The sequence below is a fragment of the Labrus mixtus genome, chromosome 13, assembly GCF_963584025.1.
Source record: "Labrus mixtus chromosome 13, fLabMix1.1, whole genome shotgun sequence".
In the NCBI taxonomy this organism is placed as follows: Eukaryota; Metazoa; Chordata; class Actinopteri; order Labriformes; family Labridae; genus Labrus; species Labrus mixtus.
Window position 1 is genome coordinate 347,313 of NC_083624.1, and position 140,732 is coordinate 488,044.

A 140,732-nucleotide genomic window follows, 5' to 3' on the forward strand; every position below is an offset into this window, starting at 1 on the left:
CTTCCGGGTTGGAACGCAAAGTCCGTCTATTATAAAGATGATCACTCTGTTGCGTAAAAGACGCTCTTTCAATTTAATGCAGTAAGCTTTATTGGCATGAATGTGACGATATTGGCAAATTATAAAATAACAAAGAATACAATAATAATATGAATTAACAGTCATAATTAATAATTCAATTGTAACAATAATAATTATCAATAATTATATTAAAATAAGAATAATCTAGTACAAACCATCAAGAGATTAAATAAAAAAGTGTAATTTATTGTTTTATAGTATGTGTGTGTTTAACATTTTTATTATGTGTGTTTGTGCCTTTTTGTGTGTATATTGGTTTAGTGTGTTTGTGTGTGTATGTATGTGTGAAGATGTGTAGGGCCTTGTGTGTGTGTGTTTGTGTTTGTGTGTGTGTGTGTGTGTTTGTGTGAGTATTTAGGGCCTTGTGTGTGTTTTACATGTGTTATCTTGGGGAAGTATTCCTCTCTCACAGTCTGGTATTTGGGCCTCGATGTGAGGTAGTGGAGCTCCGTCTCTACCTGTAAGGTGTCACACTGAGAGCAGAGTCTGTCCTCCTCCGGGAGCCAGCTCTATTTGTAACGACCTGTCTCTAAATCGGACTGTACTCCCTGAGTCTGAACATCGTCAGGACTTCTCAGTGTAAGAATAATAAGATAAATATCAACAAGAAAAAACAAAATAACATTAAAAAGGCAAACAAGAAAAACATCATGTATGAAAACTCTTTTGTAGAAACGTGAGAATATCCCTCAAAGGTAAACAGACGATGGTAAAGGTTTTTTTTTATCTTCAAGTAAAAGACGAGGAGTTTCGATATAAACGTGCTCATTTTCAATAACTGGATCTGATCCATGAGGTCGCTGAGTGAGGGACCGATTAGAAAGATCTCAGACGGAGACGTCCTGTCATCTTCGGCCTCACATTAAGTTGGCTTGAGACCCAGTAGCTGCAACAAAGTAAAATAAGAGTAAACCCAGGGTCTGGAAATTCCTTGAGTTTTCTCCAGACCGCCAGCCTCCGACATAAGACCCCGTTTAAAGGCCAACTGCTGCTGCAACAGCGCCATCTGTCTGCAGGGAGGACAGATGGAGCGAGACAAAAGAGAAAGAGATGAACAGTGTTATGAATATGTCTTTAATTCTCCCTTTCTTAAACATTGTTTGAGCAACTCTTCTTTAGAAATTCAAATACAAAGGAATATGAAAAGTATTGAATGTAATTATGTCAGGTATAATTGTTCTCAAACATCTGTAGAATATGTGTTTCTAACATCCAGAGTTTATACCTGGCTAGCAGCTCGGCCTGCAGCTTGGCGTCCTCTGCAGCCTGTAGAGCTGCCTCCTCCTCTCTTCTCCTCCGCTCCTCTTCATTCTTCCTCCTCTCCTCCTCCTCCTGCTCCTTCCTGCTGAGGTACTCCACCCTCTCACTCTCATCCATCTCCTGTAACTTCCTGTTTTCCTCCTCCTGCCTCGTCTCCTCTTCCTGACGCAGACGCTCAAGTTCAGCTGAAGGAGAAAGAACATAAATTGAAGGATATTGAAATACATTTTCTGATCATAATGATGAATCTGCAGAGGATCTGAATACACAGATGATTGTTCTTTTTGTCCTTTTTAACCCTCTGACTCCTCTTGCTCCCTTCCTTCTCCTCCTCCTCCTCACCTCTCCTCCTCTGTTCCTCCTCCTCTCTCATCTTCTGGAGTCTCTCCATCTGACGCATCTTCTCCTCCTGCCTCCTTCTCTCTCTTTCTCTTTGCTCCTGTTCCCGTCTCTCTCGAGCCTGCTCCTCTTCCTCCTGCTTCCTCCTCTTCTCCTCCTCCGCCATCCTCTTCAATCTGGAGGTCGGAGATTAAATATCAATGAAATCAGCCGAGTTCTGCTTCAAATAATCGCCTGACATTGACACTATTGGTCCATGAAGTTACTGTTTAAATTATTTCAAGCTGAATATTTGTCTTTCTGAAAATATGGTTGTAATTAATAGATAGCTATCATTACTGTTGGTTTGTAATTAGCATGCTATCCCAATGACTACATTTTAAGCCCGACTAGCCCGGGATTAGTACTTTTATTTTAAGACAGACCTGAACCATCTTAAACCTTCAGACGTAAAACTAAAGTCACAACCTGAGCTCCTCAGCTCTCCTCCTTCTCTCCTCCTCCAGCTCGCTCTTCATCCTGTCCTCTGTCTGCTCCCTCTCCAGCTGCCTCCTCGCCTCTTCCTCCCGCTCCCTCCTCTTCCTCTCCACCTCCTGCCTCCGTTTTTCTGCTCGCTGGGCGAGACGCAGCGCTGCAGCCTCCTCTTCCTCCTCTCTCTGACTCTTTCTCGGCTTGGACGGCTTTCACACACAAATAAACACACAGAGTCAGAATGTGCACAATGAGTTGAATTAGAGGTCATTGCATGGACTGTTTTTGTGTTTTTAACTTTGCTTGGTGACCCAGAGGTGCAGTTCAATAAGTTTAATTAACCGACTGAAAAAACATCTGGTGTTACAGCAATAATTATCAATGTGTTAGAATTTGATTGAAATGTTTAAAGTCCTGTACTTCCTGTTTTGTTCTTCCTACTCACCTCTGGTTTCACCGGGTTCAGCATCAGCTGTTCCTCGGTTACCATGACAGTTGAACATGACGAGAGGCGACCATGTGATGAAGTGAGACCCAGGGCGCTGGCTGGCCCCGCCCCCTCACAGGAGGATGCAACAGACCGCCTGGAGCTCTTCAGAGTGGACTGTGATGCAGCTGCAGTCGACCTGAGCGAGCTCACTGAGCGCACGCTGCCGTGTTTGTCAGCGTCTGTGTAAAGATGGTCGGTTTCTGCAGCGTCTCCCTCTGAGTTTGTTCTGTTCTTGTGGTTTTGTGCTGCAGAGGGATTTGTTGGGGATGCCAGATGAGACTCCTCTTTCAGTTCCTGGTCTGTCTCCGCCTCCTGATTCTCCAGGGAGTCCTCTGGGCTTCCTATGAAATTAAAAACACAGGACAGGAGAAACACTACTGAAACATGAAAACTACTTTTTCAACAAATCTGACAATATTTGATCTTAATACTTTACTGTTGATGAATTTCATGTTTCTGCAGCATCTTACCCAAAACTAAGTCTTTGTGTTTCAGCCTTCTTCTTCTTCTATTCCCAGCAGACTCTTGCCTCCTCCTCACCTCTTCTCCTCGCCCCTCTCTCTCCTCATTCTTCTGCTCTTCTCCTCTCTTTCCATTCACGTCTGTCATCTTGATTTACAGACGATGACAGAAAAGCACTTGTAAACTTTATGCCATGATTTATACATTCATGTGTTGCAAACGTTTTGGTGTGATGGGATTCAGAAGCCGCAGCGCCCTGCATGACCTGCAGAATAAATACCATGAGTACATCAGTCATTTAAATATGACTCACATGAGGAGGGCGAGCAGACGGGGCTTTAGTCTCTGCTGCTCCTCTGAGGGTCCTCTCCTCTCGTCTCCTGCTGACGACTGATGGAGCATCTCTTCCTGTCTTTTCTTTTTCTGATCTTCCTTCTGTCCTCATCCTCGAAGCCTTCTTCCCTCCATCCAATTCCTCACTTTTCCCCGTTTTCACATCACTTCTTCTAAATAAACGGATGACATTATTGTCAGTTTAAAGTGTCTGTAATGTTTCTGAACTAAAGAGTTTGAGAGTATTCCTCGCTCACCTTGTGGTTACTGCAGCTCCCTCAGCATTCTTCCTCAAAGCGTCCTCTGATGTTGCTTCGATCGGCTCGATGTTCTGCTGCCTGCATGAAACATCATCTTTTAACTGCAGCTTCTCTTTGGACAAATGTACAAAATCTCCTTTTTTTTAGTGTCTGCAGACAAATATTACTTTTTAAGTCTTTCTATGTGATTTTTAACACTTAAATATATAAATCAAGTATCTCCTCTGAAAATAACTCTGTGAGTCATGACTGTCTACAATGGGTGTAACACCCGAGTCCCACTGTCTGTGATGTTTTCAGAGTTTTCAGAGTCCTATCTTCACTTTGTTTACATCGCCCGGACGGCCGGCTGACTCCTCCCCTCGTGTATAAAAGTTGTTTAATTGAGGGACTAGAGAAAAGAAGAATAACATACTGTACTCACTGCTTAACTGTGTTTCTAGATCACGCTCATTTCAGGTAAATTTACATGCAGTGTGAAGATACGAGCATAATAAAGATCACTAGCATTAGCATGCTAACACAACAATGCAGCGCCAGTTGTTTTGGTTTCATGCTGGTGCTCAAGGGCGACATCTGCTGGATCAAAACATCACATATAAAGACTTTAAAGAAGAGTGTGTTGGTGCAAAAGAAGAAAGGCAGAGAAAGCTTTTAGATAAAGAGAATTAAACATGCATACTTCTTATGGTTAACAAATAAGTTGTGAATGAAACCAACCCCGGCTGCTGCAGTCCCTCGTCTTCATCCTCATCTTCAGCATCACCTCCTCTCTCTGTACTAACAACCCTCTCCCTCAATGGAGGCATCCTAACACTGTTTCTGGCACCCTTTAATCCTGACTTCCACATGTCCACTGCTGCCTCTGCGCTCTTTGTTTTCTTCCTGGTCTGAGCCACTGAAGGGACAAACACGTGATTTGTATTTAAATCCTGATTACAGTCGAATACGCAGCTTCAACTCAGGAGTCTTACCTGGGTCTGTGAGGCTGCTGGGGGGAAAGACGTCAGCTGATCTGTGAACATCTGAGAGCTGCTTTGAGAAAAGACAACCTGACAGATACAAGGAATGCTTGATCTCTAACGATACACTTCAATGATGGCTTCTTGGTTTTGTTTCATTTGTCCCTGATCAGACTGAGGATCATCTGCATGATGACAAAGAGTGAACTGATTTACCTGAGGAATGGACTGATGGAGCGGGACATGTTCATCAGGAAGGTGTGTGTTCTGCTCCGACCCTCCTGCACACAAACACGATGAACAGTAAGCGACACAGAGGGAGGCACAGGAAGCTGGGTTTGTATATCCTGGGAGGAGCAATGGGCCCAGGTGCTCAAGATGAAGCAGGATGTGATGTGTGTGTGTGTACAGACCTGTATGTGTGTGTGTGTGTACAGACCTGTGTGTGTGTGTGTGTGTGTACAGACCTGTGTGTGTGTGTGTGTGTACAGACCTGTGTGTGTGTGTGTGTGTGTGTACAGACCTGTGTGTGTGTATGTGTGTGTGTGTACAGAACTGTGTGTGTGTGTACAGGCCTGTGTGTGTGTGTGTGTGTACAGACCTGTGTGTGTGTGTGTGTGTGTGTATACAGACCTGTGTGTGTGTGTGTGTGTGTGTGTGTACAGAACTGTGTGTGTGTGTACAGGCCTGTGTGTGTGTGTGTGTGTGTACAGACCTGTGTGTGTGTGTGTGTGTGTGTGTGTACAGACCTGTGTGTGTGTATGTGTGTGTGTGTGTGTGTGTGTGTGTGTGTGTGTGTGTGTGTGTGTGTGTGTGTGTACAGACCTGTGTGTGTGTGTGTGTGTGTGTGTGTACAGAACTGTGTGTGTGTGTACAGGCCTGTGTGTGTGTGTGTGTGTGTGTGTGTGTACAGACCTGTGTGTGTGTGTGTGTGTGTGTGTGTGTGTGTGTGTATACAGACCTGTGTGTGTGTGTGTGTGTGTGTGTGTGTGTACAGACCTGTATGTGTGTGTGTGTGTGTGTGTGTGTGTGTGTACAGACCTGTGTGTGTGTGTGTGTGTGTACACAGACCTGTGTGTGTGTGTGTGTACAGACCTGTGTGTGTGTGTGTGTGTGTGTGTGTGTGTACACAGACCTGTGTGTGTGTGTGTGTGTGTACAGACCTGTGTGTGTGTGTGTGTGTGTGTGTGTACAGACCTGTGTGTGTGTGTGTGTGTGTGTACAGACCTGTGTGTGTGTGTGTGTGTGTGTGTGTACAGACCTGTGTGTGTGTGTGTACAGACCTGTGTGTGTGTGTGTGTGTGTGTGTGTACACAGACCTGTGTGTGTGTGTGTGTGTGTGTGTGTGTGTGTACACAGACCTGTGTGTGTGTGTGTGTGTGTGTGTGTGTGTGTGTGTGTGTGTACAGACCTGTGTGTGTGTGTGTGTGTGTACAGACCTGTGTGTGTGTGTGTGTGTGTGTACACAGACCTGTGTGTGTGTGTGTGTGTGTGTGTGTACACAGACCTGTGTGTGTGTGTGTGTGTGTGTGTGTGTGTGTACAGACCTGTGTGTGTGTGTGTGTGTGTGTGTACACAGACCTGTGTGTGTGTGTGTGTGTGTGTGTACAGACCTGTGTGTGTGTGTGTGTGTGTGTGTGTGTGTGTGTGTACAGACCTGTGTGTGTGTGTGTGTGTGTGTGTGTGTACAGACCTGTGTGTGTATTCTCAGGCTGCAGCATAATGACCCAGGGTAACTTATCCCCTTCTGGAGACAAAACCTGGAGAGCTAAGAAGCAGAGAGTGAGTTACTGACACGGGGACGATGCTGTTTCTTGAGGGTGGATGTTCGTACTTAAACGCTTGTACCTTGCTCCCTTGTTTCGCCATCACTGGCAGTTTCGTCCTGGCTGTTATCGTACAGAGAGAGTCGAAGGATCTCCCCATCAGGACCAACAATCAGACAGCCAACAGATCTGCCGTTCTGCAAATCTGGAAGGAAAAAATTACAATTACAGCAAAACAGAAGAGAAATTAAAACAAATAATTTGTGAAGTTTCAAGTCACCTTGAATCAAACACATGCAGTAGATAAAGCTCTTTCTACTGGAATCACTTAAAGCTTAGTCAAAATAAAGGGACGTGTATGTTCAGTGATCCCGCCTCCTCATACCTCTCAGCTCCAGAGGCAGAACGCCTCTCACCACCCCTCTGTTGTCATCGCCGGGTGCTCCGGAGTCCTGCAGGTCGAGAAGCTGGTTCTGTAAGAAGGCCAAAGATGTCTGCTTACCTGGACCTTTCCTTCCTACAACACAACCCAACACTCCTGCAGGAGGAGGCTCTGCAGGAGGTGACACATCAGAGGAGAAGGCAGTGCAAACAAACAAGAAGATTACAAAGAACCCCAAATATCTGGAGAGGAAGTATTTTAGTAATCTTAGGGGCGGGACATTGGGTATGAAGCTATAAGACATAAACTACCAAACAGACTCTGAATAGATCATTTTTTGTAATGTACCTGCTCCAGGGGCCAATAATATAACAGAGCCTCTCTCAGAGGGCAGTCTTCCTCCTCCTCCTTCTCCTCTTCCTCCTCCTCTTCCTCCTCCTCCCTCTCCTCTTCCTCCTCCTCTTCCTCCTCCTCCCTCTCCTCTTCCTCCTCCTCTTCCTCCTGCTCCTCCTCTTCCTCCTCCATGTCCGACTGTCTCCTTTCTTAAGTAATGTCTCTGTGATCTTTCACCTCCTCCAGACTTTTTCTTTCCACTTAATTCTTCTGCAGGACAGACGAGACAAAAGTCAAAATATTAAGAACATCAGATCTTTGGCAACACAGTCAAGGTGTTAGCTAATAAATGAATGACTGTCCTGATTACGAACCAAGTTTGCAACATCCCCTGTTAAAAAAGGGATTTGTATACAGCCTCTCACTTCCAGTCTAGACCACCTTTCTTCACAACAAACTTTGTTTGTAATCAGGACAGTCATACAGTCATTCATCTTTATCTTTAACAATCAGCTGTTGTGACGCTAAAAAAAATTCTTAAACTGAATCTGTGTGTGTGTGTGTGTGTGTGTGTGTGTGTGTGTGTGTGTGTGTGTGTGTGTGTGTTGTTGTTACCATGAACCAGCTGAGGAAGACTGAGAGGCTGCTGATGGAGTCTTTTGAGGTCGTCTCGGCACTGATATCCGATCCTCTTTGACCTCTGTTGAACATCGTGCTGGGTCTGGACCTTTGTTGGAGAATCTGGCGTTCCAGTTCGACTCTCTGGTATTGGCGGAAGGAGCTGAGTGTGGCGTTCATCTCTGCTGGGACCCTCCCGCCTCAGCTGAAACAAACATAATGGTTTTAACGTTGATCTACTCTTGTAGAACTTGTGTTGTGGTAAAATGGAGAATGTCATTTGGGGAATCTTCGGGCTGTTTTTTTTTCTTTTTGGAGGTGCGGTGCTTTTATTCTGAAGGTGGACAAACTGAAGTGTGGTGCTTTTATTTTGAAGGCGGACAAACTGAAGTGTGGTGCTTTTATTTTGAAGGCTGAAAAACTGAAGTGTGGTGCTTTTATTTTGAAGGCTGAAAAACTGAAGTGTGGTGCTTTTATTTTGAAGGTAGACAAACTGAAGTGTGGTGCTTTTATTTTGAAGGCTGACAAACTGAAGTATGGTGCTTTGTATTGACGAGCTGTTGACTCAAATCCCCACACTCAGGGGCTCGTCAAAAAAGTTTTTCTCCGGTGTTGACACAGGTCAAAGGTCAACATTTCAATCATGATGTGGATATTATTAATGCGCCGTTATCTCGACTTTGTAAAACCAGCTAACATGCTCTGCTGGGGGAGGAGAGAGAGTGACAGAGAGGAAAAGAGAAACAGGGTGTGGGCGGTTAGGACAGACTGTGAGGAGCTTTGAAAGTGATTGATAGAATCTGAAATCTAACCCTGAACTTCTCTGTTCAATGCAGGGAGCTGCCAGAGGGAGTGATTTACACAGTTGTTGTTGTTAGCCTTACTGCTGCCACCTCACTGTCTTACCGTGTCTGATTTCTCCCAGAAGGCTCCAGGAGAGACTGGTTGTCCCCCAGTTAGAGGAGGAAGAAGGCCTGTGTGTGTGGAGAGAAGAAAGAGCATCAGACCTTTTGAAGGGTTAATGTTGTGTTCTACTGCCACTGATACTAATAACAACAAATCTCTGCGGCTGATACCTGAAGTAGTGTTTGTTTCAGGCTCGGGGCTCGCCTGCTGCTTCACACCTCGCGGTCTCACTGAAAAGCAGCGAGGATGATGGTGAGGACAAGATGATGCAGTACAGGACATCTCTTCACCTAACATCTTATTTCTTCTGTCATGACAGAACACCTGCTACTGTTGTAGTTCTCGAAATCGATCCTGGTCTCAAAACCACTTTTTGAAGGTCTCAGTCTCAGTATCGAAAGTATTTTAACTCGGTCTCATCTCAGTCTCAGACTGGCAGGACTTTTTAACCAAGATCGGTAAAGACCACCACTGATCAGCTATTTTTAAGTGAGGGACACCTAAACACAAGACGATGATTTGTCAGTGATATTTATGGTCTTGGTCTTGACTCGGTCTCGCCCTGCCTTGGTCTTGGTCTTGACTCGGTCTCGCCCTGCCTTGGTCTTGGTCTTGACTCGGTCTCGTCCTGCCTTGGTCTTGTTCTTGACTCGGTCTCGCCCTGCCTTGGTCTCGCCCTGCCCTGGTCTTGGTCTTGACTCGGTCTCGCCCTGCCCTGGTCTTGGTCTTGACTCGGTCTTGCCCTGCCCTGGTCTTGGTCTTGACTCGGTCTCGCCCTGCCCTGGTCTTGGTCTTGACTCGGTCTCGCCCTGCCTTGGTCTTGTTCTTGACTCGGTCTCATCCTGCCCTGGTCTTGACTCGGTCTCGTCCTGCCTTGGTCTTGGTCTTGGTCTTGACTCGGTCTCGTCCTGCCTTGGTCTTGGTCTTGACTCGGTCTCGCCCTGTCCTGGTCTTGGTCTTGACTCGGTCTCACCCTGCCCTGGTCTTGGTCTTGACTCGGTCTCGCCCTGCCTTGGTCTTGTTCTTGACTCGGTCTCATCCTGCCTTGGTCTTGACTCGGTCTCGTCCTGCCTTGGTCTTGGTCTTGGTCTTGACTCGGTCTCATCCTGCCTTGGTCTTGGTCTTGACTCGGTCTCGCCCTGCCCTGGTCTTGGTCTTGACTCGGTCTCGCCCTGCCTTGGTCTTGTTCTTGACTCGGTCTCATCCTGCCTTGGTCTTGACTCGGTCTCGTCCTGCCTTGGTCTTGTTCTTGACTCGGTCTCGCCCTGCCTTGGTCTTGGTCTTGTCTCAGTCTCGCCCTGCCTTGGTCTTGGTCTTGTCTCGGTCTCGCCTTGGTCTTGTTCTTGTTCTTGACTCGGTCTCGCCCTGCCCTGGTCTTGGTCTTGACTCGGTCTCGCCCTGCCCTGGTCTTGTTCTTGACTCGGTCTTGCCCTGCCTTGGTCTTGTTCTTGACTCGGTCTCATCCTGCCTTGGTCTTGGTCTTGACTCGGTCTCGTTCTGCCTTGGTCTTGTTCTTGACTCGGTCTCGCCCTGCCTTGGTCTTGGTCTTGACTCGGTCTCGCCCTGCCTTGGTCTTGGTCTTGACTCGGTCTCGTCCTGCCTTGGTCTTGTTCTTGACTCGGTCTCGCCCTGCCTTGGTCTCGCCCTGCCCTGGTCTTGGTCTTGACTCGGTCTCGCCCTGCCCTGGTCTTGGTCTTGACTCGGTCTTGCCCTGCCCTGGTCTTGGTCTTGACTCGGTCTCGCCCTGCCTTGGTCTTGTTCTTGACTCGGTCTCATCCTGCCTTGGTCTTGACTCGGTCTCGTCCTGCCTTGGTCTTGGTCTTGGTCTTGACTCGGTCTCGCCCTGCCCTGGTCTTGTTCTTGACTCGGTCTCGCCCTGCCTTGGTCTTGTTCTTGACTCGGTCTCATCCTGCCTTGGTCTTGGTCTTGACTCGGTCTCGTTCTGCCTTGGTCTTGTTCTTGACTCGGTCTCGCCCTGCCTTGGTCTTGGTCTTGACTCGGTCTCGCCCTGCCTTGGTCTTGGTCTTGACTCGGTCTCGTCCTGCCTTGGTCTTGTTCTTGACTCGGTCTCGCCCTGCCTTGGTCTTGCCCTGCCCTGGTCTTGGTCTTGACTCGGTCTCGCCCTGCCCTGGTCTTGGTCTTGACTCGGTCTTGCCCTGCCCTGGTCTTGGTCTTGACTCGGTCTCGCCCTGCCTTGGTCTTGTTCTTGACTCGGTCTCATCCTGCCTTGGTCTTGACTCGGTCTCGTCCTGCCTTGGTCTTGGTCTTGGTCTTGACTCGGTCTCGTCCTGCCTTGGTCTTGGTCTTGACTCGGTCTCGCCCTGCCCTGGTCTTGGTCTTGACTCGGTCTCACCCTGCCCTGGTCTTGGTCTTGACTCGGTCTCGCCCTGCCTTGGTCTTGTTCTTGACTCGGTCTCATCCTGCCTTGGTCTTGACTCGGTCTCGTCCTGCCTTGGTCTTGGTCTTGGTCTTGACTCGGTCTCGTCCTGCCTTGGTCTTGGTCTTGACTCGGTCTCGTCCTGCCTTGGTCTTGGTCTTGACTCGGTCTCGCCCTGCCCTGGTCTTGGTCTTGACTCGGTCTTGCCCTGCCTTGGTCTTGTTCTTGACTCGGTCTCATCCTGCCTTGGTCTTGACTTGGTCTCGTCCTGCCTTGGTCTTGTTCTTGACTCGGTCTCGACCTGCCTTGGTCTCGCCCTGCCCTGATCTTGGTCTTGACTCAGTCTCGCCCTGCCTTGGTCTTGGTCTTGACTCGGTCTCGCCCTGCCCTGGTCTTGGTCTTGTCTCGGTCTCGCCTTGGTCTTGTTCTTGTTCTTGACTCGGTCTCGCCCTGCCCTGGTCTTGGTCTTGACTCGGTCTCGCCCTGCCTTGGTCTTGGTCTTGACTCGGTCTCGCCCTGCCCTGGTCTTGTTCTTGACTCGGTCTCGCCCTGCCTTGGTCTTGTTCTTGACTCGGTCTCGTCCTGCCTTGGTCTTGGTCTTGACTCGGTCTCGCCCTGCCCTGGTCTTGGTCTTGACTCGGTCTCGCCCTGCCTTGGTCTCGCCCTGCCCTGGTCTTGGTCTTGACTCGGTCTCGCCCTGCCTTGGTCTTGGTCTTGACTCGGTCTCGCCCTGCCCTGGTCTTGGTCTTGTCTCGGTCTCGCCTTGGTCTTGTTCTTGTTCTTGACTCGGTCTCGCCCTGCCTTGGTCTCGCCCTGCCCTGGTCTTGGTCTTGACTCGGTCTCGCCCTGCCCTGGTCTTGGTCTTGACTCGGTCTCGCCCTGCCTTGGTCTTGGTCTTGACTCGGTCTCGTCCTGCCTTGGTCTTGGTCTTGACTCGGTCTCGCCCTGCCCTGGTCTTGGTCTTGACTCGGTCTCGCCCTGCCTTGGTCTTGTTCTTGACTCTGTCTCATCCTGCCTTGGTCTTGACTCGGTCTCGTCCTGCCTTGGTCTTGGTCTTGACTCGGTCTCGCCCTGCCCTGGTCTTGGTCTTGTCTCGGTCTCACCCTGCCTTGGTCTTGTTCTTGACTCGGTCTCATCCTGCCTTGGTCTTGTTCTTGACTCGGTCTCACCCTGCCCTGGTCTTGTTCTTGACTCGGTCTCACCCTGCCCTGGTCTTGGTCTTGGCTCGGTCTCACCCTGCCTTGGTCTTGTTCTTGACTCGGTCTCACCCTGCCCTGGTCTTGGTCTTGTCTCGGTCTCGCCTTGGTCTTGTTCTTGTTCTTGACTCGGTCTCGCCCTGCCTTGGTCTCGCCCTGCCCTGGTCTTGGTCTTGACTCGGTCTCGCCCTGCCTTGGTCTTGGTCTTGTCTCGGTCTCGCCCTGCCCTGATCTTGGTCTTGACTCAGTCTCGCCCTGCCCTGGTCTTGGTCTTGTCTCGGTCTCGCCTTGGTCTTGTTCTTGTTCTTGACTCGGTCTCGCCCTGCCTTGGTCTCGCCCTGCCCTGGTCTTGGTCTTGACTCGGTCTCGCCCTGCCCTGGTCTTGGGCTTGACTTGGTCTCGCCCTGCCTTGGTCTTGGTCTTGACTCGGTCTCGCCCTGCCCTGGTCTTGTTCTTGTCTCGGTCTCGCCTTGGTCTTGTTCTTGTTCTTGACTCGGTCTCGCCCTGCCTTGGTCTCGCCCTGCCCTGGTCTTGGTCTTGACTCGGTCTCGCCCTGCCCTGGTCTTGGTCTTGACTCGGTCTCGCCCTGCCTTGGTCTTGGTCTTGACTTGGTCTCGCCCTGCCTTGGTCTTGGTCTTGTCTCGGTCTCGCCCTGCCCTGGTCTTGGTCTTGTCTCAGTCTCACCCTGCCTTGGTCTTGTTCTTGACTCGGTCTCATCCTGCCTTGGTCTTGTTCTTGACTCGGTCTCACCCTGCCCTGGTCTTGTTCTTGACTCGGTCTCACCCTGCCCTGGTCTTGGTCTTGACTCGGTCTCACCCTGCCTTGGTCTTGTTCTTGACTCGGTCTCACCCTGCCCTGGTCTTGGTCTTGACTCGGTCTCGTCCTGCCTTGGTCTTGGTCTTGACTCGGTCTCGTCCTGCCCTGGTCTTGGTCTTGTCTCGGTCTCGCCCTGCCCTGGTCTTGGTCTTGTCTCGGTCTCGCCCTGCCTTGGTCTTGGTCTTGACTCGGTCTCGTCCTGCCTTGGTCTTGGTCTTGACTTGGTCTCGCACTGCCTTGGTCTTGGTCTTAACTCAGTCTCGCCCTGTCCTGGTCTTGGTCTTGTCTCGGTCTCGCCTTGGTCTTGTTCTTGTTCTTGACTCGGTCTCGTCCTGCCTTGGTCTTGTTCTTGACTCGGTCTCGCCCTGCCTTGGTCTCGCCCTGCCCTGATCTTGGTCTTGATTCAGTCTCGCCCTGCCTTGGTCTTGGTCTTGACTCGGTCTCGCCCTGCCCTGGTCTTGGTCTTGTCTCGGTCTCGCCTTGGTCTTGTTCTTGTTCTTGACTCGGTCTCGCCCTGCCTTGGTCTCGCCCTGCCCTGGTCTTGGTCTTGACTCGGTCTCGCCCTGCCCTGGTCTTGGTCTTGACTCGGTCTCGCCCTGCCTTGGTCTTGGTCTTGGTCTTGACTCGGTCTCGTCCTGCCTTGGTCTTGGTCTTGACTCGGTCTCGCCCTGCCCTGGTCTTGGTCTTGACTCGGTCTCGCCCTGCCTTGGTCTTGTTCTTGACTCTGTCTCATCCTGCCTTGGTCTTGACTCGGTCTCGTCCTGCCTTGGTCTTGGTCTTGACTCGGTCTCGCCCTTCCCTGGTCTTGGTCTTGTCTCGGTCTCACCCTGCCTTGGTCTTGTTCTTGACTCGGTCTCATCCTGCCTTGGTCTTGTTCTTGACTCGGTCTCACCCTGCCCTGGTCTTGTTCTTGACTCGGTCTCACCCTGCCCTGGTCTTGGTCTTGGCTCGGTCTCACCCTGCCTTGGTCTTGTTCTTGACTCGGTCTCACCCTGCCCTGGTCTTGGTCTTGTCTCGGTCTCGCCTTGGTCTTGTTCTTGTTCTTGACTCGGTCTCGCCCTGCCTTGGTCTCGCCCTGCCCTGGTCTTGGTCTTGACTCGGTCTCGCCCTGCCTTGGTCTTGGTCTTGTCTCGGTCTCGCCCTGCCCTGATCTTGGTCTTGACTCAGTCTCGCCCTGCCCTGGTCTTGGTCTTGTCTCGGTCTCGCCTTGGTCTTGTTCTTGTTCTTGACTCGGTCTCGCCCTGCCTTGGTCTCGCCCTGCCCTGGTCTTGGTCTTGACTCGGTCTCGCCCTGCCCTGGTCTTGGGCTTGACTTGGTCTCGCCCTGCCTTGGTCTTGGTCTTGACTCGGTCTCGCCCTGCCCTGGTCTTGTTCTTGTCTCGGTCTCGCCTTGGTCTTGTTCTTGTTCTTGACTCGGTCTCGCCCTGCCTTGGTCTCGCCCTGCCCTGGTCTTGGTCTTGACTCGGTCTCGCCCTGCCCTGGTCTTGGTCTTGACTCGGTCTCGCCCTGCCTTGGTCTTGGTCTTGACTCGGTCTCGCCCTGCCTTGGTCTTGGTCTTGTCTCGGTCTCGCCCTGCCCTGGTCTTGGTCTTGTCTCAGTCTCACCCTGCCTTGGTCTTGTTCTTGACTCGGTCTCATCCTGCCTTGGTCTTGTTCTTGACTCGGTCTCACCCTGCCCTGGTCTTGTTCTTGACTCGGTCTCACCCTGCCCTGGTCTTGGTCTTGACTCGGTCTCACCCTGCCTTGGTCTTGTTCTTGACTCGGTCTCACCCTGCCCTGGTCTTGGTCTTGACTCGGTCTCGTCCTGCCTTGGTCTTGGTCTTGACTCGGTCTCGTCCTGCCCTGGTCTTGGTCTTGTCTCGGTCTCGCCCTGCCCTGGTCTTGGTCTTGTCTCGGTCTCGCCCTGCCTTGGTCTTGGTCTTGACTCGGTCTCGTCCTGCCTCGGTCTTGGTCTTGACTTGGTCTCGCCCTGCCTTGGTCTTGGTCTTAACTCAGTCTCGCCCTGTCCTGGTCTTGGTCTTGTCTCGGTCTCGCCTTGGTCTTGTTCTTGTTCTTGACTCGGTCTCGTCCTGCCTTGGTCTTGTTCTTGACTCGGTCTCGCCCTGCCTTGGTCTCGCCCTGCCCTGATCTTGGTCTTGATTCAGTCTCGCCCTGCCTTGGTCTTGGTCTTGACTCGGTCTCGCCCTGCCCTGGTCTTGGTCTTGTCTCGGTCTCGCCTTGGTCTTGTTCTTGTTCTTGACTCGGTCTCGCCCTGCCTTGGTCTCGCCCTGCCTTGGTCTTGGTCTTGACTCGGTCTCGCCCTGCCTTGGTCTTGGTCTTGACTCGGTCTCGTCCTGCCTTGGTCTTGGTCTTGACTCGGTCTCGCCCTGCCTTGGTCTTGGTCTTAACTCGGTCTCGCCCTGCCCTGGTCTTGGTCTTGTCTCGGTCTCGCCTTGGTCTTGTTCTTGTTCTTGACTTGGTCTCGCCCTGCCTTGGTCTTGGTCTTGACTCTGTCTCGTCCTGCCTTGGTCTTGGTCTTGACTCGGTCTCGCCCTGCCCTGGTCTTGGTCTTGTCTCGGTCTCGCCTTAGTCTTGTTCTTGTTCTTGACTCGATCTCGCCCTGCCTTGGTCTCGCCCTGCCCTGGTCTTGGTCTTGTCTCGGTCTCGCCCTGCCCTGGTCTTGGTCTTGTCTCGGTCTCACCCTGCCTTGGTCTTGTTCTTGACTCGGTCTCGTCCTGCCTTGGTCTTGGTCTTGACTCAGTCTCGTCCTGCCCTGGTCTTGTTCTTGACTCAGTCTCGTCCTGCCCTGGTCTTGGTCTTGACTCGGTCTCACCCTGCCCTGGTCTTGGTCTTGACTCGGTCTCGCCCTGCCTTGGTCTTGTTCTTGACTCGGTCTCACCCTGCCCTGGTCTTGGTCTTGACTCGGTCTCACCCTGCCCTGGTCTTGGTCTTGACTCGGTCTCGCCCTGCCTTGGTCTTGTTCTTGACTCGGTTTCACCCTGCCCTGGTCTTGGTCTTGACTCGGTCTCAGTTATTGTGGTCTCGACTAAAACACTACCACCTGTAACACACACCTGTCCTCCTATGCCAGTTCCTGCTTCTGGATTTTTCACTCATATCAGCAGATCTTCTTTCAGCTTGGTGACCGTCTTGATCTTCTGACTCATCACAGTCAGAGTTTTGATGGTGCAGCTTCTCTCCCATGCTCGGATCATTTGTTTTGATATTCTGTGAACAGTCAGGCTGCTGTGGACTAATGTCAACGTAAGTCTGCAAAATAAGAGTTCATCAAGACCACATCGAGATGTATGACCAATAAATTGAATCTAAAAATGATAAATTGAGAGGTTTCTTCTCACCAGTGGTTCTTCTGGGGTCATTGCTACATAGTGTACCCAGGGTTGAGGCTCCATCAGTGGAGAAGGAGTCCTGGTGGAGCAGGGAACCTGGAGGAAGAGGTCCAGCCTGACTCTCTTCCTGCTGCCCTGCTCCTCCTCTTTATCTGCAAAGAAACTTAAGATCTGAACATACTGGCTGCTTTGTCCCACTTCTTTTATCTCATTGATGCCACATGACTCCAAAATCATTTTTGTACAAACGTTTGGCTGTCAGCTTCCACTAGTTAATAACGATGAATTGAGGTTGTAAGCTAATGTGCTATTTTGTCCCTTCAGGCTCTCCGTAGATACTCGTCCTCAGTGTCTCCCTGTAGTCTCAGTGATGTAAAAGAAGGACACTGCTGCATCTTTGAATGTCTCATTTCACTTTTAAAAACTCTCAGACAGCTCAGCTGACGAGTCCAAAGTAATATCCACCTTATGACATCACACATTGACCTTATGACATCACACATTGACCTTATGACATCACACATTGACCTTTGTTACCGTTCCTTTGAGCTGTTTGACCTCACTTTGGGATCCCTAACCACTTCCTGTTTCTGTGCTTAACTTCACGTGGTATGCTTCAATAAGCTGTAAAAGTCTAACTGACGCTATTTTTAAATTTGAAACCATGTGATTAGGTTGGTTGGTCGGTGGGACACTTTATGAAAATGAAAAGTTCATTGCAGAGGAATCACCTCCTGTTGACTGAGCGCGTTAATGACAGCCGTAACAGCGAGTTTTTTTAATGTTTTTGAGAACTGAGCATGTGGACAGGATTTATTTATTTTTTTAACAGAGGAAATACCCTCAATGTTTGTACTAGACCTTAATCTTTATGGAATTTCTGTTCTTCTGGCTGCAGATTCTGTGGTTTCTTCTTACCTTCAGGTTGATTGGTCAGCTGTGCAGTATTTCTCTCTGCAGGAACGTGACTGAAGCCCAGTTGGGAATTCAACCTTGCTAGCAAATCTGGACTGGGCTGCTCTGATGTTGTGCAGGTTGGTGAAGGACTGAGAGGATGAAGGTCTGGAGTAATTGGGACGTGGAGAGGAGGAAAAAAGAGTGGACCAAGTCTGGAGAAGTGGAACTGGAAGACAAAAGACATTAAAACTTTTTTAAAAAAGATGTTGACGGATACGCAGCTCTGAAATGTTGTCTTCTGTAGTTTCCTTTCCAACAATATTTGCTTTAAGTTTTGCCATCCAAAGTAACCCCCTCTAAAAGTGTACATCTTGTAGTGTGTGCATGCTTGATATTATAGAGAAGATCTGTTCAGATTCTCCTGATGTGTGTGATGATACCAGAGTTTTTTAAAATCCTGCAGTGTGAGCTTCAGTTTGAAGCTCATTTTCATCTGCAGTCACTCGGCAGTCAAAAGAACACAGTTATAAAACAGCGCTGAATAAATGAGACAACAACCCCAAACATACTACAGCAACAAGAAAGATGGTAAATAACACACCGGCTCCACTATTCTGCCTACCTGGTTGTTGCCGTAGTTCAAAATGGCCGCTGTCAGCTCCCTCAGGGTGCTCAGCTGCTGTTCCACTTCCTGTGTGTAACGCTGAACAACCTTTTTCTTCCTCTCTCTCATCTCGGATTGAAGACCGGTTTCTACAGTAACCAAGTCCTGGGTGCAGAAAAGGTTAGAAGAAATGTGTCACAAATGGGAACCCTTTTAATTGTTTTATTTGTATATATCCAGGTGATTAACCTCAAGATCAAGATCTCTTTAACGAGGATGAGCTGGCCAAGAGGGCAGCAGCAGCGGACGACATCCTAAACATGACATCATTAACAAACAAGTTAGGAGTAAACAACATTTCAAATGTGCAGAAGTTGTGATCATAATTCAGAAACACATCAGACACTGTCCGATAGTCTCGTGTTTTTTATCTTTTAAGGTCGTGCCAACGGCTCCAAGTAAAATGAGATCTGCCAGTTTCAAGTCATTCTAGAGAAAGTTCCCTGCAGAGCGGGCAGCAAAACTAAACACTCTTTCCCCCGAGCTCAGTGCGGACACGAGGAACAGACAGTTTGAAATCATCACAGGAACATGAGGTCCTTCTTTTCCTAAATCTAAGATGGATGATGGTAAACAAAAACAGTTTTCATTGGAAGTTTGTTTGTTTTGTCCTTCCTGTTCATTTCTGTCTTGGGTGCCACGGTTCCATTATAACTACCTGAGAGTACAGCAGGAGTGGCCCCCTGCGAGTGCTGTACGTCTTTGGAAGGGTGGACTCCGCCTCCGCAAACAGACGGCCACTCTCGGACAAACGCAGGAGAGAGTCCCGGGACTTCCAGATGAAGTAATCCTATTGGTCGATTAACAGATAACATTGATAACATGAAGAATGGTATGATTGATTCATTAGTAAATGACCTGAGAAGGTTTGATGCAGAGCTGCTACAGAAGTGCTAAGATTTCAGTGTAAGTGTGTAAATACCTCAGGTGTGAAGCACACTTCCAGTCGTCCATCGTGTCTCCCGGCGTTTGTGTTGGACGAGACGAATCGGCTGTAACCCCGACTCAGCAGGGAGAGAGACAAGTCCTTCATGATGTCATTTAGTCTCTGACAGCAGAGGAGTCCAAGGACAAGGTTTGAGGCATGCAGGCCAATCTGTCTGGGTGTTATTGGTGCAATAACAATGAATACAGAGAAAGGAAAGTAGTAACTACTGCCACACTCGTACCGTCATCAATTTAAATAGAATAGGATAAAAAACAATATAAGAAACTAGAGCTGCAAGCACAACTTCGCACTTCCGCACACAACCTGATCTGGTTGTTCACACATGCACCTCACAGCGGGAGACTATCCCTGCAGCTGGGAGGGGTGGCAAGGGGGTCTCCCTTGGAAGAAGAAACAGAGCTATACGACGCTATAATGAGAATATATATATTCTAACAGGGAGAGTTTTGCATTTAATGCAACAACTGGATGTAAATCACAGCTGATAGCAAATAAAAGGGAGGAATCCAAACTTTAAGAAAACCTTAAGAAAATCAAGTTTTCTGTTCATCTTCTCATCAGAGTGAATTTGATGACACGACTCAATCGCCAACATTTCATGACTACAAGGTTTCAGTGACATAAAAAAAATATCAGAGAAAGATTTGCCAATAAAAGGTTGAGTATTGGAGGTAGATTTAGATTACGCGTGTTGGTACATCTAGTCTTAAAGCTTCTTGTCACATTTAAGCACAAAACAAAGGACGTACCTGCTGCCTGCTCTCTGTGGGAAAGTGTGTGTTCACTCCTTGTTGCTAGGTAGTCCAGAGTCTGCACTTTGTGTTTCTGTTGCCGTGGCTGCAGTGACATTCTTACACACACGCACACCCCCACACACACATACACACCACCCCCCCCCCCCCACACACACACACACCCACGCACCCCCCCCCCCCCCACACACACACACCCACGCACCCCCCCCCCCCACACACACACACACACACCACCCCCCCCACACACACACACACCCACGCACCCCCCCCCCCCCCACACACACACACCCACGCACCCCCCCCCCCCCACACACACACCCACGCACCCCCCCCCCCACACACACACACCCACGCACCCCCCCCCCCCCACACACACACACACACACCACCCCCCCCACACACACACACACACACACACACACACACACACACACACACACACCCCCCCCCCCCCCCCCCCCACACACACACACACACACACACACACGCCCCCCCCCCCCCCACACACACACACACACACACACACACACACACACACACACGCCCCCCCCCCCCCCCACACACACACACACACACACGCCCCCCCCCCCCCCCACACACACACACACACACACACACACAGGTCAGTAAAACTTGTTGATCTCGATTGAAGTAACTTTTTATTGTCGATTTTTTTGTTAATTCTCGTAAATGTAGGCTTTGACTTTCTTACTTTATTCTTGTAAATGTGTGACTCTGTTCCCTAACGACTTTGTTCTCTGAAATGTGATTATTCTCTTACAATTTTATTCCTGTAAATGTAATTATTTTCTTTATTTGTGTAAATTTACAATGTGGCACGTTTACTCCTCCATAGAAATGTAATATACCGTTATACTTTTGTCATCATATTTCATGTTTACGTGATGACGTGATGATGGCCTCTGGACTGTAATTAATAATGTCCATGGTCGGACTACAGACGTTACACTGTCTGGAGGAGCTGCTTTAAAACGGTAGGTGAAAGTCGTGAAAGTAAGCTACTTCTGTTATGTGCTGAGTGCTTCACGGCATGTTAGCTAGCTGAAGGTGTGTGTTTGTATGTGTGTCAGGAGGAAACGGCGTCCCCCCTCACATTAAAAAAATCAAGTTAATGTTTAGTATCAGGAGGTTAGCATGAAGCTGTTATGTACATAATGTGCTTGAACGCACCACAGAATGAGTGACAGCCATGCCACGCTGGATGACCTCCTCAGGTCCAGAGGAGTGTTGTCATCCCGTGGTTAAACTGTGGTGAAAGTTACCCAGAAACTCCCCCCCCCCCCCTCCCACCAAACGACCGGTTCAGCCAACAACAGCGGAGATACATTCATTCATCAGGATCACAAGTAAGTCATGATTGTCTGAAATGATCCATATTATGATTCAGAAAGTTATAGAACAGTGAAACACGACTTACATTGCAGAATGTTTTTTTGCACAAAGCTAACATCCCTGTAGTATTTATATTTCTATACTAAAGATAGTCATGTCAGAGTAATATACTGACTTAATATACAGATATGTATCTTTAAAGTCATACAGAGGTGGAGTAGTTCTCCTGATGACTGGAAAGTTTGCGTGTGACATCTCTTATATGTACTGCGGCGCAGTTACCACTTCATCTCAGCAGACAGTTTTTACTTTACTCTGTGCATGGCTGTTAGCGCCTTTGTGATTAGGACACTTCTATGCAATGATGCTTGTTATTATATAGAAAGGAGACAGCTTTTGTTTTCAATACATGTCTGCATAAGCTCATAGAAATATGCACAACTGGCATTGTTGCAAAAGGTAACTTTGCAGCACAACTCAGGGAGCATTTATTCAGATTCAGACAACTTTATGAATCCCAGAAGGGCGATTCAATTAACCTCCTTGTGTTTTGTGAATCATATGGTGTCTTTTTGATTGATTTGCACAGGTTTCATGGATGCGAAAGCAGTGCAGCCGTGCAGAATAACATCCACAGCAAGAAACTGCAGACGAATATTAAAATGAAGGCAGCTTCTGTTTTGACATGAGACGTCTGAGGGGACGTACCTGCAGACCCTGTCTCTCTCCCTCTCTATCTTTCTCTTTTAGTGATAAAAAAGGTTGGTAAACAGATTTGGGCAGCCATAAATATACCTGGGCAGCCAGCCAAAGTATCACCTACGTGTTAGAAACATTGGATGATCATTAAAGAGTGGCGATATGTTTAAAATAAACAGTAGTGAAGTTTATGGTTGAAGTCAACAGCATGTAATAACCCTGTTACTGAGTTAACCAAGGCTAACTCTGGTGCAGTGCATCAAATGGTTACATTTCTGCTTTAACTGCACATGATCCCTTACAAATAAAGTTAAATTGAAATTGACTACTATGTAGTGTTTTATATATTTAAATCCCTCTAATAAAGTACACATATTTATAATTTACTCTTCTAGTGTGGGTGCTGATGAGTTGGGAAGTGAACCGAGGGAGAGGAGGATGAGAACGAGAAGAGGAACCCCATCTCCTTCTGACCCTCCACAAATGTCCACTGCTCCACTGACGTCAGGACATCCAACACAGCCATGTACTTCCAGAAGAAGTACAAAAAAGAGAAGGAGAAGTCCCTCTCCTCTCTGTGCCCCAAAAAGATAAAACCTACAACATCCCAGCAGAGATAGAGGATAGAGGGCTCCCCGATCTCCCAGAAACAACCACAGAACAGTTTTGCCAAGTCTGCTTGTTATAAGTGACTTGGGGCTTGTTTTTCTGTAAAGTCGCTCACAAATATTGTCAGTTGCAGGTAGTATTTTTTCAGGGCTTGCTTCTGAAGTGTAGTTGCCACTTTTTTTTTATCTGTGCTGGACTAAGGAGATGTTAAAGGCCTCGCTCTTTATTGTACGCAGTCTTAAACACTGACATATTCTTATCAACAAGTCTGTCTTAGGTCTACTTCCTTCAGACATCAGAGGCGATGCTGTTGGCCAGCCTTAACTTTTTTTTTATCGTAGGCTGAAACATTAAGTCTCTGTGTTGGTTGCATGCAGCAAAGAGCCGAGATCAGATTCAAACCCAAGGACGCTTCATTTGATATTTAGCCCCTCATTAACAGAGAGTGAATGATATATTTACATATTGACACTGAAATAAACAAATCATAAGTACGGATAAAGCAGGTAGAAAAGTGCATGGCGACACCCTGCACATCACACGTTAGGAAATATTAAAAAGCTAGAAGTACATTCATTTAGTCTGATTAAATCAGAGGATGTCTTTGTGCATGCAGACTCAAACCAGCCTTGAAATAACACATTAAAAAAGCTTAAATATACTTGTTTATCTTATTTATTTATGGTTTATTTGATAGGGGCAGATACAATAGACAAACTGAACTGTTTCCTGTCACAACCTGTGTAACCGATAAACTGAACTGCTTGTGGTTGGTGTCAAAGATGAGAGTTTTATATGTTGTGCTGCAAGATCATCAACCTCTGCTGCAACCAGTGCTATGAGCAACAACAGTTAACGTACAGCCCTGAATAATGCATGTGATGAAAATTCATGGAACATGAGACAGAGATAAGAGACAGCGATAAATCAAGTTTCATGAATATATAGTTTACGCTATAAGAGCCACAACATGTTTATAATTTATACTGGATAGTTCTGCTTCAGAGTTACACATGCTGTTAATTTTCTCCTTTCCCAAAGACACATTTCAAATTCTGCTGCATTTCATTAAAGTATTTTAACATCACGTGAGCCAGGCTTCAATATCTTAAGGGTCAGAATATGTCTGATGGATTTTCTGAACCAGGGGTAGAATAAAGCATATATGACGGGGTTTAAACAGGAGTTAAAATGTGCCAACCAGATCTCAGCGGACGCAGATGAAGCATCCACTGAAGTATCTTGTCCTGCCAACACGGGGTAATAGTAAGGACAGAAACAAAATAGAAACACGACGACAACAAGACCGAGAGTCCGGGCAGCTTTCAGCTCCGTTTTCTTCACAGTAACTGGTTCTAAGCGTTGGGCTGCCACCGCTGCAATGTGAGAGCGCATGGCACGACCCTGAGACACAGCCACCACCAACAATTTCATATACAAAAATATGATGACAGAAATGGGCATGATGAAGGTGAAAACAAGGTCAACAAGTCCTGCAATGTAATTAATGACAACCACACACTCTCCGAAACAGGAGTTGGACCTGCCTGGTTGTGCCAGGTGATCCTGCAGAAGAAGAATCCTGAAGATAACAGAACAAATCCAACACAAACAGACACAGCCTTGTGCCCTTTCCTTAGTCATTCTAGTGGTATAATGCAGAGGGTCACAAATAGCTATATAGCGGTCAATTGATATGAGAACCATGTTTGCAACTGAGGCAGAGGTAATGACGTAATCCAACACATAATACAGAGTGCACATAAAGTCACCGAGAAACCAGCACGCCTCTATGTACTTGATTTCAACCGGCATCATCACAAGGCCCACAAGAAGGTCAGAGACAGCCAGAGACAGGAGGATTTGGTTGGTGGGGGTGTGGAGCTGCCTGGAAAGGGAGAAAATGATCAGTGCACATATTGTTAAATCATAAACAAATGATGACAAAGTAATGCAGCAATGTGTCTAAAGGCAAGAGGGCAAAGGCAATGACAGAGAGAGATCACAGTCAACGATTAAAACATCTGCACTTTTCTGCAGAAACAATAACACTTTAGAATATTATATATTTATGCCTGAAGTGGGAGATGGAGATGATGACCAACAGATTAAGAGCCATGGTGAGCGCAGAAATAATGGACAGCAGGACATAAATCAGCATGGCCTCAGTTTGAGGATGTGTAGGCTTCGTGCAAGAGGAGTTAAGCTGAGGAAAGCAGAGTTCACCCTCTGCCTGGGTCTCCTTCACATGAGAGAAGCTTCTCCCCCCAGACATCTTTGTGGCCAGTGCTGACAGTCCCACAGCTCTTTTATCCCTCTCCTTGCTTAACCGCCTCCATGCTCACGTTTTCATTCACGTGAACAGTGAAGTCTCTCCCTCTAGCTTTACGTCATGCTTCTTTGTCACGGTGGAGAATCTTCTATTTAGTTTGTCCCTCTTTTTCTTTTACTTTTATTAAACACCAGTCCATCTTCAATTAGTCTGCTAAAACGTTTTAATCTATATTTCAGATATTTTATCAAAATCAATCAGATATAACAGGATTTAAGGCGAGGTGGTCAGCTTAATGTGAGTTTAGTGTGTTATTGTGGTATATTTTGTCTCTTTTTTTATTGTCTTTAGGATTGTGGCGCTTTGTTTTGTTTATGCAAGAAGTTTTCTCTATCTATTTTGAGAAATCGAAAAACAAAATCTTTAGAAAAAAGTAGTTATGAAAAACTCCATCAGTCCATTGTTTTCTGATTCATCAATTAATCAGATAAAAAAATGTTCATATTTACATCCCTTTATTCGAAAATCTTTATTGCGCTGACACACAAGACGACCTTCATCAGTTAGTGAACCACTCGTGTTTTTTCATTGGAGATGTTTTCTCCTAACACAAAACCAAATCCAGTGAAACTTTAGGAAAAAGCAATATTTAAAAAAAGATAGGTGTTCTTATTCTAACTGAAAAGAGATGAAGAAATCATCAACTTATCAGGCCTGTAGCCTCCTCAAACTTCTACATAGATTAAGTACCCACACTAAGTGGGCGGCAGTAGCTCAGTCTGTAGGGACTTGGGTTGGGAATCGGAAGGTTGCCGGTTCAAGTCCCAGCACGGACCAAGTCCGGAAATTGGTCTGGTAGCTGGAGAGGTGCCAGGCCACCTCCTGAGCACTGCCGAGGTGCCCTTGAGCAAGGCACCTAACCCCCCCCCCCCCCACAAGCTCAGGAGCGCCCGCCGTAGGGCAGCCCCCCCACTCTGAGACCTCTCCATTAGTGCATGTCCACAGGATCCTGTTTGTGCATGTGTGTGTATTTCAGTTCATGTTTGTGTAGCATGTTTACTAGACAGAGTGTAAAAAACAAATTTCCCCTCGCGGGATCAATAAAGTATGAATTCTTCTTCTTAAATCTGGTGCATAAATGTAATAATTTAAAGGTTGTGTCAGCAGCTTTTACCTGAAAAGATAAAATACAGACTTATACTAAAGTAAAGCTGCTCAATGGTGGTGACTGTGTCTGCAGAGACTCTGTATGAGTATTAAAGTGCAAAAGTGATTGAGTATTGCACATTATTATGAGGTGTTGATGTAAATTGCACATTTGTCCTGGAGGAAGTGCTGGTGTGTTTGCACGTAGCCCGAGTTTGCATGCATACATACATGTTTATGCGCATACTATTGCACTGGAGTTAGCATACATAGATGTGTTTATGTATGCAGTATTGCACTGGAGTTAGCATACATAGATGTGTTTATGTATGCAGTATTGCACTGGAGTTAGCATACATAGATGTGTTTATGTATGCAGTATTGCACTTGGGTTAGCATACATAGATGTGTTTATGTATGCAGTATTGCACTGGGGTTAGATACAAAGACATACAGTATATGCACATTATACTATTGCATCTGCATTAACTACCTACATGTGTTTATGGACGCAGTATTGCACTGGGGTTAGCTTCATAGATGAATGTATGTAGGTATAATTAAAAAAACATATTTGTAGACATGGTCAGATCTAGTTAGTGTGGGGCCCCTTCCTTGTTTATGCAGAAAAGATTATTTCCCCACTTGTTCCTGAATAAGATCCTGCTCTGTCCTGCTGCTTGCCTTTGTTTGGAAATTAAGCCTTATAATTATTGTATTGATGTATATATTTATTTATTGTTTCTTCTTGTGTCTTCCCTCTTCTACTCTACTTTAAGGACTGACATTGTTATGCATAACAGCCGTGATCCATAGTATGACCAGACTGACCACCCTGTTCCGATGTTGTTTGTTTTTGTTTGTTGATGTAACCTTGCAACACTGTCACTCACAGGTACGATGAACCTATTGCCTCTTTGTGTACAAAAATTTTATGAACCAAAACTCTTAAAAAAAAACATAAAAAAAAGATGTAGCATTTCCTGAATGATTGGTAAGCTGTCCATAATATTCTCCGTTTGAATGACAAAACATTTTGACCAAACAAAGCTCGTCTGAGGTGAATATGGCAATCGCCTCTCACAGTGGTTCTAGTGGAAGAGTCATTGATAGCTTTCTGTTGATGTAGTTACCCGCCCATGTAGGACTTTATACATCAAACAGGCAGTTTTTTAACTGGCAAAGCTTAATAGCTTGTACTTAAGAATGAAAACAAATATGAATTTAAAACAACCATGAAACTAGTACACACGTTGTGTAAAACCTAACGTGCAAACTTTGTTAAGGTTCAGAGATTACAGCTATTCATATCAACAGAAAGTTGAAAAGAAAACTGTTATTAAAAAAAGATTCAGTTTTATTCATGGATCATAAATATGCACACACAAAAGCATTTTTCAGTCTTCCTACAGTGTCTCTTTAAAGTATATTGGCCTTATGTGAGTCAGGTTGCAGTATCTGTAAAGTCACAATACGTCTAATAGCTTTTCTAAACCATGGGTAAAAAAGGGCATAGATGGTAGGGTTGAGACAGGAATTAAAATACATCAAAAAAGTCATGAAAGTCTCAGTTGAGGAGCCAATTAAGATGTTATGGTCTGCCAGAAAAACACAATAAGATGGACAGTAACACATCAGAAAAACAACTATCAGAATACCAAGTGTTGTTGCTGCTTTTAGCTCAGATTTTTTAACTTTCACAGGTTTTGAATGCTTAAGTGAGACATTTGCAATTTGGGACTTCATGGCACGAGCCTGAGACAGAGCCACCACAAATACTCTCATATACATAATAATGATAATGGTTATGGGAATAATGAAGCCAACAACAAGATCAACAGTTACTACTATGTTAACCACACATTCTCCTTTGCAGGAAATATACCTGCCTGGTTGCTTAAGGTTATCAAATAGAAGGATAATGCTATATATTCCAGAACAAATCCAACACAAGAAAACACAAAGTGTAGCCATTTTTAAAGTCACTTTTGTCGGGTAATGCATAGGGTCACAAATGGCCACATAACGGTCTATAGATATGAGCACCATGTTTCCTACGGAGGCACAGACTGTGATTATGGGTATCAGAAAATATAGCACACACAAGAGGTCACCCAGGATCCAGCAATTCTTTGCCCGGAGGACTTCAACCGGCATCACCAAGAAACCCACAAGAAAATCTGAGACAGCCAGAGAGAGGAGGAGGAGGTTGGTGGGTGTGTGGAGCTGGCTGAATGAAGAGAATATCACAATTGTGAACACTACAAAAAATATTACCAAACTTTTGAAATATTTAAAAGCCACATAGTAAACAAGAAACTTCAGAGTTATGATTTAACAGCTCACACATTTATGTAAAATCGTTAAGCATTTGTTACGAGGTTACTTGCCTGAAGTGTGAGATGGAGATAATGACCAACAGGTTGAGAAATGCAGTGAAAAGAGATACCAAGTAAAGCACAATGTTGCGTAGCCCAGTGCTGGAGTCAGGAGGTTCTGGTTTCCTGCACGAGCTGTTCAGGAGTTGAGGAAAGCAGAGTTCCGCCTCTTTCATGGTCTCTGTCATTAGAAGGACTAGAAGCTTCTGAGCTCTGGCAGCTTTCTCACCAAAGCTCTCAGACATTCTCAATTGACCCTGTCCTTTATACCTCTTGTAAAATCCTGCCCACTTCTCCTTCCCTCTTGTGACCCTGACCTATCCATGCACCGTCAATCAAAATACTACTTCCACCTATCCAGGGCCGAGTGGCAGTGGCAGCAGGTTAAGCAAATTGACCCAGACGGCCCTCTCCCCATCAATGTTTTCCAGTTCCTACAGGGGGATTCCAAAGTGTTACATAGCAAAATGGGTAATGGACGTTATCCAAGCGTGTTCTGGGCCTTTCTTTCACCACCTGAACTTGTCCCCTCACAAGATTGCTGTTCCTGTCAGCACTCTCATTCTTTTCGGCACTACCCACAGCTCTTGACCATTGGTGAGGGTTGGAATTGAGATAGACTGGTCAATTGAACGCTGATGATTCACCTACCTGGCTGTCAATTTCCCAATCCATTTTACCCTCATTGATAAAGACAGCAAGATACTTGAACTCCTTCATTTTTAGGCAGATACTTCCCTCCACACCCAGAGGAAGCAATCCACCATTTTTGGGTGGATAACCCTCTTTTAGACCTGTGCTGAACTTTACACTCACCTACAAAATACCCAAGGCCTGCTGGAGGTCCCAGACTGAAGAAGTCAATAAAATAAAAAACATGATTGGTGAAAAGGTGGCAGCCTTTCTGAAGACCACACACACCTGAAACATGTTTGTATTTTTCCTGAGGATTTGGACACAGCTCTCACTTTGTTCAAACAGAGACCTGATGGCTTATTGACATTGACATTGATATTATAATGGCTCAATGGCCCCAGCACTAAATATTCACAACAGAAGACCCCACATGACCCTCCAAGGGACATGGTCCCATGGTCCCATGGCCAGGACAGAACCTGCATAGATTCTTCTGTATTAAAGGTTCGACAATCGTTCCCAGTCTGGGAGCAGTTCTCCACTCCTGCTAAGAACAGCCTGGGACAATCCCTTCTCTGACTTCCTGAGTCGTCTGACGTTTTGCCAGAGCATCCTTGGTGCTAATCATAAATGCTTCTCAATAGCCTCCCTGAACCCCTCTCACACCGGATTATTGCTTCCCCCATTACAGAAGGCACAGCCCCCCAAGCCATTGGAGACCTGTGGTTTACCAAGCTCAAAAGGCCTTCTTTACAGCTTGTGTTTACCAGTGGGTTCTTAGGTTGCAGCCACTACAGGCACTGATGGTTTTCTGGCAGCATTTACTAGCAGCTGCTTCCACATTAGAGGTTTTGAACATGGCCAAATCAAACTCCATACCCCCAACCTCCCGAGTATGCAGGGGACTTTTTTCTGGAGATGGGAGCTGAAGACCTTGCTTTAACAGATCTATTTAACATATCCCACTTCCAGAGATGGCCATGACTTGCCTGAAAGCCAGTAGGAACAGGATGGCATCAAGAGCTTTCCTTGTTGTTGCAATAGGTTTTTGGACTTTCTTGATTGTTGACAACTGCATATGGTCCAACAATTTAAAGGTTTCTCCTTGTAATGATGGATTTCTTGTTAATTTTGAATGTTGATGTTTCAGTCTACACAGTAGATTAGGGAATGTCTTGTAGACATATGGTGTAAGCCAGTTAGTGAGGATTGGTTTGGGCAATCGTTTGGGCGAGCAGGGCTGCAAACCCACTTGTTAGTGTGGTTTCACCTCTGCAGCTGCCACGATAACGCCTGCTTGTTACAACCAACCACCTCTGCTCTACAGCTGCTGCACTCACAATAGTACTGTGATTCATTTTTCAGAGTACCGATGTGAACCTTGACACCTTTGAATCGATTTTTAACTGCCTCACGATTAATCTTTACATCCCTAGTGCTTATGTTAAGTGTTCAACTCTGTCGAACCTAAATCAGGAAAAAACTTGTTTTTCTAGTATAAAGCTTATTCATTATTCCCAGATGGATTTTTGTTTTGAGTCTGTAAAGTGGTAATGCAAGGGTTGTTCCAGAGGGAAGAAGAGGGTGGCCTGGGCAATACTTCCTTTTAAAAAAATAAAGTGGAGCAAATATACTTTTCATCATTTCTCAATTTCCTGATCTGATAAAAATAATCCTCCACTTAAACTGTGATCTCATTAAACAGAACAAAATACCCTATTAACTCAATAAATGCGGAAAACAAATGTTCGTAAAACAAAAACACATTTTGTTATTTTTGCTGGTCATATTTTTGATCCACCCGCCACCTTGGCCGATGAGTCAAAGAGTTGATTTCGGACTGTGCCTGGATTTGACATCTGCAGGTGCATACTATTGAAGTGGATAAAACATAACAATGGAAGGAAGGGTAGCCTTTATTTGACAGAACATTTGGGGAGAGATAGTGGGGAATGACACCAACATTACATTTTAATTTGTGTTTTTTATTTTTCATATCACATATTTTATTAAAATTAATCAGATAGGGCAGAACTAAAGTTGAGGTGGTGAGTTTAAATGTGGGACTTGTGTTGTGGTATTTTCTTCCTGTCCCTTGTCTTCGTTACAACTGTGGGTGTTTCATTTGTTGATGCAAGAAGGGTGGTTCTCTTTCTTGTATATTCTAAGATTTAAAACTAAATCTTTAAAAAATGAGTAATTGTCAAAAACTGTAAACATGTTGGTGCAATGTGATTTTTGAAAGAATGTAAAGGTAGATAGATCTTTATTGTCATTGTGTTTTATACAACGAAACTCTCTAAGTATAGCAAGGCAAGTGTATTTATAAAGCACATTTCAACAAGGCAATTCAAAGTGCTTCACACAAGACAACAAAAGCATCATGACAAATGAAAACAAGCATTAAAATAGAAAATTAAAAAACCCCCAAGACAAACAATTTACAATCACAGAAGATTAAATTTAATATATGTTAAAATAAGATAAATAATTAAAATGAAATTAATTTGAATTAATGGTGTATTGATGTTTTGTGTGACTTCATTTTCAATGTTTCTTCCACTTGGATGCTTATGACTGAGACTGAGATGACAAAGTAGTCATCTATGAAACATATCCTTCATCAAAAATATACTATTAATATTTCTTATGAGTAATTTTTGATTATAAACATGTCAAAAATGAAACAAGTCCTTCATATATTTTTAATGTTGAAAGGGAAGTTTTCAGACTCCTAAGCTTTTCAAATCATAAAATATGAACAAGGGGTTTTCTAAAAATCCCAATAGTAATGGTTTTCAGTGAAAGTTTAAGAAAAAGAATGAAAGTGAATTCAAAACAACCTTCGACCTGGTATCAAACACTTTGTAAAACCAAATGTGCAAGCTCTGTTAAGGTTAAGAGATTACAGAGAGTAACAGAAAGTTGTTTCTGAGATCAAAAAATTTGAAAAGACAACTGTTGTTAAAAAAAGATTCAGTTGTATTCATGGATCATAAATATGCACACACAAAAGCATTTTTCAGTCTTCCTACAGTGTCTCTTTAAAGTATGTTGGCCTCATGTGAGTCAGGTTGCAGTATCTGTAAAGTCACAATACGTCTAATAGCTTTTCTAAACCATGGGTAAAAAAGGGCATAGATGGTAGGGTTGAGACAGGAATTAAAATACATCAAAAAAGTCATGAAAGTCTCAGTTGAGGAGCCAATTAAGATGTTATGGTCTGCCAGAAAAACACAATAAGATGGACAGTAACACATCAGAAAAACAACTATCAGAATACCAAGTGTTGTTGCTGCTTTTAGCTCAGATTTTTTAACTTTCACAGTTTTTGAATGCTTAAGTGAGACATTTGCAATTTGGGACTTCATGGCACGAGCCTGAGACAGAGCCACCACAAATACTCTCATATACATAATAATGATAATGGTTATGGGAATAATGAAGCCAACAACAAGATCAACAGTTACTAATATGTTAACCACACATTCTCCTTTGCAGGAAATATACCTGCCTGGTTGCTTAAGGTTATCAAATAGAAGGATAATGCTATATATTCCAGAACAAATCCAACACAAGAAAACACAAAGTGTAGCCATTTTTAAAGTCACTTTTGTCGGGTAATGCATAGGGTCACAAATGGCCACATAACGGTCTATAGATATGAGCACCATGTTTCCTACGGAGGCACAGACTGTGATTATGGGTATCAGAAAATATAGCACACACAAGAGGTCACCCAGGATCCAGCAATTCTTTGCCCGGAGGACTTCAACCGGCATCACCAAGAAACCCACAAGAAAATCTGAGACAGCCAGAGAGAGGAGGAGGAGGTTGGTGGGTGTGTGGAGCTGGCTGAATGAAGAGAATATCACAATTGTGAACACTACAAAAAATATTACCAAACTTTTGAAATATTTAAAAGCCACATAGTAAACAAGAAACTTCAGAGTTATGATTTAACAGCTCACACATTTATGTAAAATCGTTAAGCATTTGTTACGAGGTTACTTGCCTGAAGTGTGAGATGGAGATAATGACCAACAGGTTGAGAAATGCAGTGAAAAGAGATACCAAGTAAAGCACAATGTTGCGTAGCCCAGTGCTGGAGTCAGGAGGTTCTGGTTTCCTGCACGAGCTGTTCAGGAGTTGAGGAAAGCAGAGTTCCGCCTCTTTCATGGTCTCTGTCATTAGAAGGACTAGAAGCTTCTGAGCTCTGGCAGCTTTCTCACCAAAGCTCTCAGACATTCTCAATTGACCCTGTCCTTTATACCTCTTGTAAAATCCTGCCCACTTCTCCTTCCCTCTTGTGACCCTGACCTATCCATGCACCGTCAATCAAAATACTACTTCCACCTATCCAGGGCCGAGTGGCAGTGGCAGCAGGTTAAGCAAATTGACCCAGACGGCCCTCTCCCCATCAATGTTTTCCAGTTCCTACAGGGGGATTCCAAAGTGTTACATAGCAAAATGGGTAATGGACGTTATCCAAGCGTGTTCTGGGCCTTTCTTTCACCACCTGAACTTGTCCCCTCACAAGATTGCTGTTCCTGTCAGCACTCTCATTCTTTTCGGCACTACCCACAGCTCTTGACCATTGGTGAGGGTTGGAATTGAGATAGACTGGTCAATTGAACGCTGATGATTCACCTACCTGGCTGTCAATTTCCCAATCCATTTTACCCTCATTGATAAAGACAGCAAGATACTTGAACTCCTTCATTTTTAGGCAGATACTTCCCTCCACACCCAGAGGAAGCAATCCACCATTTTTGGGTGGATAACCCTCTTTTAGACCTGTGCTGAACTTTACACTCACCTACAAAATACCCAAGGCCTGCTAGAGGTCCCAGACTGAAGAAGTCAATAAAATAAAAAACATGATTGGTGAAAAGGTGGCAGCCTTTCTGAAGACCACACACACCTGAAACATGTTTGTATTTTTCCTGAGGATTTGGACACAGCTCTCACTTTGTTCAAACAGAGACCTGATGGCTTATTGACATTGACATTGATATTGTAATGGCTCAATGGCCCCAGCACTAAATATTCACAACAGAAGACCCCACATGACCCTCCAAGGGACATGGTCCCATGGTCCCATGGCCAGGACAGAACCTGCATAGATTCTTCTGTATTAAAGGTTCGACAATCGTTCCCAGTCTGGGAGCAGTTCTCCACTCCTGCTAAGAACAGCCTGGGACAATCCCTTCTCTGACTTCCTGAGTCGTCTGACGTTTTGCCAGAGCATCCTTGGTGCTAATCATAAATGCTTCTCAATAGCCTCCCTGAACCCCTCTCACACCGGATTATTGCTTCCCCCATTACAGAAGGCACAGCCCCCCAAGCCATTGGAGACCTGTGGTTTACCAAGCTCAAAAGGCCTTCTTTACAGCTTGTGTTTACCAGTGGGTTCTTAGGTTGCAGCCACTACAGGCACTGATGGTTTTCTGGCAGCATTTACTAGCAGCTGCTTCCACATTAGAGGTTTTGAACATGGCCAAATCAAACTCCATACCCCCAACCTCCCGAGTATGCAGGGGACTTTTTTCTGGAGATGGGAGCTGAAGACCTTGCTTTAACAGATCTATTTAACATATCCCACTTCCAGAGATGGCCATGACTTGCCTGAAAGCCAGTAGGAACAGGATGGCATCAAGAGCTTTCCTTGTTGTTGCAATAGGTTTTTGGACTTTCTTGATTGTTGACAACTGCATATGGTCCAACAATTTAAAGGTTTCTCCTTGTAATGATGGATTTCTTGTTAATTTTGAATGTTGATGTTTCAGTCTACACAGTAGATTAGGGAATGTCTTGTAGACATATGGTGTAAGCCAGTTAGTGAGGATTGGTTTGGGCAATCGTTTGGGCGAGCAGGGCTGCAAACCCACTTGTTAGTGTGGTTTCACCTCTGCAGCTGCCACGATAACGCCTGCTTGTTACAACCAACCACCTCTGCTCTACAGCTGCTGCACTCACAATAGTACTGTGATTCATTTTTCAGAGTACCGATGTGAACCTTGACACCTTTGAATCGATTTTTAACTGCCTCACGATTAATCTTTACATCCCTAGTGCTTATGTTAAGTGTTCAACTCTGTCGAACCTAAATCAGGAAAAAACTTGTTTTTCTAGTATAAAGCTTATTCATTATTCCCAGATGGATTTTTGTTTTGAGTCTGTAAAGTGGTAATGCAAGGGTTGTTCCAGAGGGAAGAAGAGGGTGGCCTGGGCAATACTTCCTTTTAAAAAAATAAAGTGGAGCAAATATACTTTTCATCATTTCTCAATTTCCTGATCTGATAAAAATAATCCTCCACTTAAACTGTGATCTCATTAAACAGAACAAAATACCCTATTAACTCAATAAATGCGGAAAACAAATGTTCGTAAAACAAAAACACATTTTGTTATTTTTGCTGGTCATATTTTTGATCCACCCGCCACCTTGGCCGATGAGTCAAAGAGTTGATTTCGGACTGTGCCTGGATTTGACATCTGCAGGTGCATACTATTGAAGTGGATAAAACATAACAATGGAAGGAAGGGTAGCCTTTATTTGACAGAACATTTGGGGAGAGATAGTGGGGAATGACACCAACATTACATTTTAATTTGTGTTTTTTATTTTTCATATCACATATTTTATTAAAATTAATCAGATAGGGCAGAACTAAAGTTGAGGTGGTGAGTTTAAATGTGGGACTTGTGTTGTGGTATTTTCTTCCTGTCCCTTGTCTTCGTTACAACTGTGGGTGTTTCATTTGTTGATGCAAGAAGGGTGGTTCTCTTTCTTGTATATTCTAAGATTTAAAACTAAATCTTTAAAAAATGAGTAATTGTCAAAAACTGTAAACATGTTGGTGCAATGTGATTTTTGAAAGAATGTAAAGGTAGATAGATCTTTATTGTCATTGTGTTTTATACAACGAAACTCTCTAAGTATAGCAAGGCAAGTGTATTTATAAAGCACATTTCAACAAGGCAATTCAAAGTGCTTCACACAAGACAACAAAAGCATCATGACAAATGAAAACAAGCATTAAAATAGAAAATTAAAAAACCCCAAGACAAACAATTTACAATCACAGAAGATTAAATTTAATATATGTTAAAATAAGATAAATAATTAAAATGAAATTAATTTGAATTAATGGTGTATTGATGTTTTGTGTGACTTCATTTTCAATGTTTCTTCCACTTGGATGCTTATGACTGAGACTGAGATGACAAAGTAGTCATCTATGAAACATATCCTTCATCAAAAATATACTATTAATATTTCTTATGAGTAATTTTTGATTATAAACATGTCAAAAATGAAACAAGTCCTTCATATATTTTTAATGTTGAAAGGGAAGTTTTCAGACTCCTAAGCTTTTCAAATCATAAAATATGAACAAGGGGTTTTCTAAAAATCCCAATAGTAATGGTTTTCAGTGAAAGTTTAAGAAAAAGAATGAAAGTGAATTCAAAACAACCTTCGACCTGGTATCAAACACTTTGTAAAACCAAATGTGCAAGCTCTGTTAAGGTTAAGAGATTACAGAGAGTAACAGAAAGTTGTTTCTGAGATCAAAAAATTTGAAAAGACAACTGTTGTTAAAAAAAGATTCAGTTGTATTCATGGATCATAAATATGCACACACAAAAGCATTTTTCAGTCTTCCTACAGTGTCTCTTTAAAGTATGTTGGCCTCATGTGAGTCAGGTTGCAGTATCTGTAAAGTCACAATACGTCTAATAGCTTTTCTAAACCATGGGTAAAAAAGGGCATAGATGGTAGGGTTGAGACAGGAATTAAAATACATCAAAAAAATCATGAAAGTCTCAATTGAGGAGCCAATTAAGATGTTATGGCCTGCCAGAAAAATACAATAAGATGGACAGTAACACATCAGAAAAACAACTATCAGAATACCAAGTGTTGTTGCTGCTTTTAGCTCAGATTTTTTAACTTTCACAGTTTTTGAATGCTTAAGTGAGACATTTGCAATTTGGGACTTCATGGCACGAGCCTGAGACAGAGCCACCACAAATACTCTCATATACATAATAATGATAATGGTTATGGGAATAATGAAGCCAACAACAAGATCAACAGTTCCTAATATGTTAACCACACATTCTCCTTTGCAGGAAATATACCTGCCTGGTTGCTTAAGGTTATCAAATAGAAGGATAATGCTATATATTCCAGAACAAATCCAACACAAGAAAACACAAAGTGTAGCCATTTTTAAAGTCACTTTTGTCGGGTAATGCATAGGGTCACAAATGGCCACATAACGGTCTATAGATATGAGCACCATGTTTCCTACGGAGGCACAGACTGTGATTATGGGTATCAGAAAATATAGCACACACATGAGGTCACCCAGGATCCAGCAATTCTTTGCCCGGAGGACTTCAACCGGCATCACCAAGAAACCCACAAGAAAATCTGAGACAGCCAGAGAGAGGAGGAGGAGGTTGGTGGGTGTGTGGAGCTGGCTGAATGAAGAGAATATCACAATTGTGAACACTACAAAAAATATTACCAAACTTTTGAAATATTTAAAAGCCACATAGTAAACAAGAAACTTCAGAGTTATGATTTAACAGCTCACACATTTATTTAAAATCGTTAAGCATTTGTTACGAGGTTACTTGCCTGAAGTGTGAGATGGAGATAATGACCAACAGGTTGAGAAATGCAGTGAAAAGAGATACCAAGTAAAGCACAATGTTGCGTAGCCCAGTGCTGGAGTCAGGAGGTTCTGGTTTCCTGCACGAGCTGTTCAGGAGTTGAGGAAAGCAGAGTTCTGCCTCTTTCATGGTCTCTGTCATTAGAAGGACTAGAAGCTTCTGAGCTCTGGCAGCTTTCTCACCAAAGCTCTCAGACATTCTCAATTGACCCTGTCCTTTATACCTCTTGTAAAATCCTGCCCACTTCTCCTTCCCTCTTGTGACCCTGACCTATCCATGCACCGTCAATCAAAATACTACTTCCACCTATCCAGGGCCGAGTGGCAGTGGCAGCAGGTTAAGCAAATTGACCCAGACGGCCCTCTCCCCATCAATGTTTTCCAGTTCCTACAGGGGGATTCCAAAGTGATACATAGCAAAATGGGTAATGGACGTTATCCAAGCGTGTTCTGGGCCTTTCTTTCACCACCTGAACTTGTCCCCTCACAAGATTGCTGTTCCTGTCAGCACTCTCATTCTTTTCGGCACTACCCACAGCTCTTGACCATTGGTGAGGGTTGGAATTGAGATAGACTGGTCAATTGAACGCTGATGATTCACCTACCTGGCTGTCAATTTCCCAATCCATTTTACCCTCATTGATAAAGACAGCAAGATACTTGAACTCCTTCATTTTTAGGCAGATACTTCCCTCCACACCCAGAGGAAGCAATCCACCATTTTTGGGTGGATAACCCTCTTTTAGACCTGTGCTGAACTTTACACTCACCTACAAAATACCCAAGGCCTGCTGGAGGTCCCAGACTGAAGAAGTCAATAAAATAAAAAACATGATTGGTGAAAAGGTGGCAGCCTTTCTGAAGACCACACACACCTGAAACATGTTTGTATTTTTCCTGAGGATTTGGACACAGCTCTCACTTTGTTCAAACAGAGACCTGATGGCTTATTGACATTGACATTGATATTGTAATGGCTCAATGGCCCCAGCACTAAATATTCACAACAGAAGACCCCACATGACCCTCCAAGGGACATGGTCCCATGGTCCCATGGCCAGGACAGAACCTGCATAGATTCTTCTGTATTAAAGGTTCGACAATCATTCCCAGTCTGGGAGCAGTTCTCCACTCCTGCTAAGAACAGCCTGGGACAATCCCTTCTCTGACTTCCTGAGTCGTCTGACGTTTTGCCAGAGCATCCTTGGTGCTAATCATAAATGCTTCTCAATAGCCTCCCTGAACCCCTCTCACACCGGATTATTGCTTCCCCCATTACAGAAGGCACAGCCCCCCAAGCCATTGGAGACCTGTGGTTTACCAAGCTCAAAAGGCCTTCTTTACAGCTTGTGTTTACCAGTGGGTTCTTAGGTTGCAGCCACTACAGGCACTGATGGTTTTCTGGCAGCATTTACTAGCAGCTGCTTCCACATTAGAGGTTTTGAACATGGCCAAATCAAACTCCATACCCCCAACCTCCCGAGTATGCAGGGGACTTTTTTCTGGAGATGGGAGCTGAAGACCTTGCTTTAACAGATCTATTTAACATATCCCACTTCCAGAGATGGCCATGACTTGCCTGAAAGCCAGTAGGAACAGGATGGCATCAAGAGCTTTCCTTGTTGTTGCAATAGGTTTTTGGACTTTCTTGATTGTTGACAACTGCATATGGTCCAACAATTTAAAGGTTTCTCCTTGTAATGATGGATTTCTTGTTAATTTTGAATGTTGATGTTTCAGTCTACACAGTAGATTAGGGAATGTCTTGTAGACATATGGTGTAAGCCAGTTAGTGAGGATTGGTTTGGGCAATCGTTTGGGCGAGCAGGGCTGCAAACCCACTTGTTAGTGTGGTTTCACCTCTGCAGCTGCCACGATAACGCCTGCTTGTTACAACCAACCACCTCTGCTCTACAGCTGCTGCACTCACAATAGTACTGTGATTCATTTTTCAGAGTACCGATGTGAACCTTGACACCTTTGAATCGATTTTTAACTGCCTCACGATTAATCTTTACATCCCTAGTGCTTATGTTAAGTGTTCAACTCTGTCGAACCTAAATCAGGAAAAAACTTGTTTTTCTAGTATAAAGCTTATTCATTATTCCCAGATGGATTTTTGTTTTGAGTCTGTAAAGTGGTAATGCAAGGGTTGTTCCAGAGGGAAGAAGAGGGTGGCCTGGGCAATACTTCCTTTTAAAAAAATAAAGTGGAGCAAATATACTTTTCATCATTTCTCAATTTCCTGATCTGATAAAAATAATCCTCCACTTAAACTGTGATCTCATTAAACAGAACAAAATACCCTATTAACTCAATAAATGCGGAAAACAAATGTTCGTAAAACAAAAACACATTTTGTTATTTTTGCTGGTCATATTTTTGATCCACCCGCCACCTTGGCCGATGAGTCAAAGAGTTGATTTCGGACTGTGCCTGGATTTGACATCTGCAGGTGCATACTATTGAAGTGGATAAAACATAACAATGGAAGGAAGGGTAGCCTTTATTTGACAGAACATTTGGGGAGAGATAGTGGGGAATGACACCAACATTACATTTTAATTTGTGTTTTTTATTTTTCATATCACATATTTTATTAAAATTAATCAGATAGGGCAGAACTAAAGTTGAGGTGGTGAGTTTAAATGTGGGACTTGTGTTGTGGTATTTTTTTCCTGTCCCTTGTCTTCGTTACAACTGTGGGTGTTTCATTTGTTGATGCAAGAAGGGTGGTTCTCTTTCTTGTATATTCTAAGATTTAAAACTAAATCTTTAAAAAATGAGTAATTGTCAAAAACTGTAAACATGTTGGTGCAATGTGATTTTTGAAAGAATGTAAAGGTAGATAGATCTTTATTGTCATTGTGTTTTATACAACGAAACTCTCTAAGTATAGCAAGGCAAGTGTATTTATAAAGCACATTTCAACAAGGCAATTCAAAGTGCTTCACACAAGACAACAAAAGCATCATGACAAATGAAAACAAGCATTAAAATAGAAAATTAAAAAAACCCCAAGACAAACAATTTACAATCACAGAAGATTAAATTTAATATATGTTAAAATAAGATAAATAATTAAAATGAAATTAATTTGAATTAATGGTGTATTGATGTTTTGTGTGACTTCATTTTCAATGTTTCTTCCACTTGGATGCTTATGACTGAGACTGAGATGACAAAGTAGTCATCTATGAAACATATCCTTCATCAAAAATATACTATTAATATTTCTTATGAGTAATTTTTGATTATATTCATGTCAAAAATGAAACAAGTCCTTCATATATTTTTAATGTTGAAAGGGAAGTTTTCAGACTCCTAAGCTTTTCAAATCATAAAATATGAACAAGGGGTTTTCTAAAAATCCCAATAGTAATGGTTTTCAGTGAAAGTTTAAGAAAAAGAATGAAAGTGAATTCAAAACAACCTTCGACCTGGTATCAAACACTTTGTAAAACCAAATGTGCAAGCTCTGTTAAGGTTAAGAGATTACAGAGAGTAACAGAAAGTTGTTTCTGAGATCAAAAAATTTGAAAAGACAACTGTTGTTAAAAAAAGATTCAGTTGTATTCATGGATCATAAATATGCACACACAAAAGCATTTTTCAGTCTTCCTACAGTGTCTCTTTAAAGTATATTGGCCTTATGTGAGTCAGGTTGCAGTATCCGTAAAGTCACAATACGTCTAATAGCTTTTCTAAACCATGGGTAAAAAAGGGCATAGATGGTAGGGTTGAGACAGGAATTAAAATACATCAAAAAAATCATGAAAGTCTCAATTGAGGAGCCAATTAAGATGTTATGGCCTGCCAGAAAAACACAATAATATGGACAGTAACACATCAGAAAAACAACTATCAGAATACCAAGTGTTGTTGCTGCTTTTAGCTCAGATTTTTTAACTTTCACAGTTTTTGAATGCTTAAGTGAGACATTTGCAATTTGGGACTTCATGGCACGAGCCTGAGACAGAGCCACCACAAATACTCTCATATACATAATAATGATAATGGTTATGGGAATAATGAAGCCAACAACAAGATCAACAGTTCCTACTATGTTAACCACACATTCTCCTTTGCAGGAAATATACCTGCCTGGTTGCTTAAGGTTATCAAATAGAAGGATAATGCTATATATTCCAGAACAAATCCAACACAAGAAAACACAAAGTGTAGCCATTTTTAAAGTCACTTTTGTCGGGTAATGCATAGGGTCACAAATGGCCACATAACGGTCTATAGATATGAGCACCATGTTTCCTACGGAGGCACAGACTGTGATTATGGGTATCAGAAAATATAGCACACACATGAGGTCACCCAGGATCCAGCAATTCTTTGCCCGGAGGACTTCAACCGGCATCACCAAGAAACCCACAAGAAAATCTGAGACAGCCAGAGAGAGGAGGAGGAGGTTGGTGGGTGTGTGGAGCTGGCTGAATGAAGAGAATATCACAATTGTGAACACTACAAAAAATATTACCAAACTTTTGAAATATTTAAAAGCCACATAGTAAACAAGAAACTTCAGAGTTATGATTTAACAGCTCACACATTTATGTAAAATCGTTAAGCATTTGTTACGAGGTTACTTGCCTGAAGTGTGAGATGGAGATAATGACCAACAGATTGAGAAATGCAGTGAAAAGAGACACCAAGTAAAGCACAATGTTGCGTAGCCCAGTGCTGGAGTCAGGAGGTTCTGGTTTCCTGCACGAGCTGTTCAGGAGTTGAGGAAAGCAGAGTTCCGCCTCTTTCATGGTCTCTGTCATTAGAAGGACTAGAAGCTTCTGAGCTCTGGCAGCTTTCTCACCAAAGCTCTCAGACATTCTCAATTGACCCTGTCCTTTATACCTCTTGTAAAATCCTGCCCACTTCTCCTTCCCTCTTGTGACCCTGACCTATCCATGCACCGTCAATCAAAATACTACTTCCACCTATCCAGGGCCGAGTGGCAGTGGCAGCAGGTTAAGCAAATTGACCCAGACGGCCCTCTCCCCATCAATGTTTTCCAGTTCCTACAGGGGGATTCCAAAGTGATACATAGCAAAATGGGTAATGGACGTTATCCAAGCGTGTTCTGGGCCTTTCTTTCACCACCTGAACTTGTCCCCTCACAAGATTGCTGTTCCTGTCAGCACTCTCATTCTTTTCGGCACTACCCACAGCTCTTGACCATTGGTGAGGGTTGGAATTGAGATAGACTGGTCAATTGAACGCTGATGATTCACCAACCTGGCTGTCAATTTCCCAATCCATTTTACCCTCATTGATAAAGACAGCAAGATACTTGAACTCCTTCATTTTTAGGCAGATACTTCCCTCCACACCCAGAGGAAGCAATCCACCATTTTTGGGTGGATAACCCTCTTTTAGACCTGTGCTGAACTTTACACTCACCTACAAAATACCCAAGGCCTGCTGGAGGTCCCAGACTGAAGAAGTCAATAAAATAAAAAACATGATCGGTGAAAAGGTGGCAGCCTTTCTGAAGACCACACACACCTGAAACATGTTTGTATTTTTCCTGAGGATTTGGACACAGCTCTCACTTTGTTCAAACAGAGACCTGATGGCTTATTGACATTGACATTGATATTGTAATGGCTCAATGGCCCCAGCACTAAATATTCACAACAGAAGACCCCACATGACCCTCCAAGGGACATGGTCCCATGGTCCCATGGCCAGGACAGAACCTGCATAGATTCTTCTGTATTAAAGGTTCGACAATCGTTCCCAGTCTGGGAGCAGTTCTCCACTCCTGCTAAGAACAGCCTGGGACAATCCCTTCTCTGACTTCCTGAGTCATCTGACGTTTTGCCAGAGCATCCTTGGTGCTAATCATAAATGCTTCTCAATAGCCTCCCTGAACCCCTCTCACACCGGATTATTGCTTCCCCCATTACAGAAGGCACAGCCCCCCAAGCCATTGGAGACCTGTGGTTTACCAAGCTCAAAAGGCCTTCTTTACAGCTTGTGTTTACCAGTGGGTTCTTAGGTTGCAGCCACTACAGGCACTGATGGTTTTCTGGCAGCATTTACTAGCAGCTGCTTCCACATTAGAGGTTTTGAACATGGCCAAATCAAACTCCATACCCCCAACCTCCCGAGTATGCAGGGGACTTTTTTCTGGAGATGGGAGCTGAAGACCTTGCTTTAACAGATCTATTTAACATATCCCACTTCCAGAGATGGCCATGACTTGCCTGAAAGCCAGTAGGAACAGGATGGCATCAAGAGCTTTCCTTGTTGTTGCAATAGGTTTTTGGACTTTCTTGATTGTTGACAACTGCATATGGTCCAACAATTTAAAGGTTTCTCCTTGCAATGATGGATTTCTTGTTAATTTTGAATGTTGAGGTTTCAGTCTACACAGTAGATTAGGGAATGTCTTGTAGACATATGGTGTAAGCCAGTTAGTGAGGATTGGTTTGGGCAATCGTTTGGGCGAGCAGGGCTGCAAACCCACTTGTTAGTGTGGTTTGGCCAATAATAATATTATGACCAACAGATTGAGAAATGCAGTGAAAAGAGACACCAAGTAAAGCACAATGTTGCGTAGCCCAGTGCTGGAGTCAGGAGGTTCTGGTTTCCTGCACGAGCTGTTCAGGAGTTGAGGAAAGCAGAGTTCTGCCTCTTTCATGGTCTCTGTCATTAGAAGGACTAGAAGCTTCTGAGCTCTGGCAGCTTTCTCACCAAAGCTCTCAGACATTCTCAATTGACCCTGTCCTTGTCACTTAGATGCTTATGCCTGACACAATGTAAAAAAAATAAAGGAAGGACATATTAATCTAAATACAAGGCAGATGTCCTTACAAAATGATAACTGTATTGATAAAGTTGTCAAAACAAAAAATATTTTGGATTCTGGTGATGAGCAAACTTTCTGTACTGATGTTTCAATGTTGCATCACAAATGCTTCACTATGACAGTGGGATCTCTGCAGAAGAATTTAGCTGACTGTTCACTTTTATTTTTTTTATTTTTTTGGTTTAGTAGTATTTGCATTCTGTGTTGATGTTAACTTGTTTTGTCTCACAGTAACCCCTCTCATAACAACGATGTCATCATATGGCACTAATGAAAGCAAGTGTGAAAATATACCGTGAGGAACACATTATCTACAAGCAGCTAATTAAACACTGAGGGTGGTGCAGAGCCCTATGGGATTTCAAAACACACTTTATGTTTGAAGTTGAAACTCTGAGTCGTGTACAATAAATGTGTTGTTTTTCCATGATTTTTTCTGAATGAAAAAAACCCCAAACCCTTTATGGATATGAACTCTATAGCCACCTTCTTTCACTAGTGCAGTATCCACAAACATGGTTACATGTGCATCTGCATGATTGTAGAGCAGATGTACAAATGTGTGTATGCAGGGTCCGAAATGGTCCGCCAAGCGCCAAATGCGGGTAAATGTTTGATCAAAAAGTCATAAAAACTATGCTATGAGTATTAAGCATGTTTGATGTAGTCTAGCTGCAGCTACTTTTCCCTGCTCCTCTCTCTGCTGTCATGACTGTCTGTGAACATGCGCACCTACTTACATTTAGTGCTACAGTGCTCAGTTTATCCGTAATCTGTACGGACCGAGGCGTGAACACATGTAATCCGCTCAAACGGTTGGTTCGACTTTTCTCCGTTCACTCTCACCATGTCTTCAGCTAACTTAGCGATAGCAACGTCATAAGTCTGTGAACATCTCCACACACACTCTGTGAAACAACGTTCTGTTACAGACACTTAAGATATCCTAGCAGACGCTAAATGTAAAGGACAGAACTCTGTTCTTCCTGCATCAAAAGTCCAACAATGTAAAATAGAATTTTCACTTTTATTTTTATTTTGTATTTATGGTGTAAAAACTAGGACTTCAACTGACATCCTTGATATACTGTACACTCACCTGCCACTTTATTAGGTACAGCTGTTCAAATATCTAATCAGCCTATCACATGGCAGCAACTCAATGCATTTAGGCATGACGATCTTCTGAAGTTCAAAATGAGCACCAGAATGGGGAAAAAATTAGATTTAAGTGACTTTGAATGTGGCATGGTTGTTGGTGCCAGACGGGCTGGTCCGAGTATTTCAGCAACTGTTAATCTGCTAGGATTTTCACGCGCAACCATCTCAAGAGTTTACAGAGAATTGTCCAAAAAAGAGAAAATATCCAGTGAGCAGCCGTTCTCTGGGTGGAAATGCCTTGCTGATGCCAGAGGTCAGAGGAGAATGGCATGACTGGTTAAGATAGAAAGGCAATGAAGGGATAGAAAGGCAACAGTAACTCAAATAACCCCTCGTTACAAACCGAGGTCCCTGTGTACTAATTGAGCATCATTTAAACGCCACAGACTACCTGAGCGTTGTTGCTGACCATGTCCAACCCTTTATGACCACAGTGTACCCGTCTTCTGATGGCTACTTCCAGCAGGATAACACACCATGTCACAAAGCTCACATCATCTCAAACTGGTTACTTGAACGCCATGAGTTCACTGTACTCAAACGGCGTCCACAGTCACCAGATCTCAGTCTATAAGAGCACCTTTGGGATGTGGATGTCGGTTTGACTTAATTCTCCGTTCACTCTCACCGTGTCTGCAGCTAACTTCATCACGTCAACGTCATAAGTCTGTGAACATCTCCACACAGACTCTGTGAAACAGAGCTGCGTTACAAACACTTTAGATATGCTAGAGGACGCTAAATGCACGCTTCACTTTTCTCTTCCATCACATGCAGCAGGAGCAGTCAGAGATATACACAAGTCAAATAATGAGCAGGCTGATTATATCAAGTGTCTCATATTGTCAAAGCTAAATCAGGAGAAAACTTGTTTTGAGGATTAATAATTTATTATTCTCTGATGGATTTTTGTTTTTAGTCTGTAATGTTGTAATGCAGGGGCGGTTCAGAGGGGAGCAGGGTCTGTGAACTACTGCCTACAAATAATACAAAAAATAAAGGCCAGCAAATATATTTTTTTACAATTTCTCAATTTCCTGATCAGATGACATGATCGAATTTGTGACTTAAATTTGTTATTGATTAAACAAAACATAACGCCTTCTCAATTAAATGTACTGTAACAGATGTGTATAGGACACAAAAACAAAATTTGTTATTTTGGCCGGTAAAAAATATGTTTGGCCGGTGAATTTTTTCATCTACCTGCCACCTTGGCCGGTGAGTCAAAAATTTAATTTCGGACCCTGTTCACAGTGCTCTTTGCAGTATGTTGGTCTCACAGGAACCGGGTTTGAGTATCTTAAGAGTAACAATAAGCTTTACAGATTTTCTAAACCAGGGGTAAAAAAAGGCGTAGATCAAGGGGTTTAGACAGGAGTTGAAGTAGAACAGACATATGACAAAAGCAGCAGATGAAGCGTTGAGCAAAGTGTCCTGTCCTGAGAGTGTTACACAGAAATATGGGCAAAGGCATAAAAGAAACACAACTATAACAACCCCAAGAGTCCTGGCTGCTTTCATTTCAGATTTCTTGGCAGTAACAGTCACTGAACTTTTGATCGAGACTGCTGCAATATGAGACCTCATGACACGAGCCTGAAGCACAGCCACAACAAATACACACATGTACAGAACAATGATGACGGTGACAGGACCAATAAAGGAAAAAAATAGATCTGCAAGTCCAGCAACATAATCAACAACAACCACACACTCTCCAGAGCAGGAATTAAACTTGCCTGGTTGTTTCAAGTTATCTTTCATAATGATACTGTTGTACAGAACAGAACAGACCCAACATAGACAAGTGCAGATTATAGTTCCCCTCACAGTCACCTTTGTAGAATAGTGCAGAGGGTCACAAATGGCAATATAGCGATCGATTGATATGAGCACCATGTTTCCTACGGATGAGGATGTAATTATGAAATCTAGAATATAATACAGATTACACATAAAGTCACCGAGGAACCAGCAGCCGTCTATGAGGATGATTTGAAAGAACATGAGGAGGCCCACGAAGAAATCTGAGACAGCCAGAGAGAGGAGGAGGAGGTTTGTAGGAGTGTGGAGCTTCCTGAAGATAAAGACAGCATACATATTTACATCACTTTCCATTTCAGAAGATTACACAAGACCAGGTCAGGGCAAAATTAGTATTAGGATAGAGTTCAAGTTTTTGATTATTTAAGTATTTAAGCAACCATGTTAAAAAATAGATCAAATAAATGAATACTTGAAGTGTGAGATGGAGATGATCACCAGCATGTTGAGAGATACGGTGAGCATTGAGATGAAGGACAGCACAATGTAAATTAGCACAGTGTCCGAGTGAGAGCTCTTTGGCTTTGTACAGGAGGTGTTGAGTTGTGGAAAGCAGAGTTTGTCTCCCTCCATCATCAGAGAGACAGAGTGGCAGAGATGTGAAGTTTCCAAGCTCAGGCAGTGTTTTAAACAAAGGTCAGACGTTTTATAATTAATGTGGACCATTTGTTCCTCCTCTAAGATTCCTTCTGTCTTGGGGACTGATGGGCCCCACCCCTTGCTCTATACACCGTCTTAAAACGTTTTTATTTCAACATAAGTTATTCTCCATCATGTCAAAATAATTCAACTTCTCAGCTGGACTCTAAGTTGTAGAACGATATAGAGCGTTTTCTAAGAAAAGGCCAGCTTTTGCTAAATGTGGCCTCTTTCCTAGCTTGAATACTTAAAATACATGCAAGTAAAACCTCATTTCTAATACAAGTTGGGACAACTGGGGCTCAGTGGTAGAGTGGGTCGTCTCAACCGGAAGGTCTTTGGGGATCCTCAGCTCCTGCAGCCATGTTGTGTTCGATGTTTCTCTGGACAAGACATACCCAAGTTGCCCCTGTTTTTTCATCAGCAGTGTATCAATCTGTATGAATGGAACTGTTAATACTGATGGACTCTTGACATAGAAGCCTCTACCATCATTGTGTGAATTTGTATGAATATGTATGTATGTCCTGCGGTGTAAAAAGTGCTTTGAGTAGGCTGAAGACTAGCGCTATACAAGCTCAAGTCCATTAACCATGATTTGCAAAACACCATGTTAACTTTAAAATAGCTCAAAGATAACATGAAACTAACAACTTTTGTTGTTTTGGGGGAATTAAATGCCCAATTTGAAACCGTCATGTTTCAAAACAGTTGAGACAGTGGCAAAAAAAAAAGGCTCAATTATTGCTGAACCATTCTTCTCTAATTTCCTGCCTGATGCTTTGGACATGGATGCCATATTGAGTGAGATCTTAGCATGGTTTGAGAACCCGTTGAAGTTTGATAATTATCATCATAATCGACATGCTGAACCAACTTGTCTTTATTTCCATCCCCTACGACGAACGCAAAAAGAGGAGGTTCTCTAGGAACTACACGGTGTCAGACCCCCCCCCCCCCGGTCTGTTCGATGGCCACGTCTGGCCCATGTATTTGAAACACAAGAACATCACCGCTCAGTTCCTTGCTGCTTCTGTGAGTAGCTGCTTCTGCTTCTTGCTGGCCTGTAAGCCGGTTAGCAATTTATGTCTCTTTCTACTTTTAAAAACCCAGAAAAGTAGACTCAGGAAAATCTCATAGCTTGTTATATCCCCATACTTTTTATTGATTATATACAAACATAACAAAGGAAGATAACCCATACAGTATGTTTTGATCTTGGTGATCCCCAACACTAAGGATTGCAGGTTTTAATTTCAAACAATGCCCACAATTTGTCCAATACCAGAGAATGTAAATACAACCACACATTCAATCAATCAATCAATCAATCTTTATTTGTATAGCGTCAACTCATAACAAGTGTTATCTGGAGACACTTTACAAAAAGCAGGTAAAAGACCTTACTCTTTGTTATTTAATATTACAAAAAAACAGGTAAAAATGCCACACTCACAATTGCCATTCCAGTTCTATTTTTCTATAAGTCACTAATTTATTATTTGCTCATATATCCGATCTCTGAGCATCTATGTTTATAAGATCATGAAACAAGAATTAGTTGTTCCTTCTTCCAGGTGTTAATTGGATTTCCTGTCGAATGCCCCTAATCTAATCAACACCTTTCCAAAACTACAGTAATCATTTTTATTATGTAGGGAGAGAGAAAGCCAGAAACCCAAGGAAAGATCAAAACGATTTCTCCGGCTAGAGAATATCAGTGCACTCATCAAGTTATTATAAGTAAGCTTGAATACATTAAGCACAAAAGTAACTGGTGGACTCTTCATAAGAACAGATCCAAAATGGGACTCATATTGGGTCTTGACCTCAACAGTCAGTCTGAATCTCAATGGAAACCTGCAAAGGCAAACAAATCTTAGTTACTGTGAGTTGAATATATTTATAATACAAAGCATATTGGACAGTGCAGTGAAATGAAAATTGCATGGAATCATCAATCATTTGTGGTGAATGTGTGCTACACAAATCATCATTTGCTTATTCGATCAAATATGTCTAAGTTCCCGCAACATGGGTTTATCTCAGCTAGACTTTTAAGTCAGCTGGTTTTGTTGCCACAGAGGACAGTCAGAAGAGAATACATGTGCTAGAAAAAGGCAAAATATTAAGTTATTGGACAATAATGAATGTAGGCCAAATCCAGCCATATGGGCTCTGTATGAGGCACATTTTTTAATTTATTTTTTTATTTGTCAATTTTATTTAATTCAAAGAAACAATAAAGTTAAGAAAAACAAACAAACATAAAATCTCAAATTTTGAATGAAAAGGAGCATAATATCTGCCCCTCTTTCACAAAACATTAATTAAAACACAACAGAACACTTGATTCAAAAACTATTAAAATTGAATTAAATTGGCTGCAGGCAAACACAGCCACTGGCAGCCCCATTGTAAGTCCTCCTTACCAATTCATTATACACAAAGTATATCACAATACATTTTTGTTACAGCATCACGAAACAAAACAGTATCTCACTGACATATTTCCACATATTTATTCAACAAACTGGCTTTAATTTTTCTTTTAAATATCTTGTTTGATTTTGATTCTTTAGTTTCTCTGTTGAGATTGTTCCATAAACCAATTCCTTTCACAGTAAAACAACGTTCCCTCAATTTGGTTCTGAATCTCGGTTTATTAAAGATCTCTGTTCCTTTTAAATTATAACGGCTTTCCCTTTTTTCAAATCTGTTTTGGATGTTATCATTAAGGGCCCTCAATCAAAATCACAATTTTCATGTTGGGCTTCCATTGAAAGGACATGGCATTATGATGGCTGGAAAATGGCATTCTATTGAAGATGTGTTAACCTCTCCCTGCATGGTTTTGGTGGAGGCACTGTTACCAATCTGCACGACTTTTCCTTCTTAATGTGCAGAGTTTTGCAAGGTATAAGCACACCTTTGCATACGCCCTTATTGATGTACTGGGGACTATCTGCTATTTTAAAAAACACATGTTTTGGAAGGACAATGTTTTTTTAAATGACGTGATATCCTTCAATGCTTTACCAGTATAAGAGGAGTGTTGAGCTTGCCTAATAAGTCCAGGCCATGGTGATTAAGGCAGGGTTCTCATCCTCATAACTTGACATGATAGATCTACGCCATCTCCCGGCCTGGCTGCATTTCTGAAAGGCAATTTAAATCAGAAGCCTTTTTTGTCATTGCACAGATGTAAAACGAAATAAGGTGCTTCTTCATAGTGGTGCATACATACAATTTAAAAGCAGGATTATTCCGCACATACAACAAAATAAAATACAGACAATAAAATTGCAATAAAATTGTAGTGCATTTAGTGCATTTGTCATAATATTGAGAAACCTGCTGACATACCGGTACACAGTTGCCTCCCTGCATGACACAAAGCTGTACTTTGCAGTGCAAGTAGACGTCACCAGTCAGGCCAGTGAACTGGAACGTTTTGAAAGAGAACACGTTGTACGGCCCCCTTCCATTGTTCTCTATTGTCACTGTGTCATCAGCAGGATTAGGGCAGCTGCTCAGAAGCGTGAGAACAGACATGAAAGACTTGCAAACAAAACAAAAACCGAAATACAGGTTTATTGCCAATGAGCATATCTTTGTGTCTCACCCTTTGATGATTAGGTCATATCTCAGATTTCCACTTGGCGAAGGCTGATTTGTAGCCCAGCAGGATTCAGTGACAAATTGGACTACATTTTCATCCAGCCCTTCTGTCTTAAGCACCACCCAGATTCTCTCATTCATTTGGATATTGGTACTTGATTCGATGGTTCCCAAAAGTAGAGGATCTGTATAGGCCTTCATTGTCAGATTGTAAATCCATGCTCCAGAAGTAATCTGCTGGTCCACAGAGCTGCAAAGAACAAAACTCAAATTTCAGTGTTCAACTTGTAAACATCCCCACTGCACAAAACTCCTGACTGCATACAAAAACCAAAATGAAGCAAGTTAGCCTTCTTATGGAAACAAAATACTGGAAACTTCTTACCTCTGTTTGAGTTTGATGGCTAAGCTCTTGATATCCGGCTGATTGTAAAAACAGGAGAAGTCGATATGCACTCGGTCGTGACGGTAGATATGGCCAACTATGGAGTTGTTCTGTGTCATGATGGTGTTCTTGTAGATAATTTTGCTGTCATTTGCCTTAAATGGTCACATAGACATTAGCATTAAACATGCACTTAATGTTGAACTTTTAAAGTTTTTTACTGCAAGCCCTAACACAAAAAGATGATGTTGGAGTTGTGTAAAGCCTGGCTCAGACTAGAGTTTTAAAATCCCACCCGATTTTTTCAAATATGGTAGCATCACGCACATCAGGAGAAGCTAAACAGAAATTCTTCTTCTCTATAATCTCAGCATGCACTCACTACAAGATATGAAAATAATGGCACATTATCACATATTACAGGATTTTATTAAGCTTATCTTGCCCAGACGGGGAGCACACCACCTCACGTCCTCTGCGAGCAGCCTGGAGTTAAGAACACCCCCACAATTTTCAGGAAAAGGGAATCGGCTGAAGCCTGAGTAAGGCTTAAGCTGGTCACAACACTTTGTTTGAGCTGTCTGAAAGCAACAACCTGTGACTTGTCCACCATAAAATAGTTGTTTCTAAGGTTGATTTAATAGCACAATCATTTTCAACAGGGAGAATGGTGTATCTCCCATGTCCACATTGCATTGTGTAAAATGTGGCCCTCCAAGAAACTCTGTCTTTCCAGGAACAAACTGGAGTTTTGTGACTAAATTTCTTGGCTCACCAGATCACCAGCTCAAAAAAGAGCTCAGTTGTCAGTGCTACAGTGCTGTGATCATACCCTCACAATAAAAAAATAAAATCAAGTTTTTTGCAGGATGTTAGGAGGGATTTGGCTGTGTTGTTAATAAATCATATAGCGGTTACACACCTTGACCACTGTACCACAAGTTCTGCTGCTGTCAAACTTGAACGTCACCATGTGGGTCTCGTCCTTCATTTCCCCTTTGCAGGTCTGGTCATTGAGGTGTAAGGCAGAGTAATCGATGCCCTCCTCTTCCAAGAGACAATTAGCCAGCGTTACCGCAGCTGAACTGTGCTCGCAGGCAGTTGGCTCACCTGCACAAACGAACAAAAATGTAGCATTTGCCCAACTTTTGAGTCATAAAAGCACATATAAGAAACATGCTTAGATAAATTCAACATTAAATACATCCTTGAAATGTATTTAATGTTAAGATTAAGATCCTTAATTTAATTTGCCTCTCCAGGTACCACCCCAAAATCCTAAGGCATCTTCTAGGCTATATTGCAACAGGCTGCTAGTAGTTTTCTTTGCAAGAGGTAAATAGAAGTATTTTAAAATTGTGATTAGTTGTTTCTAACCAGTTCCTCTTCCGTGATAAGTCACAATTTAAGTTTTTTAAATTGGTTGACAGCACTGGTTTATTATTTTACATTTGGCCCCAGCAAGTAACATACCAGGCAGATAATCAATCATCTACCGAGTGCCTATAAGATCAAGACAGTAAATATAGTTTTTACAACCCTTAAACTTTAAAATGTCACTTTTAAGTAGGTGTTGTGGAAGAAGACAAGATTGTTCTGAGCTATTCCAAGAAACTGAAACAATCCTTTTATCTCTAATGAAACCTGATTTGTGGCACCAATTGTGACTTCCTTAATTTGTGTAAAAGGTGACTCACCGTAACTGCTTTCTGATCTGTACTTGGAAGCAAATATGGCGCGACAAAAGCAGCGAGGTTCCCCGCCATAGAACTTCTGACCACAGAACTCGTGATCACTGCAGAATTTATCCTGGCAGGAGTTCTGAGCATCTGCAAACATGGACAAATATTTGGTAACAATAAGCACACCCAATTTTTTAATGAACTAATTTTTCTGCACACAGTTTAAACCTTGTTACAGCATTGTAAAAAAGTTAATCGAGTTAACTTGCAGTTTTACAGGAAATGTTCTCCGATTTCTAAGATATGAGAATTTTTGTATCTCAATGGATGTTTATTTTTCTGACATGAGCTTTTAATTCCCTTTTTGTTTAGATAGTGCTAAATTTAAAGCTTAAATTATTAGAACATTTCGAAAGGTGCTTAAGATTTAAAAAATAAGTATTTCAGGCTTCACATGTCATCTTGAAACATATCCAACAGTCATTACGAAACCTTACAGCAGCTGGTCTTTGTCCTCCAGTCCTCCACCTTCACATTTCCTTGTTTGCTGCAGACCATGGTGTAGGTCTCTAGTAGCTTGCATTTGAGATCGTCCACTGCAGGGTATTTGCATAAAGTGTTTGTGCAGGCAGTTACGAAGGGCTCTGGGCTGATGAGGTTGTGACAAGCAGTGAAAGGAGCCTGCTTCAGGAGATTGCACCTTATGTGAAAATTTGAAATCAAAATTATTTAATCCAGTACTCCCTTTTAACCAGTTGAAATAAGTCTCAGAGCTCCTCAAAACATGTGTGTGAAGTTTCTTGTTCTAAATCCACTCTGATCCTGTATTTGATCATGCCTATAAACCCCTCTATTTCAGCCCTGCTCAGAACAGGCTGTTTCTGTGTCTGTACCTTTAAATATGTAAATGAGCTGCGTCTGACCACACCCCTCTCTGGAAGGGCTCGGGTGTACTTGGTGCTTTCTCACTCCATGTCCTATTGTTTACGGTGAGAAGGCAGACTCGGAGGGCAGAACAAACACCTAGCTGTGGGAGTGTCACCCACCTGGGGGAGGGGCTACTGCCCTTTGTGATGTCATGAAGGGAAAACATTGGACGACCGTTCCCCTATAGGACAGATCTGACCAATCAGATTCAACGATGTAAATCCTATATTTTTATAAAGATCTGTTGTAAATTAAAGATCTAGTACAAGCACCATCTAGTAAACACTGTGGCTCAAACAGCTCAACAAAGTAATTAATAGGATTGTTCACTGACGTTTGGCTTTATTTGTGTTAATTTGATGATGTCGAAGTTCAATTTCCCTTTAAACTGATAAAATTAGTGTTTACCATTTAGCTTGGGTGTCACAGTTTATAGTACTGTTAGCAGTGTCATCATGCGGTACCTCACACCTACAAGGACAAAAACAGCAAATAATTAAAGACATTCCAATATCTTCAAACTAAAAGTAAGATGATACTCCATAATTTGTATGATTAGAGTGTCAGTAAGACATCTTACCCGGCGGAACTGTATTCAGCAACCTTTTCTCCGCTGAAAGACTTGCTGGATCCTCCACACAAACCTTGGACGGTTCCTTTGGGTCATGGGCAGATGGAGGAGAAAACGCACCACATGTGAGTTTTTTAATAGCAGTATACTAAAAAACAATTTATATACGAGATAAATCCTTCCAGTTGTTGTAAGCAGATCAATACCTAATCTATCATATCTACTAGGGATGTGCATGACTAGCAGAATTGATGGTTAAACAATGTCACCCTCGCCAGGTGGCACCAGAATTCCAAGTCAGTTAACCAAATTATAATATTTTCATATGTCAGTCAATTGATGTGCCCTAACTTTTACACAGCAAGCCACCACGGAACCCTGTGCACAGGAACCCCTGGCAGTAAATGCTGATGTAGCTAGCATGCTAACTTTAGCCACACTCTGCAAACCAATTTAACATATTTTTTTTGCAGCAGCTGGGATCCTGCTCAATCTCAAAAGTAAAAACGTCATAACCACAATGACTAGATAAGATATTTTCCCCCTCAACTTAAATACATAGTGCACAATTGTTCCTGTTTTCTGAGTGTTTTCTGATTTTATACTTGTCAACTAGTGTGAATTCAAATATCCTTTTAACTGACTGGAAAATTGGGGGCCTAAAACATCCCTAGTATTAATGGAAATATACTCAGAAGCCTTCAGACATGCATTGCACTCATTAATAGCGTGAATAGTTGTTTTCATTACTATTCTTCATCAGTACTTCAATGTTCGTTGCTATGTAGATGATACAATTTGACATGCCCCAGATTCAAAACCAAACCAGACTCTTGTTCCCTCTGCCTTTGATGCTTTCTAATTAACTAGATCCCGTCTTAATCATTGACTTGTTTTGAACAAAGACATTCTCCTTATCAACCTGTGACACTGCTGTCTGTCTTTGGACTTTAAAAGACATCCTTAATGCTTTCAGTGAGCTATCAGTTGCCGCAAATTGTGAGAATAGATTGTTCTTAAAAGCTTTTATTCAACGTTGAACTTAACATTCAGTAGGTCATCGTACCTGACAGTTGGATGAGTGCTTTGTCGCCATCAAAGAAGACAAAAACCATGCCGTTGGAGGTTGATATTTTAGCAGTCACTCCTGTTTTGTCCTTTGAGAGCTCGACACCGCTGAACACCTGAGCTGTGGCATTGAGCTTCAACACATCACCATTCAGCTTTATGACAGCAGAGTTTGGAGGAAAGAGGCAGAGGAGACACTTTGTTCAAATGTTGTTTTCTGTCAGGGGATTAAAATCATCTTTTTTTCTTTTGATTTATTTTAAAGTGGTCATATGTTAACAGCAACATTCATCAAGTCAAAGATTTTTAAAATGTAAGATGTGAAACATTCAATCTGAAACTCTCGAAAAGGTTGTTACCAAATTTTAAGAGCAAAAAAAAATGGGGGACGCCGGAAGCCTATTGGTTAATGTGTGCCCCATGTGCAGAGGCCAAAGTCCTCTAAGCAGGCGGCCCAGGTTGGAATCCAACCCATTGCTCTTCTCTTGCTCTCTGTCTCCGAGATTTCTGACTCTATCCACTGTCCTATCTCTAAATGAGGGAATAAAAAGTCAAAAAATAAACCTTCTATAAAAATAAAAAAATAATTAATCAATCAATAAAACCCTGCAAACCAAGTTGTTTGCACTATTGGCAAACCCTTTGTGCAGGCATCCCTGAGCAGAGCAATTAGTTTCCCAATATTTTGGCTCTCATGGCTTCCAAAATAGTATGAGGGCTAACAAATCGTGCAGCTAGGAGACAATGAGTCTCTGTTGTATCAGTGGGTATCATACCTTAACTCTGCCACCTTGTTCCAGAGAAACCTTAACACCTGCCCCATCCAGACGCAGTACCACATTGTTCAAAAAACTGACATCTTTGCGGCGTCTTTCCTGGAATACCCCATACACCTTGAGCCCTGGGATTGACCCGGGGCTCAGCAGAGTGTACCCACACCTGTCCGGGACAGTGTGAACTTTGCCATTAATATCGATGACGGTTGAGCCGGCCACAGTGCACACATTTCTCGCGGCACAACTGACAGAGAAGTAGAGAAATGGATCAAAACATAATACAGTTGAAACATGTTTAGCAATCATGCAATACACTCATTAAGTCCCTTCAAAAGGTTTTACAACTAAATCTGATCCATATCAAGTTTTTATCCTGCCATGTTTCAACATTTCCACCATTTCTTCAAATATTTACCTCCCATCGCCCTGGCAATGCTCCATGGGACCACAATCGCTGACTACTCTTGCAACTCCATACACATCGCAGATTATAGCAGAGCAGGTGTCTTGGTCATATGTTGTTGTATTTGTCTTATAAACAACACCTAGGAGTTGGAACGTTTTTTAGATCATATAGCGTAATTAATATAACATATTAGACTGCATTAGAGGAGTGGACCTACTAACCTGAGAGTCTGCATCCGCTCACATCTGCGATGACACCAGTATTTGTTTCAGATATCTGAAATTTCAGCTTGGAAACTGTTTGGCTGTTGACTTGTGAATCTGCCTCCTGCAAAGTTTTAAAAGCAGACAAAAAGTTAATTTCTATGAATCTGAGAATGCTCACAGGTCTGAATCAAAAAGGTTGAAAAACAAAACTTCACATCAAAATTACACAAGGTGAATTTGAAAAGCATATTCATATTTTATTAATTTTTGGCAAATGGGAGCAAGGCATTGCATCCCCAACTGCTTGGGCGCTCCTTCATAGCAATCTACTTTTCTAAAAGTTGTACATTTACACTTACCACTTCAGTGTGTGTGTAGCCTGAATATGTCTTGATCGCCAGAATTGCTTGAGCCCCAAAGTTGCCAAGTTCAACTTGTTCAACCTTAAAACAAGACATGGAGACCAAAACAAGAAAATGGTTATCTGATCTTCTTTCTTCATAACCCCATCTCAATACATGAGTCGTATTAAAAAACAAAACACACTACAACAACTTTAATAAGACTTTAAAAAAATACCAACTTCATCATCTTGACTGTTCTTTAAAGGGATCACATTGACACAACTCCCAGCATGCTTCAGGTGTGGCAGAAGTTGATGAACCCCAGAACCAGGAGGTATTTTTCTTGTCAGAACTGTCAGGTCGCCTCTGTCAGCGGCCCCTCCAGACATCAGAATACAGTCGTTTTGGATTCCAGGTGAGTACAAGCTGTTGAAGCAGAATGCAAATTTGTTTGCATCGAGGCTCACCTGTTGAAAAAGCACAAACTCTGATTCCAAGGACAACCACAGTTTATATAATAATTGTACATTGGACTTACTATATATTGTGCTTTTTCAGAATACTCAAAGAACACCAACAAAACAGTGAAACCAGTACAATGGAGAAGACCCTGTCCCCCCAGGGCGTCAGTCTGCTTCAACAAACCATAGAGTGAGGTAGGGGAGCTTAGACAGGTAGGGGTTGTGGAGGGCTACATTATCGATGTGATGAATGTGTGGGTGAGGATATCAGCGGCTGAAAATGAGTGTGATGGACGGAGATGGGCAATATTTTTCAGATGAAAAAAGGCGTTTTTCTAATGTGTTTTGATATGTTGTTCGAAGGAGAGTGTTTGATCGAAGATGAAACCTAGGTAACAGACATAGGGGAAGGGAGAACAGTAGAGCGGGAGAAGTTGTGGGTGGATTTGATGAGGGATTTGGGACCAATGATGATGACTTCCAGTGTTTCCCCTAGGTTTACAGCTTTGGGGGGGTGGGGGACACACAGTGACTCTATCCACTATCCTATCTCTACAATAAAGGCACAAAAAGCCCAAAAATAAATCCCCCCCAAAAAACTACTACTACTTGACCTTCAAGGGGGGCGGGGGGGCGAGGGGGCCGGGCGGCCCCCCTAATATAATGGTAGGGGAAACACTGACTTCTGATTTGTTACAGTTAAGTTTGAGAAAAATCATTTTGAATCCAAAATGAATCTAAATTGTTAATGAAATTTGACCTCCAGTGGAAATGTACACACATTGACATTATGTACAGGTAAAGTGTAAAGGCATGCAAGTGTATCAAGTCTATAACTCACATAGACTTTCTCATATTTCTGTCCGAAATAGGTGATGGGGCAGGACGAGATGTTCATCTCCCCAGAACTGGTAAATGCCTGGTACATTGCAGCAGAACCTGAAGATACAAAATAAATATTTCACCCAAAAGAAAACAGTAAAGGTCACCTTTAGGAAACCAGTGGTAAAAGGCCAACAAAACTAACGCTTTGGAGGAAAGACAGTTGGGTTCAGTACAAGAAAAAGAAGGATGAACAAAGTTGACAGTATGATCCAAACCAACTGAAAGGTTGCATATGATGCAAAATCCACTTCACCATGTTCCTCTAACTCCAACATGTGTCTCTAGTCTGTCTACAAACCCCCCAATGATGAGAAAAGTCCATCCTCTCCGTCTTGCTCCACTTTTCAGAAAATGTGTGCTCAAACAGGCCGTTTGGAGATTTTCCCTTCATGACATCACAAAGGGCAGTAACCCCTCCCCCAGGTGGGTGACACTCCCACAGCTAGGTGTTTGTTCTGCCCTCTGAGTCTGCCTTCTCACCGTAAACAATAGGACATGGAGCGAGAAAGCCCGAGTACACCCAAGAATTGGCCAAAACATGGTGTTGAAAAATACTGAAGAACCGAAACTTTTGACAACCCAACCCTGGCCCTCTCTGTTGCTTACAAAATCCATCTATCAGAACTCTAAACACTTCAGAAAATAATTTAACTGCACTATAATGTGTGTTTGCATAATGTGTCAGACTATTTATTTAGGTTTGATAATTTCCCAGTGTCCATACGGGTTACCCCCAAAGTGGGTGCAGCATGAATAAAGTCAGTGTAGCGCTCTTTTAGGTGTGAAGCCTTCTCACCTGTCAGGAGGCCGAATGCAGGCAGGTAGAGTAGGAAGCAAAACATGATGGTCATCAGCTGACCTCTACCTTAAACAGATATTACAGAAAAAAAGTGTAACTTTAAATAATTCAAAGTTGATTGACAAAACATCCTTATGTAGATAATGGGGTCCATCCATCCATTATCTATATTGCTTTTTGGGGTCGCAGGGGGCAGGAGCTGATTTCAGCTGTCATTGGGCGAGAGGCTGGGTGCACCCTGGAATGATCACCCTCAGATGCACGGGGGAGACCAGAGAGAACATGCAAACTCCACACAGAGGATTCAAACCAGGAACCTCCTAGCACTAACCACTGCACCACCGTGCAGCCCCCAGGAGGAGTTTATGAGATGGCAATAATAATTTGAATAACGATGACAATGATTTGGATGATATGTAAGGGATAACGTAGTAAAGTGAGCGGATTGTTATTGCAGAATGGGGCCCGGACCAGGTGAGCATTTTGTGTCAGTGTCCTGTCATACCCTGAAGGGGTTCCTCTCCTTTTAGTATTCAAATTAAACCGAACATTTCCACTGAAGGTGAATCAAGGTGAACAGATCGACATGAGTCAGTGCAGCACATTATTACGTTTTACTGCCTCGTCATTATCGGAGTTTGTTTACATCGTACACCTCCATGAGATTCTGGTTTAGTTTTTACGTTAAGTACATTCTTTACTTTTGTAAATTTCTCTGTCATAGCGAGCAGATTTAGCGTCTTTTAACTCTTCTCCCGTTTTCCAACAGTAAACATGCTGACATATTATCCAACCTTCTTTATGCAGATTGCATTTAGTCCATAATTATGTGTAATTACCCAAACAGAATCAAATGTTAAACAAATCTGTGTAATTAATTCTGTTAAATATTTCAACATTGTGACAGATTTAATTTAGTCAAGTTTTCTCAAATTTCTAAACACTCAAAGATGTTTTCATGAATTGTCTGCAAAGTTTGAGCCACTGTGATAAAAAATCTGTGCAGGTTTATTCTTTCTTCAGACTTTTCAGTCTTAGTTTTAGATGTTTTCTCATTTTAAGTGTGTCATATGAATCAATAAGTTCAGGTAAAAGGTGAAAGTTCTTACCCTCTGGAGGAATTGGACAAAGCAGGCAAGCAGTGTTATGTTAAAGAAGAAGCTGACTTTGTCTCTGTGTGGAGGACACAGCACACCCGTTTTGTCTCCCTCTCTGTCTATATTCTTGTCTACAATTTTGTTGACTCCTCATCAAAGTGACACACAAAAAAGTGTCACGGATTCTTTTGGCCTTCTGTCTCGTCAAACTGGCTTCTGTCACGACACATTCCAGTTTGAAAATACTCCGTAATTACCTGAGTGATTCTGAATAAGACCAGTGTAATCTGATCAACACCTCATTGTGTCTATTAAAAGATGTGTTTTAGAGGAGGGCAGCCACATATTAATTAGCTAGATAAAAGTCACTGGTGCTAGAACATTTTATTCCACACCATTACTAATAAACATCTGTTGTAAAGGACTTCATTTTTAACCTTTATTATTCGTTCCCCAAAGACCTCAGGGATATTATTGATGCCATATATCGTTTTAAATGATCCTATCAGAATATGCCTACAAACTTGTTTTTACCAAACGACCTTTGTATAAATTTCCCAGTAATCTTTTGACATGATTTTATGTGAAAAATAAACATTTTGACAACCTCAGAGCAGCCGGAGCCTTGCTGTCCCCCTGAGATCTCAGGCGCCACCCCTAGGGGGCCTGGACCCCAGGATGGTTCCCCAATCTTTGGTCATTGTGTGTTAAATATGTTGGTCATGTGGAGGTTGATTAAAATCCTTAAACATACAATAAATACTACAGCATCTGTTTGTGCTGACATGCTAACCTTCATTTTAAACCTGCCAGCCTGTGAAACAGTAATTGTCAGATATAGAAACGGTTTAAATTAGTTACCCATCTCTTGTTTGCTTTAGAATAAAGAGTCTGTGTTTTGTCTACTGCTCCAAAAGAACAATATCCTGAGGCACAAATGTTCACATCAAGTGATCCGGTGTGGAATGCAACAGGGCAGGAAGACGTTGACAGATTTATTATAGTGATGACACAGATGAGTTTTACCTCCGGGGAAGAACTCTTGACAGATGTAAAGGCAAGGTGTGCCAATCACATCACAAACATCATAAATCTGACAGAAGAAAGCTCACATAGACACTAATGATCTCTTTCATAGGTTAATTTAGCTACTGTGGCAGGAGGTCAATGCACGGGGGGAGCTACATATAATGGAGGTCTTAAGTAGTATGTTGAGTTTTGCTTGTGTATTAGAGTAGATTAGAAAACTTTATTGATCCCCATCAGGGAAACTAATTTGCCAACTGGTTAATTCATACACAACAAACATTATCAACAGTACAATCACAGTACACAACAAGTACATAAATAACAAACACCATTGAAACCATTTGGGACGTAATTTACAGCCATGAGTCACAACTGAAAATGTTAATTAAAATATTGAACTGCTGCAGGAACAAAGGAGCTCCTGAGTCGTTCAGTGGAACATTGAGGCATCACTAGTTGCTCACCAATAAAGCTTCAGAGTCCATTACAAACAGTGTGTAAAGGATTGCCTTTAAAGATAACCAGAGATATCTTTTGAGCCAAGTTCAATTCATCTGTTTCCTTTGCGCTGAATGGATTTCAGTCCTTCCAACTACCATTAAAGGTCTTTCAAGCAACAATACTTTTCCTGCTTAAAGTAGCAGTTTCAAAGTCGATCTTATAGTACAATAATTCTAAACTGGGAGAATGGCATGCCTCCTCTGTCCACAGAGTGCCCCAGTCGCCTGCTTTCAGCTGTTACTTTGGCAGCAGGCCTCTTAAGCACTAGTTCAGCTTATAAGCAGCCAGTTAGGCCGTTGTAGTGGAAAAATACTATCTGTCTGTTGCCTTCGTCTGACCTTAAAAGATTAGGATGTTTGTGCATCATTTAGCAATTAGAAACTGTTTCTCTGTATGGCCTGGGTCTGTATCTCCAACAGGAACACTCCTTTGTGGCCTCGGTCTGTATCTCCAACAGGAACACTCCTTTGTGGCCTCGGTCTGTATCTCCAACAGGGACACTCCTCAAGATCTGGGTACAGCATGACCTTAGATCAGTGCCCTCCTGACAAAGGAGTTTCTGTTGGTGTTCTTCCGTACCAGGTGCCTTATAGAAGCTTGCATAGATAAATCACCAGACAAACTAGCAGAAGGCGTAGTCACTAGGGCAAGCTGAAACCAATGATGATGTTATGAGAGTGACTGAGCATGCGCCGTACTCTGAGCATGCGCCGTACTGAGTGGCAGCACGTCCTTGTAGCTCTTGCAGTTTGTTTGTATCAAGTGTGTTTTCGCGTGTTTTCGTTTGTGCTTTTTTTTGACCGACAATGACTACAGCTCCGGTGAAAGTTGTATTCACAAGGGAAGCACTCCTTGCGTTGCAATGGACCAGGCGTGGAGTTAAACACACTATCCCGGCTGAGCTGAAGGAGCCGTATCGTGGATGCAGAGCTGGTGCTAAGCTAAGGGCTAAGCTAACATCTAGGAGAAGGAGATACAAGCCGGTTTTACCATCGATTATCATGGGGAATGTCAACTCTCTGTCTAACAAATGTGATGAGCTGGAGGCACTGGTGAAGAACCAGCGGGCATACCGGGAATGTAGTCTTATGTGTTTTACGGAGAGCTGGCTGAATAACAACATCCCGGACTCCTGTGTTGAGCTACCCGGCTTCACTGCTGTACGGGCGGACAGAGACACCAGGATGAGTGGAAAGAGCAAAGGTGGGGGACTGATTCTGTATGTGAACACTAAATGGTGCAACCCCGGTCACATCACTGTAAAAGAGAAGATCTGCTGTCAGGATGTTGAACTGTTGGCGGTCGGTATCAGACCATACTATGTACCGAGGGAGTTTTCTCACATCGTCGCCATTGTTGTTTACGTTCCACCGCGCGCTGGGCCGGCAGTAGCCTGTGACGTCATTCACGAGACTGTCGCGAGAGTACAGACCCAGCACCCTGAAGCATTCATCGTGATATCAGGAGATTTTAATCATGTCAGCCTCACCTCCCATCTGACCGGCTTTGCACAGTACGTTGACTGTCCTACAAGAGAAAACAGGACACTTGATCTGCTGTATGCAAATGCCAAGGAGGCATACAGTGTCTCATCCTTTCCACCACTTGGCAGATCAGATCACAACCTGGTCTTTCTTCAGCCTTCCTATAAACCCTGCGTACGAAGGCAGCCTGCAACTACCCGCACATTCAGGAAGTGGTCACCAGAGGCCGGTGAGTCTTTGAGGGCCTGCTTTGAGTGCACGGATTGGGATGTACTGCTGGAGTCACAGGTAAATGATAATAACTCGGACACTGACATTGATAGAATGGTTGACTGTACTACAGACTACATTATCTTTTGTAGGGACACTGTCATGCCAACGAGGACTGTACATTGTTTTTCAAACAATAAACCCTGGATCACCAGTGACATTAAGACACTCCTAAACCAGAAAAAGGAGGCCTTCAGGAATGGAGACAGGGAGAAGCGCAAGGAAGTGCAACATGAACTAAAGAGGAGTTTAAAGCAGGCCAAGATGGACTACAAAAGGAAAGTGGAGAGAAAGCTGCAGCATAACAACACTAGAGAGGTGTGGAGGGGTATGAAGATCATCACCGGCTACAAGCAGAAGAACTGTCAGGCAACAGCGGGTGGTGTGGACAGGGCTGATGCGTTCAATCACTTCTACAACAGGTTTGACACGGCAGCTGGTGTCGACCCTGCACCTGCCAGCACAGCCTTGCCCATCTCCTCCCCCATCGCTTTAGCTGCGGTTTCCCCCCCTCCACCTTCTCCCCCACACCAACACCGTGGCAGTCCCATCACTGTGGCTGCACCTCCTCTCACACCTGGGCCCCCCCTCTCCTTCACAGCAGACGAGGTGAGGAACGAGCTAGGGAGGCTGCGCCCAGGGAAAGCTGCTGGCCCGGATGGTGTGTGTCCGAGACTGTTAAAGGTCTGTGCAGCTCAACTGGCTGAGCCCCTCCGGAGGATCTTCAATCTGAGCCTGCAGACAGGGAGGGTCCCGGTTCTGTGGAAAACATCATGTCTTGTTCCGGTACCCAAGGCCGGGCGCCCGGCTGAGCTGAATGACTACAGACCGGTGGCCCTCACATCGCACATCATGAAGACACTGGAGAGGCTGGTTCTCCGCCACCTGAGACCACAGACTGTACATGCACTTGACCCCCTACAGTTTGGTTACCAGCAAAACATTGGAGTGGACGATGCTGTCCTTTTCTTGCTCCACCGGGCTTATTCTCACTTGGATGAGCCGGGGGGTTATATGAGGATTATGTTCTTCGACTTCTCGAGCGCTTTTAACACCATTCAACCATCAGCACTCAGAGGAAAGCTCGAAAAGATGGGTGTTGAGCCCTCCTTTACCTCATGGATCACGGATTACCTGACAGGAAGACCACAGTTCGTCCGACTGGGGAAATGTGTCTCCAGAACAGTGGTGAGCAACACAGGCGCTCCACAGGGGACTGTTCTTGCTCCATTCCTCTTTACTCTGTACACAGCGGACTTCAAACACAACACTGAGTCCTGCCACATTCAAAAATACTCTGACGACACAGCTATTGTGGCGTGTGTGAGGAAGGGTCAGGAGGGGGAGTACAGGGATCTGGTTAAAGCTTTCACTGATTGGAGCGAGAAGAACGGTCTCCTTTTGAATACCTCCAAAACCAAGGAGATGGTGGTCGACTTTTGCAGGTCGAAGCCCCCACCTAACCCAGTCAACATCCAGGGGAATGACATCGAGATTGTGGAAACCTACAAATACTTAGGGGTGCACCTAGACAATAAACTGGACTGGTCCGTGAACACAGATGCCCTCTACAGGAAGGGACAGAGCCGACTATTTTTCCTTAGGAGGCTCAGGTCCTTCGATGTCTGCAGTGAAATGCTGCAGATGTTTTACCACTCAGTTGTGGCGAGTGTCCTCTTCTACGCTGCCGTCTGCTGGGGAGGCAACATAGCAGACAAGAACATCAGACGGCTGGACAAACTGGTCAAAAAGGCTGCTTCGGTGCTCGGGAGGAGTCTGGATCAGCTGAAGGTGGTGGTGGAGAGACGCACACAAAGTAAACTGCAGGCCATCACGGACAATGCCAGCCATCCTCTACACCTCACACTGGCAGAACAGAGGAGCGGCCGCAGCAGACGACACATCTCGCTGCGCTGTAGGACTGAGCGGTACAGAGCATCCTTTGTCCCCACAGCCATCAGACTACACAACACCTCAGTCGAGGGCAGGGGCTTATTGTGACTCTCTCCCACTCTCTCTCTCTCTCTCTCTGCCCCCCCTCACATGCACACATACACACATACGCTCAATGGACAATAGTGCAATACTTATTTATTTAATATCTACCTCCGGCTCTTCTTTTTTTATATACAATTTTAATTATGTGCAATATTGCTCACTATTTTATTTATTGACTTTTATTGACTTTTATTGTTTGTCCAATTTTTTGTTTGTTTGGTTTGTTTTATTTGTCTGACTACGTGAGCTACTGGATACCTGAATTTCCCCAAGGGGATGAATAAAGTATCTATCTATCTATCTATCTATCTATCTATCTATCTATCTATCTATCATGTATCACTCATGTAATGTACCTACACCCTGTGAAAGTATAAATATGCTCTGCAACCTGGACTGCCCCGGGAATCTTTGATGCACTTGTGACTGATGTTACTTTTGTAGCTGATTACCCCTTTTGCAAAATAACTTTTTATTATATGCAATAAAATACACAAAGACAAAAGACTTTGACTTGAGATCTTTCATTACCAACAGAAAAATCCACAACACCGTCTCTGTACTGTTTGATACAAGAGGCTGAGGAAGAGGACAGTGACAGATGAAGCTAAGAAGAGGTAAACAGAGTGACCGAGAAAGAAGCCAGAGTAGAGAAAATATTGGACAGGCTTCTACATATTGAAAAGAGCTTCTCAAAACAGTAGGCTGTAAGTCCGTTGCCAAGCTGACAATGTTTATACACCATTTGTGTTTTGCAACAATGCAGTTGCACTCAGAGACCTTCAATGGACACTAAAGTTAAAATGCCAGGTCTATGGGGGATGCCCTCTTATCCATGGTTGTGGGGATACTGACAAGGCTGTGGCTGAGTGCCACAGTGTTGGAGTTCTCCCTTGCGATTGTGAGGGGTTGCCTCTCTGGGACTCTAAGGGCGCGGTCTCACTGGCCATCTGTACCGTGCCCAAGCACGCTTCAACGCTAAAGTCCAGTTCGTTTGGCCAGTGTGACCGCTCCGTATCGTGGTCAGGCACGGTACACTTCCTTGGCTTTGGCACACTTCGGAGAGGTGTTCATCGGCGCGGTACACTTCATGCACGAGCACAAGCACGCGGGAACACAATGCTGACAGCCTTCATTCTGGAGAAATCCAGAGTTTCATGTCTGTATCTGAATAACATGACTCAATATAAGACACAAAGGAGCTGTCATGTTCTCTGTGTTCGATTTTATTTTTTTATTTTTTTATGGCTGCGTTTGATTAAAATGGTTTAAAATAAGCTGCAAAGTCAGTAAAGTAGCTGTCATGCTCTCGACTGCACGTCTCTCTCTCTCTCTCTCTCTCGCGCTCTCTCTCTCTCGTTCGCCTGTTTGTAAACTGAGCTCGCTTCATAACATAAAGCGTACATGTGTTGTATTACGACACATGCACGGCCAGCGTGGGAATGGCGCAGCGGGGGGGCAATCGTGCTTGGGTACAGCACGGTACAGATTACCAGTGTGACCGCGCCCTAAGTTACGGGGAGTAACGCGCTGACTGTTTGTGATAATGTACCGATTATAAGTTTTGAGTATGGAGCCTTCTTGGAATCTCTGGGCAGAATCCTGGAAGGGTTAAATCTGGCTCTTTAGTTCTATTTGGATGGGTTCAGTTGTGATAGGAAATAATTCTGGAGCAAGAGATGAGACGCCGGATGCAAACACTGACCACAAGTCAGAGCTCCCTTGCTTCAATTAGGCTGAATGAATAAATGTATGAAACTTGTATTGCCCCTAGGGGAATTTGCTTTGCACGAAGAGCATAAAAACACAACATACTGTAGGTGACAAAAGACATCAACAATCATACAGCATAGCACATAAAATAAAATAATTGAAAACCAAATTAAAATGCATCATTAATGATTAAATATGATGTTTTAACTAAGGTCAGCATGCATACCCAGCTCCCAGGATCGATCAACCTTACATTCCTACCCTTACAAATTGTTCTACTGAAAAAGTTGGAGCATAACTGTGGTTTGGTTCAGGGAAATGTGGCTATCAATGAGTGTCCTACACTGCCAATCTAAGATCTTAATATCATTATGAGTAAGTAAATTGGTAACCTCTAGTGCATATAGCCCAAGGGAGGGATTACTTGTCATGTACTAGAGTACCACAGCAAAGCCTGGAGTTTTACCTGATTCTGTCTTGTCTGTTACTAGCAGCAACTTGGCAGCAAAGCAAGGATAATCCCATGCTAAGTGAATGTTTGAGAAAGCAAACTTAAATGTAGATGAAAAAAGTGCAGCAAAGTATTGTTTGCTTAACAACAAGTTTGTGATGAGAAAATAGGAGCTGCAATTTGAAAACTATGTTAGTCATCTGGTTTCTCAGGTTGGTTGTTTTGTCCAAATTGTAGGAAAACTTGCTGAGGAATTTGCTCAGTTATTCATAACCCTTTGGGGTCTTTAAGACTACTCGTTGGCCTGGAGCGAGACTTTGTGTTAACTTACATAAAACATGTCATACATATCAGATGACAGGGAAACCACCATGATAACACAAAGTCAACCAGCGTTCTTCATGATTACAACAAATATCAAGCTCTATAACCGTACCATTACTGGTTAAAAACAATTAATTTCATGCTTAAGAATTCTGTATGTGATTCGAAGTGTATAGGACTCTGAGTGCGGTAAACTTTTTCTGCTCAAGCGTTAATCCAGGGTGAAACACAATAAGGCTTCTAAGGTCCATACTTATAGAATAGGGCATAGCAGATGTTTTATTGTGCAGGGCTCCTGCATTGAGTAAAATTAGGATTGGAAAGAAATCTGTCATTGTAAACACTTATAATACCTTTTCAAATACTAAGTAACAAGAACTCTTGATAATTTGTGACAGTTTTACATTCTGAAACTCTGAGTTGGAGTCCCAGGGCCCTTGTCCAATAAAGTGAAAAGAGTTGTCTATTTATTTTGATGATTAAATGTATTTGTTCAATGATGTTCCACCCCTCACACATTTATCAGAGCATGTCAGTGACCTGGGTGATGCACAACCAGTTTGCTAGCATTTGTACAGAGTGTCAGAGGAACGTCCAAAAGTTGACAACATAATGATGTGAAGTACAACGCGTTGGGGAAAGCTGTATAATCTAGTGCATGGTGCAAACCTGAGAGACAACCTGAATCTGAGTTACTTACTTCTCTAATGTAATGAATCATGGACTAAGCAAAGCTTTGTTAAACATTTTAACCAAAAGTTTCGACAATTGAAAAGGGAGGCACAGTCTAAATTGTACAAATACATTGGTAACGTTGCCTAACCAAAACATTGCCACTGTATTTTTGGATTTTAGACAGTGTGCAGAAGTTATTCCACTGAGAGGATCCGTGTATTGTTAGAGACTGTCCGGATCCAAGATAGACAAAAAAAATTATATTCTGATACTACATTTTATAACCAGCGGAGGGCTCTATCTTCTAGTTTCTGTTCAATATTGTTAGCTGGCGAAGAGACAGACATACAGACATGGCGGAAACGAGTGAAGGTTTTGTGATAAAAAGTCATGATACAATAGCATCTTCAGTTGGGTGTATTGTTCCATCCCTGGTAGTGACTGAGGTTTGTGCTAGGGGTGTAACAATCCAACTGTCTGGAACGATACATGGATTTAACAATGATCGCTAAAAAAAGTCCCATAATGTCATTCAAAACTATACTGCCCTCATACAGCTAGAGAAAGTATGGAGGGCTAAAGTAGAGCAGAAACACAATACCTTTTCAAGTCTGCATGTGTATAAAGGCACTAAAACTGGATTAATATTAAATTATGGTGCAAAGAGGACACACATTGATGAATTAAAATGAATAAGAATGCAGGAAAGAAATGTTTGCTGCTTAAATGTTTGGTATATGAAATTCAACGTAAGGAAACACAAACCTGCATACTTGTGTTTAAAAATGCCAAAAACATTTCAGCAATATAAATTTTACTTTTTTCTTTATGTGAAATGTGACAGATAGTGTTAAATGACTTCATAATATAGGCCAAAATCAATAAATTTTCACCACTAGTTCCTGCTTCACTTTAAAAAAAAACCTACTGACTTAGTGTCCTTGTTTTTTTAACTATTAAGATTGAGAAAAGAGTAAAAGTCTTTACGTTGTCGAAAATGTAATAAGTTAATATTCCTCTCATTATATAGAAGATAAGCTTTGTCCTTTGTGCCACAGCTCTTCCCTAATTTAACCCCTGCAAAAGAGACCAACAGTCAGTTCTTTAAGATTTCAGAGGCTGACTCAATGCGAGCATGGGATGCAAAAGGATTACTGTCAAACTTTGTTCAGACTCATCTTTCTATTGATAGGTCTCAAAGTTAGTCTATATTTGGCCCTTAAAAATACCTGCTCTACAGGTTTGACAAACATCTCCAATGTGGAGCACTTCTCTCATCATCAGTAAATCCTGAAGAAAATAAGCTGGGAGAGAGTGTTGGCCTACAGATAATGTCACATTACTACAGTACGAGTTTGTGTCCTTTGTGAAATAACTAGTTAACAGCAGGATCTTAAAGAAAATATCAAGTTTATGTTTTTTTCCTACTTTTCTCGCAGATCAGGCAGGAATAGAACAAGCCTTTTGTCTCTTTCAATATCTCAAGTGGATTTCATCACCATATTGTAAGTTGGCAGTGCATTGATAAAATGTTACTCGAAAAAAAGATGTGGGCCTGCTGATACATCCTGTGGTCTATCCTAAGGTGTCATTTTTAACATTTATTTTAATGTTTGCATGATTTCATTTCTCCTGTCTTCATTCTTTTTTTAATCTAAGCTCAGTGACTTTGATAATAAAAACAACAAATGCATTTCAGTCTTCACAGGAAGTTTGATTTACTTGACTTACTGTCCTCTACAGGACTTGAGCATTACACGAGTTAGGCTGCAGTATCTTCAGTGTGACAATGAGTCTTATTGATTTTCTAAACCAAGGGTAAAAAAAGGCATAGATCACAGGGTTAAGACAGGAGTTAAAATAGGTCAAACATATAACAAAAGCAGCAGATGATGCATTGAGCAGGTTATCTTGGCCTGTTAGAGCGACACAGTAATATGGGCAGAGACATATCAGAAAGACAATCACGACAATACCAAGAGTCCTGGCTGCTTTCATTTCAGATCTTTTGGCAGTTAATCTTGTTGATTGCTGCAGTGTGACAGCTTCAACGTGAGAGCGTATTGCCCGAGCCTGAGACACAGCCACCACAAATACTCTCAAGTACAAAACAACAATAACAGTGATGGGAAGAATGAATGTAAAAATGAGATCTGCAATTCCTGCAATGTAGTTAATAAAAAATATACACTCTCCAACACAGGAATGATACCTGCCTGGCTGTTCCAGGATATCCTTCAAAACCAGACTCTGAAAGATCACAGAACAGATCCAACACAGACAGACACAGACTTGAACTCTTTTTAGAGTGACTTTCCTGGGGTAATGAAGAGGATGACAAATAGCCACATAGCGATCAATAGATATGAGTACCATGGTTCCTACAGAAGAAGATATAACAATATATGCTATATACTGATACAGAGTACATATGAGGTCACCAAGCAACCAGCAGCCATCGATGAGCATAATTTGAAATAGCATGAGGAGGCCCACAAAGAAATCTGAGATAGCCAGAGAGAGGAGGAGGAAGTTGGTAGGAGTATGAAGTTGCCTGGGGAGGAAAGCAGCAAAATGATCATTATTATTTGCAGTGTCTAGTATTCAGAAAAAACTGATCAGCAAAGATTGAAGTGGAAAAAACATAATATTTAGAATTACGCTGTTCCTCACTCTTAAACATTAAAAAAAACATTTTGTTTACTATCTAATAGTTCCATGATGTATGAAATATTGTTCTACTTGAAGTGGGAGATAGAGATGATGACCAGCAGGTTTAGAGCTGCAGTGACCAGAGAGATGAAGGACAGCAGAATATAAGTCAGCATGACCTCAAAGTGAGGACGAATTGCCCGTCTACAGGAGGTGTTGAGGAGTTGTGGAAAGCATGGTTCAGTTATCTCCAAGGTCTCCATCACAGGAGAGAAGAGAAGCAGCTCTGGCAGCTTCTTGACTGAAGCTTCTTATTGAAGTCACTATTTCTATCTTCCCCGCCCGCCCTGTCTCTATTGCTCTTGTTCTCTCTATGGGAATCAATGGTTTGTATGCATTCTTTGCTTGCCTTTCTTAATGATGAGGATACCTGTTGTCTATGTGTATGTCTTCCTATGGCAATAAGACAGATTTTGTTGGACTTTTTGGACTTTGTATGCATTAGAAACAAAGTATGTTTTTGTTTGCCTTTTTTGCCTTTTGTTAAAATAAATATTTTTTTGTTCTCTGATTTGGATCCCACTCTTTGTTTTTCCATAACCGGATAGAATGAACTGAACTGGCCCTGCAGGAGGCCCTGCCCAATCCTTTGTTCCCATCCGATACCCTGCTCATTCCTGCGTCCTCATCAGAGGCTCTGCCAAATCCTGTGTCCCCGTCATGGACCTGGCCCACACCTGCCTCCGATCCCCATCGGCTAAAAACTCCTGGCCGCCCTCCTGAATTGATCTGCCTTCCTTGGATAGTATGTTGTTCCCATCCTCCATTTTTTAAATAGCTGCTTAGAGTTGTGGCAAGGAGGCCATTGGGGCCTATCATGGTGGACAACAAGAAATATGCTGATAGACAATGGCATTGAATGAACCTCTTCTGTCTCCAGAGGCAGCTGGCAGGTAATGGATGACTTTACCTGGTCAACTTCAAATTGAATACCTTGGATGATGTAATACTTTTGGGAATCTATGGAGAAGTACTTGTTTTATTTGTGTTTAGGCTCAAGAAAGTTCTGCCAAACTGTTAGAAGACTCAGGAAGAGGTGGAGAACTGCTTAGCCGGACTGGGGACATCGTTGGACATCGGAAGGAATACTTTGAAGAACTCTTGAACCCACACAGCCCGTCCTCTGAAGAGGAGGCAGTCTGAAGATCAAGGGAAAGCCGTACCACTAACCTTGGCAGAGGTCACCGAGGCAGTTGAAAAGCTCCTCAGTGGCAAGGCGCCAGGTGTGAATGAGATTCGCCCCGAGATGCTAAAGGCTCTGGACATTGTTGGGCTTTCTTGGCTAACACACCTCTTCAATGTAACGTGGAAGTCTGGGACAGTGCCTGTGGAGTGGAAGATCGGTGTGGTGGTTCCCATTTTAAAAAGGGGGACAAGAGGGTGTGCTCCAATTATCGGGGTATCACATTTCTCAGCCTTCTAGTGAATCTTTACTCTAGGGTGCTGAAAAGGAGGCTACGACCCGTGGTCTAACCTCGGATACAGGAGGAACAATGTGGATTTAGTCCTGGCCGTGGGACAGTGGACCAGCTCTTTACCCATGTAGGGCTTCTTGGGGGGGGGGGGGGGGGGGGGGCATGGGAATTTGCTCATCCAATTTACATGTGTTTTGTGGACTTGGAGAAGACTCATGACCATGTCCCTTGGAAATTAGTTTCCTCTGGAAGGTAGCTGTGTTCAGCTTTGGAGAAAGGTTGAGATCAGACATTTGAGAGGACCTCGGAGTAGAGCCACTACTCCTTCGCATCGAAAGGAGTCAGATAGGTGGTTCGGGAATCTGATTAGGATGCCTCCTGGACACATCCCTTTGGAGGTTTTCCGGGCACGCTCAACTGGGAGGAGACCCTGGGGTAGACCCAGAGTTCACTGGAGGGATGAAGATCTAGATCGATGTTTTGACTTTCAGTAGATTTATTTAATCATTGCTCAACCAAACCATGTATTGCCCCAGATAGAATGGATTGTTACACCCCTAGCAGGAACCTCAGTCACTTCTAGGGAAGTAACAATACACACAACTAATGATGCAATTGTATATCCACCTTTTGTCACAAAATGTTTAATCGTTTCTGCCATGTCTGTATGCCTGTCTTCATCAGCTACATAATAGCCACATAGCAAATAGGCAAATGGTTAGTAACTAGAGGTGGGTAGTAAACCACCACTATCAATACCACCAGTATTATTTTCTGACACGACATGGGTTTTTACAATACTGTTGGGGTTGTATCAAGTCAACTTTGGTTATATTCTTTAATAATTATTTTTAATTATTAATAATATAAATAAAATATCATTAAACTATGTTTAATCTCGTTTTGGGGCACCACCCTGTACTCAGGGAAATATAACTAAAATATCACTCAAATCAGTCTCAGATTAGTTATTTAATTACTAATATTATTAATAAATAATAACTATATTTAATAAATTGAAGGCGTGAAATCCGTACACAAAGCCTTCGCACCCAGCTTATATCACAATGCAAATACACCAGTAATCACAAACAACTGCTCTCTTAAATTATAACAGAATTTATTTAAACAAAGCAACATCAATCCAAAATCAATGAACTTAATCAAACAAATAACTATTATAAACTAATCTAAGCAACAAACATTATCAAGCAAGGCTTGTGGAAGGTGTAAATGTGTGTGTGTGTGTGTGTGTGTGTGTGTGTGTGTGTGTGTGTGTGTGTAGATGAGAGAGAGAGAGAGAGAGAGAGAGCGAGAGAGAGAAAACAAGATGGTGGAGAGAGACAATGCACCATGTGGCTTTGTCACATGGTGATAAAATGGTGGACAACAAAGGAAGCCGTGTGTTTACCTTTTGAAATAGTTTGAGCTCTCTGAGCTGAGTTCAGTAACTGTTACTTAAACACCAGAAAGCCAGTGGCCGGACTTTGATTCAACGGTGGGTACACTGGTCTTTCTGATTGTGAAAGCCATTGACTTAAGGTAAACTAGCATAGCATTACATACATAGGTGAACACAGCAGTTCATCACAATAAAACAAATGCAGCAGTTTACAACAGATAATAAACAGAATGTGACATGTCGTCAACAATGATGCATAATTATCAGTGGTTATAAAAGAAACATAACTATTTCTGAAACTATTTCTGCCCAGACCAAAGCTCTTACTTGGGGTAACTCCTGGTGATCGTTGCAAAGCTGGTTAGATCGTCACTCTGTTGAATGTTGAATCATCAGATTCAGGCAGGTTTCCTTCGTGGCAGATGTGGGAGGAGGGTAGCGGGATTCAGATCTTCGACCAGAGCGCTGCTCTATAGGGTCTTCTGGTTGCAGGAGCCGAGTTCTTTATGTGTCCTTGTGGATTCAGGGATCAGTGGGCTTCCTTCAGCGCTCCTGTCCAGTTGCGTTCAATGACGTCTTACGAAAAATCAAAGGAAAGAAACTCTTCTTTTTGCTTGAACCTGATAGCATCTGATTGCACCCAAAACTCCATAAAATATGCCGTGGAAGTAGTCAGCTGAGTCCTCTGATGCTTGAATTCAGCATGTGAAGAGCTACCTATACTGAGCTAGGAGATCAGCTCTGGAGTTTAACCTATGTAAGTCAAGAGGAGGAAAGGCTTTGTCTCGAATGCTGGAGTCCATCTTGTTGGAGAGGGTATCCTCTGGTGTCGGCAGACCACACTTGAAGAGAAGGAAGCAATGCCTGGTGATTGCTTTTAAAGACTGGAGCTGCCTGTGGGTTTACCTCAGGCCTCCTCCAATGAGGATAGAGAATTCAGAAGACCCCAACTCCCCCACTTTTCACACCTATTTGTTAGTTTCTGTTGGGGGGTTGCTGAGCTAAGACCCCTTTGTTTAGTTGCCTTCAAAATCACTTTAGTCAGGCTCGAGACTGTGATATGGGCCTGAGTCCTTTGTCCCAACCACATGGCTGAGGCCCAACAATACCATCATCACCGGTTTAAACAGGGGCGTTTGGTTGTAGTGCACACACAAGGCCATACAGATTTCTCAACCTACTGGCAACAGTTAGAGGTAAATAAAAGTATCATAGACTAATGATTACTGTACCCCAACACAGCGGATTTGCATCACGAGTCTACATGCTGAACATGTGTTTAGACCAATGATTTACTTGTCTTAAGTCAAAGTTTATAAAAAGAAAAAGACTGTAGCTCTGACTAGTGGACAAAAGAGTGGCTTTAAAAACTGTTACTCTCTTCAGTGTTGTTGCAAATCTCAGCTAAAAGCAGCTCCGCTAGAGCTCAATTAATTTAATGATACACACATAATTTTAAGACATCAGACATAAGACACTTTGTTTTCATTGGATGCAATACAACGAGTTATGTTGGTGACAAACAGCCCAACAGCAATGTACGAGATAAAAATAAAATAAAATATAAAAAATATACTACCAGCAGAGTACACAGGATTTGGCAGAGCCTCCAACGAGGACACAGGAGTGGCTGTCAGTAAAAACAGGGGTGTGGAGAAGCTCAGCAAGATAAGGGATGCAGAGGTGCTCTGGAGGAAGAGCGAGCAGAGGCGTTTGTTGGGAACGGACAGCAAAAGTTGCTCAGCTGAAACGGGCAGACAATGCTCTGCCAGAACAGAGGGCACAGGGAGGCTGAGGCTCTGGGGCACGGGGAGGCTTAGATACTGGGGAGTATAAAGTCAGAGTGACTGAGAAGCACAAGGGCAGAGTTTCTGGTGAACACAGGGGCAGGGTCAATCGGAACTTAAGGTGCCAAGGCTCTAGGGAGCTTTGGAGGCCGATTCTTTGGGAAGCCGGAATGCTCACACACTCGCTCACAAATCTACCAGATCAATTATATGCTCAGTTCATTCTGTCATGTTATTGAAAAACAAGGTGTGGGCCCCAATTGCAGAGAACACAACATATTTATTTTCACAAAAGGCAAAATGGGGAAAAAAAATTACTTTGTTTCTAATGTAAACAAAGTCCAAAAAGTCAAACTTTCTGTGAAGACTGAAATGCATTTGTTGTTTTTATTATCAAAGTCACTGAGCTTAGATTTAAAAAAAAGTATGATGACAGGAGAAAAGAAATCATGCAAACCATAAAATAAATGTTAAAAATTACACCTCACAGGATAGAACACAGGATGTATGAGAGTGCAGTAGCTTTGCTGAATTTAAATTTAAAATCAAATCATGGCTCAAATAAACTCAATCATGTCTTCATCACACAAACACATTTTCATGAACTCTATTTGATAATGTTGTAGCGTATTGATACAGTATGTTATTATGGCTTTGTTGTTGTGGTGTATTGGAGATATATGTTGCGGTATAGCTGTTTTTTTAGTGAACTTTTTTAAAGTTAGGTACTCTTAGCCTATTATTGTTTTGATATTATGTGTGAATTTCACTGTGAACTAGTGTCATGTCATTGTTCAGTGGTTGTGTACTGTCTTACTGTTGTGACGATGTTGTCAGTGTATGTTTTGTTTCTCCTGCCCAGGGAAAACAGATGTAAATTAGCTTATAGCTAACTCTGGTACAGCTAATTGGCTGTACACTGTCCCTGTAAAAATAAACAAACAGGACATCAGCACATCTCTTATCTTTTTTTGGAGTAACATTTTATCAATGAACTGCCAACTTAAAATATGGTGATGAAATCCACTTGACATGTTTAAAGAGAAAAAAGGCTTGTTCTATTCCTGCCTGATTTGTGAGTGCTGAGAAGGTTATAAAAAGGACAGGTACTCAATCTTTTCTTTAAGATCCTGTTTTTAATGGGCGGCAGTAGCTCAGTCTGTAGGGACTTGGGTTGGGAATCGGAAGGTCGCCGGTTCAAGTCCCGGCACGGACCAAGTCCGGAAATTGGTCTGGTAGCTGGAGAGGTGCCAGGCCACTTCCTGAGCACTGCCGAGGTGCCCTTGAGCAAGGCACCTAACCCCCCCCCCCCCCACAAGCTCAGGAGCGCCCACCGTAGGGCAGCCCCCTCACTCTGAGACCTCTCCATTAGTGCATGTCCACAGGATCCTGTTTGTGCATGTGTGTGTATTTCAGTTCATGTTTGTGTAGCATGTTTACTAGACAGAGTGTAAAAACGAATTTCCCCTCGCGGGATCAATAAAGTATAAATTCTTCTTCTTCTTCTTCTTCTAATGTTTTTCATTATCATTAAACATCGATGGCCCCTGATTACCTTAAAACCACATACTATGCATGTTTAGTTCACCATTTTGAATTTGAGATTCCAAACATAAAGTAATCTAAGCAGGACAGCAGCTCTCTTTCTCTCTCTCTCATTAGGCCGTTTTGTCCCAACCCTTCTATTTATCAAAATCAAGATTCCAGTAAAACAAAAATAAGGTAAATTCTTTACTGCATGACCATGTGTCACATATTTGATCTCATTACAATCCCATAATGTCATTCAAAACTACTTATGAAATATACATAAAATGCTTTTATACAGCTAGAGAAAGTATGGAGAGCTAAAGTAAAGCAGAAACACAATAACTATTCAAGTCTGCATGTGTATAAATCCACACACAAAAAAAGTCAAAATAAGCAACACAGAACACAAGACTGGATTCATATTATATCACAGTGCGAAGAGGACACACATTGATGAATTAAATTGAAGCACAATGCAGAAAATAAATGTTTGGTATCTAAAATTTGAAGTTTGATTTACTTGACTTATTGTCCTCTACAGGACTTGAGCATTACACGAGTTAGGCTGCAGCATCTTCAGTGTGACAATGAGTCTTATTGATTTTCTAAACCAAGGGTAAAAAAAGGCATAGATCACAGGGTTAAGACAGGAGTTAAAATATACCAAGCATATAACAACAGCAGCAGATGATGCATTGAGCAGGTTATCTTGGCCTGTTAGAGCGACACAGTAATATGGGTAGAGACATATCAGAAAGACAATCACGACAATACCAAGAGTCCTGGCTGCTTTCATTTCAGATCTTTTGGCAGTTAATCTTGTTGATTGCTGCAGTGTGACAGCTTCAACGTGAGAGCGTATTGCCCGAGCCTGAGACACAGCCACCACAAATACTCTCAAGTACAAAACAACAATAACAGTGATGGAAAGAATAAATGTTAAAATAAGATCTGCAATTCCTGCAATGTAGTTAATAAAAAATATACACTCTCCAACACAGGAATGATACCTGCCTGGCTGTTCCAGGATATCCTTCAAAACCAGACTCTGAAAGATCACAGAACAGATCCAACACAGACAGACACAGACTTGAACTCTTTTTAGAGTGACTTTCCTGGGGTAATGAAGAGGATGACAAATAGCCACATAGCGATCAATAGATATGAGTACCATGGTTCCAACTGAGGAAGAAGTAACAATATATGCTATATACTGATACAGAGTACATATGAGGTCACCAAGCAACCAGCAGCCATCGATGAGCATAATTTGAAATATCATGAGAAGGCCCACAAAGAAATCTGAGATAGCCAGAGAGAGGAGGAGGAAGTTGGTAGGAGTATGAAGTTGCCTGGGGAGGAAAGCAGCAAAATGATCATTATTATTTGCAGTGTCTAGTATTCAGAAAAAACTGATCAGCAAAGATTAAAGTGGAAAAAACATAATATTTAGAATTACGCTGTTCCTCACTCTTAAACATAAAAAAACATTTTGTTTACTATCTAATAGTTCCATGATGTATGAAATATTACTCTACTTGAAGTGGGAGATAGAGATGATGACCAGCAGGTTTAGAGCTGCAGTGACCAGAGAGATGAAGGACAGCAGAATATAAGTCAGCATGACCTCAAAGTGAGGACGAATTGCCTGTCTACAGGAGGTGTTGAGGAGTTGTGGAAAGCATGGTTCAGTTATCTCCAAGGTCTCCATCACAGGAGAGAAGAGAAGCAGCTCTGGCAGCTTCTTGACTGAAGCTTCTTATTGAAGTCACTATTTCTATCTTCCCCGCCCACCCTGTCTCTATTGCTCTTGTTCTCTCTATGGGAATCAATGGTTTGTATGCATTCTTTGCTTGCCTTTCTTAATGATGAGGATACCTGTTGTCTATGTGTATGTCTTCCTATGGCAATAAGACAGATTTTGTTGGACTTTTTGGACTTTGTATGCATTAGAAACAAAATATGTTTTTGTTTGCCTTTTTTGCCTTTTGTTAAAATAAATATTTTTTTGTTCTCTGATTTGGATCCCACTCTTTGTTTTTCCATAACCGGATAGAATGAACTGAACTGGCCCTGCAGGAGGCCCTGCCCAATCCTTTGTTCCCATCCGATGCCCTGCTTATTCCTGCTTCCTCATCAGAGGCTCTGCCAAATCCTGTGTCCCCGTCATGGACCTGGCCCACACCTGCCTCCGATCCCCATCGGCTAAAAACTCCTGGCCGCCCTCCTGAATTGATCTGCCTTCCTTGGATAGTATGTTGTTCCCATCCTCCATTTTTTAAATAGCTGCTTAGAGTTGTGGCAAGGAGGCCATTGGGGCCTATCGTGGTGGACAACAAGAAATATGCTGATAGACAATGGCATTGAATGAACCTCTTCTGTCTCCAGAGGCAGCTGGCAGGTAATGGATGACTTTACCTGGTCAACTTCAAATTGAATACCTTGGATGATGTAATACTTTTGGGAATCTATGGAGAAGTACTTGTTTTATTTGTGTTTAGGCTCAAGAAAGTTCTGCCAAACTGTTAGAAGACTCAGGATGGGGACATCGTTGGACATCGGAAGGAATACTTTGAAGAACTCTTGAACCCACACAGCCCGTCCTCTGAAGAGGAGGCAGTCTGAAGATCAAGGGAAAGCCGTACCACTAACCTTGGCAGAGGTCACCGAGGCAGTTGAAAAGCTCCTCAGTGGCAAGGCGCCAGGTGTGAATGAGATTCGCCCCGAGATGCTAAAGGCTCTGGACATTGTTGGGCTTTCTTGGCTAACACACCTCTTCAATGTAGCGTGGAAGTCTGGGACAGTGCCTGTGGAGTGGAAGATCGGTGTGGTGGTTCCCATTTTAAAAAGGGGGACAAGAGGGTGTGCTCCAATTATCGGGGTATCACATTTCTCAGCCTTCTGGTGAATCTTTACTCTAGGGTGCTGAAAAGGAGGCTACGACCCGTGGTCTAACCTCGGATACAGGAGGAACAATGTGGATTCAGTCCTGGCCGTGGGACAGTGGACCACCTCTTTACCCATGTAGGGCTTCTTGGGGGGGGGCATGGGAATTTGCTCATCCAATTTACATGTGTTTTGTGGACTTGGAGAAGACTCATGACCATGTCCCTTGGAAATTAGTTTCCTCTAGAAGGTAGCTGGGTTCAGCTTTGGAGAAAGGTTGAGATCAGACATTTGAGAGGACCTCGGAGTAGAGCCACTACTCCTTCGCATCGAAAGGAGTCAGATAGGTGGTTCGGAAATCTGATTAGGATGCCTCCTGGACACATCCCTTTGGAGGTTTTCCAGGCACGCTCAACTGGGAGGAGACCCTGGGGTAGACCCAGAGTTCACTGGAGGGATGAAGATCTAGATCGATGTTTTGACTTTCAGTAGATTTATTTAATCATTGCTCAACCAAACCATGTATTGCCCCAGATAGAATGGATTGTTACACCCCTAGCAGGAACCTCAGTCACTTCTAGGGAAGTAACAATACACACAACTAATGATGCAATTGTATATCCACCTTTTGTCACAAAATGTTTAATCGTTTCTGCCATGTCTGTATGCCTGTCTTCATCAGCTATATAATAGCACACATAGCAAATAGGCAAATGGTTAGTAACTAGAGGTGGGTAGTAAACCACCACTATCAATACCACCAGTATTATTTTCTGACATGACATGGGTTTTTACGATACTGTTGGGGTTGTATCAAGTCAACTTTGGTTATATTCTTTAATAATTATTTTTAATTATTAATAATATAAATAAAATATCATTAAACTATGTTTAATCTCGTTTTGGGGCACCACCCTGTACTCAGGGAAATATAACTAAAATATCACTCAAATCAGTCTGAGATTAGTTATTTAATTACTAATATTATTAATAATTAATAACTATATTTAATAAATTGAAGGTGTGAAATCCGTACACAAAGCCTTCGCACCCAGCTTATATCACAATGCAAATACACCAGTAATCACAAACAACTGCTCTCTTAAATTATAACAGAATTTATTTAAACAAAGCAACATCAATCCAAAATCAATGAACTTAATCAAACAAATAACTATTATAAACTAATCTAAGCAACAAACATTATCAAGCAAGGCTTGTGGAAGGTGTAAATGTGTGTGTGTGTGTGTGTGTGTGTAGATGAGAGAGAGAGAAAACAAGATGGTGGAGAGAGACAATGCACCATGTGGCTTCGTCACATGGTGATAAAATGGTGGACAACAAAGGAAGCCGTGTGGTTACCTTTTGAAATAGTTTGAGCTCTCTGAGCTGAGTTCAGTAACTGTTACTTAAACACCAGAAAGCCAGTGGCCGGACTTTGATTCAACGGCGGGTACACTGGTCTTTCTGATTGTGAAAGCCGTTGACTGAAGGTAAACTAGCATAGCATTACACACATAGGTGAACAGAGCAGTTCATCACAATAAAACAAATGCAGCAGCTTACAACAGATAATAAACAGAATGTGACATGTCGTCAACAATGATGCATAATTATCAGTGGTTATAAAAGAAACATAACTATTTCTGAAACTATTTCTGCCCAGACCAAAGCTCTTACTTGGGGTAACTCCTGGTGATCGTTGCAAAGCTGGTTAGATCGTCACTCTGTTGAATGTTGAATCATCAGATTCAGGCAGGTTTCCTTCGTGGCAGATGTGGGAGGAGGGTAGCGGGATTCAGATCTTCGACCAGAGCGCTGCTCTATAGGGTCTTCTGGTTGCAGGAGCCGAGTTCTTTATTTGTCCTTGTGGATTCAGGGATCAGTGGGCTTCCTTCAGCGCTCCTGTCCAGTTGCGTTCAATGACGTCTTACGAAAAATCAAAGTTTTTGCTCGAACCTGATAGCATCTGATTGCGCCCAAAACTCCTAAAAATATGCCGTGGAAGTAGTCAGCTGAATCCTCTGATGCTTGAATTCAGCATGTGAAGAGCTACCTATACTGAGCTAGGAGATCAGCTCTGGAGTTTAACCTATGTAAGTCAAGAGGAGGAAAGGCTTTGTCTCGAATGCTGGAGTCCATCTTGTTGGAGAGGGTATCCTCTGGTGTCGGCAGACCACACTTGAAGAGAAGGAAGCAATGCCTGGTGATTGCTTTTAAAGACTGGAGCTGCCTGTGGGTTTACCTCAGGCCTCCTCCAATGAGGATAGAGAATTCAGAAGCCCCCACTTTTCACACCTATTTGTTAGTTTCTGTTGGGGGGTTGCTGGGCTAAGACCCCTTTGTTTAGTTGCCTTCAAAATCACTTTAGTCAGGCTCGAGACTGTGATATGGGCCTGAGTCCTTTGTCCCAACCACATGGCTGAGGCCCAACAATACCATCATCACCGGTTTAAACAGGGGCGTTTGGTTGTAGTGCACACACAAGGCCATACAGATTTCTCAACCTACTGGCAACAGTTAGAGGTAAATAAAAGTATCATAGACTAATGATTACTGTACCCCAACACAGCACAGATTTGCATCACGAGTCTACATGCTGAACATGTGTTTAGACCAATGATTTACTTGTCTTAAGTCAAAGTTTATAAAAAGAAACAGACTGTAGCTCTGACTAGTGGACAAAAGAGTGGCTTTAAAAACTGTTACTCTCTTCAGTGTTGTTGCAAATCTCAGCTAAAAGCAGCTCCGCTAGAGCTCAGTTAATTTAATGATACACATATAATTTTAAGACATCAGACATAAGACACTTTATTTTCATTGGATGCAATACAACGAGTTATGTTGGTGACAAACAGCCCAACAGCAATGTACGAGATAAAAATAAAATAAAATATAAAAAATATACTACCAGCAGAGTACACAGGATTTGGCAGAGCCTCCAACGAGGACACAGGAGTGGCTGTCAGTAAAAACAGGGGTGTGGAGAAGCTCAGCAGGATAAGGGATGCAGAGGTGCTCTGGAGGAAGAGCGAGCAGAGGCGTTTGTTGGGAACGGACAGCAAAAGTTGCTCAGCTGAAACGGGCAGACAATGCTCTGCCAGAACAGAGGGCACAGGGAGGCTGAGGCTCTGGGGCACGGGGAGGCTTAGATACTGGGGAGTATAAAGTCAGAGTGACTGAGAAGCACAAGGGCAGAGTTTCTGGTGAACACAGGGGCAGGGTCAATCGGAACTTAAGGTGCCAAGGCTCTAGGGAGCTTTGGAGGCCGATTCTTTGGGAAGCCGGAATGCTCACACACTCGCTCACAAATCTACCAGATCAATTATATGCTCAGTTCATTCTGTCATGTTATTGAAAAACAAGGTGTGGGCCCCAATTGCAGAGAACACAACATATTTATTTTCACAAAAGGCAAAATGGGGAAAAAAAAATTCTTTGTTTCTAATGTAAACAAAGTCCAAAAAGTCAAACTTTCTGTGAAGACTGAAATGCATTTGTTGTTTTTATTATCAAAGTCACTGAGCTTAGATTTAAAAAAAAGTATGATGACAGGAGAAAAGAAATCATGCAAACCATAAAATAAATGTTAAAAATTACACCTCACAGGATAGAACACAGGATGTATGAGAGTGCAGTAGCTTTGCTGAATTTAAATTTAAAATCAAATCATGGCTCAAATAAACTCAATCATGTCTTCATCACACAAACACATTTTCATGAACTCTGTTTGATAATGTTGTAGCGTATTGATACAGTATGTTATTATGGCTTTGTTGTTGTGGTGTATTGGAGATATATGTTGCGGTATAGCTGTTTTTTTAGTGAACTTTTTTAAAGTTAGGTACTCTTAGCCTATTATTGTTTTGATATTATGTGTGAATTTCACTGTGAACTAGTGTCATGTCATTGTTCAGTGGTTGTGTACTGTCTTACTGTTGTGACGATGTTGTCAGTGTATGTTTTGTTTCTCCTGCCCAGGGAAAACAGATGTAAATTAGCTTATAGCTAACTCTGGTACAGCTAATTGGCTGTACACTGTCCCTGTAAAAATAAACAAACAGCACATCAGCACATCTCTTATCTTTTTTTGGAGTAACATTTTATCAATGAACTGCCAACTTAAAATATGGTGATGAAATCCACTTGACATGTTTAAAGAGAAAAAAGGCTTGTTCTATTCCTGCCTGATCTGTGAGTGCTGAGAAGGTTATAAAAAGGACAGATACTCAATCTTTTCTTTAAGATCCTGTTTTTAATGTTTTTCATTATCATTAAACATCGATGGCCCATGATTACCTTAAAACCACATACTATGCATGTTTAGTTCACCATTTTGAATTTGAGATTCCAAACATAAAGTAATCTAAGCAGGACAGCAGCTCTCTTTCTCTCTCTCTCATTAGGCCGTTTTGTCCCAACCCCTCTATTTATCAAAATCAAGATTCCAGTAAAACAAAAATAAGGTAAATTCTTTACTGCATGACCATATGTCACATATTTGATCTCATTACAATCCCATAATGTCATTCAAAACTACTTATGAAATATACATAAAATGCTTTTTTACAGCTAGAGAAAGTATGGAGGGCTAAAGTAAAGCAGAAACACAATAACTATTCAAGTCTGCATGTGTATAAATCCACACACAAAAAAAGTCAAAATAAGCAACACAGAACACAAGACTGGATTCATATTATATCACAGTGCGAAGAGGACACACATTGATGAATTAAATTGAAGCACAATGCAGAAAATAAATGTTTGGTATCTAAAATTCGAAGTTAGATTTACTTGACTTATTGTCCTCTACAGGACTTGAGCATTACATGAGTTAGGCTGCAGCATCTTCAGTGTGACAATGAGTCTTATTGATTTTCTAAACCAAGGGTAAAAAAAGGCATAGATCACAGGGTTAAGACAGGAGTTAAAATATACCAAGCATATAACAAAAGTAGCAGATGATGCATTGAGCAGGTTATCTTGGCCTGTTAGAGCGACACAGTAATATGGGCAGAGACATATCAGAAAGACAATCACGACAATACCAAGAGTCCTGGCTGCTTTTAGCTCAGATTTTAGCGCAGTAATTTTCAATGAATGCTGCAGTGTGACAGCTTCAACATGAGAGCGTATTGCCCGAGCCTGAGACACAGCCACCACAAATACTCTCAAGTACAAAACAACAATAACAGTGATGGAAAGAATAAATGTTAAAATAAGATCTGCAATTCCTGCAATGTAGTTGACAAATATTACACACTCTCCAACACAGGAATGATACCTGCCTTGCTGTTCCAGGACATCCTTCAAAACCAGACTCTGAAAGATCACAGAACAGATCCAACACAGACAGACACAGACTTGAACTCTTTTTAGAGTGACTTTCCTGGGGTAATGAAGAGGATGACAAATAGCCACATAGCGATCAATAGATATGAGTACCATGGTTCCAACTGAGGAAGAAGTAACAATATATGCTATATACTGATACAGAGTACATATGAGGTCACCAAGCAACCAGCAGCCATCGATGAGCATAATTTGAAATATCATGACGAGGCCCACAAAGAAATCTGAGATAGCCAGAGAGAGGAGGAGGAAGTTGGTAGGAGTATGAAGTTGCCTGGGGAGGAAAGCAGCAAAATGATCATTATTATTTGCAGTGTCTAGTATTCAGAAAAAACTGATCAGCAAAGATTAAAGTGGAAAAAACATAATATTTAGAATTACGCTGTTCCTCACTCTTAAACATAAAAAAAACATTTTGTTTACTATCTAACAGTTCCATGATGTATGAAATATTGTTCTACTTGAAGTGGGAGATAGAGATGATGACCAGCAGGTTTAGAGCTGCAGTGACCAGAGAGATGAAGGACAGCAGAATGTAAGTCAGCATGACCTCAAAGTGAGGACGAATTGCCCGTCTACAGGAGGTGTTGAGGAGTTGTGGAAAGCATGGTTCAGTTATCTCCAAGGTCTCCATCACAGGAGAGAAGAGAAGCAGCTCTGGCAGCTTCTTGACTGAAGCTTCTTATTGAAGTCACTATTTCTATCTTCCCCGCCCGCCCTGTCTCTATTGCTCTTGTTCTCTCTATGGGAATCAATGGTTTGTATGCATTCTTTGCTTGCCTTTCTTAATGATGAGGATACCTGTTGTCTATGTGTATGTCTTCCTATGGCAATAAGACAGATTTTGTTGGACTTTTTGGACTTTGTATGCATTAGAAACAAAGTATGTTTTTGTTTGCCTTTTTTGCCTTTTGTTAAAATAAATATTTTTTTGTTCTCTGATTTGGATCCCACTCTTTGTTTTTCCATAACCGGATAGAATGAACTGAACTGGCCCTGCAGGAGGCCCTGCCCAATCCTTTGTTCCCATCCGATGCCCTGCTTATTCCTGCTTCCTCATCAGAGGCTCTGCCAAATCCTGTGTCCCCGTCATGGACCTGGCCCATACCTGCCGCCGATCCCCATTGGCTAAAAACTCCTGGCTGCCCTCCTGAATTGATCTGCCTTCCTTGGATAGTATGTTGTTCCCATCCTCCATTTTCTAAATAGCTGCTTGGAGTTGTGGCAAGGAGGCCATTGGGGCCTATCGTGGTGGACAACAAGAAATATGCTGATAGACAATGGCATTGAATGAACCTCTTCTGTCTCCAGAGGCAGCTGGCAGGTAATGGATGACTTTACCTGGTCAACTTCAAATTGAATACCTTGGATGATGTAATACTTTTGGGAAGCTATGGAGAAGTACTTGTTTTATTTGTGTTTAGGCTCAAGAAAGTTCTGCCAAACTGTTAGAAGACTCAGGATGGGGACATCGTTGGACATCGGAAGGAATACTTTGAAGAACTCTTGAACCCACACAGCCCGTCCTCTGAAGAGGAGGCAGTCTGAAGATCAAGGGAAAGCCGTACCACTAACCTTGGCAGAGGTCACCGAGGCAGTTGAAAAGCTCCTCAGTGGCAAGGCGCCAGGTGTGAATGAGATTCGCCCCGAGATGCTAAAGGCTCTGGACATTGTTGGGCTTTCTTGGCTAACACACCTCTTCAATGTAGCGTGGAAGTCTGGGACAGTGCCTGTGGAGTGGAAGATCAGTGTGGTGGTTCCCATTTTAAAAAGGGCGACAAGAGGGTGTGCTCCAATTATCGGGGTATCACATTTCTCAGCCTTCTGGTGAATCTTTACTCTAGGGTGCTGAAAAGGAGGCTACGACCCGTGGTCTAACCTCAGATACAGGAGGAACAATGTGGATTCAGTCCTGGCTGTGGGACAGTGGACCAGCTCTTTACCCATGTAGGGCTTCTTGGGGGGGCATGGGAATTTGCTCATCCAATCTACATGTGTTTTGTGGACTTGGAGAAGACTCATGACCATGTCCCTTGGAAATTAGTTTCCTCTGGAAGGTAGCTGGGTTCAGCTTTGGAGAAAGGTTGAGATCAGACATTTGAGAGGACCTCGGAGTAGAGCCACTACTCCTTCGCATCGAAAGGAGTCAGATAGGTGGTTCGGGAATCTGATTAGGATGCCTCCTGGACACATCCCTTTGGAGGTTTTCCAGGCACGCTCAACTGGGAGGAGACCCCGGGGTAGACCCAGAGTTCACTGGAGGGATGAAGATCTAGATCGATGTTTTGACTTTCAGTAGATTTGTTTGAATCATTGCTCAACCAAACCATGTATTGCCCCAGATAGAATGGATTGTTACACCCCTAGCAGGAACCTCAGTCACTTCTAGGGAAGTAACAATACACACAACTAATGATGCAATTGTATATCCACCTTTTGTCACAAAATGTTTAATCATTTCTGCCATGTCTGTATGCCTGTCTTCATCAGCTACATAATAGCCACATAGCAAATAGGCAAATGGTTAGTAACTAGAGGTGGGTAGTAAACCACCACTATCAATACCACCAGTATTATTTTCTGACACGACATGGGTTTTTACGATACCATCATCACCGGTTTAAACAGGGGCGTTTGGTTTTAGTGCACACACAAGGCCATACAGATTTCTCAACCTACTGGCAACAGTTAGAGGTAAATAAAAGTATCATAGACTAATGATTACTGTACCCCAACACAGCACGGATTTGCATCACAAGTCTACATGCTGAACATGTGTTTAGACCAATGATTTACTTGTCTTAAGTCAAAGTTTATAAAAAGAAACAGACTGTAGCTCTGACTAGTGGACAAAAGAGTGGCTTTAAAAACTGTTACTCTCTTCAGTGTTGTTGCAAATCTCAGCTAAAAGCAGCTCCGCTAGAGCTCAGTTAATTTAATGATACACATATAATTTTAAGACATCAGACATAAGACACTTTATTTTCATTGGATGCAATACAACGAGTTATGTTGGTGACAAACAGCCCAGCAGCAATGTACGAGATAAAAATAAAATAAAATATAAAAAATATACTACCAGCAGATTAAAGACAAGGTAAAGCAACAGACAATATACAAATTATACAAAACAAATCACAGTAAAATTCTCCTTTTAGAATGATGTTGGAATGCTTTTATTAAGAAAGCGTCATAACAGGAAATCCTGTGTCTTTGGCAGCAGATTATCACAACTCTGCAGTAGAGAATCAAAAATTAAAGCCACTCAGACTGAGAAGTTATAATGTTCTGAGGATTGGACACAGTGACTTTTTATGTTTAGAAATGAGTTGGGTATTGCATCAAACAGGCTAACTTTTAAAAAATTAACACCACCATCCAAGTCTTCGGTACCTTAAGCAATCTCCCAGTCCTACATCTGAGACTGGAAAACTGTATCAGCGAAGTCAGGTGCTCCTCAAAGTGTTATTTTTTACAGCCTATTTATTAAAAGTTTTGGTCAGGAGTTCTCCTCCACCACTTAAAACATCCCCAGCCAAGCAATGTTTTTACTTCTCCGTAGCATCCCAAAAGTATTCCAACATCCAGACCTGGACTAATAAGGCTGAACGGGCCCCTCTATTTATCAAAATCAAGATTCCAGCTAAACAAAAATAAGGTAAATTCTTTACTGCATGACCATGTGTCACATATTTGATCTCATTTCAATCCCATAATGTCATTCAAAACTACTTATGACATATACATAAAATGCTTTTATACAGCTAGAGAAAGTATGGAGGGCTAAAGTAAAGCAGAAACACAATAACTTTTCAAGTCTGCATGTGAATAAATCCACACACAAAAAAAGTCAAAATAAACAACACAGAAGCCTGAAACTTGAATTCTCTCAGGGCCAGTCTATCTCAGTTTTGGGTTGTTATAGACCTCCTTCAGCCTGTTTGGAAGCCTTGTCGTCCTTATCTAGCTATGTTGCTGGACTAAATTCCAGTGAGCTACTTTTGGTTGGGGATCTAAGTTGTGATTGGCTGTCCACAGCTTCAGACAGCCTCAGATCTGTTTGTGACTCTCTAAACTTGTCTCAACTGATTGATATTCCAACTCGTCCTAATATTAAACAACCCACAAGATCAACCCTACTGGACTTCATTTTGACAAATGCCCCTCATAAGTATACTGATATAGGGGGTTTTGCAAATCATTTAAGTGATCATTGTGCCATTGCAACAGTTTGAAATGCCAAACTTCCCAAAACCAAGCCTCGGCTTCTTCAAAGAGATTTTTAAAACTTTTACGAGCAAGCTTTTCTACATTATTTGGCTTGTTTTGATTGGACCAGAGTTTCTCTCTTTGACAATGTAGAGCTAGCCTGGAAGTATTTTTATGACGGATTTCTGTTTTTAACAGACAAATATGCCCCGTTTCGCAAATTCAGGGTTAAAGGGCAAAACAACCCCTGGTTTTCAACAGAAATTGGAAATCTACTTAAAGATAGGGATGTTGCCTGGGCCAGGGCAAGGAAATCCAAAACCCCAGTGGATTGGCTCCTCTTTCGCCAGCTTCGTAATAAATGTACAACCCTAATTAAGAGGGCCAAATCAGAGTATTTCATCTCTGAACCACAAAAAACCTTAATGACCCAAAGAAATTTTGGAAAGTCATAAAATCTTCTTCTGGCCATGTGTCACCCAGTGATGTGCCGGCCCACTTAGTCAAAGAGTTTTGCATCCTGACTGACAAATCAGCAATGCTACATTGTTTTAATGAACATTTTATTTCAGCTGGCTTTTTATTTGACTCCTTGCACCCTCATTTGCTAAAATCCGACAAAAATCAGGATAATGCGTCACTGGCATCTGAGGTTGATAGTCAACTTACTGTTCATCCTTTTCATTGCCAGTGTCAACCACTGAGGAGAGCATTACAGAAACTGGACTCCGGGAAATCAGCAGGTCCTGATAAACTTGAGCCGTTCTTTGCATTTTGGCAAAAGTATTTGAAAAAATCATTAGTGAACAACTGAAGGATTTTTTGGATGCCAATAATGTGTTATCTAAGTATCAGTCAGGTTTTAGAAAAAAACATAGTACTGGCAACAGTTAGAGGTAAATAAAAGTATCATAGACTAATGATTACTGTACCCCAACACAGCACGGATTTGCATCACAAGTCTACATGCTGAACATGTGTTTAGACCAATGATTTACTTGTCTTAAGTCAAAGTTTATAAAAAGAAACAGACTGTAGCTCTGACTAGTGGACAAAAGAGTGGCTTTAAAAACTGTTACTGTCTTCAGTGTTGTTGCAAATCTCAGCTAAAAGCAGCTCCGCTAGAGCTCAGTTAATTTAATGATACACATATAATTTTAAGACATCAGACATAAGACACTTTATTTTCATTGGATGCAATACAACGAGTTATGTTGGTGACAAACAGCCCAGCAGCAATGTACGAGATAAAAATAAAATAAAATATAAAAAATATACTACCAGCAGATTAAAGACAAGGTAAAGCAACAGACAATATACAAATTATACAAAACAAATCACAGTAAAATTCTCCTTTTAGAATGATGTTGGAATGCTTTTATTAAGAAAGCGTCATAACAGGAAATCCTGTGTCTTTGGCAGCAGATTATCACAACTCTGCAGTAGAGAATCAAAAATTAAAGCCACTCAGACTGAGAAGTTATAATGTTCTGAGGATTGGACACAGTGACTTTTTATGTTTAGAAATGAGTTGGGTATTGCATCAAACAGGCTAACTTTTAAAAAATTAACACCACCATCCAAGTCTTCGGTACCTTAAGCAATCTCCCAGTCCTACATCTGAGACTGGAAAACTGTATCAGCGAAGTCAGGTGCTCCTCAAAGTGTTATTTTTTACAGCCTATTTATTAAAAGTTTTGGTCAGGAGTTCTCCTCCACCACTTAAAACATCCCCAGCCAAGCAATGTTTTTACTTCTCCATAGCATCCCAAAAGTATTCCAACATCCAGACCTTGACTAATAAGGCTGAACGGGCCCCTCTATTTATCAAAATCAAGATTCCAGCTAAACAAAAATAAGGTAAATTCTTTACTGCATGACCATGTGTCACATATTTGATCTCATTAAAATACCATAATGTCATTCAAAACTACTTATGAAATATACATAAAATGCTTTTATACAGCTAGAGAAAGTATGGAGGGGTATGGAACACAAGACTGGATTCATATTATATCACAGTGTGAAGAGGACACACATTGATGAATTAAATTGAAGCACAATGCAGAAAATAAATGTTTGGTATCTAAAATTCGAAGTTTGATTTACTTGACTTATTGTCCTCTACAGGACTTGAGCATTACACGAGTTAGGCTGCAGTATCTTCAGTGTGACAATGAGTCTTATTGATTTTCTAAACCAAGGGTAAAAAAAGGCATAGATCACAGGGTTAAGACAGGAGTTAAAATATGCCAAACATAGAACAAAAGTAGCAGATGATGCATTGAGCAGGTTATCTTGGCCTGTTAGAGCGACACAGTAATATGGGCAGAGACATATCAGAAAGACAATCACGACAATACCAAGAGTCCTGGCTGCTTTCATTTCAGATCTTTTGGCAGTTAATCTTGTTGATTGCTGCAGTGTGACAGCTTCAACGTGAGAGCGTATTGCCCGAGCCTGAGACACAGCCACCACAAATACTCTCAAGTACAAAACAACAATAACAGTGATGGGAAGAATAAATGTAAAAATGAGATCTGCAATTCCTGCAATGTAGTTAATAAAAAATATACACTCTCCAACACAGGAATGATACCTGCCTGGCTGTTCCAGGATATCCTTCAAAACCAGACTCTGAAAGATCACAGAACAGATCCAACACAGACAGACACAGACTTGAACTCTTTTTAGAGTGACTTTCCTGGGGTAATGAAGAGGATGACAAATAGCCACATAGCGATCAATAGATATGAGTACCATGGTTCCTACGGAAGCAGATACAACAATATATGCTATATACTGATACAGAGTACATATGAGGTCACCAAGCAACCAGCAGCCATCGATGAGCATAATTTGAAATATCATGAGGAGGCCAATGAAGAAATCTGAGATAGCCAGAGAGAGGAGGAGGAAGTTGGTAGGAGTATGAAGTTGCCTGGGGAGGAAAGCAGCAAAATGATCATTATTATTTGCAGTGTCTAGTATTCAGAAAAAACTGATCAGCAAAGATTAAAGTGGAAAAAACATAATACAAAAAAGAGAGTGTTCCTCACTCTTAAATTTCACACAATTATTATTTTTATTGTCTAACAGTTCCATGAATACATGAAATATTGTTCTACTTGAAGTGGGAGATTGAGATGATGACCAGCAGGTTTAGAGCTGCAGTGACCAGAGAGATGAAGGACAGCAGAATATAAGTCAGCATGACCTCAAAGTGAGGACGAATTGCCCGTCTACAGGAGGTGTTGAGGAGTTGTGGAAAGCATGGTTCAGTTATCTCCAAGGTCTCCATCACAGGAGAGAAGAGAAGCTGCAGACTTCCTGCAGCTTTATGACCGTAGCTGTTTCTGATCTAAACTTAAGTTAGCTTTACTCTTCCTGCTTGCACCACCTTTCTTCCCTCCCCTTCTGCTTTTCTGCTGCTGTAGCTTCACCCATTGAAACTACAGACCTATTACAGATCACCTCACTCCCAGAATCGAAACTCAATGTCCGCCATCTTGCTTGGTAGCTATAGTAACAGGCTCTGTGGATAAAGTTGATAAGAACGAAGGTATGCTAGAAGTATTTTCAACTTCAAACTTATATGGATGAAGCGGATTTGGAAGGTCTTGAGCTCAAATCGGATGTTCGTGGCTATCTCTACGAGCCGCAATATAGCAAAAGGCGGCTGCTGCCGACAGTCAGGTCTCGTGGGACGGCTTCTGCTGCATCTGAGGCATGGTCTTTTCTTCAGGGGTGCAAACTTGTTACCTTTTGGCGAAATTTGCCGTTTTGGATCCCAAATAGGTAATTTGTGTGATTCATTTAGATCTGCACTAAAAATATTTGGAGGGAGGGGGGGTGGTAAATCTGCGATGCGAGCTGTCATTCTTCTTGCGGCCGGCGAGCACGGTCCTGCGAACGTTAAGTCGTTTCATACTGATTGCGGTCAGAGCAGTCTGATTGCTCAACACGGCGTGAAGAAAGTACTTCCGGGCCCTGCAGTCAATCATTGCAACGCGGTCGGCACAAACTCGTCCGCATTGTTACAAAAATATTGGAGGTGCTCGGCTGGGCGCTCTGACCCTCCCTCCGCGGACCATTCTCGCGCCGACCGCAAGCAAACATCCTGTCTGATCATATTTACTGTTTGGTAGCCATAGGTAAAGATGTTGAGAGAAATGTGTGCTAGCTTGAAGGTAACTTCATACAGCTTTCTGGTTCATTATTATCTCAGGCAACATTAAAGTGACAGCTGATCAACAAATGTAATAAGGTAGGCCAGAGGGAATATAAACTTAATGAAAATCAGCGGTGAACTGAAGTGTGTGTGTGCACCAATCCAAGATGGCCACGCACACATCTGTGCATTTGTTTGCCTTCTGATTCTGGTGTCTTTGTATGTGTATTTTACCGACTTTTACTGCTCAAGTTTTAGCTTGCGTATGGAACACATACCTCCTGTCACCTCTATGAACAGCAACTAATCAAATCGACAAAATATCATTGTGTATCATTTTTTGCGACTGCTGGCCTCTCACCTCCACCAGTTCACAAACTAACTGGCTGAGCCGTGCAGACGTGTACAATCCCTGCTATTCAGCTGGATTCCCTGCCTATATAGTGCGCCTGTTGGAGAGTGGATAACCTGGTTGCTGGCGATATTCCACCTTGGATCCCCTGCGGGAGTGCCTCTGCAGGGTCCGCCTGCGGCGAGCTGTCAGTTGGCTGTTGGTTGCGGGCTGGGGTCTGCTGGGTCTCCTGTTTTCGGTGGGTCTGCTGTCTGGGCGCCTAGACACCTGGTTCTCCCGGCTTCGTGGGTTGGCTGTCCGCGGGATTGCTGAGCTGCTGGCAGTTGGTTGGCTGGTAAGCTTCTGGCTGCTAGCCGATCTGCCCTCCAGGCTACGTGGGTCTTTTGTCCCTGGCTACCGGGCTGCGGGCAGTTGGTTGGCCGCTGGCTGCCGGTCTCTCGGCTGCCTCGCTGGATGACCGGGTTTCCAAACTGGTCTCTGCTGCGGTCCTGCTGCTATCCTCCTGCTGTTGACGACTCCAGACTACGCGAGTTTGCTGTTTATGGAGCTAGCAGTTGGTTAGCTGATTAGCTGCTATCCGCTGGATCCTCTACACCGTTCTGCTGCGCGCTGGCTGCTATCCCTCGTCCAGGCAGCGTGAACCCGCGTGAACAACGCTATCTGGCATGCTATCGCAGGTGACTCTACCACTCGTCTTTCTCTGTTGTCGACTCCCGAACATTTCGCACTTTTGAACTCCTGGCCGCTCTGACTTTTAGGCTGTTACAATGAAGCTACTTCTTGCCCTGTTCACTTTGTTCTCGCTATTGGATTCAAATATATTCCAAATACATGCCAATGCACCTGGATACAGGCCATTGTCTCCGGGTCTGCCTAATGTGATGACCCTCACCTGGTTCTTTCGTGAATTGATGTTTGTGTCCCCGTTTGCCTGTTCTGAAAGATGCAAACTACCTTTGTTTGATGTGTATCTCTGTCTTAAAAAATTATTTCACACTGTCAGAGATCTCACTTATTGATCTTCTCAAGCATCATAGTGATGGTCCTGTACCAACACTAAATGCAAAGAAAAAAGGTTTTATTCTATTCTACTTTTACTCTCAGGCAATGTTAAACCAAATCCAGGCCCTGCACTGAATACTATTGCTACACCTGATGAATTCAGAGCCAGAACTGGCCTTGGTATCATTCCTATTAATGTTCGGAGCCTTGTCCCAAAATTGCACCTAATTAAAATTTGGACACAGTCAACTGATACTGATATTCTTGTATTGTCTGAAACCTGGCTTAGTAAGTCAGTCTCAGACAAAGATATTTTTATTAAAGGTTACAATGTCTTTCGTTGTGATCGGCCCAGAAAAGGTGGTGGTGTTGCTATTTATGTCAAAATTAAGTTCCATGCTACCATCCCAACATCTGTGACCATCAGCAAGCAATTTGAACTTCTTGGCCTGAAACTTGAATTCTCTCAGGGCCAGTCTATCTCAGTTTTGGGTTGTTATAGACCTCCTTCAGCCTGTTTGGAAGCCTTGTCGTCCTTATCTAGCTATGTTGCTGGACTAAATTCCAGTGAGCTACTTTTGGTTGGGGATCTAAGTTGTGATTGGCTGTCCACAGCTTCAGACAGCCTCAGATCTGTTTGTGACTCTCTAAACTTGTCTCAACTGATTGATATTCCAACTCGTCCTAATATTAAACAACCCACAAGATCAAGAAATTGGAAATCTACTTAAAGATAGGGATGTTGCCTGGGCCAGGGCAAGGAAATCCAAAACCCCAGTGGATTGGCTCCTCTTTCGCCAGCTTCGTAATAAATGTACAACCCTAATTAAGAGGGCCAAATCAGAGTATTTCATCTCTGAAACCACAAAAAATCTTAATGACCCAAAGAAATTTTGGAAAGTCATAAAATCTTCTTCTGGCCATGTGTCACCCAGTGATGTGCCGGCCCACTTAGTCAAAGAGTTTTGCATCCTGACTGACAAATCAGCAATGCTACATTGTTTTAATGAACATTTTATTTCAGCTGGCTTTTTATTTGACTCCTTGCACCCTCATTTGCTAAAATCCGACAAAAATCAGGATAATGCATCACTGGCATCTGAGGTTGATAGTCAACTTACTGTTCATCCTTTTCATTGCCAATGTCAACCACTGAGGAGAGCATTACAGAAACTGGACTCCGGGAAATCAGCAGGTCCTGAAAATTTTGAGCCATTCTTTGCATTTTGGCAAAAGTATTTGAAAAAATCATTAGTGAACAACTGAAGGATTTCTTGGATGCCAATAATGTGTTATCTAAGTATCAGTCAGGTTTTAGAAAAAAACATAGCACTGTTACAGCTGCTCTTTAGGTTTTAACTGACATTATTGTAACAATTGATTGTAAGCAATTTTGTGTAGCTCTCTTTATCGATTTATCAAAGGCCTTCGATACAGTTGATCACGGATTATTGATCAAAATCCTCCATCAAGTTGGTCTATCAAAGCAAGCAGCCTCCTGGTTTGGCAACTATCTATCAAACAGAACGCAATGCGTGCAAATGGCAGGATCCACCTCTTCCTTTTTAGAAATCTCAAAAGGGGTGCCCCAAGGTTCGATAATAGGACCTATTTTATTTTTCATTTCTATCAATAACGTGTGAAAATTTGTCAAATGGCATGTATCACTTTTATGCTGATGACATTATCGTCTATTGTTGCTCAGCATCTGTTGCTCAAGCTTTTGAGTTTCTGCAGTCAGCTTTCAATGTTGTCCAGTCTCGTTTGAAGGAACTAAGGTTGGTTGGTCATAAACAATGCTCTCTCAGACTCTGCCCTGAGAGCTACTTGCATAGTGACTGCCCTTCACATCACCCCTTAGTGGAACATGGTAAGCCCTGTTCTGCAAATTTATCCCATTTATAAAAAGGGACTCAAGGTTGGGAGCACAGGTTTTTCATGTTTCAATGAAAGCGTTATCAAAAAGTTAAAACAGAACATAGATATCAACAAGCAATTGTGTTTTTCTTATTGTTTACACTGCTTCTTTAGTCGGTCTGAATGCTAAAATTGTCTGTAAATTCACATTTTAAAGCTGATATTTAAAAAAGAAAATCTTCGAGGGGGGGCATGTCCCCGGACCTCCCTAGGGGGTTTGGATCCATGTCACCTTTTTCACCCCTGATGAGTTTGCACCCCTGTTTGTTGGAACTTTTCAGTGTTTTGTTTGTGTTTTGTGTTTCTACAAAATAGATGAAACGTCATCTTTCTAAAGGTCCAAAATCCTCAATTTCTCTTCATTCTGCTCGCTCATACATCATTGTTTTTATGCTTCTGTTTTTACTCTGTAGCACTTTGAATCTGAATGAAAGTCTTATTAACAACATTTCTTAATACTTTTTTTTCCCATGAGGTTCTTTCTCCAAACACAGTAAAGAGAACGTTAAACATAAAACATGGACAAGAATGAATGATTTTTTTTGTTTCATGAAGAAATAATAAGTCAGGCTGTACAGTAAATGGATCGGATTCAACTTATTAACTTTTTTAATTTTTGAAAAAGGAAGCAATCCTTGGTTTAGTGAAGAGAGTACTGACCCATTTCGCTCTTACTAAACAAAGAGAAAAGTAGGAGATGTCAGTAAAGTTGGGTTTTGCCAACAAGATAAAGTTGTTTCTTCATCTTTCACACTCACCTACACACTTTCATTTTGCACACAGGTGACCGGAGCCCACGGGACCGGATTCTTGCGACACCCGTAACAAAAACAAACATCCTTTGATAACTATGTTGTGAAACAGTCATCGAGGATTCACACCTTCTTGAACTGATGATTGCAAGAGGGATTACACCAATCAGAGGTGTTAAGAAAAACACCCACGTTGTGCACGTCAACACATGATGCAACCACCGTGAAGAGGCACAAACATTGAAAATATCAAAACTTTATGATGAAACTTTGTCTAAAGAGACCAACGACTAAACATTGCATGCCGTAAACAAAATGTTTTGGTTATAATTCATTCATCCGTTACGCAAAATATAACAATGTCCCAGTATGAAGCTTTTTCCTCTTCACCACTGATGTTTGATGATGGTTTTTATGAAAGTTTTACTTTCAGTTGTCCCTTAGGTCGCTTTCACATATGAAGTCCGGTTGACTCAGAGGTGAAGTTTTCTGTTAGCAACGCTCTGCAAACCTATTTGACATTGTTTACAGATGGCCAAAATCAACCCACAATGAACTGGTTCCCCTTCCCTTGTGCGGCCCGGTAGGCATTCTCACCTACAACGAACTGAACTCTGGTGCACTTGGAAGCAGAAAGAGAGTGATACGATATGATAGACCCCTATTTTTTAAGCGAACCAGATTTGGGATCTTTAGTCTGCACCAGTTGAGGTTGAATCACTTGTTTCTGGGACCAGAGACTGGCCCTGCACAACTAACCTCGGACACTGAATGGAGCCTTTTGTAACAGGGCTGGGATAAAGCCAGAGGTTGGTCTTCCCTCTCATATCTTGGACCCTTTGGAGATAAATGATACTGGTCAAGGTTTTGTACTTAACAGAGAAGCTCCCTTGTTTCAAAGTTCAGCCCTTGATACCAACATTTGTCAACTGTGGGTATGGTACATTTCGGAAATATTGCAGGAAACCAAGCTTAATGTACATTAAAAGAGTTTTCTTTGTTTTTTTTCTTGTTATTAAGGGCACACTCACACTAGGCAATCCGTATCGTGCCCAAACACGCTTCACCCCTAAAGTCCAGCTTGTTTGACTAGTGTGGTGCTCAGATCAGTGCTCAAGCATGATACACTTCCTTGGCCCCAGCACGCTTCGGAGAGGTGTGCATGGCACAGTACAGTTCATGCATGAGCACAATCACAGGCACACAATCTGGACAGCCTTCATTACGGAGAAATCCTGCAGTGTTCTGGATCTATCTGACTAAAATAACTCAAAATAAGCCACAAATTAGCTGTCATGTTTTCTGTGTTCTCCGATGCGCATACGCAGACTTGACTGCACGTCCCTATTTTTAATATCTCTGGATTTCAATATGTTTTCATACTGCGTGCCCTAACCCCCTGTGAGAGAAATGTGACCTTGCTGTCACACCATCTCCATCACCAGGCGTCACCTCTCCACCTCAGCTGACTCTCCCCTTTCAATCATGATTTATGTATTGTTGACATTACTAACAAGTAAGATGTGACTGCATTATGTGTGCACTCTCAGATTTGTCATCTCTACCTGCAGGCTGTTTAGAGTGTACAGTTAGGACCTTAATATGACCTGCTTACAAAAGAGAATATGCAAACAGAAAACATGAGTACAAAAAAGACTTCTGAATCAGGATCAGTTTGAAAGTTTGAATGAAACTTAAAAAGTACATTTCAGAAACACGATACTTCTTAAGGATGCTTTCACAGATGAAGTCCGGTGGACTTGATTAAGGGGTGAAGTTGTAACTGTGTTGTATTTTTCATTTGATTCACTTTGCTTTCACTCTGCACTTAGTTAAGCGGATCAAAGCCTGTCAGATGTTGTGTACTGTAGCCACCCGCCACATGTTGGGGCTTTAGCTCCGGTAAGTAGTTGCTGCCATTCGGCCTCATGCTGAATGCAAAAATGGCATCCTGTAAGCACAACATAGTTTGTCAGTATTTAGATCTATAAAATGGAGATTAAGTTATGTCTGCGCTGTCAGGTTAAACTGGCATATCGACCGGAGCGATGAGTAACCACACTTAACACAGGCATGTGGACGTTAACCTGCAAGGTGGACTGAAGGCTAGTATGGTTAGCTATGCTAACGTTAGCAACGCTCTGCAAACCTATTTGACATTTGAAACGGACCAAATGGCTCAGGTTTGAACGCACCCCCTAAGACAGAGGCCCTTTCTGAATATCCACAGTTCAGTAGTCAGTACTTTATATAATAATATAATAATATAATATAATATCCACAGTTCAGTAGTCAGTACTTTATATAATAATATAATATAATATAATATAATAGTCACAGTTCAGTAGTCAGTACTTTATATAATAATATAATATAATATAATATCCACAGTTCAGTAGTCAGTACTTTATATAATAATATAATATAATATAATATAATATAATAGTCACAGTTCAGTAGTCAGTACTTTATATAATAATATAATATAATATAATAGTCACAGTTCAGTAGTCAGTACTTTATAATATAATATAATATAATATAATATAATAATATAATATAATATCCACAGTTCAGTAGTCAGTACTTTATAATATAATATAATATAATATAATATAATAGTCACAGTTCAGTAGTCAGTACTTTATATAATAATATAATAATATAATAATATAATATAATATCCACAGTTCAGTAGTCAGTACTTTTCAGTAGGAGTTTCAGTAGTCTGAACTCTCGTGGTCATTCAGTGGTCATTTTTTGGTCCACCTCAGTATACTGAACATTTCAGTATGGATACTAACTTCCTGGTTTCATGCAGTATGGATCAGATGCGTGCTTTCAGGAAATCAATTGTATTTTACCCACAATGCTGTGCAAAATTAAACGTAAATCGTCACGTCACTTCTCCAAATCAAAACAAACGAGCGTGGATTAATTTAATACATTTTTAATCTAGAGTTAAAGTCCCGACTGAAATCATTACTTTAAATTAACAACAGAAAATATAACAAATATCTGCATTATTGTAAAACCTTTCCTCCTCTATTTAAATAATGATTTCACTATTTAAATGAGTCTTTATTGGTTTATTTTATATTCTGTATATTACTGTCTTTACTTTGTTCTTTATGTACTGTATGTTATTTACTTATTTAATCTTTTACTTGATTTACATTGTGATATTGTTTTTTGTTTACCTGACTGTATATGAGCATTACTCTTCTTCAATGAAGATAAAAAAACGGGTGAATGCGGCCGGTTCAGGAAACGTAAATGACGCCACTTCCTTACTGAATCAGACGAAGTAGGAACAAATATCTGCCTCCTGAATAGTAGATACTAAACAGTAAACAGCAGATAGTAGATACTAAACAGTAAACAGCAGATAGTAGATACTAAACAGTAAACAGCAGATAGTAGGTACTAAACAGTAAACAGCAGATAGTAGATACTAAACAGTAAACAGCAGATAGTAGGTACTAAACAGTAAACAGCAGATAGTAGATACTAAACAGTATACAGCAGATAGTAGGTACTAAACAGTAAACAGCAGATAGTAGGTACTAAACAGTATACAGCAGATAGTAGGTACTAAACAGTAAACATCAGATAGTAGGTACTAAACAGTATACAGCAGATAGTAGGTACTAAACAGTAAACATCAGATAGTAGATACTAAACAGTATACAGCAGATAGTAGGTACTAAACAGTAAACATCAGATAGTAGGTACTAAACAGTAAACAGCAGATAGTAGGTACTAAACAGTAAACAGCAGATAGTAGGTACTAAACAGTATACAGCAGATAGTAGGTACTAAACAGTAAACAGCAGATAGTAGATACTAAACAGTATACAGCAGATAGTAGATACTAAACAGTAAACAGCAGATAGTAGGTACTAAACAGTATACAGCAGATAGTAGGTACTAAACAGTATACAGCAGATAGTAGGTACTAAACAGTAAACAGCAGATAGTAGGTACTAAACAGTATACAGCAGATAGTAGATACTAAACAGTATACAGCAGATAGTAGGTACTAAACAGTATACAGCAGATAGTAGGTACTAAACAGTATACAGCAGATAGTAGATACTAAACAGTATACAGCAGATAGTAGGTACTAAACAGTATACAGCAGATAGTAGGTACTAAACAGTATACAGCAGATAGTAGGTACTAAACAGTAAACAGCAGATAGTAGGTACTAAACAGTATACAGCAGATAGTAGATACTAAACAGTATACAGCAGATAGTAGGTACTAAACAGTATACAGCAGATAGTAGGTACTAAACAGTATACAGCAGATAGTAGATACTAAACAGTATACAGCAGATAGTAGATACTAAACAGTATACAGCAGATAGTAGGTACTAAACAGTATACAGCAGATAGTAGGTACTAAACAGTAAACAGCAGATAGTAGGTACTAAACAGTAAACAGCAGATAGTAGATACTAACAGTATACAGCAGATAGTAGATACTAAACAGTATACAGCAGATAGTAGGTACTAAACAGTATACAGCAGATAGTAGGTACTAAACAGTATACAGCAGATAGTAGGTACTAAACAGTATACAGCAGATAGTAGATACTAAACAGTAAACAGCAGATAGTAGGTACTAAACAGTATACAGCAGATAGTAGGTACTAAACAGTATACAGCAGATAGTAGGTACTAAACAGTATACAGCAGATAGTAGATACTAAACAGTATACAGCAGATAGTAGGTACTAACAGTATACAGCAGATAGTAGGTACTAAACAGTATACAGCAGATAGTAGATACTAAACAGTAAACAGCAGATAGTAGATACTAAACAGTATACAGCAGATAGTAGATACTAAACAGTAAACAGCAGATAGTAGGTACTAAACAGTATACAGCAGATAATAGATACTAAACAGTATACAGCAGATAGTAGATACTAAACAGTATACAGCAGATAGTAGATACTAAACAGTATACAGCAGATAGTAGATACTAAACAGTATACAGCAGATAGTAGATACTAAACAGTATACAGCAGATAGTAGATACTAAACAGTAAACAGCAGATAGTAGATACTAAACAGTATACAGCAGATAGTAGATACTAAACAGTATACAGCAGATAGTAGGTACTGACTACTGACAGATTGAGTAGGTACTTGGCAATTCAGATACAGTCAGAGTGAGGAAAGGGCTTTAAATGGTTGTACTGAGAGTAAACCATTTAGTAACTGCAATGAGGCCATGGAAATTAGCCAGCTCAAAGAACCTAGTCACATCTCTTTGAAATCCTACTTGACAAGTCACAATGTGTTTCCCACATATAGACAATACCGATCTCGGCTCTTTCTCTGCATGTCATCCCCCACTCTCTCCTCCTTACACTTCCTGTCTCTCCCCAGCTGTCCTATCCAATCAAGGCAAAAGAAAAAGTATATTTTTTAAATATAAATATTTAATATATAAATATAAATATATAAATATATTTTAAAAAGTGTAAAGTCTTACAGGAAGAAGAATTATTCCCTACAAACTACACCGTTAAGGACACCAGCCTTTGCAAAGTACAGACCTGGATCAAGTCTGGTTTAAAGTCGCTATGAAGGGATCAGGTCTAGATTTGTGTTGACGGGCAAACTTCACATAAAGGGGATTTTTTTTTAACTGGATGTTTCTGTTATATTTATAACATTTCAAAGTTCGACAGCTGGAATGTTTCCGCTTGACAAACGACATGATGCTCTGCTAGCATTCAGCAGCATTCACCACACCCTCTGTAAAATGTTTGTAATAGTTTCAGACTCTTGTGCTTTTGTTGTTCCTTGACATCCTCATTGTCTTATAAATTCAGCGTGAGAAGACACCTCTGTGGTTGAACCTATTACTGCTGCAGAGAGCGATTGACTGACAGCTCAGTCTTTTGTTTGTGTTTTTAGCCTCCGTCTGTAATCTGTAAATGTCCTTTACCCATCAATCACTATCTGCACATTTTGCCATCCTTCAAAGACCTACCAAATTGACCTACGGGTACAAATAAAGTAACCTGAACTTGAACCTGAAGAAGCCTGGCCAGTAATTCAGAACACACAACTTGATTATTATGTTTCACCTTTAGTCTGAACCCTGTGATATTGTCTTATTTTATATCTGGTGCTCTTGTTATTCCTTAAATACTGACGACTGACTGTGAGCTTTGCCACGCATCAAAAAAACTAAGAATTGATTACAAGCATTTATGTATGAATAAATGAATGAATGAATAATAGAGTATTAATGTTGACGTGTGAGATAAAGACCCGGGACGATTAAAACACTGAATTAAAATAAACTTCTAAATCTAATTTAAAATTAAAGGACACATTTACCAATACAGAATTGAACTGAAAAGATGTTGCAAACGTTTGCATTATGTCTTATTATATCAAGACAATCACACAGAAGCCAACAAGATTCAACCCCAAATAAAAAAGTCAAGATCACTGGTGTGTTTTTATTTCTGTCTGGCTGGAACATGCACACAAACTGTACAAGACATCATCAAGTCTAACAGTGGTATAGCTTCTATTTAAGTTGGGAATAAAAATAATCTGTACCTGTTCATACAAAATGGATAACATGACTTTGCATGCAAACATGAAAGCAGGTGTTCAGAAGCAGATGGTCTTTGTCTCCCTCTGCTGGTTATCTTCAGCAGCACATTTGTTTTCAGCTCTTAGAAAAAGAGAGATGGGGGTGAAGAGCAGAACGACTGTACAAGTCAAACTCTGGATTTCTTGGCACAGGGGATCTCCTCATTTCCACATACGTGGAGATTGCTTGTGTTGCTCTGAAACACAGAAAAAAAGACACAGGGCCTGATTTGCCCCCTTCAACGATCGGGGGGGGGGGGGGGGGCATGGGACGATTTGAGGCTGGTCACAAACCAAGTTAGTTGACATGCTAACTGAGTACACACCAGACCAGTCCCTCAGATCTTCAAATAAAGGTCTCCTCATCGTACCCGAAATTAATTCAAGATCAGCTCATGGTGCTTTTAGTCATTATGGTCCTACTCTCTGGAATTCATTACCACGGGGAGATGCTGTTGAGTCGAACATCTGTCACAGAGTTGACATTCGCCGTGTGTTCACAGGTGATGGAGGCCGATCTGTCGGGGTTCACGGTCCGAGTCTGCGGCTGAATCACCTCATAACCTGAATAAAGACAACACATCAGCTCCTCGTTTAACTGCTTTCTTTATTTCAATTAATATAATTCTAATGGATTATTATACAAACAAATGAGGCATTGTCTTATTTAATCTATTTATTTTGACATATTCTCAGATTTCCTCTTCTCTGTGATTGTTTTAAATGTTCTATTGAAATGTTTCTGATTCCTGTGAAGTGCTTTGAATTACCTTGTTGAAATGTGCTTCATAAATAAACGTGCCTTGCCTCATGGATCTCAAAATGTAATCTAATAAGGTTTTCTGGTTTGACCCGCTGACGAAGCAGCGATTTAGTGTCTTGCCCAAGAACACATCGGGCATGTTGCCGCAGGAGCTAAGAATCGAGCCCCGACCATCTGGTTGACACACGGCCGACTCTCCCACTGAGCCACCGTTGCCCTGACTTGTGAGGAGAAATTACATTAACCACACATGTAACACACAAGTGTCCTGCTAAGCCAGTTCTGTCAGACTGTCCCATAGGCTCGGTATCTATCCTCTAGATGATGCCAAAGTCAGCTGTGTGTTACCCTACCTGCTCTACCTAAAAGCTTGTGATTTGACACGATAACAATGTGAGGTTAAAGAAAAAGGAGAGACACAAAGTGACCTTGGTTGTCGTAGTCACGGCCGACCCCTATCAGTACAGCTGTGACTGCTGTCAGGCTCGAGGAGTGAGCTCCCTGAAGTTCCATCACAGTGGGGATATCTCAACCTGCGTACATAAAACTGAAAGTGATTCCAAACAGCGCTCGTTGAGACGTTTCATTTGATAAGGAGGTGAATATTTGTTGTTGTCGTTGGTAAATATAGGATTTAAAAGAACTGTACAACCATAGATTATGACTCTTACCTTGGCTGAGGTGGAGTACGACGCTCAGATAAATGGAGAAGATGATGGAGCTGCAGGCCGTCATTTTCATCGTTTCTTACCCCAAAGCTTCAGAACTAAAAACACTCATCAACATCTATACACGAAACAGCTCAGTCTGACACTGAGCTGTTTATTAAACAGGAAGAAGGAATGTGGTTGCTGATCTAAACAGATTCTGTTTTTCTTCAGATTCAGATTCCATTCTTCTCTTTTTCTGAGGTTGGCTCTTTTCCTGTAACTAACATCTGTCATGCAACAGCAGCTCTTAAGTCTTTTCTAACCAACAAAAGCAAAACTTGAATCAAAGTTCTTCCTTTACAACTGGAAATCTTAGATATGTGTTTCTTTCTGCAGAGCTTCTGCAACTTAGAAGCACATCTTGACTTGACTGGTTTGACTTCAGTACCAGCAACAACTCTGAGCAGGCCTTTCTGACACCTACACACTGAAAAAATAAAACCTTAATATGTATGTGTATCCCCCTTTTGGCTGTCCCACCTGTTTTAAAATGTTGAAAAGAATGCAATGAGGGGCGGCTCTTTATCAGGAAAATCCTCCAGACCAGATCTTCACTAAAATCAGAAAGAAGAGTACAGAGAGGTTTATCTGTTCCAGCAGCCTGCTGCACCAGCTGAGTGTAAGTTGTGTCTTAAGTTCTGGTGTAAAGTCAACACTGGACTCTACATTGAAACCAGATAGGTTACTCTACATATCTACAGTAACCCTCACCCTAAACGAGATGCAGTGTCTTAAATGATTTCAAGGAGACGACCTTATGCGTTGCAAGAGTATTTATTGCATCATGAGCACTGAAGTCTGCAGAGTCCAGAACATCCTGTCATCCAACACAACGTCCTGTCATCAGGAGCAATTTGTACAACAGCCTTCATAGCTGTACTTTTACTTTCTTCTATCTTTAAAGGGATACTTCATGAAACATGAATCTGTATTGACATTGGGTCATTTATGTAGAAATGTGAAATACATTTTGAAGTTGGTTCCTTCTTGCCCGAGAAAAGACAGAAAGTGTCTTTTTGGCTCATGTGGATGAAAGACACCAAATCCCAGAATGCACAGCACCACAGGCCACTCCCACTAAGGTCCTCTATTTCGATCGTTACAGTTTCTCCAAAATATACAGTATAGCAGTAGAAATATAGAAATAAAAACATTTACAGACATATTTACTTCATAAATATGGGTAATCAACTGATTCACAGATTTCTTCCAGAATTGACGTGAATCGAGCAATATCGATGTTCTCCACACATTGATCACCTCTGATCCTGAAATTTGTGAAGAGGTATTAAAAGATGCAAAATTATATATACGGTTATTATTCAGTACATCCAAATTGACTTGTGTGTATTCATATCAGACTGCACTATGTCTGTTACATACCTTGAGGGCAAAATATGAGAAAATATGAGGAACTAGAGTTGTAGTTTCAGCCCGCTAACCACAACAGCTTCCAGTGACGCAAAAATCATCATTCTGCGTCACTGGAAGCTCCTTTACAGACTCAGAAATACAAAGATTTCACATCTCAGGGGAAAATGAGGGCGGGATGCACAACCATTCAAAAATACTACCAGGTTTCTAATGATACAAAGATTAATGCTAATGGGTGAAGTATCCCTTTAAAAGAGCCCTCACACATCACTTGATCTGTTTCTTACACAACAATAAGGTGGTCCGTTTCATTTGAGGTGGAGGCAGCCACTGAGAGAACCATTCAGTCTCACAGAGGAGATATTGAACTGTGGGTGCACAGGATTAATCCATGTGGAGAAAAGGGAGGAAATGATCCGGTATGTTTGAGATCTTGGTGTTTAATGTGTTTTGGGTTTAATTGTGCTTGTGTAAATGACAACGCAGCAACAGTCACAAAACGTGACAAGACTAATTATGTCACTTTATATGCACTTTGATTTGATTGAAGTTACTTTTATGGCTAAGTATTTACAACATGTCACAGAGCTGTTTTCATTACGTACCGTAAATGAGATCGTCAGCCAGCCAAGGGGACCAACTGACAGTCCCAGACCTCTATAATTACCACCACCACCACATGAGGGCGCTGTGGTCAAATAAATAAAAGGAGCCTTGCATAGATAGAGATGAAAGATACAACTTTCTATTAAATCTATATCTCAACGGAATAAGATCATAAGATAACTTTACAGGAAATTAAAGGAACACTGAGTGAACACAGCAATACATTTTGAACTTCAATTATCTACAATAACCCCGTCACACACACATCCCGCTCCATTCTGTCATGAAAAAGTTGTAAGATAAAAAACAATCACCGTTTTATCTGTTGAGTGAGGAGTAGTGTAAATTGTAAAAAGGGGCACTTAAATAATGAATAAATGTATAATACAGTAGATGTAAATGTAAATGTAATGTAGTAAATGTAGAGAATCAGACTTGTAGTGTTGCATCAAATAGCATCATTTGGAAATTCTCTGTCAGGGTCCAGTATGATGTCAGACCAGGAGACTGAGATCCTCAGGCAACGGGGTACTGTGGACTGGAATCAGCCCCTTGTTCATATGGATTTTACATGTGCTGATAAGTTGTTTTCAGATTGATGTTGTTAAATTAATTAAGTGCATCATATCTATAGTCTTGATAACTGCACACAGTGATAACTGAGTCAAGGTTCAGGCTATCTCACTAAACATGTAATTTACCTCTGGTTGTGGATGTTTTCTTCAGGAATGTAACTTCCCCTGTCAGTTCCTCACACAGCAAACATGAATCGAGCAATATCGATGTTCTCCACACGTTGATCACCTCTGATCCTGAAGTATGTGAAGAGGTATTAAAGAGGTCATATTCTGTCCTTTTTGGGGTTCATATATTTAATCTATGTTCCTACTTTTGTACGTTCACGATAGCTAAAGTTCTAAAAAAGTGTCTGTTTTCATGTACTGCTCCTCCTTGCTCCCTCTACGCTCTGAGTCCGTCAGCTGCACTCTGCTGAGCCCACACTGTTAGACCCCACGTGGGCCAAGTCTGCTCTGATTGGTCTGCTGATCCGCTCTGTCGTTATTGGTCAGTTGCTCAGCACGCTTCTCGGAAATTTCAACATGAGCTGCAGGGCCACAACGAGCCAATGGGCTTAGATCAGTGATCTCACACTGACACATTTTTATCGAGGGGGGCTAGAACCGAGCGTTACATGCAGCTAATGCTACAGCTAACAGGAGGACGTAGGAGAAGCTGTGTTTCCGCGGACTTTGAATTTTTGCACATAGATGTTCCTAAACATGCACAGGACATGAAAACACACTAAAGAGAATATACAACCAGAAGAAGAAGAATATGGGACCTTTAAAAGATGCAAAATTCTATATACAGTTATTATTCAGTACATCCAAATTGACTTGTGTGTGTGCATATCAGACTGCACTATGTCTGTTACCTGGAGGGCAAAGCGTTCTTATCACAGGAGGTCAGGAAGAAAGCGAGGCCAGTAGATGCCCTATGGCAGGTTCTAGGTACATGACCTGGACTAAGATCATAAAAGTACCACTTTAATAATACTAGGACTTCATTCTAAGCATAACTTCATTCAATAGTTTTACATGCAACCATAGAGAAATGATCCATAAACCCGTGCATAACTGTCACAAAATACTGTATAGAGAAATACAGCGAGAAAGGGATAAACCCTCTACCAGATCACTCAGCCAACATTAACACAGAAAAGACATTTTGTTGTGACTCTCAGGAGAGAGTGAGAGAGAGCATACACACCTGAGGGAGAGACACAAGTAATCAGTAAACAGGTTACAAAGTTACATATTACAACCAGCAGAGGGAGACAAAACAACACACAACCTAACAATGATGATATGTGTAGTATTTCTAAACTGTACTGCAGTTACACCTGGGACATAAATCAACATATTGAAGTAGACAGTAGCATACACATAACTTAAGTCCAAACTCACACTTCATCACACAGCAGTGCTTTGTGTGTTTCTTGCTTTGTGGTTCAGTTAAATTACAGCTGCAGGGATTAAAAAGAAGCACATGATGATTCAGCCCCGTGATTTCTTACAGAGTTGAGTCCAATCATTTCCTTTTCTTCTCTTTTTCTTTTTTTCCCCTGACACCGGAGCCCACTTCTTTCTTCCCTTTTCCTCCTCTGTTTTTTCTTCTCTCTGTCTCCAGTCTGTCATGGCATCCCCGCGGCTGGAGACTTTCTGCTGCCCTAACAGAGACGCAGCGTCTGAGTTTGTGGTCACCTTTCAGCCCACCTTGTTCGGGGCTCTGAGTCTGGGCAGCGCCAGTCTCAGCTTAATTTTCGCTATTTTACAAATTTTGCCAAAACGCAAAGGATACAGAAGACTGGGGCAATATCCTCTGCCCAGGCCTGCTTCTTCATCCCGGATCCTCCTCATCGTCAGCATATGTGACATACTAGGATGTGCAGGTAAGGAGATAACTTCGACTACTACTGATTTTGATTTACCCAGCACATGGAGACAACGTGGTGTTGCTCTTTGTAGGACGAATTACGCACGAAAATGTGTTGTTAACCCTTTATTGCCCTTTGGTCTGCTTGATAAAACTGAGAGAACACATAAAACATAACTTGTAGGAGTTTCTCACTAAATTGCGCAATTTGTACAACTGTCATTCGATGTGGATTACAAAATAAAAGATGGAGTAGATGGTGAGTAAAAGCATGACTCGTAACAACTGCAGACGTTTTATTTGACAGTCTGCACAGTTCTTAAATATTTCATCTATTTGAACTCTTTTTATCACTTTGCCTCTGTACTTGAGGATAAGGAGATTTTTTTTATCCCTGTAAACTAACAGCTTGAAACATTACAGTTGAAAACCACAACAACTTTTCATTTGCATTACAGAACTATGTTGGGAGCCCTGCTAGGTTGAAGAGTTTTTTTGGGGGTGGGAATGGAAACCGTCCTGGCTGGGGGGCAATTTGTACTGCAACCTAATCTAATGATTTAACACACTTAATAATTCCTCATGTAATCATTTATTTCAACTTTCACATCGCCTGCTTGTTTGACTTGGCTCCTCTTCATCAGCAGGTTCTGTCTTATTGGCTCATTAAAGGCCATGTGTTGTTTTTTACTCCTGCAGGCATCATTGTACGTTCATCTGTCTGGCTGGGCCTTCCAAACATCATTAAAGAAATCTCTGTAACAAACAACACTGATGTCTGGCCTGAGGTCTTCTGTGTGGGCAGTGCGGTATGTATGATCTCTCTCATACATAACCGCTCTCATAAAGCTTTACCTTTGTCCACAATAAGCCTTAAACTAAAGTCCAAGTACGGATTCATGCTTGACTGATGACCTGAAAATGTAACCAAACAGGAAAACAAACAAATCATTTTGTTAAAAGTAAATCTTCGATGATCCTTGAACATCCTGATTCCTCGGTTAAAAGTGATGATTTGTGTTGATGCATGACGAACACGCACAACAAATAACTTCACAACAACAACATTTTGTTATACAATAACATTTATTGTTCTTTTGACCTTTTGGTGAACAAATGCATCCATTTTGTGTGTTACAGCTGTGGATCCAGTTATTTTTCAGCGCTTCATTTTGGTGGACCTTTTGTTACGCTGTCGACGTCTTCCTAGTGGTGAAAACATCTGCAGGAATCAGGTCCATTGAACATCTTCTTTACAACAATAACTTTACACCTCCACATTCCTCCATGTGAACACAAAGCTTTAAGTTTTGAATCTGTCGTTTACAGTATCCGACATTTACTGTGGATTTAATGCTTCCTCTGTTACTACAGTCTTGAATTGGTTTAAATTTGGTTGTTAACTTTTGCTGCACCATTTGGTCTGACATTTCTTTATAATCAGATATTTAAGTCACAGTATGTTTCCCTCCCCCGGCTGTGTAGTGCATTTGTTCTTTGCACACAACAAAAGACACAGAGCTGCAGCGTGTGTTGTGAGCTCGGTCCCATGACTTGTTTCTTTCCCCTCTCAGCACCATTATCCTGTACCACATGATCACGTGGGGTCTGGCTGTGCTGCTGTGTGTTGAAGGAGTGGCCATGCTCTACTACCCGTCCATCTCTGAGTAAGAGACACCACCCCGCATCTTTTAGCATTTTGCTGGTCTTGTCAGGAGATTGAGAAGATGACAGAACTGTGTTTCATATTGTGATTTCAAACGCTGAATTATTTGTGGTTGTGTGTTTTTTCTGCAGTTGTGAAAAAGGCCTCGAGCACGCCATCCCTCATTACGTCACCACGTACGCCCCGATGATGCTCGTCCTCATAGCCAATCCTATCTTCTTTAACCGGACCATTTCTGCAGGTCATCCCCCCCCCCCCCGTGAAATGATCTGTGACAGATAGATGTGAGCAATAACAACCTCTCCTCTCATCCTTTAACTCTAGTTACATCTTTACTGAAAGGACGACAAGGAATCTACACAGAAAACGAGAGGCGGCTAGCCAACGAGATCACCATACGCTTCTTTAAAATAATGCTGGTGTTCTTCATTTGGTAAGTTTCCATTCTCAAAGACAGACGTCTGAAGAGTCATTTCATATTTGGGAAGCACCTTCAATTTAATTAATTTTGTTCAGGAGCTACATGAGAAGATTCATACCGCTGTACATAAAAAAATCATTGCAACCAGCAGCTAGTTAGCTTAGCTGAAGACTGGAAACGGCCTATAGCTAATTAAGGCAAGGCAAGTTTATTTATGTCGCACATTTCAACAACAAGGCGATTCAAAGTGCTTCACACAAGACATCAAAAGCATCATGACAGAGGAAAGAAAAGAAACATTAAAATAGAACATTAAAAAATCACTGGAATTATTAAATCTGAAAATATGTTGAAATAAAAATAATTCAAATGAAATTAATTAAAAAAATTAAAGTAAAAATATTAAAAGAGTTAAAAGTTACAGAGCAGATTTAAAGTTTAAAACCTTATTAAAATTTTGAGAGGCAGCTGTAAACAATTAAATGTAGGATACGATCTTATTCATGTCTCATCTATGTCTCCTAGACAAACATGTGCACTAGTTATGACAGATTTTAAAGACACATGAACATGGTTTTGTCTCAAAGATTTTCTTATATTTCTTGAAGTCGTCTCTTTCCAGGATCTATGCTCACTCAATAAAACAGTGACTTCTCGAAGTTGTCAGAAAAATTAAGATTCAGTCTACAATCCATGTTCTTTGAATAGTCTTAAGGTTTTCTCATTCCGAGATCTCAGCTGAGAAAAAGACGAGATAAGTGAGAGATGAGTTCAAGTTCTTTAAATTTGTCTTACATGTGTCTCTTTTTAAAAAAAAAAATCTCACATCTATGAATGAGACAAGTGTGAGTCTTAAATTAATCTCAATAAAACCCCAGGTCTACGTCTTATCAGATACATCTTATCACCACTTTGACATAATAAGACTAAGAGGATTCATTTATGGGATACACAAGATAAATACATATTTATCTCACAGAACTTAAAGTTTTCACACACAATTCCTTTTATGCATAAAACCCTTAGACCCCTTAATCAACAGAAAGGTTATTGCTTGCTTACTTTTTACGCAGAAATTATAAAACATGTATTTATTTAAAGTCTATCAGTGTATTAATGTTGCTTCTTTTTGTTGTTGTTTACAGTTATTAAATTAAAAACCTCGTTCTGGGCGATCACAAAATCAACTGAATAAACTGCCAAAAAAAACTGAAACTTTCAGTGGTTCTCCATTTTTCATCTATTTTTTATAATCTTCCAACATTGATTGAAGTTGTGGAGCCTGTAGCTTGATGTCTAACAGAGCGATACAGATGAGACCATTTATAAAGAAAAATAAGATCTCCAATAAGGATCGTTTATTTCTTATATTGGTCGAATGAAAATCTCTTGAGACAAAAATAAGACAAAGATGAGATCTCTCTCTTATTGCTTTAATGGTTTACTTTGTCTTATAGATGTTTTGTCTCTTTTGTCTGTTTAATCAAATACTAATTACACACAATATGAAAAAAGAGTGATTTTTTTTGGTTTTATTTCGACTAGAGCGAGCAATAGATTTTAAGCTCTGGGACGGGAAAGGAATAGTTTGGCTCTGACAAAAGTAAATTGTTTCTACAGCACACTGATAATCATTGTAATTATTTTTTCATTATTATCTGGTGTTAAAACGTGATTTTTTTTCTGCTACGTGCAGAACAATCAATAATAATTAGTTCCACCTTAATGACTGCAGAACTACAATAATAAAAGGTTGGACAAACAAAAACTAAACATGAGAGGCAGTTACAAGTATATTTATGTATTTCTGATTTGTATCTTCTTAACTACAAAACATGCATTTTGTTTCTGTTATAAAACTTTTCATTGTAATGTAGTTTCCATTTGCTGTGAAGTTCAAGAAATCTGCAAAAATAAATAGAAAAATGTTAAAATATAAAGATAAAGATAAACTTTATTGATCCCTGTGGGGGAAATGCGTTACAGCAGCTCAAGAAAACAGGAGACAGGAAATAATTATTAAAAATAAAAATAGAAGTTAAAAATCAAACATATTTACAACAGTTAAATAAAAAAATACAATAATGGAAAATGACACAGTAACTACACTGGAAAGAGTTATTGTTATTAAAAACACACACAGTGTGTAGCATGAGGTGGTGATGCTGTTAAACAGTCTGATTAAACAGTGTGACTGCAGATGGGATGAACGACCTGCAGTAGCGCTCTGTCTTGCAGGGTGGGTGTCTGTATATAGAATACATTCAACCGTCACCAAAGTGTTAAAAGTATTATATGTATAGTAACAGAATTGTGCACTGCCTTTGAATCAAACCCAGGTCCACTACCACTACACTAGCAGTGCTGGTAATCAGGTTTTTTCCAAACATGTTTTTCACAAATTTATATTTTGATATCGTATGTATGCATCAACCTTCTGTACACTTAAACACAAGGTTGAGTTATTGATGCTCAGCAGTTTGGTTGAAAAAGGATTCATTGTGACGTGTAATTTGACATCAATGAACACAAATGAACGAAAGCATTCCCCATAAAATTACTATTTTCCAACAAAGCCGTTTGGAGGTTTTACTTTTTCCACACTCACTCGTGCTGTGATGTAATTTTGCAGTAATGTGACTCTCACAAGGCAAACTCATGAAAACTTGTATGCGCTGATTCTCGATAGAGGTCAATGAATGAACGATTGTTTTCCACAGCTCGATCAAGTTCATGAGACATGAGTTTCATGTTACTCACATCTTGCTTTCTTTTCTTCTCTGTGGTGAAAACATGTGCTCTTTTTAAGCCTCGTTGTTTTCCTGACTTTTTAGCTGGGTTCCAAACATCATCAACGAGTGCCTCCTCTTCTACCTGGAAGTGCAAACAGACATCAATGACAACAGGTTCAGGAATATAAGAAACGCAGCCCTCATTACATGGTTTATTATGGTGAGTTAAAAACAATGCAAACATAATGTTCAAGTTTTATCAGAGTCAAAAAATGTAAACTTCTTCATTTTAACCCGTCAAGCACAAAAACCCAGAGCTCTGTTAGTCTTGTGTTTTGTTGTTGTTGTTCTTGTCTGTTACTTTCTAATTCTTTGTTTCTGCAATGTTCAGCACTTTGGATCGACTATGTTGTGTTTAAAGTGCTTTATAAATAAAGTTGAGTTGAGAATGTTCCCTCTTCCAGGGGATCCTGAACCCCATGCAAGCTTTCCTCAACACGCTGGCTTTCCACGGCTGGACGGGCTTCGATGTGGACCTGAGCCTGCAGAGGAGGAGGGAGCTCGCCTGGGACTCGGTTTCTACTTCAGCTCCTAACGCAGCGGGCCATAACCCCATGGTGGGAACCACTCTGCTCTACCAGAGTCACATCCAGGAAGCCAAGAAAAGCCTGTTGGGTAACGGACAGCACAACTCCGACGCCATCAGCGTCCTCTCAGAAGGTAATCCGGCTCTCAGTGGCAGTGACGGCTCGCCTGTTTATCAGGGCTGGTGAAGCTCTAAAGCTGAAACTAAACTTATCACACTGGAGTGCATCTTGAAACTATTATAGAATAACATAGCCGGGAAAATGCTCCAACTGTCCAACGACATTTTTGTTTGTAGTCGAGATGTTTGTTTTTTTTGTTGATAAAAAGACAAAGGTGCCAAAGCTCTGAAGACATCGACCTGCACCAAGTTAAAGCTCGCTGTGATTAGTCTCATTTAAAAATAAATACTTTTTCTAACTGGTAATGATGCATATGATGTTAGGTAACATCTTGCAGAATTATGTGATTGGATGCCGTGTTGAATACCACATAATTGTGAAATTGCACCACACAAAATGTTTTCTTTGTTAATAACAAATTCAGGTCCAAACCCACAGTGGCACGGCAGGTTTTTTTTATATTGAATGTCTGACCTCATTGGTTGAAGCTTCAGCTTGGGTACCAATAAACCATTTCCATTTTTGTGTTTCATTTCTGATAGGTTAACTCTCACGATGAACGAGGTCAAATAGTTCAGTAATAGTCATCACGCTTTAACTCATGCAGTCTAATACCAAAGTCACTAAATAATTATAAAGTGTAGCTACTGAATTCATGGTTAAACTTAGATGCCATTTGGACTTTTTTATTGTGTTGTATTAAACTCAACAGTGTTCCTGATATATTGCTAGAAGACATTTTGGGAACATGTTTCAGTCAAATGTACAATCGATTGCAGGAATCTTGTAGGAGACATTTTCAGTGCAGATTGAACTGATGTACATGTTGGTTGTTTTTTTTCACAGCATGCATTTTGACAAAGGAAATGAGGCAAAGTAAAGATAAAATAAATATTCATATTTATGGCAGCCCAATTCCATTCAGATCATAGTGGTCACACTGTCCTTACCTGAGAAACATCAAAACTGCTGCATTGAAAACTATTTTATTTACCATTAAATGTATTTTGGGATGGTTTTGTAAAACATTTGAGATCTTTTTTTTTTTAATGTGCATTATGAAGATCATGTACAAAAGGCTATAATTCAGTTTTTTCTGTAACCATTCAGTGTTTCTGAAATGACAAGTTTTTAAAAAATAAAGTAAATTCATTTATCTCATTATATTCATTTTCATTTATCTTTATAGCCTTCACACTACTTTTGGTCGAATGCAGGTAAAGATTTTTTTAAAATACGGCTCGCTTTTAAAATGCACTAGATTAAACAAGTCCCATTATAGACTGCATTTGCAAATGTGTACTTAAATTCCCAAAATACATTTTATCATTGCACATATGTAAGATATATATATCTACAGTTTGAACATGGCAATGGTGTCGAGTAATCTACCCCTATTTTGTCTTGCTAGGTTCAGAGTCTAGTACAGTTGAAATCCACATTTCCGGCGAGCTGCGAGACTATGAGGATGTAGACGCAGACGGAGAATCCCTGGAGAACTCTGTGAAGCACTAGCTGAGGGCGATCAACAGCATGCCTCCCTCTACTTCTCCAGTGTTGTCATGTTTAGTTTCTTCTGTGTCAGATTGTCTCCTCGTAGCCTCTTGCTGCCCTGTTGTGAGATCCCCTGACATTAATCGGTCATGAGATCTCGTTAGCTGCTAAGACAGAATCAGTGTAATTCTTCATTCAAAGCATTTTATTTCTTAAGCTTTTTTAAATCCGTCTCCGCTGGAGTACAGTGAAGTGTTAGATTCAACAGCCATCATCAGTGGACAGAACAAATGGAACATTTCCTCATGAAGAACTCACAGGCTGAAGTGTTTGAAGACCCCACCTGCAGATTCACTGTTAGAAATATGCACTACTGCTTTGTCACCATCATGAAGCTCTGAATGCACAACAGAAGCTAATAAGCTCATCAGTGTTTTTTTAAGTTTCTGTATCGCCAACAGCCCATGTTGTATTTTGCACATTTATTTTATACGATATTAAACGTCTAAAATGTTTCTTAAAAGTTTTGTTGTTGACACTTTATTATTGTTTTTTTCCGAGTTGCTGGGTCTCCACAATGACCTTTATCCCCCCCCCCAATTCTCAAACTACGGTAAACGACTCCTGAGTGAAGAAAAACACAGACTGCATGGTATCTGATATCAAAATAGAGTGATTTATTTGAGACACTGAATGACTCCAACGTTTTGTCTTGGAAACAAGTGACCGAACCCTGAACAAGAGAGAGTAGCTGTCACAGCACTTCTTCCATACTGAGCCCCTCAGCATGCCAAAAAACGGCCAACAAACCCCCCCCAGCCCAATTCTCAGTCTGACACAGACAATAATGGCTCTCGAATGAAGAAGTCAGAAAAAACACAATTAATCACCCATCAACATCCAAATGTGACATTAAAAAAAAAGAGGGGGGGGGGGGGGGGAGAGACAAAAATAAAACATTGGCCCTTCACTTTCAGCTAAATCTGAACATGTACTAAATCCACTGTTTCAAAAAAAGTGCACTTCACGTTGCTTCAGCAGAAGTCGACTGAAAAGGAAAGGGAACCAAAAAAAAAAAATCAAAGCCGTGGAGAGTTCATTTCAAATCTTCACCACGAGATCACAGTAAGCAGAGGAAGCTCAGCCAATAACACGACACAGGCATTTTGAATTTGTGACCAGATCTGATCAGCTGGCACCGCACGACAGGGCTTAAGACCAAAACATCGCCCTTTTTTTCTTTTTAAGATCTGGACTTTTGTTTGATCCAAATATTCAGGAGACTGTTCAGAGAGTCATAATCCACAGAGGTTAAAGCTGGTTTTGTTTCACTTCTCTGTTAAGTTGAAGCAGAAGGACTTTACGACTCCCACATTATTTAACCTGCTCACTTCTGAATGCTGATAATGATGAGGTGCACATTTCTTCCATTTTTCAGGGATCAAATGTAAAAAAAAGCAAAGTTACCCAACACATCAAAGCATCTTGTGACTCACAGAAAACAACAACAGAAAGCTTTTGTGTGATTGGCCGAGTTGAAATGACTGAATTAAAAGAAGCTGATGAGACATGCACTTGGTTTAAAAAGCGTTCTTGTCCATGTTATCAGTAAAGATGTGACAGCTCTAGTCATTAATGAGCCCCTACAGGATTACCATAAAGTGTACTGTATATAAACATATACACAGTATATAAGTCTGTGTATCTAATTTACATTTCTTTACATTCTTAAAATTTACATCCAAAAAGAAGGGAGAAAATTCTCTTTGTAAACTCCTCACATCGTTTCTGTAATCTCAGGTGACCTAGGCGGTTCAGTTTGGGAGCTCTGTGTCTTGGCAGGTTTTTCCTCGAGTTGACCTGATGTGAAACTACGTCTCAGCGGAACATTCAACTTTCACTTTCAAAAAGTCCGTTTGTGGAAAATAGATGTAAAAAAACAAACTAGAAGTACTCTTGAATCCACTGAGAAGAAGAAGCCGGTTAGCAGACAGTACTAGTGCTTCAGTGTTGATGTTACTCTGCATCACTTCCTCCAAGTTCATTTACTTGAACATGAAATAACATTTTCTCAGAGGAATTTAAAAACCACAGCCTTTCTTTTAAATCTTCTTGCCTTCCACCTGTCTCAGCACTTCTCTCTCTTCATATAAAACTCGTGTTTGCGTTTCCACCCTTACAACCCGATAACAGCTGTACCGGGGCCCGGAGGGATCACAGCACGTCATCGTTAGAAACCTTCTAAAACATGGATGCACCCAGGGAGACGGATTCAGTCCAGTCTTGGGGATCTCTGAACTGATTTGAGGTGTTTCATAAAACACACATCAGCAGTCTGTAAAGGTGCACTGAAGGTAGATGTTGTCTGCACCTCCTCAGAAGCTGCTGCAGTGTCACTCCGGTGAGTTCTTCAGTTTCACTCCACAGCTCTCTTTGTCTCTTTGAGCAGTGACAGTTTGTTTGCTGATGGCAGAAGAAGGCAATTTGCTGCACATTCAAGGATACATCATCAAAGTCTCAAGGCGGCTATTTTCGGAGATCAAGAACACAAACCTGGAAGGAGGATTAGGTAACATTATTAATACATCTCAACAAACATGTAGTGTGCTGTTTTCAAAGTACATGTCATATGTGTTAGCTAATGTTATTCACAACATGCAACAAAAATAAATAAATACATTTTAAAGTCTTTATATGTGATGTTTTGATCCAGCAGATGTCGCCCTTGAGCACCAGCATGAAACCAAAACAACTCGCGCTGCATTGTTGTGTTAGCATGCTAATGCTAGTGATCTTTATTCTGCTCGTATCTTCACACTGCATGTAAATTTACCTGAAATGAGCGTGATCTAGAAACACAGTTAAGCAGTGAGTACAGTATGTTATTCTTCTTTTCTCTAGTCCCTCAATTAAACAACTTTTATACACGAGGGGAGGAGTCAGCCGGCCGTCCTGACGATGTAAACAAAGTGAAGATAGGACTCTGAAAACTCTGAAAACATCACAGACAGTGGGACTCGGGTGTTACACCCATTGTAGACAGTCATGACTCACAGAGTTATTTTCAGAGGAGATACTTGATTTCACATATAAAGACTTTAAAAAGTTCTTCATGAAAATGCTTACCGAGCCGTCTGATGCGCTGGCACCGACTTTGTCTCCAGTGCTGTTCCAGCAAACCTCAAAAATCCCCCCCGTGCCCCTGTAGCTGTGCACCAAGGCTCCAGTCTGAAACAACAGTGAAACTTGTCAATGACTCTCTTTAACTTCTGCTTTTTTACAAAGAATCTTCTCTGCTGTCTGTTTGAATAGAAAGCTTACCGTGGTGTTCCAGATGTGGACACACTTGTCAAAGGAGCCGCTGGCCAGGTGGTTACCGTCCGGGCTGAAGGCCACGCTGTACACGGGTTCCTGGTGCTTAGTGAGCGTGTGAATGCAGACCCCCCGCTCGACATCCCAAAGCCGAACTGTCGAGTCGAAAGAGGCGCTGTGTGGAAAAAAAGCAGTGTACCGAATCAGACAAGAGAGCAGCTTTAGCTTTTCTTTATCAGAATCAACTTTGTAAATGTAAAGTCTCTTATGCATGGATAACAAAGTAAGTCACAAAATGACTGAATATGCTACTTTGTGAAATACCTGTAAGATATATTTATGATGCAGTGAATTAATAAAGAAAGGACTGAAACAGAAACGAATCAGACAATAACACATCATCGTCATTCAGGAAACTTAACATCTCGTCCTGAGCAAATGTCACTTTCAAAACGTTATAGTAAACATCTTTGAAACAGCTTTAAAAACTGCTTTCTTTAGCAGTTTCATGACGTGCACCGAGATCACAGCTGACACACTACACCGTCTGTGGTAGAGGTATGCATGAACATAAAGGTCAAAGGTCAAAGCAGAGGTCCACTAACAGTAACTGGTACTGGGATTAAGTCTGGATTAGCCTCAGATAGCGCACACACACACACGCACGCACGCACGCACGCACGCACACACTCAGACAGCACACGCACGCACGCACGCACGCACGCACGCACGCACGCACGCACGCACGCACGCACGCACGCACGCACGCACGCACACACAGTTTGATCTGTGCACAGATTTTAATGTTGTTATGTGTGAGAGGTTTCCCACCTGGCCAGCATGATGTTGGAGTTGGGGTTGTTTGTGCCCGGGCCTGTGGGGCTCCATTTAATGGTGTAGATTTCTTTACTATGAGCCTGGAGATCATGGACACAAGACTCCTGCTTCATACTCCAAATCTGTGTGTGAACAGGAAACAGTCAATGGATTAAAACTTCTCGTCCTGATGGTCTGATGGTCTGATGGTCTGATGTCTGATGGTCTGATGGTCTGATGGTCTGATGGTCTGATGGTCTGATGGTCTGATGGTCTGATGTCTGATGGTCTGATGGTCTGATGGTCTGATGGTCTGATGGTCTGATGGTCTGATGTCTGATGGTCTGATGGTCTGATGGTCTGATGGTCTGATGGTCTGATGTCTGAGCTCTACGTGTGAGGAGCAGTGTTACCTTTAAGGTCATGTCGTCTGAGCAGGAGGCCAGCAGCATGCCCGATGGATCCCACTTAATGGCGTTAACTTCATTCTGTAAAACGTAAAACTGGTTAGCCTGAAGGGCGAGGGATCAAGCCTGGGGGGTTACGATGAGAGGCGTGTTTACCGTGTGTCCCTGGAAGGTCTTCAGAGGCCGGTCGCTGCCAAGCCGACACACGTGGATACACATGTCTGTGCTGCAGGAGGCGAAGGTCGTGTTGTTCTGCCAGTCCACATCCAGGGCTGGAGCTGTGGAGACATTAAATATGAAGATCCACGTTCATTAACCCTCATGCATCACTATGGACATTTTTGTCCATTTGGTCAAATGTCTCCTCTTCATCTGGTCATCATTTTGTCTGTTAGTGCATATGGAACACATTTCAAAGTCTCTCTCTTGACACATTTTGAAATGCACATTTTATTTGTTTTAATAGCTCAATAGAAAACTGAAACATGTTTACGACCCTCTGAAGTCACTGAGGACAAAAATGTCCACTTACAAAAAACTGATATAAAAATAGAACAGATTGATTTTTTTTCTACTTTTTTCTGCATAAATCTCTTAAACAACTTCAGCCCTGCTCAAAACTACCAAACATTCAATCATTATCAGGAATTTAACCCTTTAAATGCCAGTTTGATTACATGATTCTGGCATTTAAAGGGTTAAATTCCTGGCGTGGCCTTCAGCAGAACAAAAATATCAATCTGTTCTATTTTTATATCAGTTTTTTGGAAGTGGACATTTTTGTCTTTAGTGACTTTAAGAGGGTCGTAAATTAAACTGATGCCTGAGGGTTAAGCCCACCGAGCAACCACAATGTAGCAGAACACATTAAAGCACACCGTTCATTATCTCAACTGAAAAGCCTTTTTTGTTCTAGATACAGTCGCCCTGATTTACCTGAGTGGAAGGGAAACTGCTGCTTGGCCTCTCCTGTATGAGCGTCCCAAATGATTGTCGTCTGGAAAAAAAAAACATAAGGTATTACAAACCATGAGTGGTACACTTCTGAATGCAACAATTACAGTAAAATAAAAGAGTTAATGCTACTTCAGGATCATTCTGAAGAACAGCGGGGGCTTCAAATAAAACCTCCAGCATCCTGCCAAATAACCAATAAAAAGAGACGACGCTAGAGTAGTGCCCTGAATACATGTCTCTGTAAGATGAATTATTATTAAATGGTATTTGGCTGTTGATACAGTCATGTGTTCCAAGAATCCTTCACAATAAAACATCGTCTTTTCTGTTCACTGTAGCAGAAAAACATTTTGGGTGTAAATGTAGATTATGTGAAGTTTTACTTTATATCAAAGAACATGTTACATATCTATCATATAATTAAAGGTTCCTCTGTTGTCTGTCTTGAGTTTATGCTTTATATATTTATTTAGTTTGTGGTTACTAAATGATGTTTAAAAGGATTGATGCCCTAGTAGAGGGAAACAAGAGAAAGCTGAGGACATGGTTATTTAAAGACAGAAATCCATGGTCAGAGGCCTTAATGACATACCTTATCTACACCAGCACTGAGAATTGAGTTCCCCTTCTTGTTCCACTTGAGTGCAAATATGGGTCCTTTGTGCTGCCCCAAGGTGCTCGCCAGATTTCCTAATGAATAAAGCCATATCCAGTTCTGTTAGAAAAATGTCAAGGGAACAGATTAAACTGATTTGAGCTGATCTGTCTTCTGTCCTGACTGCTGATTTACAACTGTTCTAACTGTTCAATCAAACACGCTCTGATGTTCTGTTCCCGCTGAGGGTCGTCCATTATGCAGACGCGTGTTGCATTTAAAGCTGAACGTTAAAGTCTTTATATGTGAAATCAAGTATAACCTCTGAAAATAACTCTGTGAGTCATGACTGTCTACAATGGGTGTAACACCCGAGTCCCACTGTCTGTGATGTTTTCAGAGTCCTATCTTCACTTTGTTTACATCGCCCGGACGGCCGGCTGACTCCTCCCCTCGTGTATAAAAGTTGTTTAATTGAGGGACTAGAGAAAAGAAGAATAACATACTGTACTCACTGCTTAACTGTGTTTCTAGATCACGCTCATTTCAGGTAAATTTACATGCAGTGTGAAGATACGAGCATAATAAAGATCGCTAGCATTAGCATGCTAACACAACAATGCAGCGCGAGTTGTTTTGGTTTCATGCTGGAGCTCAAGGGCGACATCTGCTGGATCAAAACATCACATATAAAGACTTTAATTCAAAATGTGAAAATCAGTTATGAATGATTAAAAATCAGATGAACTAACATCAGCATCTTAAAAGAATTAAAGAAAAGTGTTTCAGATTTAGCATCAGTACCAAACAAGGAAACAACTTTAGTGCTATAATGATGAAGGACATACCGTCCTTTGTCCATATCCTGGCAAATCCGTCATAGGAGCCTGTTGCTAGGAGAGTCCCGTCGCTCTGTTGGGTTTGAAATGACAGATCTGTTACTTCACCATCATAAGATTCTGTTTGTTAAGAGCAGAAGAAGAAAGAGTGAACATACGTTCCAGTCCAGTGAAGTGACGTCCTTGTTGCTGGGGACGTCCTGACCTCCTTCTCGGATACAGTGGCGCAGAACCAGCTGGGTGGAATTGGAGTTATTATTCTCGTTCAGGTTCCAGATCCTGGCGGTGGAGTCCCCCGAGCTGAACATAACGCCAACACAACAGGGGGGGGAATAGATATTTTGGATTACAATGAGTCAGTGATGAACTTTATGTATCTAACAAAACAAGGCGAGTTTATGTATGTCGCACATTTCAACAAAACGACAGCAATTCAAAGTGTTTCACACAAGACATGAAAAGCATCATGACAGAGGAAAGAAAAGAAACATTAAAATAGAACATTTAAAAATCAGTGAAATTATTAAATCTGAAAATATGTTCAAATAAAAATAATTCAAATGAAATTAATTGAAAAAAAAAAAGTAAAAATATAAAAAGAGTTAAAAGTTACAGTGCAGAGTTAAAATCTTATTAAAGCTGTTTAATGAAAGGCAGCTGTAAACAGGTGAGTCTTCAACCTGGATTTAAAAGAGCTGAGAGTTTCAGCAGACCTGCAGTTTTCTGGGAGTTTGTTCCAGATATAAGGAGCATAGAAACTGAACGCTGCTTCTCTGTGTTTGGTTCTGACTCTGGGGACAGAGAGCAGACCTGTCCCAGACCACCTGAGCGGTCTGGATGGTTCAGAATTAATCAGGAGGTCACTCATGTATTTTGGCCCTAAACCTTGAAGCGCTTTATAAACCAGCAGCAGGATTTTAAAGTCTATTCTCTGACAGACTGGGAGCCGGTGTAAAGACCTCAGAACTGGACTGATGTGATCCATTTTCTTGGTCTTGGTGAGGACTCTAGCTGCAGCGTTCTGGATCAGCTGCAGTTGTAAAGACACAACAGCGTGCAGACAGTGAATCCAGCATGAGTAAAGATCTCTCACCCTGAGGCCAGCAGATCACTGACGGGGTTCCAGGCACAGATGAACACTTCAGACTCGTGGCCTCGGAGCACGGTGGCGTTACTCGCTGGTATCTCCACGTCTCCATCCATCTCCATCGGCTCACTGTGGTTATCTGAGAGCGGACACACACACACACACAGATACACACACACACACACACAGATACACATTTAATAATCGAAGCATTAACACATGCATCCAAACACAGAAATGCCAGAAAGCTTGGAAGTGGAATAAATCAATTGCTGTCAACTGCAAGTGAATCATAATTGTTATTAATTTAGAAGTATGCAGGAGCTAGCTTATCTTTCACCAGCAGATATGAACAAAAACTCTATCCATCTGAAGGTACTGACCCCCTTGTTGTTTACATATCGATGAATGAATATCATGATGTAACTCACTCATGTTGTGGGTGCCGTTCTCCTCCCCGTTGAAGGTGGCTTCTCCATTTTTTGGTGCGTTGGTCTGGTGTCCGGAGGTCGAGGCCAACATGGCGCAGGCCGCCTGCTGCTGGGCTAACTTGTCTCTGAAGGCCTGCTGCCGTGTCTGCACCACGTCCGGCATCACCGCGTCGATGAGAGACAGCGACTCGATTGGCCGACCATCAAAGACTGTACCGTCCTGCAGAGGGCGGTAGTAGGTAACATGAGGCCATGTGACTTGTACAGTAATATCTGACATGTTTATAGATGATCATCGGGTGGGTAAGGCCGTGTCCCTTCCCTCACCTCATTGATGCTGATTTCTGCCTCCACATACTGAAGCCCTTTCTGCAGGATGGAGATGAGGGCTGCAGGGGGCACTAGTGTTCCATTGATGTTACTCTGGCTGATGTGGCTCTCGATGCCAAAGGTGAATGCTGAGTGAGAGAAACCTGAAAACAAACAGCATTCACATTCATTAACAGGAGAGCGCCAAGCACAAGAAGTCCACAAACACAACAACAAACATTTAGAGGAAAGTCTTCCTCCAATCCGAGCTCACAGTAATCAAATACAGAAACACTACTGCATAACGATTGTGACATTTGAGGGTAGAGTAAAGCTTGCCAAAGGCGGTGTTCATCCGTCTTGGCAACTAGTACCATGCACTCATCCAGAAGGCTTCATGAACAGTCTCATGAATAAAAAAAGAGGAGCTTAGACTTTATTAATGGATCAAAAAAGTTGCGTCAGTGTATCCACTTTAGAAAGCATGAGTAGTCGTGTTATTCCCGTACAGAATAATCTAATATATATATATAACTTTATACACTGTGAGCAAGCAGTTTGACCATTCATAAAATAAATAAAAGGCGCATGTTAAGTAATAGTCTTGTTAAAAGGGATTGTGTAAGCATAATAAATCAATTCTTCTACTAAATGGACACTGAAACAAATACCCCCAATTAATGTATTAAGTACACATTAACACTGTAAGTGTGTTGACAACCCTAACCTGATTCTTGGAGATATCTGTAGACCAAGAAGTTGACTTCGTCACTGGTTATACTCATCGTAGCCTGATGAAAGAGAAGAGGGATGTTGGAAGGCTGGGCTCACTCCTGAAAGACAAAATCAATAATTGGAGAAAAATATTTAGTCGTGTTTCACAGCAAGTGTGAAATAACATGTTAAAGACTTTATATGTGATGTTTTGATCCAGCAGATGTCGCCCTTGAGCACCAGCATGAAACCAAAACAACTTGCGCTGCATTGTTGTGTTAGCATGCTAATGCTAGCGATCTTTATTGTGCTCGTATCTTCACACTGCATGTAAATTTACCTGAAATGAGCGTGATCTAGAAACACAGTTAAGCAGTGAGTACAGTATGTTATTCTTCTTTGCTCTAGTCCCTCAATTAAACAACTTTTATACACGAGGGGAGGAGTCAGCCGGTCGTCCGGGCGATGTAAACAAAGTGAAGATAGGACTCTGAAAACTCTGAAAACATCACAGACAGTGGGACTCGGGTGTTACACCCATTGTAGACAGTCATGACTCACAGAGTTATTTTCAGAGGAGATACTTGATTTATATATTTAAGTGTGAACAATCACATAGAAAGACTTTAATCATATCCAATAAACATTATTTAAACTTTAAATATTTAAAGTCTGCTGGTATCCTTGTTGTTGTGTTAGAACATCTCGCTCTGTTAGTCAACGCTCAGATTCATCTTTCCTCATTGCATGATTTCCTCCTTTGACATCGTCGATGGCCGGCTCATCCATGTTTAGCACTGAATGTAACTACCTCCAGCCTCTCCTCCCCGTCTTAATGAGAGTGTCTATATCTATTTGGCTTCCACAGAGATCCAAATGGTGCTTCCCATTAGTGACCCGGCCAGCCATCTTGATGGAAAGCAGCCTGATAAAGCAGTAAAGATATTAAGAGCCTGTCTAGTGAATTACAGAAGAGAGCGAGAAGCGACTTATTCCCAGCCTGACCTTCCCTTCTTTCTGTACTTATTCTCAACAAATAGAGCTGTTTACCAGAGCTCGTGGTAACATTTCAATTTAGAAAACTGAGAGGAGAGGAAACGAAGAGGCAATTATGTTTTTTTAAATTCCATCTTGTATTTGTCCTCAGGCTGATGAACAACGCAATAATACTGTGGTGTTCATCACTTCACAAGGGCAAGGTAAACATCTCTCTCTCTCTCTCTCTCTCTCTCTCTCTCTCTCTCTCTCTCTCTCTCTCTCTCTCTCTCTCTCTCTCTCTCTCTCTCTCTCTCTCTCTCTCTCTCTCTCTCTCTCTCTCTCTCTCTCTCTCTCTCTCTCTCTCTCTCTCTCTCTCTCTCTCTCTCTCTCTCTCTCTCTCTCTCTCTCTCTCTCTCTCTCTCTCTCTCTCTCTCTCTCTCTCTCTCTCTCTCTCTCTCTCTCTCTCTCTCTCTCTCTCTCTCTCTCTCTCTCTCTCTCTCTCTCTCTCTCTCTCTCTCTCTTCTCTCTCTCTCTCTCTCTCTCTCTCTCTCTCTCTCTCTCTCTCTCTCTCTCTCTCTCTCTCTCTCTCTCTCTCTCTCTCTCTCTCTCTCCCACTCCTCCACTGTGAGATAAAGGGACCAAACATTTAGCTGAGAACACAAAGAGAAATGAAGGGGGTGGTGTCAGGTATGAAGACTGCACAGCCGTCCAACTCTCTCATTCCAAACGCTGTCCAGGCCCACTCAAGTTCCCCTTTGGTAGCATAGCAACAAGAAAGCTGAAGCAAAATAGACAGAGAATAGTGTAGACCCAATTACCAGAGGGCATGCAGCCAGAGGGGCTTCAACATGTTACTCAACATGAATTATTCACTCTTTCACCTTGGAACATTCTTTATGTTTCCGGCACAAACAGACACGTCGTTAAGGTTGTTTTATTTTACAAACAAACTACAGTTAGGTCTACATTAGCTGTGATCTCTTTTCTTTTAATAAAAAAAATTGCAAAGCGTTTTATTCTTTTAAATGATGTGTTGTTAATATCCATGTTTACAGCCATGCAGACTTCTTCCTCTGTTACTACTATAATGACAAATAGCTGTGTGCAGTCAACCATGTGCTTGTGACAAGTATGAGACAAAACAGAAACAGGAAGTTACTTAGTTACAAACAGCTCTACAGCAATATTAAATATCACAAGTCACTGTTAAGCTGAAGTAAAGAAATAGAACCAGTGAAAAACAAAAATCCTGCACGAACTGCAATAGCAATTAACAGATTCTCTGAGATATCAAAAATGAATAATGGTGGGGCAGTGGTTAGTGCGCGCGCCAAGCGGGCGGCCCAGGTTCAAATCCAGCCTGTGGCTCCTTTCCCACATGTCATTCCCTACTCTCTCTCCCTGATTTCCGACTCTATCCACTGTCCTATCTCTACATTAAAAAGGCACAAAAGCCCAAAAATAAATCTTTAAAATAAAAATGAATAATGGTTTCACAAACAACAACACAACTCTTCCTCATACTCTAAGACAACCTGATCTGTTCCACTGAAAAACAACAACGTGTCTAACTCAGCCACTGCGCCCTGATTTGACCACTGTGATGTCTCTTCAGCATACACTAGTAGAAAGGGCAGCAACATAAAAGCGAAGCGGCCGCTGCTCCTCAGACAGCTGCAGCTACATACCAAACAACTAGAAAGGTAATTAACAGGCCGCCTGGAGGGGCTCAGGTCCCATCGGTGCAGGACAGCAACAATAATCCCTCAATCAGATGAGCCCATAATGCCACCATCCATTACACAACTCCCAGAGCAACCGAGCCTCTTTTAACTGAACAATGTGCTTTACAGAAAACCAGAGAAAATGCTAACCTCTGCAGTGACTTGAAGGTTTTATCCACTGAAGCTCTAAGTGGAGTCAAAGTCTGAGGATATGATCCCTCAGGCATCACTGAGGGGGGGAACGAATGAAGATGCTACTACAAAGACACACTGCTTAGACAGACAAGATGTACTTTGTCGTGGCAGAACATTGCTTCCATGTTGTTTCTTCATGCAGAACATTTTTCAGTTCTGGAATCATCACAAACAACACGAGCAAACCACAGACATTTCAGCAAGTCAAGACGCCCAGATGGCAAAGAGTGGATTTGCAGTTAAACTCAAAATAAAACCCAGAAGAACATGGAAATACTGCAGACAACCCTACAGCTAGAAAAAAAAGAAACAGCTGTGTAGGTTGCTATGGCAACGTGAGTCATGGCACCCAGTGTAAAATGGTTACAAGTCATGTTTGCATCCAAGTTACTAGTGTAGGAATATCACAGACTGTATATTGGTTTATTGGCACTTCCACTGGAGTGTACAACAAACTAGAGGCTAACCGCTTTCAGAAAACTGACACAGGACGGCTGTTGATGTTCTACCACCACCTGTGCACCTCAACACAACTGACACATTTTACATCTAACTGAGGTTCTATAAAAGTCCTGCATACTTGCACCATTATCTTGAAAGATATCCACCTGTAATAAAGCTTTACTGCTGGTGTTTGCAGTTTGAAGAGATATCACAGAAGAACAACCTCTGAAGGGGCTCGAGTATGCACATTCATCTGTTCCAATGTACCAGATAACAACTGAGAGCATTTTCATTTTTTAAATATTTGATGGGAGGCCAAGATATACATTGAACAGGTGAACGCACAATCCAGGACTGGCTTGACAGTGTGTTGAGACGGCATGCAAACATGACTTTGATCTAGCTAACTGTTTATAGTGTCTTAGGCACCAAGCTTAAATCATTATTTTTCAATTTATTGATCCAATTATCTGTGGATGGAAGTGGATCTTAAGAAGGAAGAGAGCACACCATAAACAAGTTGGACAGACAGCTAACTCAAACACCATTTGTAAGATATCAGCAACATTGTTTATGCAAAAATTATTCCTTGTGCAGCTCTTTAAATCAGATATCATGTGCAAAGCATCCGTCCATCACTGCCATAAAATAAAAAGCATTCAGACACTAAACATTTGGATACAAAAATAATGGAGCAATGAGAACTACACGACCAGTGGCCTCCTGCACATGCAGGTTTTGAAAAGAATGATGTGGAAAACCAGCACACCAGGGAACCCATTTTCTCCTGAACAGTCACCTCCTGACAGATGTGCAAACAAGACCTGGAAACAGCAGCCATTTTCTCTTGAACTGCTCTGCTGAATAAAAACCCGCCTTTGAAGCTTCTGGTTGGGCTGCAGTCTCGCAGGGGGGAGGGGAGTGAGATACAGAGGGAGAGAGAGAGTGGGGGAGGGGAGTGAGAGAGGGGTGGGGTTGGGGGAAGGGGAGCAGACCGGTTGATAAATAATGATTCCCACACAGGTAATCACAACAACCATTTGTGGATTATTCTGTGCCTCTCTAAATGAGTCACTTAGGGCCCACTCACACACAAAGATGTCCCGTACCATGCTTAAGCACGATTGCCCCCCCTCCCCATTCCCTTGCAGCCTGCACTCACACTGCTCCAAGACTAACAAGGCCTGACCATGGTTACCTCTTGTACATAAATTGAGAATACAACACGGCTTTACACAATTATGAAGCATCATTAGTTTACAAGAGAGGCAGACTTGGAAAAAAAAAAAGATGCACTGTCGGTCCGCATCCGAACATCAGAGAACAACACAGAACATGACGGGTACTTTACTGACTCTGTGACTTATTTTGAGTCATTTTAATCAGATACAATTCTACATTTCACTTATCAGACTCTTTTATCCAAAGCGACGTACATCAGAGAGTAAGAACAACACAAACAAGGATCTAGAAAAAAGGGAACAATGTCAGTAAGAGCAAACGATCAGCTTTGAGTCTGATTGGACACACAGGTGCTGACAGGAAGTGACCAGAGGCAAAGCACAACATTGAGGGCAGTTCTTGAGAGCTCTAATCAGTATAGAAACCATCTTATAAGTCGTCGTTATCAAACAAAAACCATCGTCATCACCATCATCATCATCAATAATATGGAGACCATCATCATTAAGTTAGTAGGTATTCATGAAAGAGCTGGGTCTTTAGCTTTTTCTTAAAGGTGCAGAGGGACTCTGCAGATCACATGGAGATACAGCCAGAACACTCCAGGATGTCCCCTGAATGAAGGCCATCAACGTTGCGTACCCAGTGCTTGTGCTCGTGTAGAACTGGACCGTGCTGAAGCACACCTCTTGGAAGCTCGCCATGGCCTTTAGGAGTGAAGCGTGCTTGGGCACGGTACGTATTGCCTCGTGTGAGTACGCCCTTGGCGACAGTCAATGCCTGCAGGTCGGCGAGCAATGGGGGATGGGAGCCTTAAGGCCTCCAGGGGAAACACTTCTCCCACGCTTCCTTTGGGTGGCAACACTTTGAATGTTTAGCAGAGGGGAGCATGTGTGAACAGAGACACAGGTCAGCAGGTTCTCATTAAAACCAAACACTGGACCCACTGAACACACCTGAAGAGGTCATATAAGGAGGCGTATATTGGGTGTAAATAAATCCACTGACACTGCAAATATGCCCAAATACTGTGATTCTCTTCTCATGCAAAATAACAAATCATTGACAGGAAAGATTCTTCTGTAGCAACATGAGAGTGTTACAAGTTTGTTTTCTCTTTCAGTAAAGAACTGCACCAACGTAGGCGCCCCCATCATGTATGTTTCATCATGAATGGGGGATGGTGACAGACAACAAGTATCACTGAAAGGATTCATCATGATGGTGTCTCATCGGGAGCAACAGGAGCAAAGACCCTCCCTCATACTGAACCCATTAGCCTCACATAAAAATGACAACTCCCACTTGTCTGCTGGTGCCGTTTAGCATTCTCTTTACATAACAAATAGTGTGATCAGTCTCCCGTTGCTCATAAAGGAGGACCACTGCTGACTTCCTTTCCACAATGCATTAAACACATAAAGGAAAAACAAAACAATGCCAACATGTATTTATATGACTGGTGTAAATGTGGATATTGTGGACATTGTCAAAGCTTTCCACAGAAGACCAGAGATAGAGAGAAAGAGAGGATCAAAAGTCATGAATTCTTTTATACAAAATGACAAAAAATAAAGATTATGATCAAAATAAATGACTTCCATCAAAATGTAACAACTTTTGCAAAACTGCTTCCTCACTATAGAACCTTCAACCATGTGAAGCTCCTGCTGTTTCTTAACACGTCATGCATTTGAACGCCACACAACACTATTTAAAATTCACAGACTGAATACACGGACCGCCGTTGCAGAATCAGTATTATGAAAGTACAAAGACAGGTAGAGCTTTGTTACAGTGCTGTTGTGCGGCCACAGTAAGCATCGCACTCCTACAAAACTATTCAAACTGTCGACCAAAATCAAAATAGATCTAAATCAATTAATTTTGTTTTTCATGTTTCTTCCTTTTTTAAAGCTGGCTCATGCACTTTGCGATCATGTCTTTCCCAAACCGCCAACAGTTTGGTCCGATTTGTGAGTAACCAGCAGTAGCTATGTTAGCCTCGAGCTGCTAGGCTAAAGCGGGAAAAGAGATGATGGAGCTACAGAAAGGTGGTGACTGTAGTTATTATTATTATTTTTTTATCTCCACCCAAAAGATGTTCGTTTATGAACGTAAAGTCTTCAGCCAAAAGAGACTCAAATGAAATCTGTTGAGGAGGTTATTCAAAATATTTAGTACAGGGGCGCTGGTGGTTCAGTGGTTAGTACGCACACCCCATGTAGGGAGGCTATGGTCCTCCAAGCGGGCGGCCCAGGTTCAAATCCAGCCTGTGGCTCCTTTGCCGCATGTCATTCCCTGCCCTCTCTCTCTCTGATTTCCAACTCTATCCACTGTCCTATCTCTCCATTAAAGGCACAAAAGCCCAAAAATACATCTTTAAAAAAATATATTTCTCTAAAACCACCAAATATCGCACAATATTTGACCTGTACCTCCGTGTGGCCAAGACCTTTTAAACATCCAAAAGGAGTTATTGAATGTCCGTGCTGATGTACATCGCAGGGTCGGACAGAATGAGAACACTGACCACTCATGTTAAGACAGCTTCTTCAGGCACCAGTTTATTGCAGGGCATCACGTCCACACTTTGATTTTCTGCATTAATGTAGGATCACATGTGCATGTAGGCACACAGGGAACCAGTGGCTGTAGGGCATGCATGCGTGTATTGCTGTGTGGGGGTGGGTAGCAAGTAAATAAATGTGTGGAGGAGATTGTGGGACACAGTGAGCTCCTTTGATGCTCAGTGCTGTGCATATACCAATGCTCTTCTGAAGAAAAACACAGGAAAACTAGCCCCAATCCATCTCAGCTCATCTGTAGGCATTTAATAACAATACTGCATTCTTTCATTCATACTACCACTGGCATTGATACCAAATGTGTACAAGACAGTTTGTTCCACGAGTAAGTGTTACATCTGAAATCTACATATCCTTTTCTGGGCCTTCACATATCTAAGATATAATCATCATGACGACCACTGAGAGGAAGTGAAATGGATGCATTCACAGTATTTATTATCAAGCTTTAATAAGCAGAGTTTCCCACAGAGGAATAAAGCCAATCCTTTTGTATTCTGTAGATCTTCTGGTAAATTTAGAACTCAAATGGTAAAACTGACCTGAGTGTCCTTCAGGGTGGAATGGTCACCACAGAGGCCACAGCCGGGTGACTCCTTTTACAGCAAGATGAAGATTGCACAAATAAGCTGTAAACACATGAACACACACACAGCAGTGTGGGTTATACAAGAGTTGCTATGGTGACCAGAAGATCCTGCTTCTCTGTCAACAGCTGCTCATGCCACCCTAAATACACCCCCCCCCCCCCCCCCCCACTCTCCTTGAGCTTCCCTTCCATCTGACATCAGGGTCAAACAAACACAGCAGACAAGTGAGCTAAAACACTGATCTTCAGTCTAAGCTGTCCCTCAACTGTTTATTTACACAGCGAGCAGACCCCCCCCCCCACAACATTTCCCCTGGAAGTGTTGCGTGTATATCCTGCATAGCAAATGATTGCTGCTGCTGTCTCAAAGACACTGAACACACCACAAACATTGTCTAAAAATCATCTCCTCTTGATCATGTAATATTTAAAATGTCCTGATAAAGAAGGACTGCATGACTTCTAGAAAAGATGCATCGACTCCTTTTGTTATCATTTGGACCAATCAGCTTTGAGCATGAATCCCTTCTGATCAGTAGCTGGATCGAATGAATCATCTTGTCTGTTGTGCATGTTCCCCGACAGGCAGACGCAGCGATGTGACAGAAACAAGTCTCAGACTTCAAAGGGTGAGAAATAAACGACTCAGCTGCACACGTCAGAACTTTCACTACAGACGGTCGTTTTGGTTTCTGTAGCAGTGTGGTTGAAGCTGCGATTCACAGGTTTCCCGAAACTACAGACACCCCCCTTTCTGACCGAGACCACGTACACAGAGAGCGTTTAACAAGAGAACTCCTAAAAACAGTCGTCTTTTTGATCGATGAGTTTAGCAGCTTCCAATGGAGCTTTTAGGGTAAAAAAGAGGTTTACACATTCTCATGTCAGTAAAGGGACATTTCCATATTTGTAGATGTATTTTGTCAAACAGGTTGGGTAATGAGCAAATAGCTGTGGACTTGATATTACCCCTGCAGTGTTACAGATCAGCCAATGGTTTATATAATCCTATGACCCTTATCACCTCATCACAATCTACACAGAAGAAATGTCCAACTGTTGCTTTCTTTGTATGAACTTGAAAGTTGTAAAAATTCACACGAGTGGTAAAATAGCTTTGCACAAAAATGTAAAAGATTGATCTATCCTGTGGAGATGTTAAGTGAAATGATGTATGTCCACCTCCTCTTCACAATGTGAGCTGACTGACCGTTGGAGAGTTTTAATGTGTGGTCATAAAACTCTCACCCATGAAAACCAGTACAGATGATGAGCGTCATACAAAAAGTACACAATTTAAATAAAATGTTAAATGAAACTTGAACTTCAAATCTATACTCAAAAAGAGTCTTTGGTCGGGGTTTGGAGATGTATAACGGTCTAAGAAAGGGGACTCTCCTTCTGATTGGATATGGTTGCTGATTTACATTTTTTAGAATAAAAATAATAGACCTTTTCCATGTGGACTCTGCACCAGTGTCACAGTTCAAAAGGTACTAAGAAGGCTTCTTAGAAGAAGAGCAGAAAAGAGAGGGCAAGAAAGATTTGTCTGCAAAAATCATCTGACACTTATCTGCAGGGTTGTGTGAAGCCCAGGGCAAGTTTCATTATCCTTTAATCAGAATCAGAATCGGGTTTATTGTCAAATACATTTACACATAAAGGAATTAGACTTGGTGTGTTGGTGCTAAACAACTAACAAGGAGATAAAGCAGAACTAACAACAACTTAAATAATACAGTATAAGAAGATATTACAATATATAAAATAGAATTTAAAATGTAAAATATAAAAAATTAAAAATGTAGAAAAGGTGTAATGTAGGAGCTGTGCAGTGGACTATGAGGAAAAATCTTAGTGTGTGTAACTACTCACAGAGTGCATGTAAGGAAGATACATTGAAAGTCCAGTGGGCGTTAATGTAACGCAGAAAGAACAGTTCAAGAATGTAACCTTCTCCAAACTATCAAAAAAGTAGAGGATTGCTAACAGCTAGCTAGACAAGCTTTGTAGTCTTTGGTTAAATATCTCAGGTAAAGTCTAAGATGTTCATCCACAGCCTCCTTTACAGTAAAACTGTTAACATGTGTTCTGTCAGTCTGACACAAACTGATGTTATATGAACATCCTGATCATATAACATCACTACAGATGGACCTGATGTTCACATCACTGAAGTGCTAATGGCTGACTCAGAAGAGGGGGAATGAATGGACTGCATGTATGTGAACAGTCACCCACTAGCAGAGAGAGGGTATTGCTAACAGCAGCCTTCTCTCTCTCTCCAATCAGCTGATTAGTAACATCACATTAAGACATTGGACAATCTGTTTATATACACACACACACACACACACACACACACACACACACACACACACACACACACACACACACACACACACACACACACACACACACACACACACACACACACACACACACACACACACACACACACACACACACACACACACACACACACACACACACACACACACACACACACACACACACACACACACACACACACACACACACACACACACACACACACACACACACACACACACACATCTGAGAGTGAACATGTAACACTTTCCCATCAATGTTTGAAAAGAGGGAAGGTGAATCATGACAGACAAAATAGAAACTGATAAGCTGCCAGACAGTGAAATGGCTGAACATTTAACACACCCTTAAGAGGCTTGTGTCTGCCTGCCACTTGTTTTAATTTAAATACACACAAGGACAGCCTCAAGGCACAATGATAAACAAAGCAGCCGCCCCACATCCCAAAATAATTCAAAAAAAGATAACTATGGCTTTGATACTGCAGAGCGACCGTTGGTCTGCATGTTGGATGGTAAGCCTCTGCACTGTATTTCTTCTTTAGTGGGAGAGAACGGCTCACCTCCCCCTCTGGCCTATCATAAATAAATACTGCTACAGAAATATTTGGACAGCCTGATACAGAGCTTTGCTGCATCACAAGCCTGATATGGACTTTTTCAGGGACTTCCTCGCCCTACTAATGAGCAGAGGATACATCTCTGTTTTGAACGCTCGGTCTCAGCAGAATGGACCTCAGATTGGCTGTTATCTCTTGGGCAACCATTTCTGAGAAGGCATGATAAGAGAAAGATAAACTCTATTGATCCCCCATGGGGGACATAGTTAACCAAACACAGTACATCTTAAGTCAAATTCTAGTTACTAAACAAGAAGCAAACAATTACCTATAGGCCTCCAACATTATTCATTAATGCCTTCTCCAGACTCAATACAAAGACTTCTAAAACACCAAATAACAACATTTAAGAAATTCTATGAAGCTAAATAATACTCTGTAAAATTTAACTTTTTTCCAGACCTAGAGGTTATGAGGTACCAACAAACTAACACTAACATATTTAGGGATCATTTAATGGAATACATAAAGAGGCCTAAAACCTACAATTAAGACCATAAAACTTCTATTGTTCTTTAAATGGGAGACACTAAACCTGTTTTGTTTTTTTTAACTATTGCGATTAGGGGGTTGGCTGCAAGTCGTTGACTCCCCGTGAAAAATCTGTCAAACAGTTGAACGGAGATGTGCAGCTGACAGCTTTACAACGATGTTGAGGAGGAATGATTCTGACTGAAACTAAGGAACATATAAATCCTTGTCAAACAAAAATCTCTTTTTTTGTTAGGCGTCTCCGCGTGTTGTTGCATCACATCAAACAAAACTCAAGACATCAAAAGTAAGACATCTTCGTACACCAAATGTATGGTCGTATTTAAATTATGAATTAAGTGAAAATAATGTGAGTGAAACCGTACACTCTGTCATGTTATTTGATCAAAAACCACCATCTGTTGTGCAATCCTGACCCCAAGAGCACAATCTTCAAAGGGTAACAACCGACAGCCAAAATACACCAAGGTAAAGAGCAACAGGTAGTTCCAGTCCTTGACAGAGACCCTGATCTAAAGCATGTGGCCTCAGGTTACACCCCCACTAACATCATTTCATTTTCAACAGAAATGATCTACATCGTTTCAATACTTTGTCATGTTCACTAACGTGCCTGAAAAGCACATTACATGATTATTTATGTCCACTTGTCATGCACATGCTGGTGCTGGTTCTGTTTAACCCAAACAGTGCAGCTCAATGTAGACCTGGTATCTCCACTACACACAGGTTTTGCACAAGTAGGCAGCAGAATCATTAAAGTCTTTAAATGTGATTTTTAACACTTAAATATATAAATCAAGTATCTCCTCTGAAAATAACTCTGTGAGTCATGACTGTCTACAATGGGTGTAACACCCGAGTCCCACTGTCTGTGATGTTTTCAGAGTTTTCAGAGTCCTATCTTCACTTTGTTTACATCGCCCGGACGGCCGGCTGACTCCTCCCCTCACGTATAAAAGTTGTTTAATTGAGGGACTAGAGAAAAGAAGAATAACATACTGTACTCACTGCTTAACTGTGTTTCTAGATCACGCTCATTTCAGGTAAATTTACATGCAGTGTGAAGATACGAGCATAATAAAGATCGCTAGCATTAGCATGCTAACACAACAATGCAGCGCCAGTTGTTTTGGTTTCATGCTGGTGCTCAAGGGCGACATCTGCTGGATCAAAACATCACATATAAAGACTTTAATAAATACAGAATTGACTGCATTTAAAAACAGCTACCATAGACGACAAGTTCAAAGGTCGTTCAGATTGAACTGATGCTAGTGGTCATCTGTGAGCGTTTGTTTTCTTACAGAAAAGGTGAAGTTGGATTGGTACGGCCAATCCCGCAAGAGCCTTAAAGACCAACAAGAAATGTGCCGATGTGGGCGTCTGCGTCGTTTCCAAATCCCGCCATGTCTGTCCGTAGACGCCATGTCTTCATTGTTGGGGTTCCATAAATATCAGAGTGACGCAGGAATAACAGATCCCGGGTTTCAAAAGCAAACACTATATTTTGGTGGTATCTCTATAAAC

At 41.9% G+C, this 140,732-nt stretch overlaps 12 protein-coding genes, 1 long non-coding RNA gene and 3 pseudogenes across 15 annotated transcripts; 1 reads left to right on the forward strand and 15 right to left on the reverse strand.

Annotated features, from left to right (window-relative positions):
- Positions 1 to 459: 459 nt before the first annotated feature.
- Positions 460 to 16,978, reverse strand: LOC132986567 (uncharacterized protein KIAA2012-like). The gene is made up of 20 exons (XM_061053020.1): positions 16,389 to 16,978; positions 16,104 to 16,299; positions 8,834 to 8,893; positions 8,664 to 8,731; positions 7,755 to 7,962; positions 7,155 to 7,409; positions 6,810 to 6,977; positions 6,507 to 6,629; positions 6,352 to 6,426; positions 4,875 to 4,939; positions 4,671 to 4,728; positions 4,417 to 4,594; positions 3,694 to 3,774; positions 3,417 to 3,606; positions 3,112 to 3,250; positions 2,597 to 2,982; positions 2,149 to 2,360; positions 1,684 to 1,856; positions 1,307 to 1,526; positions 460 to 1,091 (listed from the first exon to the last, which is right to left on the reverse strand). Exons 1-20 carry the CDS (start codon positions 16,614 to 16,616, stop codon positions 944 to 946), a joined length of 3,231 nt encoding a protein of 1,076 aa, XP_060909003.1. The 5' UTR covers positions 16,617 to 16,978; the 3' UTR covers positions 460 to 943.
- Positions 16,979 to 17,241: 263 nt separating this feature from the next.
- On the reverse strand, positions 17,242 to 19,056 carry LOC132987524 (uncharacterized protein KIAA2012 homolog). The gene is made up of 4 exons (XM_061054640.1): positions 18,863 to 19,056; positions 18,599 to 18,730; positions 17,899 to 18,045; positions 17,242 to 17,502 (listed from the first exon to the last, which is right to left on the reverse strand). Exons 1-4 carry the CDS (start codon positions 18,971 to 18,973, stop codon positions 17,242 to 17,244), a joined length of 651 nt encoding a protein of 216 aa, XP_060910623.1. The 5' UTR covers positions 18,974 to 19,056.
- A 3,939-nt stretch (positions 19,057 to 22,995) lies between these two features.
- LOC132987501 (trace amine-associated receptor 13c-like) lies at positions 22,996 to 24,607 on the reverse strand (annotated as a pseudogene).
- Positions 24,608 to 27,142: 2,535 nt separating this feature from the next.
- LOC132987502 (trace amine-associated receptor 13c-like) lies at positions 27,143 to 28,309 on the reverse strand. Its single transcript, XM_061054621.1, has 2 exons — positions 28,110 to 28,309; positions 27,143 to 27,949 (listed from the first exon to the last, which is right to left on the reverse strand). The coding sequence occupies exons 1-2, from the start codon at positions 28,287 to 28,289 to the stop codon at positions 27,143 to 27,145; spliced, it is 987 nt and encodes a 328-aa protein (XP_060910604.1). The 5' UTR covers positions 28,290 to 28,309.
- Positions 28,310 to 31,708: 3,399 nt separating this feature from the next.
- LOC132987503 (trace amine-associated receptor 1-like) lies at positions 31,709 to 32,948 on the reverse strand (annotated as a pseudogene).
- A 3,398-nt stretch (positions 32,949 to 36,346) lies between these two features.
- Positions 36,347 to 37,623, reverse strand: LOC132987525 (trace amine-associated receptor 1-like; annotated as a pseudogene).
- Positions 37,624 to 41,058: 3,435 nt separating this feature from the next.
- Positions 41,059 to 42,229, reverse strand: LOC132987504 (trace amine-associated receptor 1-like). Its single transcript, XM_061054622.1, has 2 exons — positions 42,026 to 42,229; positions 41,059 to 41,865 (listed from the first exon to the last, which is right to left on the reverse strand). Exons 1-2 carry the CDS (start codon positions 42,203 to 42,205, stop codon positions 41,059 to 41,061), a joined length of 987 nt encoding a protein of 328 aa, XP_060910605.1. The 5' UTR covers positions 42,206 to 42,229.
- A 4,430-nt stretch (positions 42,230 to 46,659) lies between these two features.
- On the reverse strand, positions 46,660 to 47,811 carry LOC132986569 (trace amine-associated receptor 8a-like). The gene is made up of 2 exons (XM_061053024.1): positions 47,648 to 47,811; positions 46,660 to 47,488 (listed from the first exon to the last, which is right to left on the reverse strand). Exons 1-2 carry the CDS (start codon positions 47,809 to 47,811, stop codon positions 46,660 to 46,662), a joined length of 993 nt encoding a protein of 330 aa, XP_060909007.1.
- A 1,200-nt stretch (positions 47,812 to 49,011) lies between these two features.
- LOC132986568 (alpha-tectorin-like) lies at positions 49,012 to 61,269 on the reverse strand. Of its 3 annotated transcripts, none has more exons than XM_061053023.1 (19): positions 61,115 to 61,269; positions 60,003 to 60,071; positions 59,163 to 59,260; positions 58,100 to 58,327; positions 57,876 to 57,959; positions 57,532 to 57,637; positions 57,320 to 57,449; positions 56,905 to 57,148; positions 56,127 to 56,283; positions 55,070 to 55,145; positions 54,898 to 54,960; positions 54,060 to 54,262; positions 53,578 to 53,709; positions 52,803 to 52,990; positions 51,881 to 52,035; positions 51,500 to 51,745; positions 51,241 to 51,403; positions 50,940 to 51,032; positions 49,012 to 49,734 (listed from the first exon to the last, which is right to left on the reverse strand). In XM_061053023.1, the coding sequence occupies exons 2-18, from the start codon at positions 60,055 to 60,057 to the stop codon at positions 50,940 to 50,942; spliced, it is 2,421 nt and encodes an 806-aa protein (XP_060909006.1). In that variant the 5' UTR covers positions 60,058 to 60,071; positions 61,115 to 61,269; the 3' UTR covers positions 49,012 to 49,734. The 3 variants fall into 3 exon arrangements, with proteins under 3 accessions (XP_060909006.1, XP_060909005.1, XP_060909004.1); XM_061053022.1 differs by having other exon boundaries at positions 49,012 to 49,703; positions 50,914 to 51,032; XM_061053021.1 differs by having other exon boundaries at positions 50,914 to 51,032.
- Positions 61,270 to 71,284: 10,015 nt separating this feature from the next.
- On the reverse strand, positions 71,285 to 72,462 carry LOC132987505 (trace amine-associated receptor 13c-like). Its single transcript, XM_061054623.1, has 2 exons — positions 72,290 to 72,462; positions 71,285 to 72,101 (listed from the first exon to the last, which is right to left on the reverse strand). Exons 1-2 carry the CDS (start codon positions 72,460 to 72,462, stop codon positions 71,285 to 71,287), a joined length of 990 nt encoding a protein of 329 aa, XP_060910606.1.
- A 6,045-nt stretch (positions 72,463 to 78,507) lies between these two features.
- LOC132987506 (trace amine-associated receptor 13c-like) lies at positions 78,508 to 80,104 on the reverse strand. Its single transcript, XM_061054624.1, has 2 exons — positions 79,932 to 80,104; positions 78,508 to 79,745 (listed from the first exon to the last, which is right to left on the reverse strand). Exons 1-2 carry the CDS (start codon positions 80,102 to 80,104, stop codon positions 78,929 to 78,931), a joined length of 990 nt encoding a protein of 329 aa, XP_060910607.1. The 3' UTR covers positions 78,508 to 78,928.
- Positions 80,105 to 85,536: 5,432 nt separating this feature from the next.
- Positions 85,537 to 88,395, reverse strand: LOC132987527 (trace amine-associated receptor 13c-like). Its single transcript, XM_061054642.1, has 2 exons — positions 88,200 to 88,395; positions 85,537 to 86,948 (listed from the first exon to the last, which is right to left on the reverse strand). The coding sequence occupies exons 1-2, from the start codon at positions 88,393 to 88,395 to the stop codon at positions 86,089 to 86,091; spliced, it is 1,056 nt and encodes a 351-aa protein (XP_060910625.1). The 3' UTR covers positions 85,537 to 86,088.
- A 4,195-nt stretch (positions 88,396 to 92,590) lies between these two features.
- LOC132986570 (trace amine-associated receptor 13c-like) lies at positions 92,591 to 94,141 on the reverse strand. The gene is made up of 2 exons (XM_061053025.1): positions 93,969 to 94,141; positions 92,591 to 93,781 (listed from the first exon to the last, which is right to left on the reverse strand). The coding sequence occupies exons 1-2, from the start codon at positions 94,139 to 94,141 to the stop codon at positions 92,965 to 92,967; spliced, it is 990 nt and encodes a 329-aa protein (XP_060909008.1). The 3' UTR covers positions 92,591 to 92,964.
- An 11,355-nt stretch (positions 94,142 to 105,496) lies between these two features.
- Positions 105,497 to 107,202, reverse strand: LOC132987508 (uncharacterized). The gene is made up of 2 exons (XR_009675622.1): positions 107,098 to 107,202; positions 105,497 to 106,227 (listed from the first exon to the last, which is right to left on the reverse strand). It is a non-coding gene; the product is annotated as an uncharacterized LOC132987508 (long non-coding RNA).
- A 3,977-nt stretch (positions 107,203 to 111,179) lies between these two features.
- On the forward strand, positions 111,180 to 119,095 carry gpr143 (G protein-coupled receptor 143). Its single transcript, XM_061053026.1, has 9 exons — positions 111,180 to 111,568; positions 112,252 to 112,361; positions 112,693 to 112,787; positions 113,127 to 113,219; positions 113,350 to 113,459; positions 113,543 to 113,651; positions 116,474 to 116,591; positions 116,836 to 117,091; positions 118,490 to 119,095. Exons 1-9 carry the CDS (start codon positions 111,313 to 111,315, stop codon positions 118,591 to 118,593), a joined length of 1,251 nt encoding a protein of 416 aa, XP_060909009.1. The 5' UTR covers positions 111,180 to 111,312; the 3' UTR covers positions 118,594 to 119,095.
- Positions 119,096 to 120,970: 1,875 nt separating this feature from the next.
- On the reverse strand, positions 120,971 to 128,140 carry LOC132986572 (F-box-like/WD repeat-containing protein TBL1X). Its single transcript, XM_061053027.1, has 14 exons — positions 128,053 to 128,140; positions 127,344 to 127,489; positions 127,017 to 127,236; positions 126,592 to 126,724; positions 125,657 to 125,798; positions 125,508 to 125,571; positions 124,657 to 124,754; positions 124,044 to 124,104; positions 123,264 to 123,385; positions 123,114 to 123,188; positions 122,716 to 122,843; positions 121,894 to 122,059; positions 121,699 to 121,800; positions 120,971 to 121,125 (listed from the first exon to the last, which is right to left on the reverse strand). Exons 1-14 carry the CDS (start codon positions 128,108 to 128,110, stop codon positions 121,099 to 121,101), a joined length of 1,542 nt encoding a protein of 513 aa, XP_060909010.1. The 5' UTR covers positions 128,111 to 128,140; the 3' UTR covers positions 120,971 to 121,098.
- Between the last annotated feature and the right edge of the window lie 12,592 nt (positions 128,141 to 140,732).

Excerpts from the sequence above, each read along its gene's own strand:
- LOC132986567 (XM_061053020.1), bottom strand. The coding sequence starts at position 16,616 with ATGATTTTGGAGTCATGTGGCATCAATGAGATAAAAGAAGTGGGACAA. Across the intron at positions 6,427-6,506 it reads TGGCGAAACAAGGGAGCAAG|CTCTCCAGGTTTTGTCTCCA; the intron begins GTACAAGCGTTT and ends TCTGCTTCTTAG. Across the intron at positions 1,092-1,306 it reads CAGGCCGAGCTGCTAGCCAG|ACAGATGGCGCTGTTGCAGC; the intron begins GTATAAACTCTG and ends TCCTCCCTGCAG.
- LOC132987524 (XM_061054640.1), bottom strand. The coding sequence starts at position 18,973 with ATGAAGGACTTGTCTCTCTCCCTGCTGAGTCGGGGTTACAGCCGATTC. Across the intron at positions 18,731-18,862 it reads AAGTGTGCTTCACACCTGAG|GATTACTTCATCTGGAAGTC; the intron begins GTATTTACACAC and ends ATCGACCAATAG. Across the intron at positions 17,503-17,898 it reads TGAACTACGGCAACAACCAG|TTCCACTTCTCCAGACTTGG; the intron begins GTAGGCAGAATA and ends TTTGTCTTCCAG.
- LOC132987502 (XM_061054621.1), bottom strand. The coding sequence starts at position 28,289 with ATGACAGAGACCATGAAAGAGGCGGAACTCTGCTTTCCTCAACTCCTG. Across the intron at positions 27,950-28,109 it reads CCATCTCACACTTCAGGCAA|CTCCACACACCCACCAACCT; the intron begins GTAACCTCGTAA and ends TCATTCAGCCAG.
- LOC132987504 (XM_061054622.1), bottom strand. The coding sequence starts at position 42,205 with ATGACAGAGACCATGAAAGAGGCGGAACTCTGCTTTCCTCAACTCCTG. Across the intron at positions 41,866-42,025 it reads CCATCTCACACTTCAGGCAA|CTCCACACACCCACCAACCT; the intron begins GTAACCTCGTAA and ends TCATTCAGCCAG.
- LOC132986569 (XM_061053024.1), bottom strand. The coding sequence starts at position 47,811 with ATGATGGAGGGAGACAAACTCTGCTTTCCACAACTCAACACCTCCTGT. Across the intron at positions 47,489-47,647 it reads ATCTCCATCTCACACTTCAA|GAAGCTCCACACTCCTACAA; the intron begins GTATTCATTTAT and ends CTTTATCTTCAG.
- LOC132986568 (XM_061053023.1), bottom strand. The coding sequence starts at position 60,057 with ATGACCATCATGTTTTGCTTCCTACTCTACCTGCCTGCATTCGGCCTC. Across the intron at positions 56,284-56,904 it reads AACAAGGTGGCAGAGTTAAG|CTGAATGGTGATGTGTTGAA; the intron begins GTATGATACCCA and ends GCTGTCATAAAG. Across the intron at positions 52,036-52,802 it reads CTTGTGGTACAGTGGTCAAG|GCAAATGACAGCAAAATTAT; the intron begins GTGTGTAACCGC and ends TGACCATTTAAG.
- LOC132987505 (XM_061054623.1), bottom strand. The coding sequence starts at position 72,462 with ATGGAGACCTTGGAGATAACTGAACCATGCTTTCCACAACTCCTCAAC. Across the intron at positions 72,102-72,289 it reads ATCTCTATCTCCCACTTCAA|GCAACTTCATACTCCTACCA; the intron begins GTAGAACAATAT and ends TTTCCTCCCCAG.
- LOC132987506 (XM_061054624.1), bottom strand. The coding sequence starts at position 80,104 with ATGGAGACCTTGGAGATAACTGAACCATGCTTTCCACAACTCCTCAAC. Across the intron at positions 79,746-79,931 it reads ATCTCTATCTCCCACTTCAA|GCAACTTCATACTCCTACCA; the intron begins GTAGAGTAATAT and ends TTTCCTCCCCAG.
- LOC132987527 (XM_061054642.1), bottom strand. The coding sequence starts at position 88,395 with ATGGGAACCACCACACTGATCTTCCACTCCACAGGCACTGTCCCAGAC. Across the intron at positions 86,949-88,199 it reads GACCTCTGCCAAGGTTAGTG|ACACTGCAAATAATAATGAT; the intron begins GTACGGCTTTCC and ends TCTGAATACTAG.
- LOC132986570 (XM_061053025.1), bottom strand. The coding sequence starts at position 94,141 with ATGGAGACCTTGGAGATAACTGAACCATGCTTTCCACAACTCCTCAAC. Across the intron at positions 93,782-93,968 it reads ATCTCAATCTCCCACTTCAA|GCAACTTCATACTCCTACCA; the intron begins GTAGAACAATAT and ends TTTCCTCCCCAG.
- gpr143 (XM_061053026.1), top strand. The coding sequence starts at position 111,313 with ATGGCATCCCCGCGGCTGGAGACTTTCTGCTGCCCTAACAGAGACGCA. Across the intron at positions 111,569-112,251 it reads TGACATACTAGGATGTGCAG|GCATCATTGTACGTTCATCT; the intron begins GTAAGGAGATAA and ends TTACTCCTGCAG. Across the intron at positions 112,362-112,692 it reads TCTTCTGTGTGGGCAGTGCG|CTGTGGATCCAGTTATTTTT; the intron begins GTATGTATGATC and ends TGTGTGTTACAG.
- LOC132986572 (XM_061053027.1), bottom strand. The coding sequence starts at position 128,110 with ATGAGTATAACCAGTGACGAAGTCAACTTCTTGGTCTACAGATATCTC. Across the intron at positions 124,105-124,656 it reads TCAGTGCTGGTGTAGATAAG|ACGACAATCATTTGGGACGC; the intron begins GTATGTCATTAA and ends TTTTTTTTCCAG. Across the intron at positions 122,844-123,113 it reads CAGACGACATGACCTTAAAG|ATTTGGAGTATGAAGCAGGA; the intron begins GTAACACTGCTC and ends GTTCACACACAG.